The sequence below is a fragment of the Staurois parvus genome, unplaced genomic scaffold, assembly GCF_062004578.1.
Source record: "Staurois parvus isolate SC_StPar_1 unplaced genomic scaffold, SC_StPar_1.0 ptg000056l, whole genome shotgun sequence".
NCBI lineage: Eukaryota > Metazoa > Chordata > Amphibia > Anura > Ranidae > Staurois > Staurois parvus.
The window spans coordinates 9921021-10065199 of NW_028317852.1; the positions used below are offsets into that span (position 1 = coordinate 9921021).

The window sequence follows — 144179 nt, forward strand, 5'->3', positions numbered from 1 at the left end:
GTGAATGTACACTATATATGTAAAGCGCTGTGTAAATTGACAGCGCTATATGAGTACCTATAATAAATAATTCCTAAACCCTTCCTCCAATTTGGATGTACATACCCTCCAATTAAACCTGAGTGTGTGCACTTTCAGCCCATATCCATTATATAACTATAGCTTGAGTATGTTTTGGTCAATATGTGAAAAAAACTAAAATTGCACCTGTGCTCAAATATATATGGACCTAATGGTATGTGTGTATGTATGTGTATATATATATATATATATGTATATAATTTATTTGCAACAGCTAGTCTTAGCCTGCAAAGGCCGAGCCGCCCGCATTCCTCTAGTTCTCTCCTCGCAGGTTTGCACAATGTTACCAAGGAAATGTGAATCATACACGGAAGTCTCTCCACCCAGCCAGCCAACCAGGAGGAGGAGACAGAGAGCCCAGCTAAAGGGAGACCGGAGCTGCTTTCTTATAGCCAAGGAAAGGAACGGACCAATCAGCTACTAGTGACAGCAGGAAGGAGGGCCGTACATGCATGTGCACTGTATTTCCTGGAAGTATCACGGTGGAAGTGTACAGCAAACGGGACGGAGTTGTCTGTAGCTGACTGACAAGCACCTACTAAAAGGTAAGTTAGCAGGTGTGAGTTGAGGAGCTGTGTGTGTCTGGTGATTCAGTACAGCCGTACCAGGCACTGCCTCTTCCTAGGAACAGCCGCACCTTCAAGGCACACCCATTGTCTTAGTACAGCCACAGGCCCATGCAGCCATTGTCACCTATACACATTAAAGGAGACTTTCACCTAAAGGGCATGTTATGCTGCCCCTCCTCCCTCTCACATTTCAGCAGTTCTCTCCCTGGCTGAACTTTCTCCCTGCTCCCTATATGTGTGTGACACAGGGTTTGGGTCCCAAGAGAGCCTTGTGGCACATCTGTCCTTGTTTTGGCTTTCTTAGTCATCTGGGTACGCATAAAGTTTCCTGAAACCTTCCCTATCTTTACATGTGTTTGGAAAATCACTTGTGAGTGTGCACATATGCTGTGCTGTTCCAGGGCTGTGCCAGGAGTCGATGGGCACATCTGAGCATGTGCCATAATGCATCACATCCTAGCACATTATGGCGTACTTACCTTAAAACAAAGCCCTCCAGCGGCACGCTGTCACCACTGACCACTTTCATCTTCATCCAGTCTTCTGAATTCATGGGCTGTGGCCAATTGAATGGTCAAGCCACGATGATGTCACTCCAGCACATACACACGGGAATCACAGCCATTGCACAAGAGCTATGAAGGGACAGCTTGAGTATGCTGTCTCTTCTAAGTGCATGGTTCAGTGACAAGAAGTGCGTATGACAGCAGCTAATGTGTGCAAGAGAGGAGCGCAGAGTGTATGACAGCAACTGTATGTTCAGGAGAGGAATGTAGAGTGTATGATGGCAGGTGGTATATAGAGGAGATGAGTGCTGAATGCGTGATGGCAGCTGTATGTTCAGGAAAGGAATGTGAAGTGTTTGATGGCAGGTAGTATGTAGTGGAGAGGAGTGGGGGGTGTATGGCAACAACTGCATTTTTAGGAGAGGAGTGCGAAGTGTATGGTGGTAGCTGTAGGTTCAGGAGAGCAGTGTGGAATATTTGTTAGCAGCTGTTATGTACAGGTTAGGAATTTGGAATGTATGACGGCAGGCACAGGAGTAGAATGTATGATGGCAGGTGGTATGTACAGGAGAGGAGTGCAAAGTATATGACTACAGTTGTATGTTTAGGAGCGGAGTGTGGAATGTATGAGGCAGCTAGTATGTACAGGAGAGGAGTGTGGAGTGTATGACAACAATTGTATGTGCAAGAAAGGACTGTGGAGTGTATGATGGCAGTTTCATGTACAGGCAGGGAATGTGGAGTGCATGATGGCAGTTGTATGTACAGGAGAGGAGTGTGGAGTGTATGATGCCAGCTAGTATGTACAGGAGAGGAGTGTATGATGGTAGGTAGTATGTAGTGGAGAGGAGTGCAGGGTGTATTATGGCTTCTGTTTGTTTAGAAGAGGAGTGTAGGACGACAACTGTATGTTCAGGAGAGGAGTGCAAAGTTTATGACATCAGGTGTATGTACAGGAGAGAAGTGTATGACAGCAGCTGTATGTTCAGAAGATGAGTGCAGAGTGTACGCTAATTGGCCGCAGCCCGTGAACTCTGAAGTCCGTGTGAAGATGAAAGCCCCATCAGTGGTGACAGCACACCGCTTTGTGTTAAGGTAAGTACGCCATAATGTGCTAGGATGCGATGCAGGTGGTATGTACAGGAGAGTAGTGTATGATGGCAGGTATCATGTTCACGAGAGGAGTGTGGAGTTCAGAGGGTGTGAAGGTACATGGTGTAAGGGCAGGTTCACACTACCTGCGAAGAAAAATTTTCTGTTTCTCTGTGGATAGCGATCGCAGTTGGGGAGTGGTGTCTTGTGTTTTTACAGTGCAAGGCACCATTTCTCTTTTCTTTCCCTAAACTTTAATGTAATGTCGCAAGATGACATTCCATTCATTTCTATGCACAGTAGCTCAGCTGCCTTGCACAGAAATGCAGGGACAACTGCAGAGTGGTGTGGAAAACTCCCAACATGTCTGAATTTTTTTGTGCCACTGTGCCCCTCAGTGTGGAACTGTCAATGGGATACAAAGAAAATATGATTATCTGTGTACCGTTGTGGGGAGCTGGGTTTTCTTCTACAGGTTGTAAACATACTCTAAAGGAGCCTTAATTCAATGCTCCAGCACTGCAGTGGCCACTGGGCAGTGGCATGCTTAGAGGCAGCAATGATGCTGGTTGCAGGTCCACTGCACAAGAGCCTGGTGACTACTACCCTCTCGCATACAACTGACTCTCCTGCATGCTCACCCCTCCTCCCTGCCACTTATCACCCTGCCATACTTAACACTCTGCCCTAAAGTCCCTCCTGCCATCCCATAATATACTGCCAGTTCACCTTCACCCACAAATCCATCAGAAGGAACTGCTGGATCTTTTTGGCTGGGCGATTAATTCCCATCCCACACATGTAAGCAGCAGCAGCAGCTGGCAGTAGAGACGCTCCACCTCTGCTAGAGCATCCAGAGTGAAATAGAGTGGGGGGGGGGAGGCGGAGAGGGAAGATTCTGTTCCTTCTGAGTATTTATTTGCAAAGACAACCACACTGTAGATGTTGGGACACAGCCCAGGACAAAGTCGTGGGGGACAACCTACTGAATAATGGGAGTGTCCCGGCAAATCCATGACTGTTGGCAAATATGCACATTTCTTGCATTTGTAATGCTTCTATAGTGCATTTTTTTTTTTTTTGGAGATGTTTTTATTACATTTTCATATACATACAACAGAACAAAAAATGCGACTGCGAGAACCCGCAGTCTGCAGTTGTGTAAGGAAATAACATAACAAGGAAACCCTAGCCTATGGTTAGTACAGTAGGTGTTGCACAAAACATCATCAAAGGAAACCTCTCTACAATATCTTATAAAATGAAACCAGCATCACCCTCCACACTTGTCCTTCAATGTACAGGTAAAGGTAGATTGAAATACTCATGGTAAACACAATGTCTTCCTTGATTACAATAACATGTCTTTAACCACCTTCCGCCTGCCCTATAGTACAGTAACGGGCGCAAGGTGGTTCTCTCGTTCTGATAGGACGTCATATGACGTCCTACCATTCTCGCTGCGCATGCGCGGCTCAGGGAGCGCGCAGCACATCGATCGCCGGTCCGCTGTGTCCAATCACAGCTGATCACATTTAAACACGGAAATGCCGGTTATCGGCATTTCTCTCCCCTCGAGCTGTCACGCGGACAGCTCGAGAGGAGAGCCGGTAATCTGCTTTCTGCAAAGGGGACATGTACACTGATCATCAGGGCACTGATGATCAGTGTGGCCCCAGAAGTGCCACGTGTCAGTGGTCATCAGTGCCACGTGCCAGTGCCCATCAGTGCCACATATCAGTGCATACCAGTGCACATCAATGCCACATATCAGTGCCCATCTGAGCTGCCTTTCAATGTCACCCATCAGTGCCGCCTAACAGTGCCAGTCAATGCCGCCTATCAGTGCCATGTATCAGTGCTGCCTTTCAGTGCCCATCAGTGCAGCCTATCAGTGCCCATCACTGCAGCCTCATTAGCGCACAGCAGTGAAGGAGAAAAGGTGCGACAGTACTGAAAGCTGGAAATTGGCCTGGGCAGGAAGGGGGTATAAGTGCCCTGTAGGCTAGTGGTTAAACTATAAGAATACACCAAACGAATGTTAATGCAATCTGACATAGTTTGGGATTATGCCACCATTCCTCCCCAGACCTTTTGAAATTTGTGAGGGGCTCCCCCGTTAGCATATGTGGCCTTTATATAATGGAAGCGTCTTGTTAATCAAAGTCTTCCAAGCGAAGACCGATGGAACTACCGTCTTTTTTTTCAAGTCAATATTATAAGTTTCCTGGCATAATAAAAATAAAAGGATAAGGAGAGTACATGGCTTTAGTAGGGGCAAGATCTACCAAACTCAAAAGACAATGCCTCACCAACAGCTAGTGTGGTATGGTGGTAACTTCCTGAACACACTGAAGTACCCCAGTTCAATACTTCTGAATAGCTGAACAATCACAGAAACTATACATAAATCTGCCCCCGATGCTGTGCAAAACATTTTCTCCAGCCGAGCAGGAGTCAGAGATGATGGACACATTTACAATGGATAAGTTAATCTCTAGCAGATATAAGCGTAATAAATGGTGCTTCCCAAACATCCCAATCTTTAGTATCAAGGTCAGGAACAGCCGTTTCCCAGCAGTTTCTACATGGAGTAAGTAACCTATGTGTTTTGGGGAAAAGGGATTTATATATAGTAGACAGTGGTTTGGTTTAGACCTCATCCCGCAGCATAAGCTTTAGATTAGAAGAGGCAAGGGAAACACTAGTGCTCTCAAACTGTGATTGGTATGCATGTTGCAGCTGTAGCTATGTAATGAACCGAGAGTTGAGTAGCTGATAGAGAAACTTCAACTCATCGAAGAGCCTCAAAACCCCATTATGCACTATGTCACCTAATTTCTTGACCCCATATCTTGTCCACACATTAAGATCCTTTATAAGTGAGACAATGAGGAAGGTTAGGATTTTTCCTAGCATTTTCGGAGCATGGGGGAAGACAGGGAAGGGTCCCCCAAATTCACTCCCATGCACCACTGACCAAGCTTGTAAAACAGCTCTCATTGATGTGGTTTTTACATGAGGGGGACTTGAGTCTTCTATGAACCAAATGAGTCAAAGCCTCATAAGATCCCACCACTGCTACCCCCTGAGCAACTGCAGCATCGTCCAAAGACCCAGTCAACAATCTATGTTCAAACATTAGTTACCCAGCTAGGAAGTGCTTGTAGAAATTGGGCACTGTCATACCTCCCTCCTTCCAAGGTTGTTGTAAAACCACCAGTTTGAGCCTAGGGTACCTCCCTGCCAAAGAAACTTAGGAATCAAACTGAAGGGAATGAAAACTAGAATTAGGGATCCAAACCGGGGCGTTACGAATGGCATATAGCAAAACAGGAAGGATCTTCATTTTAATTAATTCACAAACTTCCCCACCCAAGGAAAGTACTTGGGACTTATGCCAAGTCACACGTAACTCAGAAAAAGAAGCTGTGTAATCTACAATATCCAACGCGGTAGGTAGAGATACCACCGGGTCATCCAGGAATATTACTACATAATCTGCATACAGGGGTGTCTTTTCCACTAAGCTACCCACCTCGATGCCACATACTAACAGAGTGGTTTGGAAAGCTAGGGCAGTGGGTTCCATCATCAAGGCAAAGAGCCCAGGGGACAGTGGATAATCCCTGCCTAGTTCTACGGTGCATTTTAAGGAGTTATGCATGTGTTGTTTTTTTTTCTGACTTGCATTTACATGTGTTTAGGGTGTTGCACAGTTGGGGTTAGGTTGAATAAAGACACCAGTCCAGTTCAACATAAGTGCACATATCCAAAATTCATATTAATGCAAAAACCAATAAAAAGCAGCTAGCACAAAAAAAGAACCCCCTTATCCACAGAAATGATAAAATATATAAAAGTGCGGTGGAAAAATCAAATATCATATACAGTCAATAGACTGAAACATAAATCGTGGTCATATATGTGCTCATAAGATAAGCTAGTAATGAACAAAAAATATTTATATTTTATATATATATATATATATATATATATATATATATATATATATACATACATACTGTGTATATATATATATGTATATGTGTATATATATATTATGTCCCAAGTGAAGTGTCCTTGGGTTCAAGTAGAGTTCCTCAGTGATACGGCTGTGATAACCAGCAATCATGAAAGAAGTGACATCTGTCTGAGAAACATCAGCCTGCTGTTACTTCTGTCATTCAGCTAGAGAATTGCATGGCAGTGACCGGAACAGCTACTGGTGGTGCGGATTCTGCTCTCTCCTCTGCCTACCCACTGGTGAAGGTAGGCGGGACACACTGGAGCTGGGCGGGACCCACTAGTGGAGATAGGTGGGACACATTGGTGGGGGTGGGTGGGGCACACTGTTAGAGGTCCTTGGAACCTGCTGGTGAAGGTGGGCAGGACCCACTTGTTCCAAGTCACCTGTGATGTCACTTCTAGGAGGACAGAGGGAACTGAAGGTTCTCTCAACAGATGGAGACACGCATGGCACAGACAGCAGTAAGTCAGTAAGGAGCATGCTTGAGATTTGTTTTTTTTTTGTTTTGTTTTTTTGTTTTAGTGCTCTTCCAGACCTGTTGTACTGCATAGTCCCTCTGAAAAGTCAATCCTGGTGGATCACATTTCAGAGGGTTGTATAACGGTGGTTGACAGATGTTCAAGAGGTGATACTGCTACCTCCTGAATACCTGTGTTTTTTTGTTTTTTTGGGGGTTTTTTTTTTTTTTTCTAATGCCAAATGGCAATTTTACTGTCAAACTCTGCACCTTGAGTTAAAAAAGCTGCTAAGTGAAGTGTCCAAGCTGCAGCATGTGCACAGCTCTGTCCAGCTATTACATTATAGTTCAGGTTGGCAGCCATAGGGGGTGGTAAAACCACAGCTCTGCTGCCTGTTTTTAACGTCCCCCAGCTGCCTGTGCAAAAGAACCCTTGCTTATAGTGGAGCTAAAGGGTGAATACTCCTTCTTCAGAGTATCGGTCTTTGGGCCTTTTCTTTGGCCGACATTCCTGTGTATGCACAGGAGCTAGTCATCCCAGACCTGGAGAAAAGCGTGAGCAGGCAGGTATGGGCATATTTTTGCAGAAGAGACATGCAGGGGCGTATCTATATTTTACATACCAGCTCCCCATTCACACCTGAGACCTTGTAACAATAACGTGTCACCTGACACCGGGGAGGGAAAATGGCTAATTGGGCCCAATTTGGACATTTTCACTTAGGGGTGTACTCACTTTTGTTGCCAGCGGTTTAGACATTAATGGCTGTGTGTTGAGTTATTTTGAGGGAACAGCAAATTTACACTGTTATACAAGCTGTACACTCACTACTTTACATTGTAGAAAAGTGTCATTTCTTTAGTGTTGTCACATGAAAAGATAGAATAAATTATTTACACAAATGTGAGGGGTGTACTTACTTCTGTGAGATTGTATATATCTCAACCTTAAAAAAATAAATAAATAAATAATTGTCCAAGGTATCAAATTGGGGTTTCATTCTACTTGTCCCTAATGACAATCGACTATGTCCTGGGGGGAAGAAAAAAAAAAAATTCTTGCGGGTGGAGGTGAGGTCATGTTATTAAGTGTGTCTGGCAGATGGCGCAGTCTCTCCCCTCCTCATTCCTGTTCTCTTCCTCTGTAGTTCAGTAGGCAGGCTTGGCCCCGGAGCCAGCCTCCCATGTCTTTAATCTACTCCATCCAGCTTGCACTATGGAACTCTCCCTGGGCTGGCGCAGCGTAGACATCATACAAGGACCTGCAACAGGACTTTGGGGGGAGGGGCTTTCCACCGCTTTCTGAAGTGACTTGATCACTTCTGCTTAAAATGGGAATCTCCTGGGCAAAAAAAAAAGTAAACCCTGCTGCTTGCCCGCAGCAGGGCTAACAGTAAAAGAAAACCACCTGCCCACCGCCTGAAACATGTCCTGGGCATCAGGTGATATAATTTGCACCTCCGAGTGAGTGTGTGTGTGTATGTATGTGTGTATATAATATATATATATAAATATGTATATGTACACGTGCCCCCCTATATTGGCAAAAATATTGGAACGACTGCCTTTACACGCACATGAACTTTAATGACATCCCAGTAATCCGTAGGGTTGAGTTGGCCCACCCTTTGGAGCTATAACAGCTTCAGCTGTTCTGGGAAGGCTGTCCACAAGGTTTAGGAGTGTGTCTATGTGAATGTTTGACCATTCTTCCAGAAGCACATTTGTGAGGTCAGGCACTGATGTTGGACGAGAAGGCCTGGTTTGCAGTCCCCCATTGGGTTGAGATCAGGGCTTTGTGCACTGGTGCGCAGTCATGTTGGGAAAAGGAAGGGGCCATACATAGTGTATATGTACACAGGGGTTGGACAAAAAAAAATGGAAACCCTATATGATTTGCAGGTGTGTAAGTGAGAATATGTTTCACGTTGAAAGCATAAGTGATGTAACATTATTTTGCTTCCACTGTTCGAGCTAACAGTTGTGAAGCCTCACTTTTATCATTCACTTTGTGTGCTACTAGTAATACAGAGTCATGTCAGAGCTTAGTGAGCTTCAAAGAGGATACATTCTTGGTGTCTGCTTAGCTGGTTTTTCTGACTGAATTTATTTGCTGTGTCACGAGACATAGTTTCAAAAGTTATGACGGCATATACATTTTCTGGGAAAACATCATCTGACAAGCATAAGCGCATTCCACATTGTCAACTGACCGAAAGAGACAAAAGGACAATGCATAGGATTGTGACCCGAAACAAGAAAACAACTGCTGCAAAAGTCCTATGAAGACTGAGATTGAGCTCTGCAGTCACTTTTGCAGCAGTTGTTCAGGTAGCAGCTCAGAATTTTGACTTCACCCTCACTTTCATTACCTGTGAAATTATTGAGCAGAACAATGAGAACAAATCTACCCAACAGGAACCCAGCAATAAAAACCTGACAGAGGTTCTGTACTCTCGCTATTCTCCTATATGTTCTATTGGATCTCATACAGAGAGCCAAGTACAGTGCAGGGCGCATACAGAGTGGAGCAATATGAAATATAGAATGTATGCCTTGGTATGCAGAGATGTGAAGTATAGGTTGTGAACCAGAGTAGTAGAAGTGTGAACCGCAGAATGTACAGTTACGTCATATATAGCCTAGTGAAAGAACTTGAAATCTATATTATACTTGTTTTAAAATGATCACTGTTAGGACTGGGGAAAAGGGCATTTCCCCAAATAATCTTCCAGGACAGCACATGAGAGTGAGGCTCTATCTAAGTAAAACAGAAAACGCATCATCCACAAACAATAAAAAGAGCACAGTCACCTGATGTGCTCAGAGCAGAGGCATCCAGCATTCCTGATTACCTTCAGATAGGTGACACACAAGCCAGGGAACACCCTTCCAGTGCGTGGACCAGGATGGAATGTGGCCCTCTACTCAGTGGGTCTCCCTTAATGGATGCAAATACGGGCAGTATGTGCGTATACTCTGGTGCCGGCATCCACAGACACTAGGGAGGGAGTGCAAGTGGGTAGGGGATGGAGCAGTAGGTGGATCTAGATCTTCCCAGGAGTATTACAAGATCTACACCATGCAGTCCATCCTGACAGCTGCTATGAAGCTGGCGGACGATTCCACGCTAGTTTGGTTGGAGTTTTTCCTATAGCTTTCTGTTCTACTTTACCCATACTGTGGGGAGGCACTGTGTGGACTACGCTTGGGAGCTTGTCCTCTCTTTTGGCATTGGTTGATTATATATATTGTCCGTCTTACAAGCGCAGGGTGGAATGTGCTGTGTGTTCAAGTCAACCATTGGTGTGGCAATCTGGAGGCAGAGGCTGTAGCTCAAGCTGCAGAGCAGAGTGCCAGCAGTTCAGATCTAAGCAGAAGCTCCAATCTATTAACTCCTTCCTACTCTTATGGGTGTGCAGGGTTACTGAGGTCTGCTTACACCATTTTACCTTTTGATTACCCTTTCCTTTTCACCTTTATACAGCAAGGAGAGGTCATATGAATTTGCATGCCATGTGGGTGTGTATGCGGGCATGCACAGGCGTTCCATGTGGGAGTGTGTGTGCTTGGGGTGCTTTCGGGGTCATGCTCCCACATGGATGTCACTTTGGCAACTATGGCTGTGTCCGTGCAGCCCCCGTGTTCCAATTGAGATCAGTGGGACTGACTGCCTGCATGAAACACCTGAGCATTCCTATGTTGGTAAACATGGCTGTCACATGGAACACAAATTCATACATCCCATCCTATGTGAATAAGGTCTTAATTGTCAGGCTCCTGGTATAAACCCCATGCAAGGGCTGCACAGAAAACCTGTTTTTATTGATTACTCGCTAACGCATGCAGGTGTTGGACTTACCCTAGGTTCACACCTAAGTGTTTTCCGCAGAGTCTTGCAGAAACGCACTACAGTCCATTTAACATGATTTCCTATGGGACAGCTTCACATCTCTGCATTTTCACCTGGTGTTTTTTTTTTTTTTTTTTAAAGGGTCAGGGACTTTTTTAAATGCAAAAAGTTGAATTTTTTTGTTCTATGGACTTCAATGGAAACGCTGCAGAAAAGCATGTAGTGTGTGGTGGTTTTTGTTTTTTTGGTTTCTTTTTATGCATTTTTGCCACTTTTTTATGCGTTTTGCGTTTTCAATCTGGCTAGCAACAAGAAAAAAAAACACATTGCAGAAACGGATCATACGCAAACTGCATAGGTGTGAACTTAGCTTTGCTGATTACTGTTTTTAGGGCTGGTTCACACCACATGCAGTCCAGTGTGTTGTATTTTTTTTTTTTCTTCCTGCATCAAAAACGCATGGGTAGTGAGGTATATGGTTTCCAATGGCATAGTTCACACCAGTGTGTGCCAATTCCTGGGGAAAAAAAAAAAAGATCATGCTGCATTTTTTTTTTTTTTCTGAACTGTACTGGAACGCGGTAAAATGCATCAGAAACACACGTCCTTATTTAAGGTTAAGAATAAAAGAGGGGAAAAATGCACTGAACACATCAAAAAACGTTTAACCACTTCCTGTCCTCCCATGTATACAAACGGCTGGACGGGAGCAGTGCAGGGGCAGTTGGTCGTTTATAAAGTCCTCCCCGCTTCCCTGCTTGTGTGCGCTCCTTGGGAACACCAATCGTTGTACGGGACCTCTGTGTGAGGTCCCGATCATATGATCACTGATTGGCCAATCAGTGATCACATGAATAGTAGTAAGCAAGATGTCACTTCTGACATTGCCTACTATGTGTGAAATCTGTGAATGCTCACAGAGATCACATGGTACAAGGCTATTCACAACAACCTTGTACCATGTGACAAGCTGTGACCAATCGCAGCTCACACAGTATTTCTCAATGACTGCAAGAATGCTGCCAGAGAGAAGGCGAAATGATTGCTTTTGCAGCCTTAATCAGTGTACAAAAAAATCTTCATCACCCCCCACAAGTAGTACAGTGTCACTATGGTGACACTGTACTGCTGGGGTGACAGTATGTTAAAAAAAACCCAATAATATAAAAATTTAAAAAAATTTGAGAAATGTATAATTTTTAGTTATAAACTAGTTTTGGAGGTTTTTTTTTTTTTTTCATTTTTTTTTTTTTTTTTTACTAAAAAGATAATTGAATACATTTTTGGTCAAGTTTTATGCTGAAAGATTATTTATTTGCAAAATTTTATAAGAAAAACACTTTTTTTCAAAATGTTTGACCTTTTATTTATATAGCAAAAAAAATTAAAATCCCAGTGGTGAATAAATACCACCAAAATAAAGTTTTATCGGTCTCAAAAAAATGCTAAAAAATTCATATGGGCAGTGTTGCATGACTGCAGGGCTCACCTGTCAGGTGGAAGAATTCAGGCGGCAGCGCTGCCACCCGATTTCCTTCCATACAGTGCCAGCCTCTCCCACCTCCCCTCCCCTTCGTGTCCTGACCTGGGTCCCCGTTTAACAGATTCCCGTCCATGGAGGCCGAGATAATGTAATGCACTGCAATGTGCACTGTATTACATTCAGTGTCGCAGAGGAGAGATATGCAGACATGCATTGATGTCTCAATAAAGAGAACCTGTCAGCAAAAATAATCACGCATGTACAAATGTAAAATCACATGCTGGGACGCCTACGCATGAAAACATCATATGTATGTTGCATATCACCACACACGCCAGAATGAGAGCAATAATTCTAGCACAAAACCTCCTCCATAGCACTATACTGATGACCTATAAGGGGCTTTAAAAGTGTTGGCTATGACAATTTATAGGGTACTGATGTACATCACCATTTCACGAGCGCACGCAAATTTAAGGTTTGATATGTTGGATATCTATTTACTCAGGGCAACCTCAACATTTATATTTTACAAAAAAATTTTTAATTTATTTGCTTTTTTTGGTGCCCTAAAATTAGTTTACTTGTATTTTTTACTGAAATTTTGCAACATAAAAAATTGGAACTACCACTATTTTATTTTCTTGGGCAATGGTGTCCAAACTGCAGCCGGGGGGCCAAATGTAGCCCTTTGCTAGCCCTTATGTGGCCCTTGGGACACTATTCCACAAACTGACACCAATGATGGGGCACCATTCACCCTACTGACGCTATCAATGGGGCAGCATTTATCTCACTGATATCAACAATGGTGCACTATTCCTCCCTTTAAAACGAATGATGGAGCACTGATACCAGGAATTTTCCACTCACCACATGACTGGTCACGGTCTGGCCCCCATAAAGCCTGAAGGACTGTAAACTGGCCCTTTACCTGGGAAGTTTGGAGACCCCTGCTCTAGGGTGTCTGCTTTCAAAAAATATATAATGTTTGGGGGTTTTATGTAATCTTAAGGCCTAAAATGATTTTTTTAAACGTGCAAAAAATGCAAAAACGGCTCTGGCAGCGAAAAGGATAAAGGATAAGCCCGACACTCCCCTTTCCTGAGGAGCAGCCAATCGGTGCTCATTACACTGCAAGGTCTCTCCCCTCCCTGCTAGTTCCCTGGGTGCTGTGATGGAGACAGGCAGGGAGGGGAGGAGGAAATGAACAGCGCAATGTTAAAAATAATACATGTTTATGTCCCCATAAAGCCCCTTTTTGTTTTTAAAAGCCCCAAACATCCATAAAATAACCTTGGATTTAAATATGGTTTTGGTTAAAATGTATTTATTTTTTATCTGGACAAGTAGATTGTCATGAGGGACAAGTAGACTGGGACACCGATTTTAGTCCCTGGACAAGTTAGTTTTTTCAAAAATGTTCACACCCCTGGCTAACCTGTACCATCTGTTGTAGGAGTGTCTGCAGCATTAATTTATCACTAGATCTGGACTTGTTAAAACTTGTCTCCCACTGTGTGGGCTCAATAAAACTACAACATCTACTGTATAATTACTGCAGTGTATCAGAGGAATCACTGTGTATATGCATTTGAATAAGTATGTAGAAGTAAGGGTAGTCATATTTTGCTTCTATTCTAACTAAAATCTTTAACTATTCCTAGGGGCTGAAGCTGTACCTATTTTGGGTTACCAGTATCTACACCATTTGATGTGCTCAGCCTAAGGCTGGGTACACACACAGTTTGTTTTTTTTTCATTCAACCCAGTGGACTGAATGGAAAAAAAAAAAGAGAGGTCGCCATGCTAAGTGATGATAGTGTGGTGATCTCCCCTGCTGAGCTATTGTGCTCTGACAGGGAAACTGCTCCCTCCACCAGAACACACTGATCAGCACTCGGAGCCATTGGCTGTGAGCGCTGATCGGATGCTAGTTTTCTAGCATGACTGACAGAAGCCGATTGTGAGCCTTATGCAGGCCATAGATGGGTCAAAAGTCGGCCGATTTTTCTTTTAAAAAACGAAAAATCGGTCGTTCAAGCGGCCGACGTTACCAGCAATGGTAAAAAAAATCGGCCGATTTTCATCCCGTCTAAAGCCGGCAAAAAGTGTCCCTGCAGAGAGCTCCGCTATTTCTTTGACAGTTCCTTGACATTTATAGCAGTTGCAACAATGTATCTATTTGTATCCATTTAGGATACAGATGTTTTTATTCGGAAATAGATACATTGTTGCAACCGCTATAAATGTCAAGGAACTGTCAAAGAAATAGTGGAGCTCTCTGCAGGGACACTTTTTGCCGGACTGGAATTCCTCTTCTTCTTCATCCTCTTCTTCTTCATCCTCTTCTTCTTCATCCTCTTCTTCTTCATCCTCTTCTTCTTCATCCTCTTCTTCTTCATCCTCTTCTTCTTCATCCTCTTCTTCTTCATCCTCTTCTTCTTCATCCTCTTCTTCTTCATCCTCTTCTTCTTCATCCTCTTCTTCTTCCTCCTCCTCCTCCTCTTCTTCCTCCTCCTCCTCCTCTTCTTCCTCCTCCTCCTCCTCCTCCTCTTCTTCCTCCTCCTCCTCCTCCTCCTCTTCTTCCTCCTCCTCCTCCTCCTCTTCTTCCTCCTCCTCCTCCTCCTCCTCTTCTTCCTCCTCCTCTTCTTCCTCCTCCTCTTCTTCCTCCTCCTCCTCCCTCTTCCTCCTCCCTCTCCTGTAAAAAAATCGGCTGATTTGGCCATCATTGCCGCGAAAATCGGCCGTTTTTTTGCCCAACTTTACCGATAAAAAAAATCTGCCAAAATACCGAAAAACGTCCGAACAAATAGCCCACTAACGATCCAAAAATCGGCCGATTTTCGACCCATCTATGGCCTGCATTACACATGGGCCAACCAAACGTTGGACGGTTCCTGCCGAACTCACTGTTTTCGAATTATTTTTGGCCCGTGTGTACCCAGCTTTAGACTTAAGTCACACCAAGCTCTCTGGTATTGGTAAGCAGAGATGTGAAGTATAGGTTGTATAGCAGAGTAGTAATCGAGTGTAAAGAAGAATAGTGTGGACTACAGAATGCATAATTGTATCATATCTAGCTCAGTGAAAGAACTTGATATCTATAGAACACTTAGTTTAAAATGATCACTGTTTGGATTGGGGGAAAAGGGCATCTTTTTCTAGCTGAAATGTGATAATGACTCTGGAAATGAACTGGCTGAGTTAATGGCCTGGAACAAGTATACAATACAGACACTTCATATTTTCCCTGCTAGAAGCTTGTTCCAGATCCGTGTATTACAAGGTAGACAATCCAAGACTTGCAGGACATTCCTGGGAAACCGCACTTTTTAAAATGCAAGACACTATTGGCAGTTCCTATATTACTGTTCCGTTTTATATCCTAACCTTTGGACCTGTATGTTTGTTTCTTTACAGGTAAATGTATTTGGAATACTTTTAACAATTTCTTACTAAACATTTTATGATGTATAGGTCAACTAAATCATGTTTTGTTTTTCTTTTGTGCAGATTTGTCAAAATGACCTTGGGGTCACACACCCTTGGATGGGCCTTTTCATATTTACTGTGCTTTAAATTATTTATTGGTGCTTGGGGTAAGTGGTTTTTTTTTTTTTTGTTGTTTTGTTTTTGTGTTTGTTTTTCTATTGTTCCTAATCTATGTTTTTGCACAAAATATATTTCTGCATCTGTCACTCGATAATAGGGATGCACCGAATTTCGGTGGCCGAAACGTTTCGGCTGAAAACACCTCTTTTGGCCGTCTGCCAAAATGAAAAAAAAAAGCGCTGATGCAGGTGCCGAAAAAAACCCCGCCCTTTGCTGCCGCCCGCTGCTGTGTCCATGCAAAAAAAAAAAAAAACATTACATTTTTTTTAAAAAGTTTAAAGTGCCCCCGTCCCCCCCATGCTTGCACATAGTGGTAAACACATACGTAGGCCATGCCCACATATGTAAATGGTGTTCAAACCACACATCTGAGGTATCGCCAGAACATCGGAGCAAGAGCAATAATTCTCGCACTAGGCCTCCTCTGTAACTCTACACTGCTAACTTGTAGACATTTTTAAAGCATCACCCATGGAGAATTTTAAGTACACACATTAGTGGGTCAGATGTGCAGGGGGATACCGCAGTGGGACAGCTGAGCGGGGGCTACGGTGGTGGAATAGATGTGCAGGGGGTTACAGTGGTGGTACGGATAAGCAGGGGGTACCATGGTAAATGTGTAGGTGGGACGGATGTGTAAGAGATTACAGTGGTGGGACTGATGTACAGAGGATTACAGTGGTTGGGCAACCATTCAGAATTCTACTGAAGTCTGACCTATACTGCTCTATTTTAGTTGGCTTTAGAGCGGAGCAGTTCTTTGCTAGTTTCAAAAAGGCCAAATCTAAGGGGTCCCACATTTTAGCTGGAATTTCTCCTGTTTCAAAGACCACTCCTGGTGCTTAAAAGTGGTATTAAACCCAAACCCAAAAATTTTATATATTCCAGCCTACCAATCAGATGTGGTGGCTGCATTAGTTTTTCTTTCTGTAGGCTTTTCCCTCTGTTTTCACCTAGTAATCTGGCCAGTAACCTAGTGATCTACTCTGGATGAAGGACAGGGACACCTTTGGGCAGCAGCATTGTTAATCTTGGGGGAGGGGATTGTTAGACTAGCAAATTTAGATGCACTAACAAATTGAAGCCAAACTCCAGCTTACAGTTTATAAGCAATTACAGCAAACTTATTTATTTATATAAAACCTTTATCCGAAAAAAAAAAAAAACTTGACCATTGTAAGCACTCTGTCAGTGGTAAACTGTTTCATCCCTCTATCCCTGTTACATTTTGCAGAAGAGCTTGTTCTTTTGAAAAAGAACAGACTTGCTGGCTGGATCACCAGGTAAAAATAAAAGGGGGAAAAAGCCAAAAAAAAGCAAAATGCAGCCACCACATCTAAGAATTGGTACGCTGCAATATAAAAATGTTTGCTTTTGGGTTTAATACTGATTGAATTCCTGGTTACATTGGTCTGCAGCTGTTATTATTGAAGCTTTCAAGGGTACAGCTGAAGATATCTTGTACCAGTAACATACCTGCAGGGAAAGAGACATTAATGGAAGATTGTGTGTTTCCCCTGCTTGCTGATATGTGTTACTGTCGCTGTAGTGTCAGAGTATACAACTCATATGTCTTCCTCCTGCATCAGATCTTGGACTTCCAAATCATTGGCAATTTTCTGTGCTTGGAGAAGGATTGCTTTTTAAAGGATAAGTTCACCTTTTAACAACAAATAATAAATGCACATTTTTTGCAGGTAAAAGGATTGCACCAGAGATCAGCAGATCACTGGTGCCATGCATTTCTCCCGCAGACCTGTCCTTGTATCTGTGTGCCCCTACATGCCATACGGGCAATCAGATACTTACTGACTGGAAAACTCGATGAACTACCACTGCCCTGGTAGTTCATTGAGAACTACAAGCCGACAATCGCAAAGACAAATGTAGTGTTCTCATTTACAGAATACTGTGCATGAGTGATGGTGGCAGGCCTGCCACGGTTTTTTTTTTTTTTTTTTTTTTTAAATTGTGAGATCAAGCAGGGAGGGAGAAAATCCCCTGGTAGCTGTCACAACGAAGATCGGGGGAAGGAGGAGGGGGCAGCCCATTTGTAACATGTTACATGTTACACCCTTATTATGGGTGTAACATGTAACCTGTTGCGAAAGGTGAACTTCTCCTTTATTGAAGGCCATTGTCATCATGATAGACTGGCTTCTGTGACTATTTTTTGAAGGGGGATCTGTGAACCAAGGGAACTTCTTGAGACACTTATAGATGTCCACCATTCCAGAAATGCTAGCTGAGAGGGCAGAAATCGCTTGTCCTAGGAACTTGTAGAACCATCCTATTCCAGTAGCATGGACCATTATAGAATCGTGGACTCTGCACATTATACTGCTGAAATTTAGAATAATATGTAGTGAAGGAAATGTAGCAAATCCTGACCGTTTTCCACACCACATTGAAATCACACGGAGTTCATGTGAACCTCAGTGGGTGTTGATGTTGCGTTAAAGACACCCCCAAACAGTTTGCAAAACACAGTGCAGTTGACAGATGGCATAGGTATAAGGGAAAAAAAATAGTCCTGCACCTTTTCTTGTGCGGATGCAGTACGTTTGGGGCCATACATCTCAAATCACACCACACAGACATTGCATATGATTTGAATAGGAATGCGGTGCGATTCCTATTAGAATCATATGCGGTGTCCCATACCACATATATGTGAACTTCGCCTAAAAGAAATACTGCCTACAGTCTATAATGGTGTAATCGGAAATAGGTCTCCTTTTTTACTCTATGTATGCCAAGGGCCGTTTCACACTATAAACGCATTCCGGATGCGTTTCTGCATGTGCGTTTTTGACGCGTGCTGGTGCGTTTTTTATGCATTTCAGTTAAGTTTTTCCCCTCTTTTTCTTCAATTTAAATAGGGACATGCTGTTTTTGTTGTAAGTTCTTTGCGACAATGTACTGTTGTTTTACAGTCTATTCTTATACAATAAAATCGTTTGTAAACAAAAAAAAAATAGGGACGTGCACGTTCCAGTGTCTTTTTGATGAGTTTTAGAGTACAGTTCTGTGCTGCATGTTCTTCTTTTTTTTTTTTTTTTTTTTTTTTTTTTTTTTTTTTTTTTTGTCTGCAACCAGAATGCACTAATGTGAACTATGACATTGACAACCATATAACCTACTTTCTGTGTGTTTTTGGATGCAGAAAAAAAGCTACTGATACGCATAGTGTGAACTGACCCTGAATCTTTTGATGGGACAAAAAAAAAGGGTTTGTGGCAGTGAATCTTTGAACTGCCTACACCCCTTAAATTACTGTTTAAGGTTTCTGAAGCTTTGTCTAGAGTTTCTTCTAATTCTTGTCCAAATGAGTATTACTCTTATAAAGGGTTACCCATAGAAATGGGACCGCAGTATCCTGTCTATTTGCTTAAAGCTTATTGAAGCACAGAGTTTATATATTGCAATTGATTAGTTCTTAGATCAGGTACCTTTTTTGTTTTTGTTTTCTTTCTTTTTGCAGGCTTTTTTTTTTTCCAATATTTTCACTCGAAAATCTTCTGAATTACACACTTCCCCTATCTTGGTGACTACACTCACTCCTCCATTGTTGCTTTTATAGGAAGCCATGGTTGCATTTCACCCTGGACTCCAAACATGTCTGGATTTGTTCATCTCCATTACATGGGAATTGATGGGATTAGTAGTTTACACAGACAAGATAAGATTGTTTTATGCTTCCAGGTCAGTTCGCTGATGAGGACACTATTTTTTGCGAGAACAGTTATTTTCTGTACTTCTGAAAATGTTCTTAGCCTAAACTGCTAAACAGTTAAATATGCAGCGTGGTCTGTAAAGAAACAACCAAGACTGTAGTCCATAATGGAATAGAATCCCTAAATGGCATTGTGCATTCCTAAAAGCCTTAAATGTTTTTGTTTCCAGCTGGAAGTTTGTAACCATAATAATACTAAAGATTGACTATAGGGAAGCAGTACATTCACAAATGCCTGTTTATACTTATAAAAATGCTTCACAAGGTGTGATAATTTAATTTTTGGAATGGGTGCAGCATATCACTATGGTGGTGAGTCACACATTAATTCACACTCGAGCATGTTCTAACTTGCACATGCCTGGGACAGGGTCACTGTTTGTGCTGTTGGCTGAAAATAAGTGACCAGAATCTGGAGCAGTGGATTAACATAAAATTTTGGCAAAAGTGCAAGTGAAACTTTAGTTCTGTTACAACAGGTTTATGGTGAATATTCCATGAAGAAATCAAGTGTTTGAATGGCATAGGTTGTTTGAGGAGTGGGAACATGTCCACAATAAAGTTTATTGGCTCCTGTCTAAATTGTATATGTTGTGACATTATGAAAGGCAAGGTGATCGATGGACGCTATGTCTCACCTCGCATGCGGTCATATCTAGGACATTAAGGTGGAGTCCAGTCCGGGTTTTCCAGGCCACTATGACAGAGGTGGTTCCGGATCGGTTTTTGTGGTCCACTGATGACCACCAGCAGGTGGTATAAATAAGGCAGGACTGGAGCAAGAAGTTGCTCTTGGCCTGGGACTCAGAGAGCCATATCTGTATGAGCTGTGGCATTGTACAAGAAAGGAAAAGGTTTGCATACTGTTTTGATTTGATTTACAGGGTGAAGCTCCTGTGTTTAGTTAGTGCCTGGATGGCGAGGGTTTATTTTCTGTTTTGTTTGTTTATGATACTTGCAACCTTTTAAATCTGACAACAAGTCAGATTTTACGAAAGGCCTGCTGTCTTGACTACCTTTTTCCCCAGGGAAGGTGATACCCACCTGAGCTACCCCCACAGTGTATATATGAATGTTAGGGACCTTAGATTGTACGCTCCTTAAGGGTTAGGGACTGATGTGAATGTACAATATATATGTAAAGCGCTGAGGAAATTGATGGAGCTATATATAGGTACCTGTAATAGTAGTAATAATAATTAGTAGGCAGCCAAAAATGCAAAGGACGAGTGTAAACGTGGGTAAAGTGTGAACCATCATACTCTCAGATCAAAGATTGAGTGATGATAGCAGAAGAACTGAACATGAGTAGGGAAACAGTGAAGCAAACGGATGATTTGGGAATGAGATTTTAGCCTCAAATGTTGACTGAAGGTCAGAAAGAATGTAGTCGTCAACATCTCCAAGATACGTACATTCCTCACCCCGGACACTACCAAACAACTCGTACACTCCCTCATCATCTCACGCCTGGACTACTGCAACTCTCTGGCCTACCCAAACGAACGCTATCCCCACTCCAGTCGATCCTGAACTCAGCGGCTAGACTCATCCACCTCACCAACCGCTCCACATCTGCCACCCCCCCCCCCCCCCTGCCAATCCCTTCACTGGCTCCCGATTGCCCAACGCATCAAATTCAAACTGCTAACCCTGACCTACAAAGCCATTCACAACACCGCCCCGAACTACCTAACCGACCTGATACCTAAATACCCCCCTACCCGTGCCCTTCGCTCCTCACAGGACCTCCTACTCTCTAGCTCCCTGGTCTCCTCCTCCCACGCCCGATTGCAAGATTTCTCCAGGACCTCCCCCATCCTCTGGAATTCCCTACCCCAGTCCATTAGACTGTCACCTACCCTCATCACCTTCAGGCGCACCCTGAAGACCCACCTCTTCAGGGAGGCCTACCCCACCTTCACCTAACTGACCTCCTCCACTCCTACCACTCCATCCCCCACAGCCATTTCCTCTTGTTCCACTTCCCCTCCCTCCTAGATTGTAAGCTCGAAAGAGCAGGGCCCTCAAACCCCTCGTGTATTGTATTGTTTCTGTCCTGTCTCATGTTCTGTCCCCCTGCTATTGTACAGCGCTGAGCAAACCCTTTGGCGCTATATAAATACTATATAATAATAATAATAGTCATCAGAGGTGTTAAGGGTTATTACTAGTGATGAAACATGGTGTTTCCAGTATCCGGAAACAAAACGCCTGAGTATGCAGTGGACAACAAAGAAGTCGCCTCACCCGAAGAAAGCACGCCTGTCTCATCCTCAGTTCAAAACCATGCTGGTGTATTTTCACAGGGGGTTCATAGTATAGTCAACCAGCATTGAAATTCTGAAATGGTTACCAAACCTGTTTGGAGGAAAAGACTGGAACTCTGGCCTGACAAGTGGATTCTCCACCACAACAATGCTGCACATGATGCGTTGTGTTCCTAGCCCAGAAATCCATTCCAAAACTTGGCCAGCCAACCTATGCCCTTGACTTGGCACCCTGCAACTTTTGGCTGTTTCCAGAATTTAAAAAATGCCTTAAAAGGACACAGATTTGATGGCATTCTGGACTTCCAGGCAAAGATACTGCACAGCTTTTTGGAAAACGAAATCCAGGAATGTTTCCAGCAGTGGCACAGTTGTCTAGAAAAGTGCGTTGCTTCACAAGGAACTACTTTGAGGGGACAACTGCCGCTATTGTATAAGTAAGCAAACATTTCTTTTTACAGTCCATTCCAGTAATTCAATTTTCACACCTTGTATTATAGAACAAAAAGCCAAAGTTTTGGGTACCCCCATATTCAAAAGTATAAATTCCACCCTGACTTTGGGGAGGAACCTGGTCTATAAATATGAATGAAGAAGCAGGTTTATACGTTGATAGCTAGTACCAAATTTATAGACCAGCTGGTTACACTTTGAAAGGTAGGTTTAACTTCATGGAACTGCCATAACTGAGTATTTACCACCAGCAAACCACTGTAGCCTGAGGGTAAATACTAAAAGTGCTGCAGTTTTATAAAAACACTTGAAGTATAATTATCAACTGATCCTTTTAAAACAATGACAAGGTTATCTGCTAGCTATACAGTTCATTGTTCTTCTCTTGTTCAAATATTGAAAGGCAACATGCCAAAGTTACAGTGCAATAACATAGAGAAAATGCAACACGGGTAACATAATAGTGTAACAGGGTATGAGATCAACAGGCAGAGACCGTATAAGGATGTTCGTATCACATACAAGTACAGTTACAATCAATAAGGATGTAGGAATTCCTGCATCTGGCAAAAAACAGTACATGGTTATAGGCATAGTGCTCAACTAGTAAATGAGAGAAGTGAGAAACAAGTACTGAGAAATATGTAGGGGATAAGGAAATATTCGTGTCAGGAGATAAAAACAATAGCGTGCAAAGAGCTGCAAGTCAATCTAGATTAGTGTGGGGGGGTCATAGTATGGGCTTGACACTTCTAAATTATCGTTGAGGATTAGGCGGCTATCGCCTTAGGCAGTGTGTAGGAATGTAGAAATTCGTGCTAAGTATGACCGGGTTATCCATAGGCTAGCTTCCTGGGGGAGTTGTGGGGGGTAGTAGAAAATTGGGTAATTAGGGAGGAGAGTTTGGGGCAAGGGAAAAACAAAGGGGGACAGGGAAGAAGGTGGAAAAAAAACCCAGGGGGTTAAAAAGACTGGGGGGTGGGGAGGGCATGAATCAGTGTCAAGGGGGACCGGCATATAGGGGGAGAAAACATAGAGTAGTAGCACAGGGAAATATGAATGAATATGGGTGGTAGGGGAAAGGAAAGTAGTCAAGTAAAGGGAGAGTCTTATGAGATGAGGGGGTATCCCCGAGGGAAAGCAGGATCCCATGGTAGAGGAGGGACTTAAGGTCTTAGCAGATCTCAACATGGGTATAATAGGGAATCATCAAAATCGGGTGGCAAACAATGTTCCACCTAGGTTTGCAAAGCCATTCGAAAGTACTCGCTGTATCTTGAATAACCACTTCAAGTTTAGCGTGAACCATGGCTCTCGTGACCCTATGCTTGACTTCCAGAATGTGGAGGTGGGGGTTTTCCATGCTTTAGCAATGGTTTGCTTCGCCGCAGTAGTAACTTGCAGGAATAATTTAAAATGCAAACGAGACATACCTTGAGGCTTCCTATTTAGGAGGGCCATGGTTGGATCTGTGGGCAGGGTATAGGGGAGTATTGAAGAAAGGATACCAAAAACCTCTGCCCAGAAAGTAGAAGCCAGGGGACAGTGCCACCAAATATGACAGTAAGTGCCGGGATCCGGGCAGCCTCGAAAGCAAGAGGAGGCATAGGAAGGGAGGAATTTAGCTATCCGAGTGGGAACCATGTACCAGCGCATGAATACTTTTATCATTTGTTTCCAAGGCCACTATATTTTGCAATGCTGATTTAGTATACAACCAGATATCCTCCCATTCTGGATGGTCTAAAACCAGACCGAGGTCTCTCTCCCATTTATTGACATAGGGTATGGGCAGGGGTGGGGATAGAATGTGGGAATATAGTGTGGAGATCATGCCTCGTGCATAAGAATCACTTTTACATAGCCGTTCGAACTTGGTCATGGGTGAGTTACTCCGTAAATTGGAAGCAAAAAAATTTTAAGCTGTAAGTAACTAAAGATCTCAGATCTCGGAAGGCCATATGATTCGCATAAAAGGGGAAATGCCTTGAAGGTACCCAGAGTTTTCAGTCTGTAGGACCTAATGAGGCCTCTGCATGTCCAGTTGTGGAACAAGGAGGGGGAGGTCCAGACTGGAGGGAATGCAGGGTTGTGGAGAAAAGACAGCATGGGGTTATGGGGGGAGCGTAAGGCGAACCTCGTCTTGAGGGTATCCCATAGGGATAGACTATGTTTAGTGACTGGGTTTCGGATTGTGTGGCATTCACTTGGGCGAAGACATAATAGATTCGTTAGAGACAGCGGATCACAGTCTACTGCTTCTATAGCGACCCAGAGGGGGGTTTCATGTGTCGCGTGGTATTTTAGGTAGTTGAGCCAGGTGTGCTGCATAATAGTACTTCGTGAAATTGGGGAGGCCTAGCCCTCAGGCCAGCTTGGAGGAGAAGAGAATGGCCCTAGCAATTCGTGGTCTAACTTTGCCCCAGATATAGGATTGGGTTCGGTGTTGAAGAATTCTAAGGAAGTAAGAAGGGACAGGTATGAGAAGGACTCTAAAAAGATAGTGTCTTGGGTAGGATTGACATTTTAACAACGGTAATACGCCCCATCCATGCCAGGGGTACGGAAGACCAGGAGGACATGAGGTTGGCTAAGTGCGTAAACATGGGCGGGTAATTAGATAACAAAGATGCTGGGTCAGCGGGGAGTTTAATACTCAAAAAGATAAGATGGTGCGGGGCCCAAGAGAATGGGAGAGCGTCACGAAGTTGCGCAAGGGTTAAGGAAGGGACTGAGATATTCAGTGCCTTTGTTTTCTCCTGATGATGCGCGTTTGAGCAAAACAGCTGTAGAGAGAGATTGCTTTTTGATATGCCAGAGGTCCCGACACCACTCTCCTGTGAGTGTGGTGGCTAAGCATGTAAGTGAATTCCTTTAGGTTGGTTCTTTTAACACATATCCATTATGTTTATGGCTGTGAATTTTTAATAAAACTACTACACTATAAGACATTTTTCTTTTGTTGATGGTCTTCTGTGGTTTCGACGCGCTAAGGGAGTGGTGAAGAAATATTGGTTCGCCTGGAGCATCTTTTCTTGGAGAAGAGCTTCATTGTCTAATGCAGGCCATAGACGGTTTGTTTATTGGCCGATTTTTCATCCGAAAAACAAAACATCGGTCATTCTGTTGTCGCCAATGATTGCAAAAATCAGCCATTTTTCACAAATTTTCCAGCATGACCGATAAAAGAAATGAGGAGGAACCACGAAAACGGCCAATGCCATTGCCCCACTAACAGTGCGAAAATAGGACGATTATTCTTTCAGACGAACAAATCAGCCGATAAACAAACAGTCTATGGCCTGCATAACAGAGCGTTATTTGCTATTCTATTAGACAGCATTTGGATCTGGTGAGTGTGCATTTAACTCAAGGTAGAGGTCAAACACTATTTAAGTTATTTGAACAGAGGAGAAGACTGTCCTTTGAATATTTTGATATTTGGACTGTTCATTCCTTTTTGTGTTTATACACTTGTCATGGGTGTTATTGTTTTTATTTTATTTTCATTCATATTTTATAAGCGCTGCAAACCTTTGTATTTTGCATTTTTTTGGTGTTTCTGTGTATGAACATATTTTGCAAGCAACTAATCACTATCACTGAGCGTTGACCTTTTTTCTTACTCTATATTCTGTAGTGTATAGCATCAACTCAATCCAGACTATGTGGTAAACATGTGTAAGCGTGGTGGGTGGCGCAAAACATGTCATAGGCTATGGATTGTGGAATAGTGCGAGGCTGAAGCACACCTGTTAAAACACCTGAAAAAACTTCAAAATAATCAGGAATTTACTCTGCTCAGGTGTGAATACAGGCTAAGCGCCAATTCACACTATGGCCACATCTGACTCGCACAGGAAGGCGCTGTATGTTTCTATGTGATTCAAGATTCAAACCGCAATGCACTACATTTGCAATCTGCATTGGGTGTCAATAAAAAGTAGCAAATGCAGTGTTTGCTCACACTGGAAAAGTACAAAGGTATCATGCAATCTGGTTGCAGTACATTTTAAAAAAGTAGTGCATGCAATACTTTTGGTGCAGTGCAATTTCAGCCCATTCATTTTGAATAGGCTGAAATCACACCGCACAAAACTGCATGTGAATCATACAGGAATGCACAGCCTGTGCCTGTGTGATTCAGATGCGGGCATGGTCTGAATCGGCCCTAGAAGTTGAACAAGTGGTGAGGGTCTCCTATTTCATCTGTCTGTTTTATCTTTTGTTTAGGAGATTGTGGTTTACCGGATCGACTTGATTATGCAGAGCCTAAACCAGGGACTGTTGATCAGAATACCTTTCTTCATAATGCAACAGTATCCTATGATTGTAGGCCAGGTTATGCACGGATTCCTGGCAGTAAGAATTCAAGAACATGCTTAGAGGATGATACATGGTCTACTCCTGAAGTATTCTGCCAGCGTAAGTATACCATTTTTAGTTTTTTTCTTTTGTTTTTTTTGTCTGCTTTATAAAAATAATGGTATGGAAATCTTACAGTGTACTCTTGTAATTTGCAGTATTCTGATTGAACAGCTTGGCAATAATAATTGATTTTTTTTACACAGTAGAGTTTGAATTGATATATTTTATTGGCAGGCAGATCATGTGGAAATCCAGGAGAAGTAGAAAATGGAAACATGGAGGCTACAGACTTTTTATTTGGATCTAAAGTGACCTATACATGTAAAGAAGGGTAAGTCTTAAAATTGTCTTGGTAATAATAACACTTTAAAGATGCTCTAAGGAATTTTTTTTTTTTTTTTGTAAGACTTGATTCATGCAGTAACTGCTTTACATGTTTTTGTGACATGTTTCAAAGGTACACAGAGGGGCCTTTCACAGGTGAGATCTGTCTGCTATATAAAAAGTGTATATATATATATATATATATATATATATATATATATATATATATCTCCAAGTCCATCAGGCCATGTAGAAATTTTACATTTGTGTCTGGTGACCGGACTCGAGGAGGGAAGATATAGGCATATTCAAGTCTGCATACATCTGCCCATCCATAGGAATTACTTGGGTACATTTCTCCATGGATGAAAAATCTGAATGGACACACATATCACAATTCCAATAGGCACATAGGTACTAAATAGTAACATCCATTAATAAAGTAATGTTATATTTTAAGGATGGTGTTTTTGGTGCCTTAATAGTCAGCCAGGTTTCTAATATTTAGTTTGTCGTTATTATCCCTGTAAATGTGTAATTAGATGAGTATGGTAGGTCCCAGAAGACTACAGGACCATTCATAAGGTGCAGCGCTACTCGTGCAGGCGCAGTGGGCATCCGGCTGTAAATCTGCAAGCTGTCACAGCTGGTTGCCTATATAAAAAATGTCAGCACTCGGGAGAAAAGACGGCCAGTGAAGCTGGCTGTGGTGAGGACACCACTGGATAGAGGGACAGGTGAGTGTCTGTTTTTTTTAAAAGTCAGCAGCTACAGTTTTTGTAGCTGCTGACTTATTTTTTCACATTTTGACTGGACAACTGCTTTAAGTGCCTTTTTATTCCCCCTTTTCAAAAAGAGGAGAGACAGTTCCTTCTGGCTGTTATTGGGAAGATAAGAAAGGAGCCAGCTGTTTATGTTGAATCAGGCTGGTTTTACAGCTCACCTGGCAGCCTGCATTTCTGGTGAGTGTGCAGTTCACTAGACCAGGTGTCTTCAAACTTTCCAAACAAAGCGCCAGTTTACTGTTCTTCAGGCTTAGGAGGGCCAGGCTGTGGCTGGTGGGAGTACAAAATGCCTAATGTCAGTAAACAATACCTCATTGGTTTCAATGGAAGGAATAATTTCCCATTAATGGTGTCAGTGGGAGGTATGGTGCCCCATCATTGTTAGTGGGTGAATTTTGCCTCATCATTGGTGTCAGTGGGAAGAATGGCGCCCCCTCATTGGTGTTAGTTGGAGGAATAGTGCCCCAAGGGCCAAATTAAAGGTAAGCAAAGGGCCGCATCCAGTCCCCGGGCCGCAGGTGGGAGACGACTAAACTAGAGGATGGTGTGTCACTACACATTGGAAGATATACTCATGATTGGAGGCGGTGGTGGACACACAATATTGTTGTACTTTGAACTTTTTGCACAGAGACATGTTACATGTTGGATATTTATCATTTATCACTAACTGAATTTTTTATATGCATTGAAAAATGGGAGGACTTAGTTGCATGTTCATACAGTATTTTAAACTTAGACTTGGTTGATCATATGTTCAATAAAATGTTTATCTTTGGCACTGCAAAACAGAATATCCATTATTAATGGAAAATTTTTGCAGCCTTTTCTATATCTAATAAATATTTATATTGCCATAATGCATAAATGCTACTGCAAGCCACTGTGTATAATTTGCTGTAAACATACAAAGCCAGAATGATGGGTAATAGTGCACTTTTTTGCTTTCTGTAAACAGGCAGGAGAAACGGCCCATTTGTTAAGCAGCTGACTGTGTGATTTGAAGATGTGACTTATAAGAAATAATGCATATATGTCGTTTTTCAATAGCTCTTGGGGAACAGTGCATTGCATGTACAGGAAGTTGCTGTTTCTTAGAAGAAACCTTTTATGACAGAAATAGGAAGGATATCCGTTTTCTACCTCATGAAAATGCTGGTTGCGTGGCTGTTAAGACTTTTGTCATAAGTTGAATAGGCAGATAAGGAGTTTTAAGTCTGATTTAGGATAACATTGATCACATAGGCAGCTGCCGGCTTCCAAAACCCAGTCCTTTTTTATTATTCAGGTCAAACAACAAACCATTGATTTGGTAAATAATTTAGTATTTTGAAATGGAAGAGCTAATAATGACCAAATAAAATGTGGCATTTTGTTTTAATGCTAAGATTCCATGTGACTCCTGTAACCCCCACCTTTTAATTTTTTTATTTGTCTTCTTTTCCCTTATGTTTACCCTCCCCCTTCCCAATCCCAACATATTGCCTTTTCTTTTCTCAACTTTTTTTTTTCGTCTGGCAACCTTTTCTCGCTCTGAATTAAATGTACCAAATCACTCCCTCTTCTCATCCTAAGCACAATTATGAGCTGACCCAAATACCCTAGCTACCCACATGCCTCTAACAGAGAGCTCCAACCTACCCACAGCTTCCTGTTATGACCTGCATTACAGAAACACACCCCAATGTTGGGTGTGTGTGCTTTGAGATTTATTCTGGTTGTCCCCAGAAGAAGAAAGTGGAAATCTTCAATTGGGAGGCACCTGTTCCAGGGATAGCTCTCTGAAATGAGCAGTCTCTTCATTTTGGGAGATTTTATCTAACTGCCTGTTGCATCTCTAAGATGGGAAGCAAAGGCAATTTTCCCCAGTATTACTAATAGTTTAATAACTTTTCTATCTGTTAAATTCTATTCAAATCTACAAAAACATTTTGTCGATTAGATAATTTTAAATCACATTTTTCTATTTATCTAAAGTATAAATATAAAATACAGAAAAAAATATATAGGCACAATATTAGCATACTATTAAAAATGTGCTCAAGTCAATGAGTGGCAAATGGGCACTAGGAGCAGTTGCAAGCACTGGCTTTCATATATCCTACGTCTGTGTACATAAGTGATGCCAGGAGCCTGAAATCTCCGCTTTCGCTTCTGCTTCCTAAGGAACAGACTCGGATCAGAGGAAACTTCGTGTCAAGTACATGTTTTATTTACCCTCCACAAACCACATATATGTGCTTATATTCACAGAGTAAGACCATATATTAACAATAATACACATCCTCACTGCTCCCGAGTATGGGGAAACCACATGTGTAAGACTTTTTCACAGGGTAGCTACACAGAGGAGCCCAAAATCCAAGGAAGCACCTTCAGGCTTTCAAGGTGCATAAATTATGCATCTAATTTCCATACTACCTATCACATTTTTGGAGGCCCTGGCCACCTCTGTACAAGTGGTCAGGGAGTCCATATAGTGTAGTGCAGTTTCACCTATGGCAGCCCCACTTCCTATAAGCCAAGCAAGCCTAAGTTACTGGTATTGTGGATGCCCCCAGGAATGCCATGTTCACTGGCCTGGTGTCTTGCAGGAATGTAGCCAGCACGATGTGCTGATAGTTTAGGCTGCTGGCAGAGACGTGGTCATCAAACAGGCAAAGGATCAGTCCAGGCAGCAGGCAGAAATGTGGTCAATACACAGGCCAGGGTTAGTGCAGGCAAAGGCAATGCTGCAATGTTGCGGCAGTGATCAGGAACAATATGACTGGTGCAATGGTAATTGAGGACACTCAGTGAGTGGCAGTCATTAGGAGATACTGGTGCAACGGTGATTAGGGACACTGTGAGTGGGTGGCAGTGGTGAGGGACACTGACTGGTTGTGGCGGTAGATTGTCACTATTGTGACACTGCACTTGCTGAGGCAACTGTATGTTTCAAAAAAAATTTTTTCTCATTTTACAATATGTATTAAAAAAATGTTTACATACTCTCTCCAGTGCAGTACAGTGTCACCACTGTGTGGGGATGGTCCAGGTTTATTTTTTTTACACTCTGATTGCTTATTACAGTGATGGCCACTGTAATAAGCAATCAGTAAGACTGTCCAAAGGTTTCATTCATTTATTCATTACAACTATAATGTTGTGATTGGTCACAGCTATCACACAGTGTGGTTGGCCCTGGTACTATGTGATCGCTGTGACCATTCACAGAGATCACACAGTAGTAAGCAAGACATCATGAATGACAGCTTTGTTTACTACTGTAACTGTGATCGCTGTGATTTGGTCAAAGTACCAGGGTCATTCATAGCAGTCTGGTACCGTGATCGGTAATCGGCTGTGTCCAATGAACATAACAGATCTCCCCACTGCACTAAGTGTGCAATAGGGTTAATATCCATGGAAATGCTGGAAGATTGGTCAAAGTAGTGGAAACTGCAGTTCAGTGATTCTAAATGTAAAATAATACCTAGGGCCTAAAAATCACTTGTTGGGTATAGTATTGGGGGTACAGTGCTGGCCAGCACTACAGAGAAAAAAAGATTTAGGAGTACTTTTTTTTTTTAGATTGCAAAATTAGAAAACCGTATGGCCATGCAGTGGGAAAAGTGATTAGAGTTCTAGCATGTATGGCTAGAGCGGTCACCAGCAGGAGGAAGAAGGTCCTGATTCCTCTCTATACATCATTAGACCTCATTTAGAATACTGTATCCAGTTCTTGGGACCTCACTTACAAAAAGATACCTGTATATGTATAGATGGGCAACAAAAATGGTGAAAGGTTTGAGGGATAAAACTCCCATCAGGAGAGACTTCAGCCTAGAGGAAAGAAGGGAAAGGGGAGACCTGATTGAAACCGTTTGATCACATCAAGGGGGTGAATGAGTTTTGGGAGAACAGTATTTTCAATTTGAAGCCAAGATCAAGAACATGGGTCCTATGAAGATTGGGATTGAGCTGTTTTTCATTGTTTTCTTATTCTGAATCACAATCCTGCGCAATGTGGTTTGTCTCTTTCGGTCAGCTTTAGGTTCTGCTTATCAGACGACAGTTTACCAGAAAAAAATGTCATCATAACTTTTGAAACTGTACCTTGCGACACGGCAAATAAATTCGCAACTTCAGTCACAGAGGCACCATCTAAGCAGGCACCAACAGTTTGTCCTCTTTGAAGCTCAGTTAGCTCTGACATGAATCTGTATTACTAGTAGTGCACGCAGTGAATGACAAAGTGAGGGTGAGTTAGCTAGTTGTATCATCAGACAGTAGAAGCAAAAGAGTGTTAGAGAATGCAAACAATGTCATCACTTTCACACCTGCAAATAATGTAGTGTTTCCCTTTTTTGTGTGTGTATGTAATAGGTTTACACACCCTTGTTAAAATGTCAGGTTTCTGTGATGTAAAAAAATGAAACAAAGATAAATCATTTCAGACCTTTTTCCACCTTTTAATGTGACCTATAAACTGTACAACTCAATAGAAAAACAAACCAAAATCTTTTTGGGGGGGGGAAGTAAACCTAAAATAATATGGTTTCATAAGTGTGCACACCCTCCTATAACTGGGGAAGTAGCTGTGTTCAGAATTAAGCAATCACATTCAAAATCATGTTAAATAGGAGTCAGTACACACCAGCCATCATTTAAAGTGCCTCTGATTAACCCCAAATAAAGTTCAGATGTTCTAGCAGGTCTGTCCTGACATTTTCCTAGTCACATCCTACAGCAAAAGCCATGGTCTGCAGAGAGCCAAAGCATCAGAGGGATGTCATTGTTAAAAGGTATCAGTCAGGAAAAGAGTACAAAAGAATTTCCAAGACATTAGATATACAGTGAAGACAGTCATCATCAAGTGGAGAAAATATGGCGCAACAGTGACTTTACCAAGAACTGGACATCCCTCCAAAATTGATGAAAAGACTAGAAGAGAACTGGTCTGGGAAGCTGCTAAGGGGCCACCAGCAACATTAAAGGAGCTGCAGGAATATCTGGCATGTACTGGCTGTGTGGTACATGTAACAACAATCTCCTGTATTCTTCATATGTCTGGGCTGTGGGGTAGAGTGGCAAGACGGAAGCCTTTTGTTACAAAGGAAAACACCAAAGCTCTGGCTAAATTTTTCAAACACACATCTGAAGTATCCCAAAAGCATATGGGAAAATGCGTTCTGGTCTGATAAAACCAAGTTTGAACTTTTTGGCCATAATTCCAAAAGATATGTTTTGGTGCAAAAACAACACTGCACATCACCAAAAGAACACCATACCCACAGTGAAGCATGGTGGTGGCAGCATCATGCTTTTGGGTTGATATTCTTTAGCTGGAACTGGGGCCTTAGTCAAGGTAGAGAGATTATTTAATTTCAATAATTTTTATTGAATTTTTCAAGGATAAACATGGGTAAACAAGGCAAAAACAGGGAAAGGGTAAATGGTTCAGTCATACAATATTACAATAGACAAAATAAGATTGATCTCTTTGTTGTAATTCTGTTCTTGGATGGATGAGGTGTTGGTCTTGTTTTAGCAATATCATCAGAGGTATTCGCATATATTTGATGAACTTTTTTTCTGGTGAGATTTTGGAAGTTATTGGGGGGGGGGGTATTGTGGGGGAGGATAGGAAGGAGGGGGGAAGGATCTTAACTGGGAGATTGAGGAGGTGCCAGTCTTGGTATGGGATATGATTTCGTCTCTTAAAATGTCATCAGTGTTGTATAGAACATTTTGGGTGTTTTTAACCATTGGGTCCACTGGGTGTTGAATTTGTGGTAGGAGGAAGAGTTAATTGCGGATAGTTTTTCAATTTGACATTGGGTGTTTAAGGTCTATAATTAATGCAGTGATTGAGGGGATATTATTCGTATTCCATAATCTAGTAATATTCATTTTTGCTGCAAAGAGAATGTGAGTAGTAATTGTTCGGGAACATGTGGGGAGTTTCTCTATTCCAATGTGAAGTAATGCCAATAAGGGGTTCGGGACTATCGGAGATTTGTTTATTTCGGATATTAATTGGAATGTAGTATTCCCAAATGATCGAAGTGACTTGCATGACCATAAAATATGGATTGTTGAGCCTAGTTCGCCACAATGTCTCCAGCATGTAGGAGCATGTTTCTGATAGTAAATCGAGTGTTTGTTTAATCGGGGTCAGGTACCATTGATGGAGTATTTTTAGATATGACTGCCAGTGGGAGCTACATCGGGTAGCTTTATAAGTGATGTTGAAGGTATTTTCCCAGCATTTTAAGGTGATTTGGGTTGAAAGGATTTTTTCCCAATTTGGTTAGGGAGGTTGTTTGTATAGTGAACTGTGAGTTGATGAGGTGTGCATAGAAAGTGGAAATACCTTTTACTCGGGTATTGGAGTCTGGTGAAAAAGGTGTAGGCTGTAATTGGTAGGATGGTGTTGTGGGATAATTTATTTGTATGTAAAAAATGAGCGATTCTTAAATATGTAAAATTTTCAGTAGTAGGAATATTATATTTGGTTTGGAGAGATTGGAAGGAGTGTAAAGATTGGTTGAAATTGAGATCTGCTAATTTAGTTATTCTTTGTTTTGTCCATTGAGATAGGTCCAAAGAAGGGATGTAGAGGTGTAGTATATTGGTTGGAGTAGGTACATGTTTAATATCTTTAAATTTAGTGGATAGAAGGTCTCGCCAAGCTTGCAGGGATGCTATAATGCAGGGATGTTTTAGGTGGGGTTCTATGATTTTGGATGGTGGAGACAAGAGTATAGTTTGGGGTTTAAGTGGTTGGAAGGGAAGGGTTTCCATTATGGACCAGATTTTTTCCTTCGAAGGATTCCACCAAAAGTATACTTGGTCTAAGAGGGCAGCCGTGTAGTAAGATTTGAGGTGCGGGAGTCCTGCTCCTCCTTTAGTTGTAGGTCTTATTAACAGATTGGTGGTACATCTTGGTTTTTTCGAGTTCCATAGGAACTTCGTTAGGATTGATTGTAGTTTAGAGAAGAATGAATTAGGGATTGGTAAGGGGAGTGTACGGAATATGTATAAGATTTTGGGTAAAATATACATCTTTAGTGTTGCTACTCGGCCTAATTTGGAGAGTTCTGAGGTGCGTAGAGAGCTTAGTTCTTGGGGTAAGTTTTCAAGCAGTATTTTGTGGTTTGCTGTGTAAAGGTGGTCCATTGTTGGTGTAAAAGGTAGTCCATTGTTGGTGTAAAAGGTAGAGAGATTATGAGCAGATCCAAATACCAGTCAATATTGGCACAAAACCTTCAAGCTTCTGCTAGAAAGCTGAACATAAAGAGAAACTTCATCTTTCATCATGCCAATGACCCAAAGCATACATCCAAATCAACAAAGGAATGGCTTCACCAGAAGATTAAAGTTTTGGAATGGCCCAGCCAGAGCCCAGACCTGAATCAGATTGAAAATCTGTGGGGTGATCTGAAGAGGGCTGTGTACAGGAGATGCCCTCGCAATCTGACAAATTTGGAGTGTTTTTGCAAGGAAGAGTAGGCAAAATAGTCAAGATATGCCATGCTGATAGACTCATACCCAAAAAGACTGAGTGCTGTAATAAAATCAAAAGGTGCTTCAACAACAAAGTATTAGTTTTTAAGGGTGCCCAAACTTATGCAACCATAGTATTTTACTTTATTTTTACTTCCCTCCACCTAAAAGATTTCAGTTTGTTGTTCAACTGAGTTGTACAGTTTATAGGTTACATTAAAGGTGGAAAAAGTTCTGAAATTATTTATCTTTGTCTCATTTTTATACATCAGAAAAACCTGACATTTTAACAGGAATGTGTAGACTTTTTCTATCCACTGTATATAATATTATTATGGCAGACTTGATGGACCACTTGCTGTTTTTTGTATGTTTCTAGAACATAGAAACAGGACAGCTCTGAATATCAGATCAACTTTTTTTTTTTTGTCACAAATAACAAAAACACTCAACAGAATATTTCCCAGACCAACTGGGAGCAAAAAAGGAAGCGCATTTTTAGGATTCACATATACATTAAGGTTTCTGAAGGGCCCTGACAAATTGAATGGTGTGCCGTAACATAATGGGCATCAGTGGACCTAAAAATATGCATTACTGAACAAATAGGTGTAAATAGGGCCTTAAAGTAGAACTGAAATAAGATATCCAGAATTTTTAATTTTAAAGCATAACTGAAGGCAAAATGTTGTACCTTTTTTTTTAACCAGTTCAAGTCCGGACGCTTTCACCCCCTTCCTGTCCATGCTAATTTTCAGTTTTCGGTGCTATCACACTTTGAATGACAATTGCGCAGGCATGCAACACTGTACCCATATGAATTCTTTAGCATTTTTTTGAGACAGATAAAACTTTTATTTTGGTGGTATTCACCACTGTGATTTTTATTTTTTTTGCTATATAAATGAAAAAAAAGTCCAAACATTTTGAAAAAAGTGTTTTTCTTCTAAAATTTTGCAAATAATCTTTCTTCATAAATCTTGGCCAAAATGTGTTCAGCTATCTTTTTAGTAAAAAAAAACATATAACCCAAATTAGTTTATAACCAAAAATGATAATTTTTCAAAAAATGTTGACTTTTTTTTAATATTATTTGTTTTTTTTTTAATCATATCACCCTAGCAGTACAGTGTCACCATAGTGACACTGTACTACTTGTGGGGGGGTGAAGATTTTTTTTTTATTACACCCTGATTGCTTTTACACCCATAAAGGTTGTAACAGCAATCATTTCTATTCCTCTCTGGCTGCATTCTTGCAGACGTTGAGAAATACTGTGTGAGCTGTGATTGATCACAGCTTGTCACATGGTACAAGGCTGCTGTGAATAGCCTTGTACCATGTGACCTCTGTGATCATTCACAGATTTCACTAGCAGTAAGGAATGATGTCAGAAGTGAGCGGGCACCGGATCGCGGTGCTGCGCACTCCTAGGGAGCATGCACAGGCAGGAAAGCCGGTGGACGTTTATAAATGGCCACCCGCTCCTGCACTGCTCCAGTCCGTTTTATATACATATATAAGTGGTTAATCAAACAGTACAAAGCTCTCTTCCTAATGAAGGGGCATCCTCACTCCTAAGAGTGGAGTGACATCTGTTACTGTTTGCCCTTTGCTGGGTCACAAATATCCAAGACCTGTAGGTTTTATTGATGGATTCAAAGTGGTACAAAACAGAATAAAAAGAGGTACCCTCTCACTGCATTCATCTCCCAAATTAACCAAAGACTGTTCATCTTTTGTTATTGGAAATAGTTGTATCAGTACCCCCATAAGATAGGCCTAACCCGCTTACCTCTAGGTCCATACATTGTATGGACCTGCCAGCGGAGCAGAGGACGTTTTACACTGTGTGTGTGTGTGTGTGTGTGTGTGTGTGTGTGTTTGTATATCTGACAAGCCAACTGCTGGCTGTCAGATGGAATCGATCTGACAGCTGGGCAGCCGACTGATCGCTTCCAAACCCCATGATAATGGAGGCCCCTCCCCCGTTGCCCATATGTAGACCTGGGACCAGCATAACAGGTGCCACTGGGTAGAGGAGAGGGAGCCGAGTAGACATGCGCCCACTCTCCTCCCCTTCTTGCTGACCCGAAAGTGACATGTTTGACGTCACTTCCAGGTCCTCCTTTCACTTTCCGATCAGCACTGTATTCGATTTATTGGAGGGCTATGGAAACATCCGGGGTCTTTTAGAACCCGGATGTCTCATTAAAGAGAACCTGTCACCAAAAAATCATTACATATGGGACTTGTTCGTTATGTGAGGGGAAAAAAGTTTAAGTAAAAAAAAGAACGAATGAATGAACATAAATGCAAACGGAGCCTACAAATGAAAACATAATTTATTGCATTTGTGTGCCCTAAAATTAACTTTAATGTGTTTTTTTTTACTGAAATTTTGCATTTCCTAGACCTTCGCACTAATATTGTGTTAGAGAAAAAAATGGTGGTAGTTCCAATTTTTTTTATGTAAGGTGTCTGCTTTCAGAAAATATGCAAGTTTTTGGGGGTTTTATGCAATCTTCAGGGCTAAAATAATTTTTTAAACGTGTGCAGTATATGCACAAATGGCTCTGGCAGCAAAAGGGTTAAAGGATTTTATTTAAAACTGTTCATTGTACCAAAGCACCAACAGGAGTATTTGTCCTATTCTGGACTTAAAATATCTGAACAAATACCTTCAAATTCCCAAATTTTTCATGGATTTCGCAAAGTCGGCAATTGACTCTCTGAGAGAGGGAGAATGCATAGTATCCATAGATATACAAGATGCCTATCTTAATATTCCCCATTTATCCACCTACATAGTTACATAGTCTGGCTGAAAAAGATAAAAGTCCATCTAGTTCAACCATAAAAAAAAAAGTTATAATCCTATACCCACAGTTGATCCAAAGGAAGGCAAAACTAACCAGTAAAGCATGATCCAATTTGCTTCTGCAGGGGAAAACATTCCTTCGTGATCCCCCGAGAGGCAATTGGATATTCCCTGGATCAACTTTACCTATAAATGTTAGTATCCAGTTATATTCTGTGTATCTAAGAAAGAATCCAGGCCTTTTTTAAAGCAATCCACTGAGTTGGCCAGAACCAACTCTTGAGGGAGTCTATTCCACATTTTCACAGATCTTACTATGAAGAAAACTTTCCGCATTTGGAGATTAAATCTTTTTCTCCAGACATAAAGGTGCCCCCTTGTCCTCTGTGACCTCAGCGTGAATAACTCTAACCCGTGTTCACTATATGAATCACTAATGTATTTATACATGTTGATCATATCCCCCTTAATCTCATCTTCTCAAGAGAATAAATTAATTTCCTCTAATCTTTCCTCATAGCTGAGCTCCTCCATGCCTCTTATCAGTTTGGTTACCCTTCTCTGCACTTTCTCCAGTTCCCCAATGTTCTTTTTGCTAATTGGTGCCCAAAACTGAACTGCATAACCTTGCATTTTCATGTTCACTTTTTTGTGTCATACCAATACAAACAAAAGAAATAGAGAGAAAGCCAAGCTGACACATTTCATGCAAAACTCCGAAAATGGACTGGATAAAATTTATTGGTACCCTCAATTTAATATTTGGTAGCATATTCCTTGGAAAAATAACAAATCAATCGCTTCCTGTAACCATCAATGAGTTTTTTACACCAGTTTTTTACACCTGCAATTTTGAACTACTTTTCTTTTGCCAACTTCTCCAGGTTTCTCAGACTGGAAGGGTTCCTTTTCCCAACTGCTGTTTTGAGATCTCTCCACAGATTCTCTTGGCTTTTTTATATTACTGTGTCAGCAGTGGGGTTCTCTTGGGTCTCCTACGATAGCGTCCCTTTTCATTCAGATTGTGACATATAGTGTGAGCTGACACAGTTGTACCTTGTGCCTGAAGTCAGCTTGAGTTTGTCTGGAAGTTGATCGAGGTTCTTTATCCACCATTCAAACAATCCTTTGTTGCAATCTTTTATCAAGTTTTTCTCTTTCTTCCATGTCCAGGAAGATTAGCTACAGTGCCATGTGCTGTAAACGTCTTGACAACGTTGTGCACAGTGGACACAAGAACATTAAGATCTGTTAATTGATACTTGTGAGTTTAATTACAAATTACAGGAGCATCACAAATTGGGAATGCAATTATTTCTTACAATTTTGAGAAGGTGCCAATAATTTGGTCCAGTTCACTTTCAAGGTTTTGCATTGACTATCAGATTTGGCTTTGTTTCTCCACTTTTTTGTGTCGTGCCAATACAAACAAACGAAATAAACAGAGTGTTGAAACATGACTGTATATGTGTTATCATTTTTTTTTTTTTTTTTTTTTACGGAACTTTTTTTTTCTTCCCATCACATAGGGATTAAAAAGTCCCCTATGTGATGATTTTTTGGTGACAGGTTCTCTTTATTAGACATCCAGGGTCTCCCTTGCATGCCACTGAAAGTAATGCAGTGCAGATCGCACTGCATTACATTTATTCCCAGCCTCGATGGCCTGGGACACTATCAGGGACCCGGAAGTGACATCATACACATCACTTTTAGGTCAGGAACACAATAGAGAGGAAAGCAGACGAGTGTCCTTCCTCTACCAGACTGTGCATACTATGCTGGTCCCAGGCCTGCAGATGGGCATGCGAAGCCCGGGATGCATAGTGAGTGGGTGGGGGGGGGGCACTTTACTTGCGTGTTTGGAGGCATCCAGGCAGCAGCAATCAGCCACTTACAGGAAGCTTTATTTTCGTAGTACTATCCTTCTTTGCCTGGTGTGAACACAGGCTCTACAGTCCAGAGATTACTCTGTGCCCCGTATTGTGGCCTTACTACAATCATGTCTTAACTAGAACTATAGTGTGCATTAAGCATACTAAAATGACTGGATTTGGTCTTGTCTGTTCTTTTTTCAAAGACCTCTAACTTCCCTTTCACTTGTAAAAACCTTTCTTCAAGACGTATCTCACATTGAGTCCCCATTGCAGCACCCTTTGCATCCTTGAGATCCCAACTTGGTTCTCTCTGCCCTGCAGAAACCACCCTTTAAGCCCATCTGGAATGATTCCTTAATGAGCTCTTCTGGAAAAATACCCTTTTTGGTTGCCATCACGTCTGTCTGGTGTGTTTTGACATGGCTGCTCTCTCTTGTAAGGAGCCGTTCCTCATACTTCACAAAGACAAAGGTGTATAATGCCCAAGACCATCCTTTTGTTCTCAAGATGGTATCCGTTTTTCACCTCAATGAGGACGTAGTCCTGCCATCCTCATGCCCTGCCCCAAACCATCCATAGGAAATATCTTCCTGAATGTATTCAGAGCCATTAGAGTCTACTTTTAAAGCTACAGCTTTGATCAGACAGAAACCATATTTGTCCTGTCCTCAGGATCTCATAAGGGACACCCTGCTATCAAATCCACCATTGTAAAATGTATAAGAAATCTGATCACTAGAGGACAAAAATCTATGCTTTTACTCGCCTATTCCACCAGATTGGTGGGCATTTCCTGGCCATTTCTTCACCAAGCCTCTGTATCCCAGTTGTGTAGGCCTCTGTTCATACATTTTCAAAGTTCTGCCAGGTGTATGACCAGTCTTCTGCGGATGCAGCTTTCAGCTGCAAGGTTCTTACAGCAGCATTAAGTTGAGTCTTTTTCACCATTGTTATCGGGCTTCTTGGCACAGTTCTGTTTGTTGTTGCTTGTTCTTCTCATTCATTGTTTGGTGACATTCCAGGTTCTAGTAATACCTTGCCTGTGTACACTACTATACAGTTAAGATAAGAGGAATTTTGACTTTTACATGTAAATTCATATCATGGAGTACAGCACACAGGCCATCCTCCCCTCCATTCCTAGATTACTTTGTGTTGCTTGCTGAAACAAAAAACAGGACTCGCATAGTGGGGTAGGTCAATAGGGAAGGTGCCCAGTGGGCATGTCTTCAAAAGCATGCCAGTGTCCAATTGCCTGAAGGTACAAGCCTTTAACCACTTTCCTACCGGGCACGTATACCCCCTTCTTTAACAGGCCAATTTTCAGCTTTCAGCGATGTTGCATTTTGACAATTGCGCAGTCATGCAAGATTGTACCCATATGAAATTTTTATCATTTTTTTCTCACAAATAGAGCTTTCTTTTGGTGGTATTTAATCGCCGCTGGGCACTTCACTTTTTGCGCTATAAACACAAAAAGTGCAAAATATTTGAAAAAAAAAAAGTTTTTGTTTTTATTATAAAATTTTTCAAACAGGTAATTTTTTCTCCTTCGCTGATGTGCGTTGATGAGGCAGCACCGATGGGCACTAATAGGCGGCACTTATAGGCAGCACGGATATGCGGCACTGATAGGCAGCACTAATGAGGTGTCACGGATAGGCGGCACTGACTGGCATCACTGCTGGGCACTGACTGGCACAACCACTGGGCACTGACTGGCAGCACTGGTGGTCACAGGTGGGTGGCACTGGTGGGCACATGTGGATGGCAGTGCTGGGCACAGGTAGGTGGCACTTCTGAGCACAGGTGTGTGGTACTGCTGGGTGGCACAGGTGGGCGCACTGCTGGGCACAGGTGGGTGGAATTGGTGGGTGGCACTGCTGGGCACCGATCATCAGGGCACTGATCATCAGTGCCCTGATGATCGTACCGATCCCTGCTCTGACAACTGCCGATTCTCGGCAGTACTTTCCTCACGCTCTGACAGTGTGAGGAAAGTGCAGCCTGGAACCGGCAATTGCATTTCCCGGTGATCAGCATGTCATTGGACACGTGGTAAAAGGCTGCTGTGATTGGCCTTTTACCACATCACGTGATCAACTGTGTCCGTAGGACACAGCGATCACGGAGATCGCCGGGTGCGCGCACCCGGGGGCGCGCAGGAGAGCGCGTTCTGGGAGGACGTCATATGACGCCCCCCCCAGAACTGGCCAGACGCAGTGTAGCCGTCATTCGGCTATCTGCGGTCGGCAAGTGGTTAACCTAGCGTCTATAATTACTTTTTCTTTACTGTACTCCAAGATTTGGGATCTACAGAAGTCAAAATTCCTCTTTTTTGTTTATTTTAGATATAGTGGAGACTGATTAGAACACTTGCCATGTTTTTATTACTTTCTGTGTCCTTGTTAGGGGAGTTAACTTTCTCTATTTGTTCTGGTGACCCTTATCATTGAAAGTGAATGAAAATCCAAAATTTTGAGTGTCCACAGAACAGGAATAGAGGGGAGTCACACATGTCTTTCAGTTGTGAACAGAATAAAATCCTGACTTGATCCTGATCTAAACCTGACCTGAAACGCTAAGCAATTACTTTGTGAGTTACCTGTGAAAACGGAGCTTCAATTCACAGCGCACATGTGTGAATCCACACTGAAATGTATTGATATAGAATGATATTCAAAATGATAAGCTAAATTTGTCTTCATCTCTGCTTTAAAGGCGAATTCCAGGTATGTATGTAGCATACCTGCCCTTTGCCCCTGAAAAATGTAAATATCCCTGGAGTGGATAACACTAATCTAGTGATCTCCACTTTCTTCCGGGTCCTTTGCAGAGTGGCTACCCTGCTGCATTTTAAACATAGGAGGTTACCTGCTCGGCATGAACTCCGTTCCAAGAATATTTTTTGGATGAATGTAAAGTCTGATTGGCACCCATGCTGAGCAGCCGACCTCCTATGTTCACAATGCAGTGGGCTAGCTGCTCAGCACAGGACCTGGAAGCAAGAGACGATCAATGGAGTAGCAGTGTCTACTTCATTAATTCTTGGATTCCAGGGCACTGGCTTTGCATGGTATATGCATTATTACATTGTTCCAAGCTGGAATATATATATATATCTCTATATCATGGTATATGCACTATTACATTGTTCCAAGCCGGAATATATATATATATATATATATATATATATATATATATATATATATATATATATATATATATATATATATATATATATATATATATATATATATATATATATCTGTACATGTATCTATAAAATATGCATACCTAGCATTCCTCTTTAAAACTGTTTCTGAAATGAAAAATGACATGGTGACTTTATATATCTTTGCAATGTTTTACTACTTACGTTGTTTATTCTGTTACTGATTTTTTTGAGGTGGAAAATAGAACAGAAATACTGATAGCTGCTTTTACCGATGTTATAAAAGTGAAGATCATTACCTTAATATAAAGTGATTCTCTCCTTTCTGTATGAAAGAACAAGCTATGACATCAGTTCTCATCTGCTGCATAAATCGGCTAAAGTTGAATGTCTGGGCTCCTGACCTGACCTTTAAGTAATCCAGTAATGCTTTTATGTGACAGCCCTACAAAATGGTACCTTTTGTGACATATTACTGAACAATATGCAGTATATTTTTTATCTGATACTATATATACACAATTTTTTTATCCTTCTGATTTATACCTCAAGGTTTCGTTTATCGAGTAGACGAAATTACAGAGAATGCCAGGCAGATGGAATGTGGAGCAATGCTCTTCCTCAATGTGATGGTAACTATATAATCTGCATTTTCCACTGTTATCCTAAGTATGCACACTTCTGTGTAGTATACAGTATACTGTACATTTCTATGAAATTTAATTTTCTTGTGACTGAACTACTTGTTGGTAGTCACCTCCATGGGTTTAAAAGCTTTAAGGCATTTATGTTTCCTACAAACCATATGGTCAAATCTACGAACACCTTGCACATAAAAGCATGAAGTTAAAGTTCACCTTTACATAAATAATAAACGCACATCTTTTTGCAAGTAAAAAGATGCGCTCCCGCGGTTTATTCAAACTACTTTTTAAAATGTGACAGTGGGTGCGGGGAGAGGAACCACTGTCCACTGCCAGGAGGGGTGATAACCATGCCTGCTGTTCTAAAATGGTGGCGGAGACTGAGGGAATATCGGGCCGGCCACTCCATATTCACTCCATAAAATGCACAGACATTTCCCCCATTTTTTGGGGGGTAAAAAAGAGTGTCTTATGGAGCGAAAAATACGGTAGTCCAAAATGTCATACCACTTTTATTCAGTGGAGCAAGCTCTATTGTGCTTTGAAAGAGCTATGCGGCCTCTTTTGTGTAGAAAAACTGTTCTAAAGCTAAACCACAGTCTCTAATTCTTGGCCTATCAGCTTTAGAGAGGGTTTCACATGATGGGTTTTTTTTTTTGGTTTTTTTTTTAATTCTGTATGTACAAGCATGGCATCCAGCCTGACACTTTCAGATTGGTAGATCTGAAAAGAATAAGGATTGTATAGAGCAGCCTTTTTCAACCAGGGTGCCCAGATATCCTGCCATGCTTTCACGTTTCTTCAGGGGTGCCTTGGCAAAATGTCTAACAATTGCCCAAAAATTGTATACAAGCTAGCTGTGGATCGAGCCTGCATTACAACTTTCTACCTGCTGGCATCCTAACAACCAATGACATTATCGGTTGATAAGGAGAATGTTGGGCAACTACACAGTATGCTTGTTTGCCCCTCCCCTGCCCTTCTCTGTTAGCACTTGGGCCACAGTAACTGAGGGAGAGCACCAGTGTGCAAAGGTGTGTTTGGAAGAATAAATCATCTCTAAGGTTTGGTGTCCAACGTATGTGGCTGTTGCTGCGATATCTGAAACTGTTACAATAGTTTTTTACATGTTAGAATGGGGTGCCTTAAGATTGTCCATAATTTTAAAGGGTGCCACGACTGCAAAAACCTTTTAGAAACACTGGTATAGTGTAAAGATCACCTGTTGTGAAATATCATTCTGTACAAAATTATAAAGTAAATATATGGTAATGATGCTCCTATTTAATCGCTTCCTGCCCAGCCACTGTACATATACAGCCACAGCAGCATGTTTCCCTAGTAAAACACACACTGCACATTATGTTAAACTGCACACACTTAACTCTTTGAGTGCCCCGGTTGTTAACCCCTTCCTGCCCAGTGTATTAGTGAAGTGTCAGTGATTTTTATGAGCACTGATCACTGTATCAGTGTCATTGGAATGTCAGTGGCAGTTCCCACCCAGTGTCAGAATGCCCGCCACAGTCCCGCTATAAGTTGTTGATCGCCGCCATTACTAGTATAAAAAGAATAAAAATTCCAGTGTGTGTATATGTATGTATATATTTGTATGTATGTTTTTATATATATATATATATATATATATATATATATATATATATATATATATATATAATATTTATTACATACACACAGTATATATACAGCCTATTGTAGATGCTATAATTTTTGGGGGGATTTTTTTTTTAGCAAAGACATGTAGCAGAATACATTTTGGCTTAAATTTATGGCAAAAATATATATATATATTTTTAAATTGTTGATCTTTTTTTGTTTATAGCGTGAAAAATAAAAACTGCACAGGTGATCAAATGCTATTGAAAGAAAGTTCTATTTGTTGCGAAAAAAAGGACATAAATTTAATATATGTACAGTATTGCATGACCGAGCAATTGTTAAAGTAATATAGTGCCGTACCCCAAAAAATGGCCTGGTCAGGAAGGGGGGTAAATCCTCTGTAGGTCAAGTGGTTAAGGGGGAATATTATCAACATTTATAAATGCATAAGTGGTCCATATATAGTGAACCACTTATATTCACCTTAATGTTATCAGGACCAGGGGACACTCTTTACGTCTGGAGGAAAAGCTATTTAACCTCCAAATACAGAAAGGCTTCTTCACCGCAAGAGCTGTGAAAACGTGGAATAGGACTCCCTCAAGAGATGATTTTGGCCAGCTCATTAGATTATTTTAAAAAAGGCCTGGATTCTTTCCTAAATTCACATAATTTAACAGGATACTAATAATTATAGGTAAAGTTGATTCAGGGAATATTAATTGCCGATCGGGGGATCAGGAAGGAATTGTATTTCCCCTGCTGTAGAAAATTGGCTCATGCTTTGTTTTTTTTTTGTTTGTTTTTTTTGCCTTCCTCTGGATCAGCTATGGGTATAGGATAATGTATATGATGGAGGCTTTCGATTTGTATGTTTTTTTTTTTTTGTTTTTTTTTTTTCTGTTTGTTTTTCTTCTCTGTGGGATGAACTGGATGTCAGTTTTCAACCAGATTAACTAATACTTACATTTGCACTGTGCATAACTTCAAAAGCAGAATAGATATTGGTACAAATAATGAACACAGCCTTTTAAAGCCATCTTGATGTGCACTGGGCATCTGGATGTTCTCCTATACATATTGCAAATCCCTAATATGCCCAGACATGTGTAATGGTAATGCGTAATGTGTAATGCTCTATGTGTAATGGTAGGCCATAAGGTTTGATTTTTTTTTTTTGTTTTAATAAAATCAATTTTTGCCAAAATACCCTGGATATGAAATATTATTGTGAAACAGCTGTGTGGGCGTTTTTTTGTTTTTGTTTTTTATTTTTTTCATCTGTTGTGTGTTAAGCTGGCCATACGTTGATCGAAATTGAGCTGGTTCAGCAGGGACAGTGCCGAATTTTGAACCATGTATGAGTAATCTGGTTGTACAGGCTTTACTGAGTCTTGCTCTGTGCATCAGTGGGCAGGCAGCAGTGAGGAGGGGCCAGAAGAGGCGGATCGAGGCTACTCTGCAAAACCCTTGCATTGACAAGGTAAGTATGTTTGTTATTTAAAAAAAAAAAATAGCTTTACAATTGTTTTAACCCAAGCACAGGTTTTGGTACAGCTGCACATCTTGAAGCTATTCTATGGGCCACAAGGTTGAATAAAAATGCATTCGTGCTCAGTGATTTTATAGACATAATCTCTGAAGTTTTGATAGGCCATGCTTACATAAGTCTGTTGTGACTTTCATGTTAAAATTACGAGAGAACTTTTTTTTTTTTTTTTTTCTAAATATGCATTTTCTGTTATAGCTATACTATGTGCTGCACCAGAATCACCAGAAAATGGACAATATGAACCACTGAGGGATGAATACAATTATTTGGATTCTGTAACATTCTCATGCACAAAGCCTTTTGAAGTTGCGGGTCCTCATTCTATAGCCTGTACTGCAACAGGGGAGTGGAGTTCTAATTCTCCCACATGCAAAGGTTAGAAAAATGGCATTTTTGAGCTTGTGTCACTGTATTTTTGCCTGGGATCTAGATTTTTAGAGGTTTGTTAGCTTCAGAAAGAAAAAGGTTAAGGTGATTGTGACCATATTAGTTCACTTGTAACTATACAGTTGCATACTGTCTGTGATACTTTTTTATTATATTATTTTTTGCACAAACAACCAGGAAATCTGAACGAGTTCTGTCTGTATTCAATTTGGTTGGGTGAGTAGGGGCCCAAGTGACCTTTGATGTCTCTTTAAGAGGGCCTACCACCTATATTCTTGGCATTCTCCTTTGTGATATTGATAAAGTTTAAAAAAAAAAATTAAAGACCCCCTCTCCCATGTGCACGCACAAAGAAATACAAATGCAGGCATATGGCAAACAGGATTATGTAAACAGTAATTGCGCAACACACATTACATATTGCTAAACACACTGTAGTGAGAGGAATCATTATTTATTTTTAATTCCAAATTGATGAACTGTATAGGTTTTTAAAGCCACACGCAGTTTGAAGTCTTCACATATTTTGGTATCTTATTACTTTATCTTTTTTTTTTTTTTTGCAGAAAAATTTATTTTATATATAACATGCAGTGCTGAAATGGACAATATTCATTGAATATTGTCCATTTCAGCACTGCATGTTATATATATTGTATTTAGAAGGTTCTGAGGTTAATACCTTTCATGCTAGCTGCTCCATCCACATAGATCTAGCGCTCGTTTTTCATATATATTTTATCTGTACGGAGAATTTATTTTGTTTGTGTGCCATAACTTGAGTGTATTTTTCTTTTCTTTTTTTTTTTTTACTGAAAATATGGGTTTGAAAAACTGTTGTACCAACATTATGCTACATCAATAATTGTAAATTATATTTATTACTGAGTCCTCTGCTTTCAGTAAATGTGTAATGTTTTGGGGGTTTTAAGCATGTTTTTATGTTCAAAATGCAAATGGCATTCAGTATGTGTGCAAATAAAAAAGGACATGGAAACCTTAAGGGCCCATAAAACCCACAAGAAAATAAAGAGGTATTGTAAGCGTGGCTGTGCATATTCTCTCTGTCACGGTGGCAGATGTGATATGTAAGTTGCAGACTGCAAATGAATATTCATCCAGTGACCGGGCAGAGCTGCACACAGCAAATAAATCAAAAGCATACAAGTTGTATCCAGAAGAAGCATCGCAACTCAGGTAGAGAAGGGAGGTGGCAGGCGGTTTGAGGGATTATGTATGTGTCTGTGCTTCACGTACACTCTAAATAGGGGTACAGCATGAAACATCATTAAAAAACTGGACTTGGCCTTTACCATTTTGCATACATAATGATTAGTGATCCTTATAGTTTTGTTTTTTGTTTTTTTTTATTTTGATAATAGGAAAATATGATGTAGTGCGGCACAATGCCGCCATTAATATGCTACCTACACTGACTTATCATTTTTTATTTTTTCTCAATCTTTTTCTCCTAATTCTTAGTTGTAAAATGCTCTGATCCAGATGTGAAAAATTCAAGAAGACTGTCAGGGTTCATTGGCCCATATACACTGAATTCTGGTATATCTTTTGAATGTAATAAAGACTTCGTTCTGAGGGGATCCAGATCAATCTCATGCAACATTGATAGTCAGTGGGTACCTGCAATTCCACAGTGTGAAAGTAAGTATACAGCACTGAAAAAAACGGTATGCTTCATTACCCTCTTTTAGGGTCAATTTACAGTTAGACCATACAATCTTTGTACAATCAGCTTTAGATTTACAAAGACTATGCAAAATAGGGGGGCCTAGCTAATCTATCCAATCAATTTGTATCCAGTCAGGCCCTTGCAATACATAGTTGTTGGTAGATCAGAAGGCGAAAGTACACAAGGGTTGTAATGTATACTAAAGCTGCTTTCACACTGATGTTTCTTTTGCGTGTTTAAACAAAAAAAAAAAAAAAAAAAAGGCAGAAGAAATTTGTGGGACCATGTATCCCTATGGAACTCTTCACATGGGTCTGTTGTGAGTCTGGTACATTTTTTAAAATCCTGCTTGCTGTGTTTTTGGTGCAGTAAAAAGCACCTTTCCATTGAAATCAATTGAAAATGCTGCAAAAATAAACCCGCGTTGCATTTTTGGGTGTGGGTTTTTTTTTTTTTTTTTAGCTGCATGTCCTGTAAAAAAAATGCACTGCAGGCGCAGTAAAAATGCATGTGCGTTTTTACCGCATCAGTGTGAAAGTAGCCTAAAACTCCAGCCTAGTAGCCTAGAACTCCAGTTTTAGTAAATCCGTTGTTGTATTACACCAATTAATTAATTTATTAAAAAAATTAATAAATAGATCGAAAACCTGTATATACAGAACCCAAAACCACCAACTGATCCCAAGGATGGCAAAAAGCCTTTATAAAGCGTGGTCTAATTTGTCTGGACAGAGATAAAAAAAAAAAAAAATGATCCCTTCCCCCAGATTATTGGATTCAGGTTCAATCACTTCCATTGTCACAGGTGTATAAATTCAAGTACCCAGGCATGCGGACAATTTCTTCAAATATTTGTGAAAGAATGGTTTGCTCTCAGGAATTTCCTTGCTACTAAATATTCCACAATCAACTGTTAGTGGTATTATAATAAAGTGGAAGCAACTCATCCATGAAGTGGTAGGCCACGTAAAATGACAGAGGAGGGTCCGCGCATGCTGAAGCGCACAGTGCACAGAAGTTGCCAGCTGTTTGCAGAGTCAATATCTAAACACCTCCAAACTTCGTGTGGCCTTCAGCGTAGCAAAACAGTGCGTAGAGAGCTTCTAGGAATGGGTTTCCATGGCCGAGCAGCTGCATTCAAGCCTTACATCAACAAGTGCAATGCAAATTGGTGTAATGCACACTGCCACTGGACTGTAGAGCAGTGGAGACCTGTTCTCTGGAGTGACGAATCACGCTTCTCTGTCTGGCAATCTGATGGACGTGCCTGTATTTGGCAGGTGCCAGGAGAATGGTACTTGCCTGCCTGCATTGTGCCAACTGTTAAGTTTGGTGGGGGGGTTATGGTGTGGGGTTGTTTTTCAGGAGTTGGACTTGGGGTGGAGGAACTTGATTGTGTGGAGGAACTTGTATTGTGATGGTGTATTTGGATGTTGAGCTGTTCCACCAGACATATATTGTTGAAGCCAAATAATTTAATTTAGTCTCATTGACCAAACAACCTTTTTCCATGTGGCCTCAGAAAATAGAGTTGGAGTCTTCCCAGCTGTAGTCAATTGGGTGTGTGTGTGTGTATATATATATATATATATATATATATATATATATATATATATATACATACACACACACACACACACCCAATTGACTACAGCTGGGAAGACTCCAACTCTATTTTCTCCACAACTTTTGCCTGCCATTTTACCTGGAAACACCTGAGAGCTGTTTTAGATGTGGCATGGATGCTGGTACCTATTTTCATGTCTTTTGATTGTGCCCCAGATTACAATGCTACTGGAGGGAAGTAGTAGTCACCATCAACACAGTGGGTAATTTCTCTCTTTCATTTGTTCCTGCCCTCTGTTTTCTTTGGTCTTGTGTAGGGTGTGGTGGCCACTATACATGCTATACTTTGTCTTCTACTCTGTCTATTATGCCAGGAGAGAGATTCTTCCAGGAGAGAGGTGGAAATCTCCTTTCCCTCCTACAATGAGTAGCTGGAAAGCACCAATTAACGTACCTATGCTAGCAGGAACTATCCTAATAAATTTGACAAAATCTGATGTTGATAATGCACACTTGCGAGATATGTCACACCATCGGGAGACCTGGCGGTGCATACAGTGTTATGCTGCTGTATCTACGTTCATTGTAAGCGCAATTCATTAAAGAATTAAAGCGGTTTTGATATTACTAAACTATGGCATCCCATTCTCTTCTTTAACTCCTCTTTGTTGAGCGCATTCATTCTGAAGCTAGATGTCCATGGCCAGAGTATGTGATGCTTCTGGGCAGCAAGGTATTATATGGTCTCTTTGTAGGATCTAATCCTGTGGTAAGGAGCCTACCTAACTCTTTAGTGAAGTGGTCTGGTGGCACTTTCCTTTCTCTTGGCTCTACGTTTGTGTTTACTTCCCTCAGAAGCCTATTACCTTTGGGGACTTTTTTTATGAATTCGGACTATTTATAATTTGATTTCTTTGGATTTGCTTCACTTCATTATTGTCTTTTTTGCATGAATTGTTGATTAACTGGAGAATTGTGGATTTTTATTTGTTTGTGATGAATTGGAATTTTTCACTTATTTGTTTTTCAATATTTGCTTAGAGAATTGAGAACTGTTTTTTTTTTTTTTTTTTTTTTTTCTTTTTGTGAATTTTGGATGAATTGGAGTTTTTATAGAATTTACATATTTATTCATGCGCATGTAATTATGATGGACTTTTAAAGGGTTTGCGCACTTATTTATTGATTTAATTTGTGTATGGCACATCATGTATCTGGATTGATTTATAGAAGGGCAGCACACCTATATAGTGATTTAAATTTTGTGTAGTACATCCTGTATCTGGATTGTAATTTTAGGTGCAGCAGTTCTAAATGTTTTTGCACTTTTTTCTCATAGCGCAGGATTATTTTTTTAGTTTATTAAGATTATATCTAATGTCTGGCAGCCAGTGGTTACTGGGCCATTGCCTTACAGCAACTCTTTCCTGCACACCTGATCTTTTTTTATTTGGTTTACTAGATAAAGACTATTGGCCACATTATACTAGCATATTCTTGCGAGAAACGTTGATGACTTGCAAAGCCATAGCTTTTAAATGGGTGAGTCCATTCTCTCCTATTTAGCCCAGTAGAAATCATTGGTCAGTGAAAAAATGGGAATAGGAGTTTTCTGCTAAAACTCCATAATATTTGGGGGATGTGGGGGGAGGGGCCTGAACATGGCATCGGCAAGGTGCATGTTCTAGGAGCTCCCAAGGACCGCCTGGAGTAATGAGGAGGAAAACTTAAGATCGGTGAGGAATAATTACCCTATCTTCCCTGAGTGAGCCCCCTACCCTGTGGTGTTGTGAGTGGCGTCGGTGAGGAGAGTGTGCCAGGAGAGAGCTGCGGAGAGGTAGATCCCTTACGGGAGCAGAGCGGTGGATGTTGGGAGAGATCACTTGACCACCGCGGAAGAGCACTGGGAGACGCCGGCTGCATAGGAGAGGAAGCGAACGCGAAAGGGACTTACAGACCCATTTGATTTCCCCTCCCCCAAGTTGGATCATCTTTGACTACTCTGTAAAGGAAGACCGTAGAATACAGCCTGTGCAGAACTGGACACCCCGGATAATCGCAGTTGGTGAAGCAGCAGAGCAGAGGAAGACTGAGAGGAGATGGTGTAAGGCCCTGTGGGAAGTGGTGAGTCCAACATAATTGTTACCAGTATTGTTACACGTTAGAGGTGGTTGGGGACAATTATTAAAAGGAAAAGAAAGCCATAAAAGGGGTCACCAGGGGGTCTGTAGGAGTTAAAAAGAGGAAAAGAAGATCGTTTGAAGGAGTCCTGACTGAGGAATCCAGAGTGTCATTAGTAGTGTCCAACCTGAGCCAAGTGGAAAAAGTTTATATATGGATACTAAAAATACTGATGAACAGGAAAAAAGCCTACAAATGCCTACAAAAACTGAAATAGCGGAAATGTTTACGAAATTAGAATACTGAATAAAGAGCAGTAATACACAAAGATCAGGGGCAGGTTTTATCAGGAGTGGAAGCAACTGAGGAGAAACCAGATAAACACGCCCAAGTAATAACTAATCTGGAAAAGCAATTGGAAGAGACTGTTGTATAAGGTGGAAGATCAAGAGAATAGAGATAGGAGGAACAAGTTGAGGATCCGGGGTCTACCAGAGGCACCCCAAGGAGAAGATCTGATGGAGATAATGAGGAAAGTGTTAAATCCATTGCTGGACAAATTAGAAACAAAGCAATTGATAATTGATAGAATAAACAGAGTGGGGCAATCCCATAAAGAGATGTGATTCCATTACTATGAAGATAAGGCAAACATTTGGAAGTAGATCAGAGGGATACCAGCAATAAAAAATATGAAAAATAAATCTGCGGATATAGCATCGGAAACAATGGCCAGAAGAAGATCTTTGAAACCACTACTGGAACAGATGAAAAAACAAAATTAACAATATAGCTGGGGGGTTTCCAGCTTTTTTAATCGGATGGAAGTATGGACGCTCCGCTAGACTGAGGTTCCCAGATAAGCTACAGGACTTTTGGAAAGACTGGAATTACAGATCGTGGGCATTCCAGGATGGACAAAAGGGGCAAAAGAAAAGGTTGCGATAGAGGGAGATGGCAACCAATTCCTAAAAAGGGGATGCAATAGAGATAAGAGGGGAGAAGTAGGGGAAGAGTAGCGGGAAAAACTATGATTCTAAAAGAAGTGTAACCTGTCTTGAGGGGAGGGGAGGGGTGGAGAGAGGAGGAATAATTATTTTTTCTTTTTTTTTTTTTCTTTTCTTCTCCTTCCTTCCTTTTTCCACCTTTCCTATCTTTTCTCTTCTCTTAAATAGGTTCAGATTTATAGAATCTAGGCGGTGGATGGCAGGCCAACGTGCACTGGATCTGTGATTCAGGAGTAAGGTCATGGGTTCGGTCAGGCATATGTGGTCAGTCTCACCCTAAAAATGGAAATGAAAGTGGGATTAGGACCACAAATGATTCCTAAGGCAAGAATAGGGCCAAGGGGCTTTAGGAGAGGGGGGAGGGAGAAGAAGTAGAAATTATAGGGGAGATGTCTTTCTGTTCCTGGTTATAGATACCTGTACTTCTTTCGAGGCAAATGTAGAAGAGAGGGAGAGGAAATGAAGAAAAGGGAAAGCGTGATGGGAGAAGAGGGAAAGAAGGGGACATTTAAAGAGAATAGGATAATGGAAGCTGTTAATTTTAGGACCTATAATGTAAAAGGATTGAATGCTCCAGTTAAAAGATTCTCAGAGAATTACAACAACGTTCTATTGAAGTAGCATTCCTACAGGAGACACATACAGTGGGGCAAAAAAGTATTTAGTCAGCCACCAATTGTGCAAGTTCTCCCACTTAAAAAGATGAGAGAGGCCTGTAATTGGCATCATAGGTAAACCTCAACTATGAGTGACAAAATGAGAAAAAAAAATCCAGATAATCACATTGGCTGATTTGGAAAGAATTTATTTGCAAATTATGGTGGAAAATAAGTATTTGGTCACCTACAAACAAGCACAATTTCTGGCTCTCACAGACTTGTACCTTCTTCTTTAAGAGGCTCCTCTGTCCTGCACTCATTACCTGTATTAATGGCACCTGTTTGAACTTGTTATCAGTATAAAAGACACCTGTCCACAACCTCAAACAGTCACACTCCAAACTCCACTATGGGGAAGACCAAAGAGCTGTCGAAGGACACCAGAAACAAAATTGTAGACCTGCACCAGGCTGGAAAGACTGAATCTGCAATAGGCAAGCAGCTTGGTGTGAACAAATCAACTGTGGGAGCAATAATTAGAAAATGGAAGACATACAAGACCACTGATAATCTCCCTCGATCTGGGGCTCCACGCAAGATCTCACCCCGTGGGGTCAAAATGATCACAAGAACAGTGAGCAAAAATCCCAGGACCACACGGGGGGACCTAATGAATGACCTGCAGAGAGCTGGGACCAACGTAACAAAGGCTACCATCAGTAATACACTACGCCGCCAGGGACTCAGATCCTGCAGTGCCAGACGTATCCCCCTGCTTAAGACAGTACATGTCCGGGCCCGTCTGAAGTTTGCTAGAGAGCATTTGGATGATCCAGAAGAGGATTGGGAGAATGTCATATGGTCAGATGAAACCAAAATAGAACTGTTTGGTAGAAACACAACTTGTCATGTTTGGAGGAAAGAGAATGTTGAGTTGCATCCAAAGAACACCATACCTACTGTGAAGCATGGGGGTGGCAACATCATGCTTTGGGGCTGTTTCTCCGCAAAGGGACCAGGACGACTGATCCATGTACAGGACAGCATGCATGGGGCAATGTATCGTGAGATTTTGAGTGCAAACCTCCTTCCATCAGCAAGGGCATTGAAGATGAAACGTGGCTGGGTCTTCCAACATGGCAATGATCCCAAACATACCGCCCGGGCAACGAAGAAGTGGCTTCGTAAGAAGCATTTCAAGGTCCTGGAGTGGCCTAGCCAGTCTCTAGATCTCAACCCCATAGAAAACCTTTGGAGGGAGTTGAAAGTCCGTGTTGCCCAGCGACAGCCCAAAACTTCACTGCTCTAGAGGAGATCTGCATGGAGGAATGGGCCAACATACCAGCAACAGTGTGTGCCAACCTTGTGAAGACTTGCAGGAAACGTTTGACCTCTGTCATTGCCAACAAAGGATATATAACAAAGTATTGAGATGAAATATTGATATTGACCAAATACTTATTTTCCACCATAATTTGCAAATAAATTCTTTCCAAATCAGCCAATGTGATTGTCTGGATTTTTTTTCTCATTTTGTCTCTCATAGTTGAGGTCTACCTATGATGCCAATTACATGCCTTTCTCTTCTTTTTAAGTGGGAGAACTTGCACAATTGGTGGCTGACTAAATACTTTTTTGCCCCACTGTATATCTCAAGATACAAATGTGCTTGAGGTCATTGTAGCTGTATTAGTGCATTTGCAACAGAAACAATTGAGTACTGTCCGTGATACTTTTTTTATTTGCACTAACATACAATTCTGAGGACAAGCTTTCGGGAATGTCCCCTTCTTCAAGGTCCAAGCAGTACTGATCACACAGTTTTAGCAGAATGTTGGAAGAGATGTGGGGGATGAAAAAAAAAAAAGAGAGAGAACAGAGATAAGACACAGCAAAGTCAGGGGGGGGGGGGGACCACACTCGCAGGGGCAGTCATGCTTGAGGTGATAGTCATAAAACTGTTGGATAATGATTGAGGAATCCCATGTCCAAATTAAGGCCCTTATCTCTTGTGTCAAATAGAATTATCATTCTTAGTTCAAAAGTTTTTCTTTCCTGAATAGATTTGAAATTTCCTTTAAGAACTTCCATTTTGCTTGAGGTGATTGTAGCCGTATTAGTGCATTTGCAACAGAAACAATTGAGTACTGTCCGTGATACTTTTTTTATTTGCACTAACAAACAATTTTGAGGACAAGCTTTCGGGGAGTGTCCCCTTCTTCAGGTTATAGCAGTACCATTTAAGAACTAAAATATTGAGGTCTCCCAAAGTATGGTCTGGTTGTGCGAAATGGTGTCCCACAGGTGTGCAAAAGTCATCTTCTTTATGTTCCTTGATGGTATGTCTGTGCAAATTCATCCTTGTTTGCAACTTCTGTCCTATTTCGCCAACATAAGATCCTTTGCTACATTTTCTGAACTGGATAAGGTACACAACATTACTGGAGGTGCAGCTGTATGATCCGGAGATATTGAAGATCCCTTTGAGTGTCTGACACTTTTTGATGGATTGATTTGGTTGCACAGTTTGCAGCGTTTTGTATTGCAGGGTTTGCTTCCATTATTTGTGACATCATAATCGGAAGGAAGTTTCCAAGTTTATTTCTGAGGTTGGGGGTTGTCTGAAGGCCAGTTATGGTGGTTTCTGGAATATTGCTTTCAGAGTTCCATCCTCTGTTATGATGGGTTGTAAATCTTTGATTATTTTTCTTATTCCTTCTAGTGCTGGTTTGTATGTGGTTACTAGAGGTACCTTTTCCAGTGCAGAAAATGTAGCAAAGGATCTCATGTTGGCGAAACAGGACAGAAGTTGCAAACAAGGATGAATGTGCACAGACATACCATCAAGGAACATAAAGAAGATAACTTTTGCACACCTGTGGGACACCATTTCGCACAACCAGACCACACTTTGGGAGACCTCAATATTTTAGTTCTTAAAGGAAATTTCAAATCCAGGAAAGAAAAACTTTTGAACTAAGAATGATAATTTTATTTGACACAAGAGATAAAGGCCTTAATTTGGACATGGAATTCCTCAATCATTATCCAACAGTTTTATGACTATCATCTCAAGCTTGACTGCCTCTGAGTGTTGTCCCCCCCCCTCCATCTCTTCTAACATTCTGCTAAAACTTTGTGATCCGTACTGCTTGGACCTTGAAGAAGGGGACATTCCCCGAAAGCTTGTCCTCAAAATTGTATGTTAGTGCAAATAAAAAAAGTATCACGGACAGTACTTCATTGTTTCAAGATACAAATTATAAAATTGTAAAATTATAATCTAAAAATTACCTATCTTGGTGTTATGCGGATTTGCCAACAAAACGTGCTAAAAGGGTAGCAATTGGTATAGCAAAAAATTATAGATTTAATATTGAGGATAGGTGGGTGGACCCTGAAGGACGATGTCTGTTTATAAGAGGAGAGTTACAGGGAATGGAATGTACATTGGCAAAAATCCAATGCCTTATCTGGAAAGCATGTTAAGAAAACTTCTGGACTTTAAGAAGGGCAAATGAATTGTGGCAGGGGATTTTAATTTTGACATGGATCCCGGGATGGGTATATCTTAACTTGTGCAGAGGGAAGGAGGTAAATATCTAAAATCTATTCAAAAATTGTTATATCAGTGTCAGCTTATGGATGTTTGGAGAATCAAGCATCCAAGAGAAAGAGACTATAAGTTGTATTCCCCTTCACATAGTATATATTCCAGACTAAATTATTTAATAGTTGAACATTGACTCTTGGAGTCTTTGGTGAAGGTGGATATAGAAGTTAAATCATTATCAGACCATGCACCTGTTACCATGAAGTTGCAGGTGGGAAGAGATCAAAATAAGACAAATATATGGAAATTTAATGAGACGCTCCTACAGGATCAAGAGATTGAAAGTAGAATAAAAATGGAAACAAAACAATATTTCAGGTTAAATGAGATTGAAGGAACATCTGTCACTATGATATGGGAAGCGCAAAGGTAAATATAAGAGGAATATTGATTGCTATAGGAGTGTGAAAAAAAGAAAGAACAGCAGAAGAAAATAAGGGAGGTAATAGAGGAATTATATAGGTTGGAACAATTGCATAAAAAGATAGCAGAAGATATACAACAAAAAATAATCCAAAAAAGAGATGAGCTAAATGAATTAATGGAACAAGAAATGAGGAGGATGTTTAATAGGATGACAAAGAAAGATATCAGTGGGGGAATAGACCAGGAAAATATTTAATGAGAACGCTAAGAAATAAGAAATCAAGGAATTTTATAGAGAAAATCAAAGCTGATCCTGGAGAAATGGCATATTCAACCACTGATATTGCAAATCCATTCTATAAATTTCACAGTAGGTTATATGACGTAAAACCGAAGAATGTAAAAGAGGAGGAGGTGGAAAACTAAACTAAAGAAAGGCAAATATATTTAAAAGAAGTAAGATTACCAAGATTGGGAGAAGAAAGTTTAGTAACACTGGAGAGGCCAATAACACGGGAAGAAATTCAAGCGGCATTGAAGAGCACAGTGGAAGGAGCCCTGAACCAGATGGTTTTACAGTGAGATATTATAAGAAATTTAGTGAGCAGCAATTAGTACCTAAAATGTGTGTATATATGAATGCATTAGGAGAAGGGATGGAAATGAGGGAGGAGTCATTGCAGGCATATATTACAATTATACCCTCCTGCTCAAAAAACTGCACTCTCTTGGCCTCAGACTCTGCTCTCTCCTGGTTCTCCTCCTATCTATCGCAGCGCTCCTTCAGTGTTACCTATAACGCTGCCACCTCCCCTTCACTCCCTCTCTCTGTTGGGGTCCCTCGAGGTTCTGTCCTCGGGCCCCCCCTCTTCTCCATCTACCCCTCCTCCCTTGGCCAATTGATAAACTCCCACGGTTTCAACTACCATCTCTTTGCCAACAACACACAAATCTATCTCTCTACCCCTCGCCTCACCCCCTCAGTCTCCAATCGCATCACCAGCCTACTAAGTGACATATCGGACTGGATGTCACTCCACTTCCTCAAACTCAACCTTTCCAAAACTGAGCTCCTAGTATTCCCCCCAGCCCGTGCCCCCCCCCCCCCCCCCGACTTCTCTTTCAAGATCAACAACACTATCATCAGTCCCACCCCTCACGCCAGGGTACTAGGTGTAATCCTAGACTCCAATCTGTCCTTTCAGCCCCAGGTCTAATCGCAGTCTAACTCATGTAGACTTCACCTCCGCAACATCTCCAAGATACGACCGTTCCTAACCTCGGAAACCACTAAGCAACTCATTCACTCCCTTATATCACACCTTGACTACTGTAACTCCCTCCTCACTGGCCTACCTCATCGCAGGCTATCCCCACTCCAGCCCATCATGAATGCTGCTGCCAGACTCATTCACCTTACTAACTGCTCTGTATCTGCCAACCCTCTCTGCCAATCCCTCCACTGGCTCCCAATTGCCCAATGGATAAAATTAAAAACACTAACACTGACGTACAAAGCCGTTCATAACACTGCCCCCAATTACATCACCGACCTTGTCCCTAAATACCACCCAAACTGTACTCTCCGCTCTTTGCAAGACCTCTTACTCTCTAGCTCCCTTGTCTCCTCTTCCCATGCCCATCTCCAGGTTTTCTCAAGGGCTTCACCCATCCTCTGGAACTCCCTACCCCAATCTATCAGGCTATTGCCTACTCTGCTCACTTTTAGGCACACTCTGAAAACCCATCTCTTCAGGAAGCCTACCCCGACCCTAGCTAATACTGGAATCCTCTACTCTTCCTACCACTCCATCCCCCACAGCTAATTACCTCTTGTACCACTATCCCCTCCCTCCTAGATTGTAAGCTCCAAGGAGCAGGGCCCTCTAATCCCTCTTGTATTGAACTGTATTGTTACTGTACTGTCTCCCTCCATAATGTAAAGCACTGAGCAAACTGTCGGCGCTATATAAGTCCTGTATAATAATACCCAAAGAGGGAAAAGATAGAGCCCAATCTAGTGCCAGTTATACACCCATGTCACTATTGAATATTGACATGAAACTATATGCAAAAGTTTTAGCAACCAGGTTGAAAGACCTAATGCCAGACTGGATACAGTTAGACCAGGTAGGATTTATTCCAGAGAGAGGAGGACAAGATAATGGGTTGAAATTATTACTCCTCCTCCAAAAAAGTAAGACGGAGAAGTCCCCTGTGCTAGTTCTGTCTATGGATGCGGATAAAGCCTTCGACTGGGTAGATTGGGAATTTTATGATGGATACATTGGAGGTACTGGGAATACTGTAGGACTTAGAATGAGAACATAGATAGGAAAACTGTATATTCAACCTTCAGCATCTGTGAAGGTTAATGGTTCACTATCACAGTTTTTTTAAAATGTATAATGGAAGAAGGCAAAGTTGTCCTCTTTCTCCCCTTCTATTTGTATTGTCCTTAGATCTGCTTCTGGCGACAGTACCAAATAGCGTTTGACATAAAAGGGATACAGATTGGAGATATAGAAAATAAGGTGGCAGCTTATGCAGATGATAAGCTATTTTATGTTGCAAATCCTAGATTGACATTACCCAACCTAATGACATTAAAACATTACGGATATTTATCAAATTTAATAATTAACCCCTCAAAATCAGAGATTTTAAATATTAATGTTCCGATAAAAGAAAAAAAGGTTTTATAGAAAATTGCCCTTTAAATGGAGGGAAAAGGAATTAGGAGATCTAGAAATAACCTCATCTATGAAGAATTCATATCAGGCAAACTACATCCCATTAATAAACGAGATAAAAGATGAACTGAGGAGAATATCTATAGGAACACATTCCTGGATAGGACGAATAAATATAAAGATGTTGATGGTTTTAAAAATCCTATAAAAATGTCATATGCTACCAATCTGCCTGCCGGAAATATATTTTAAAATGATAAAAAAAGACTGATACGTGGGTATATATCGGTAAACAAAAAACCAAGAATGAAATATGAAGTCTTGTGTAAAGATAAAGAAAAAGGGGGCTTACAATGCCGGATTTTAAGAGATATTACTGCTCTGTATTAGCACGAATATTTGGATTTATAATGCATGGGGGAAAAGTTGGGTTAAAATAGAAAATACACTAGGTGCAACACAGTTATAAAAGATTATTTGGCTTCCACAACAGTATTGTAGGTTTGCGGAAAACATAAGCACTTTTACATGGAATGTAATTGGAGTTTGGTATGCAATTTATAATCAAATGGGATAGGATTATAATTCACCGCTAATTCCATTGGCGGGAACTAATTACTTTCCACCAGGAAAAGTGTTTTTGGTAAATGGATAAAATATGGAAATGCTCAGTTAAAAGATATGAGAGAAGGGCAAATATGCTCCTTATAGGAATTGAAAGATAAAAAGGATTTATTTTTTATGATTGATGAATGGCAATATTTTCAATTGAGACCTTTTGCTGCTATGCTCCCACAGCCACTAAGAACGGTGGAGGACTTGAATCTATTTGATCAAATGTTCAGTATAGGCACAATACGAAAATATGTCACTTCTCGTGTCTATAAGATTTTCACTACATTATTGGGATTTACTCCTCTACTGTTGTTGAAGTGAGAAATAGAGCTTGGAACATTTATTAAATGAACAGCAAAAAAAGAAAATATTTAGATTAATACACGGTGTGACGGAGGGTAGGCAGGACAGAACACACAGAGTAGATGGCAAACGCAAAAAGCTTTAATGAGACAAACAGATGACAGTCACGCAATAGAAGGACTTGCGGGGAGGGTAATTCGCCAGTACAGGGTAGCAAGGAGGTGCTAAAACACTTATAGTCCAACCCCAATAGCCAAGGAAGAGTCTCTGTAGCAATTGTAATCCAACACGGGGTGTGGGGGGTCAGTACAGGAACAGTTCAGGTAAAACAGGGAGATGCATATACTCACGGATCCGATAGGGTGCCTGGTCTCCCAGGGATAGAAAGTGGAACACAGGTACCTGTTGGAGTCCAGATCATGCCTGTGGTCTCCCCTTCTGGGCTGAGTCCCCTGTGCTGGGGGTCTCGGGCAGCTAGCAGGTAATCTCTCCCCTGGACTGGGGGTCTCTGGCAGCTGACAGGCAATCCCTCCCCTGGACTGGGGGTCTTGGGCAGCTAGCAGGCAATCTCCCCTGCTGGGGGTCTCTGGCAGCTGGCAGGCAATCTCTCCCCTGTGCTGGGGGTCTCGGGCAGCTGACAGGCAATCCCTGCCCTGGACTGGGGGTCTTGGGCAGCTAGCAGGCGATCTCCCCTGCTGGGGTCTCTGGCAGCTTGCAGGCAATCCCTCCCCTAGGCTGGGGGTCTTGGGCAGCTGTGGGTGCAGTTCCCCGTTTGGCTAGGGGGGTCTGCAGAGTCTGGCCCCCAAAGGTCTCGCTGCAGCTATGCTCCTTCGGTGGCTGGCGCAGTGGTGAACAATGACCCGGAGCACCCGGCATCAGCTTCTTAAGCTGATGCGGGACGCTCCCTGGTCGTCTCGTGAACGCGGCCTTTGTCCAGGGACTTTCGCAAGCGCGGGAACTTCCCGTGCCCGCGCTGCGGGTGAAACGACTGAGGTGGCATCAGCGAGACTCCGTAGCCCAGAATATCCCTGCGGGAGGCTCGCGCCTCTCCGTGGAGAGGTGAGAGTCTTGCCACCTTCTCCTCTCCGCTGCAGCCGGGGAGGGAGAAGATAGTAGCAGGGGTGATGAAAGCCGCACCTCTCATCCCACGGCGGCAGGATGAGAGGTGGAGGGGAGGTCACTGGACCACAGGGAGGAATCGGGCTGGTGACAGAGGACACAGCGAGGGGCCAGGATGACACTGGACCCCTGGGGACATCAAAGGGGCTGGTGCAGGAAATGACCCAGGGCCGTGGAGGACATGCAGCCAGCTGGCCGGGAGGGGGGGAAGCCACCGGAATGGAACTTGGCAGAGGTCCCTATACCGTGACACACGGGGTTGTTGATATGAAGGCGGTAGAAATGAATTATAAATGTATGGCAAGGTAGTATATTACACCTAAAGTGGCACATAAGCAACAAGCGGGGAAATCGCTTTTATGTTGGAGAGGGTGTGGGATAAAGAACAATGGCACAGATATGGTAGGACTTTCCCAAGATATGGGAGTATTGGGAGGAAATAATACACCAAATACAGGAGATTACAGGGATGAGTATTTAGAACGACCCATGGGTTTGTTTATTCTATCATATCAACCTCTAGGTGAAACAAAATAAGAACATGATGATATACCATCTAATAAAAGCAGCAAAAGGATTAATTCTGAACTTCTGGCAGGTTTAGGAGATACCAAGAATAAAGGACTGGATACACAGGGTGGAATATAAAAATATATATATAATGGAGGCACTATATCATATCGCAGAGGATAAAATTGAGAAATTCAGAAGAACATGGGAAATTTGGAAGGAGTTTAAAATCTCAAAGAGATATTTGGAGTTGGTGGAGCCTTGAATGAAGAGAGAAAAAATTTTGTTAAATGTAAGGAAAGATGGCAGGTGAAAGAAAGATCTGGAGAAGGAAGCCGGAGGGAGTAATGGAGGAACAGGAGGATTAGGAAGAAACAGGGAAAAGAGAATTGGGAATATAAAAAGTGTGTGTGTGGGGGGGGGGGGGGGTAATGGTGAAAGGTTTTTGGGGAAATTATAAGTTAGAACATGTATTTTGAAATGATGTATATTTTGTTGGTTTTTGTATGATGATATTTATCAATAAAAATATTATGGAGTTTTTTTCTTTTTTTTATATATATATATATATATTTGAGATCTGTAGTATAGTTCTGCTCTCACATTAAAGCGGAACTAAAACAATCAATTTAATGGTTTCCCAAAGCAGTTACATTCCTGGCATGTCTGCAATGCTAACTGTCACATTTTCTTGCGCTCTCAACTAAACTGTCAAATCGTCAAATGGCTGGTGTTATAACTGATCACATGTGCAACACCATGGCAGTTGCAGGTCAAACAGAGGCTAAAATGGCAACTTTCTTAGCTGAAAAGGGTAGGAGGGTTTAATTCCGCTTTGAGTTCATGTTGACCTCCCCTGCCTTAAATTTCTAACTAGACCACTCACTATATGCAGGGGTGTATTTACCACAAGGCAATTGCCTAGGGCAGCATTTTTCAGGGGGGCAGCACCTCCCCCCGGAAGAAGGGATATGTGCACCATGGGAATCAGGTGGCATCCAAGAGAGGCTGCAGGCTGCTTGACGGTGTATGCAGAGTCTGACTCTCGTTCCTGGGGATGTCTGGAGCTATGAAGATGAGTTTCCTTCTCTCTATCGCCGGGGGGAAGGGGGTAGTGGAAGGCTCTCCTGGGCAGGGGTGTTGTTGGTCAATTTCAGGCTCTGTCAGCGGGAGGGCGAAGAAGGGGGGTTGGTGGTGTTGGCCGTTCCTGTGGGGGGCAGACAATTTGCCTAGGGCAAAACCTAAATACACCACTGACTATATGTGAACTTCTTGGTATGGTGTCCTAGAATGTACAGTATATATGTAACAAAAGTTTTTATATGTATTACTGTAATTGTGAACATATATACAAGTTTACTTGCATACAATGGCTTGAGTTCAATAAACAGATTAAAACCAGTTCAATTAAAAGCGTTAAAAAAAGAAAAACAAAACAATGGCCTCTAAGAATCTGTTGTAAGGCATTCAATTTTTTCTTACATGGTTTTAGATACCTTTTAATTTCACCTTCCTAATTGACTCCAATGCATTTTAATGGAAATTACTGTATTTTTCGCTCCATAAGACGCACTTTTTTCCCCCCAAAAAGGGGGGGAAAATGTCAGTGCGTCTTATGGAGCGAATATAGAGCGGCCGGTCCGGTATTTCCACCGCCGCCGTGTCAGAATACCGGGCCGGCCGCTCAGCTCTGCAGCGGGACCTTACCTGTTCCTCTATCCAGAGGCGCGCTGTCTTCCTGGCTTCTGTAGTGTGGGCGGCTCGGTTTGACAGCCGAGTGCCCAGTGCGCATGCGCGAGAAGCGGTGCTCTTTATGAATGGTAAGGCGGCACCTGGGACACATGACAGGTCCCAGAAGCCGCCGGGCCAATCACAAAGCGCAGCGCTTCTCGCTCCTGCGCACTGGGCACCCGGCTGTCAAGCCGAGCCGACCACACTACAGAAGCCGGGAAGACAGCACGCGGCTAGATAGAGGAACAGGTAAGGTCAAACAACTCCGCGGAAGTAAGAGCGGTACCTGTCAAATTCAGGTACCCGCTCCCCCCCCCCCCCCCAAAGGTCAGCAGTCATCTCCTGTACTGTCCACAGTCTCTGGTCATCTCCTGTAGTATGTCCGCAGTCTCTGGTCATCTCCTGTACTGTGTCCGCAGTCTGTGGTCATCTCCTGTACTGTGTCCGCAGTCTGTGGTCATCTCCTGTACTGTGTCCGCAGTCCCTGGTCATCTCCTGTACTGTGTCCGCAGTCCCTGGTCATCTCCTGTACTGTGTCCGCAGTCCCTGGTCATCTCCTGTACTGTGTCCGCAGTCCCTGGTCATCTCCTGTACTGTGTCCGCAGTCCCTGGTCATCTCCTGTACTGTGTCCGCAGTCCCTGGTCATCTCCTGTACTGTGTCCGCAGTCCCTGGTCATCTCCTGTACTGTGTCCGCAGTCTCTGGTCATCTCCTGTACTGTGTCCGCAGTCTCTGGTCATCTCCTGTACTATGTCTGCAGTCCATTAGTTCAGAATATTTTTTTTTCCTGTTTTCAGCCTCTAAAACCTAGGTGTGTCTTATGGTCAGGTGCGTCTTATGGAGCGACAAATACGGTACATTTCTCAATTTCATTTAAGCAGCAGTAGATTATATACTAAACTATTCCAGAAAAAATGTACTTACTACAGCACTAAAGACTCATGAAACATTGGTCAATACAGACTGAATTAAATTAGGTGCGGAGATTGCTTGTACATTGGTTATCACAGAATTGCTGTTATCTTGTAAATTTAAGAAAGTGTTATGTTATATTGGGGTAGTCTATTCAGAATGAGCTTGACCTGTTGACCATTTATATAAGAAGATAATCTTGCCTTCTGTTAACTAATTAGCCTTGGTACCTTTCTGTCATTTCTGCATAATTGATTTATGCATGCTTCAGCATTAATAAAATTGTAAAAATAAAAAAATTAATCAGGCATGTATACCATGTCAGACTTTGAAGTCCAAGGTAAATGTCATCCGCCAATAGTTGTAGTCATCATCCAACTATTTCTGAACTTTTCCCTAAAGTTTATTTGGCTTTCTTTAGTATGTTGTTACCCAACCTAACTGGGGTCTGTGTAAATTACTGCAGCTACATATTTAGCACAGTGTACAAGGATGATGCACATTTTAAATAGTATTCTGTATAAATATTAATTGTATAATCGTCTTTTTACCTACAGGGCTATCATGTGGAGATCCTGGCACTATACCAAATGGTCGGGTAACTGCTCCAAGTTTCAATGTTGGCTCAAAAGCCACTTATACCTGCAATGAAGGGTAGGTTTATATGATAAAGTAAATCTCTTGTTTTTTATGTACACATTTATAATCACCATCTTTCTATTTAACCTCCCTGGCGGTATGATTATGTCAGGAATTTTGTACCAAAAGCTGTACCATTTTTTTGCATGGAAATATGTATTTTTTTTATTGTAGGCCTGTAATTTAGGAATAACTCCCCGAAATCTGTCCGAACAAGAGTCTAGTAAACATTCCGGATATGATAAAACTTGAAACACGAAATCATAAATTATAATTTAATAAATACTCATAAAAAATAATATAATAAATTTAATTCAATAATATAATCAAACCAAAAACACTGACATTTGAAATATAGCGCCACGTTCGCACATCACTGAGCAAAGTCGCAAAATCGTTTTCAGTGTCTGATGATGAATTTCCCCACGAATCATTATCACTCAATTCTGCAAGTAGTTCTGATTTACTATCGCTGTTCTCTAGCTGGTCTAAAACCGATTTTGACCTAAAGGGACGCTTTTTGGACGCCGTGGACTTTTCTAAGTTTCCAGGCAGAAAGAACAGTCAAAATGCAGGCAGGGCACAGGACAAAGCAGTAGGGACAAAATGTATGCGAAATGCTTTGATACAGGAATGTTTTGCTATGAAATAATCGTTTTAAAAAAATACGTTTTTTTTAACCACTTGCCGCCCAGCCATTGTAGATATACGGCGGCAGGGCGGCACTCGCAGGCAAAACCACGTTTTACAACCAAATAGAGGGCGCGCCGCCACCCTATGTGTCCCGCCGATCACCGCCGCAGATGTGAGTCGCCGGGACACAGCCGTTCCGGCGATCAGCGGCAAACAGTGACAGACTGCACAGCTGCAGTAGCTGTGCTGTCTGTCACTTCCCTGTCAGCTCGAGGATGAGCTGATCGAGAAAGAACAGTTTCTCTTTCTCGATCAGCCTTGTCCTGTCCAGTACACACCCCCGCCCCCTAGTAAAACACTCCCCTCACTCCTATAACCCTTCCCTGCAAAATAAAGTTAACCCCTTCCTCCCCATTGCCATTAGTACAGTGTCAGTGTTTTTTTTTTTTTTTTTGCACTGATCACTGTATTAGTGTTTTTGGGGATGTCAGTGACCCCAAGTCAGTACCCCCCAATGTCAGAATGTCCGTCGCAGTCCCGCCAGAAGTCGCTGGTCGCTGCCATAAGTCCCTGATCGCCACCATAATTCACTGATTGCCGCCGTTATTAGTATAAAAAAAACCCCTAAAAATCCCAGTATCTTTCCCGCCATTTGTAAACGCTATAACTTTCACGTAAACCAATTCATTTGCACATATTGGGTTTTTTTTTTTTAGCAAAGACATGTCGCAGAATGCATTTTGGCAGAAATTTATGACTAAATTTGATTTTTGCATTTTTTTTTTTTACTGGACATGTTTTATAGCAAAAAGTCCAAAAGATTGTTTTTTTTTTTCCTCAAAATTGTCAGCCTTTTTTTTTTATAGCGCAAAAAAAAAAAAAACGCACAGGCAATCAAATACCACCGAAAGAAATCTCAATTTGTGGGGAAAAAAAGGATGTAAATTTCATTTATGTACCGTATTGCATGACCGCGCAATTGTCCATTAAACTAGCGCAGTGCTGTATAGCAGAAAAATGGCGTAAATTGCAGTATTTATACCATAGTTTGTAGATGCTATAACTTCCACACAAAGCAATCAATATACACTTATTGGGATTTTTTTTACCAAAAACTATATTTTTTATAGCTGAAAGTAAAAAATATTGTTTTTCTTCCAAATTTTTGGCCTTTTTTTGTTTATAGCGTGAAAAATAAAAAGCGCACAGGTGATCAAATTACACCGAAAGAAAGCTCTATTTGTGTGAAAAAAGGACGTAAATTTCGTTTGGGTGCAGCATTGCATGACCGCGCAATTATCAGTTGAATTAGTGCAACGCCGAGTAGCAAAAAGAGGCCTGGTCATTAAGGGGGGTAAATCCTCTGGAGCTCAAATGGTTAAATTTTCAAATTTGCCACCGGTTCCGGCGCCCGTACGTCCCGACGTCACAGGGACCGGAACACAGAAACCAGATGCCGGCATCGGCCGGAGGAGATGGCCGGGGACGCATCGCGGGAGCGAAGGACAAGGTAAGCGCTGTAGGGAATCCCTGTGCAACGCCGCATGGTAAGCCTGAGTGTAGCTCAGGGTTACCGCTTTTGGTACTGAAACTTTACCCCGAGCTACACTCGGGAATACCGCCAGGGAGGTTAAAGTAATTAGTAGTAACCAGCTATAAATAACCTCATAAAAATGGCTAAGAGAAACCGTTTTTGTGATGGTTCACGTAAATAGCTCATTCTCTACATACATTGTATAATTATCATAAGGTTTATATATATATATATATATATATGTGATTTTGCGTACCCATGCCGCCCTGTAGCAGTATTTCTGCTGTAGGGTGGTCAGGAAGCTGTTACAGAAGAGGTTTGTGTTACGGCGCTGCGTTACTTTAACTGACAATTGCGCGGTCATGCAACACTGCACCCAAATTAAATTTACATCCTTTTTTTCCCCACAAATTGAGCTTTGGTATTTGATTGCCTGTGCGTTTTTAATTTTTTGCGCTATAAAAGAAAAGGCTGACAATTTTGAGAAAAAAAACAATATTTTGGACTTTTTGCTATAAAACATGTCCAGTAAAAAAAATAAAAAAATTTTTTAATTTTGTCACAAATTTCATCCAAAATGTATTCTGCTACATGTCTTTGCTAAAAAAAAATCCCAATACGTGTAAATTAATTGGTTTATATGAAAGTTATAGTGTTTACAAATGGCGGGAAAGATACTGGGATTTTTAATTTTTATTTATACGAATAATGGCGGCGATCAGCGACATATGGCGGCGATCGGCGACTTATGGCAGGACTTCGGGACTGCGGCGGACATTTTGACACTGGGGGGGAACTGACCTGGGGTCACTGACATCCCCAGTGACACCAATACAGTGATCAGTGAAAAAAAAACCCACTGACACTGTACTAATGGCACTGGGGAGGAAGGGGTTAACATTTTTTTCACTGAAAGGGTTAGGGGAGTGTTTTACTAGCGGGTGGGGGTGTGTGCTGGACGGGGGCAGACTGATCGAGAGAGAGAGAAGCTCTTCTCTCCCTCTTCAGCTTGTCACGAGCTGTCAGGGAACTGACACAGAGCAGGGCTGTGTGTAAACAATGCAGCCCTGCTCTCTGTCAGCGATCACCGCTAATCCCGGGGAAACGGCCGGTAATCACCGGCCGTGACCCGGCGGCTGACACCCGCTGCTGACACCTGCGGGACAGGTGGGGCGCGCGCGCATTTTAAAATGTGGTTTTGCCCAGCCGTGCCGCCCTGCCACCGTTTTAATGCGGTGGCTGGGCGGCAAGTGGTTAAATGTTCATTCAAGGGTGCCAGTGTGTATTTTTTCCTTTTGGGGGAATCTACTACGGTTGTTCCTCCAGGAGGCATTATTAAATTGGCAACCTTGGCCCACCTGGGAACTTGTATTACTGGAGGATGACTGCTGTGGCACTGTGGTGCCTGTATCATTTTGATGTGAAGCACTCTATTGTGCCTATATCACCAAGCACTGTTGCACCCCCTGGACTTTGGATGCTGATCAGTGCACATCTTCTGGTTGCACTGGGCATAGTAAGTGTTGATGTTCCTTGGTCCTGGAGCTCCAGCTGCTTGTTGCACCTAGGCACCCAACTGCTGTACTTGATCATGGCTACTATATGAATACCTTGGCTAATACTCTTCACCAAATATGCCCAATGAGTCTCTTGTTTATCCACATACACAGGATCCTCTGGCTAAAATGCTGGTTTACTGAATTCCTATGCAAGAAACACCTTGAAAGGCTTATCTTTGAGGGTGAATGCTTGCTTGGTACCTCGTTGAACAAGTACATCAAGGAGATCACAGGAAGTAAGCGTATATTCCTTACATAAAAGTACAATTAGGTTCATATATATTTGGACACAAGCACAATTTTAGATTTTTTTCAAGTATTTACCAAAACATATTCAAACTATAGTTTTATATAATGGATATGGGATATGGATATGAAACTCTCCAAATTGGAGGAAGGGTTTAGGATTTCCAGCTCTTAAGAGTAGCCCCCCCCCCCCCTTTTTCAAGGGACCAAAAGTTATTGAACCAAAAGCTGTTTCATGGTCAGGTGTTGGCTACCCCTTCGTTATTTCTTCAACAATTAAGCAGGTAAAAAGGTCTGGAGTTGTTTCTAAGTGTGGTATTTGCATTTGGAATCTATTGCTGTGAACCTATATCATGCGTTCAAAGAAGCTGTCCATGCAAGTGAAACAGGCCATTGCAAGGCTTCAAAAATGAAACAAATCCATCAGAGAGATAGCAGCAACATTAGGAGTAGCCAAATCAACAGTTTGGTAAATTCTTAGGAAAGAAGAACGCACTGGTGAGCTCAGCACTAGAAAAAGACATGCACGTCCATGGAAGACAACAGTGGTAGATGATTGCAAAATCCTCTCTATGGTAAAGAAAACCCCATTCACAACAACCAGACAAGTAAAGGACACTCTTCATTATAAAAGTCAACAATCGAGAAGACTTTATGAGAGCAAATACAGAGGGTTCAACACAAGGTGCAAACCATTCATAAGCCTGAAGAATAGAAACGCCAGATTAGACTTTGCCAAAAAACATCTAATAAATCCAGACCAGTTTTGGAAAATCATTTTTTGGATGGATGAAACCAAGATTAATCTTTACCAGAATGACGGGAAGAAAGTGTGGAGAAGGCTTGGAACAGCTCATGATCCAAAGCACACAACGTCATCTGTAAAACATGGTGGAGGCAGTGTGATGGCATGGGCATGCCTGGCTTCCAGTGGCACCGGGTCATTGGTGTTTATTGATGATGTGACAGAAGACAGAAGCAGCCGGATGAATTCTGCAGTGTTTAGAGATATACTGTCAGTCCAGATTCAGCCAAATGCAGCAAAGTTGATTGGATGGCGCTTCACAGCAAGAGCAACCCAGGAGCTTTTGAAGGAAAAGAAGTGGAATATTCTGCAATGGCCGAGTCAATCACCTGATATCAACCCAATTGAGCATGCATTTCACTTGCTGAAGGCAAAACTAAAGGCAGAAAGACCCACAAACAAAGAACAACTGAAGAGAGCTGCAGTTAGAGCCCTTAACAAGTGGGAGGCACATATGCAAACTGTTGTAATTCCTACACCGTTCACCTGATTTGGATGTAAATACCCTCAAATTAAAGCTGACAGTCTGCAGTTAAAGCACACCTTGTTCGTTTCATTTCAAATCCGTTGTGGTGGTGTATAGAGCCAAAAATGTTAGAATTGTGTCGATGTCCCAATATTTAGGGACCTGACTGCAGATGTGGGCAAAATTAAGAGAAGGCTGGTGAGAAGTAGCTCTCAAACCAGAAGATAAACGAAAGTATTCAAGACCAATGCTAATAGGCTTGATGAAACCAAACTGCAAGCAAGGATATAAAAAATATAACCTATTCCTAATGATTAAAAAGCCAGTGTCCTGTATTGTATTCCAGGAAAAAAATCTTACTGGTAAGTAAAAAAATCTTATTTTACTATGAGCAGTAGAAACACAGCCTTTAATCACAAAGTTGTGGGAGATCCTGTTATGAAAATTGTTTTCTAGATGGAAAAAACACCTCATATTGGAGGTCTATAAAATAGAAGATACCAAGTGCATGCGTTACATTTTTATGTACAAAGAGCTTTATATATATATATACAGAATGTTTACTGTTGCTCTTTAGATATATGATGAACACAACGCAGACTTTTAGAACATGTCAAGAAGATGGAACATGGAGCACAGCAATTGCCTGCAAAGGTACAGCCATAACTTTGAAAACTGTTATTGTGTATACTAGCAAAGTAATATACTATCTTTAGAATCTGATTTTTACTAGTTAATATGACTTTAGCAGTCACGAGAAAATACAGATTGGTAATATGTTCCCTGTCTCTATGAAATTTCCTTCTAAATGAAGGGTAATTGTTTGGGGAATAAAACAACAACCTTACATAAGACACGTCCTATAAAGTTGCATAAATGTTTTTGTAACTGCTGTTCCTGTATCGTATTTTTATATAGTTTCAAAACTACAACCACAATGCTATGCACAGTAATAGTACATATACACAGCCCTCCAAAAACCAAAGATACAAGTCTATAGAGTTCATAAGATAAATAGATGGGTGTATGATCAGTGAAAGAGTATCCTGCAGCTCCTTATGTGAAGATCTAGAAAGGATCCCATCAGAAGCACATGTAATTAAAAAAAAAAAAAAAAAAAAAAAAAAAAGCAGGTCGTAGGAATTGGTAAAATCGATAGAGCATCACTTTATTGCAATGAGCACACTTGCATAAAAAAAAGCTCTGATACAGCTCCAGAGGCAAGTGATGGAAAGGCAATGCCAGAGCAGCAGTCCTGTTTCCCTAATCAGGCAGCTTCTGTGCATGCATGTAGGACCTGCCTCCTTTCAGACAATAACACATATCTGAAACATGCTACGGATCCATTGGAAACCCACAAGCCAGAATTAAAATGCTTGCTAGATTGCAAATTGCTGAAGAAAGGCATTGACAAAAGTAAATTTCAGTTTCTGTATAGGAATCTATTCAAACACCCATGTTTTTTTACCATCCTTCAAAAGTGCATAAAAATCTCACTAACCCTCCTGGTAGGTTCATCATAGCATCCATGGAGAATATAACTAGTGGGCTTTCACAGTACATAGAATTTTTTTCTTGCAATCCCTGGTACAGTCCCTCCCTTCTTATATCAGATATTATTATTATATAGTATTTATATAGCACCAACGGTTTGCTCAGCGCTGTACATTATAATTGGAGACAGTACACGAGACAGTGCAGTAACAATACAATACACGAGGGGTTCGAGGGCCCTGCTCCTTGGAGCTTACAAGCTCTAGGAGGGAGGGGAGAGTGGTACAGGAGGAAATAGCTGTGGGGGATGGAGTGGTGGGAAGAGCGGAGGAGATCAGCGGTTAGGTGAGATGGGTTCTCAGGGTGTGCCTAAAGGTGAGGAGGGAAGGTGACAGTCTGATGGATTGGGGTAGTGAGTTCCAGAGGATGGGGGAAGCCCTGGAGAAGTCCTGGAGATGGGCATGGGAGGAGGAGACCAGGGAACTGGAGAGTAGGAGGTTTTGGGTGGTAGATGGATATCAGGTCGGTGATATAGTTTGGAGCAGTGTTATGAACAGCTTTGTACGTCAATGTTAATATTTTGAATTTTATGCGGGCAATCGGAAGCCAGTGGAGGGATTGGCAGAGGGGGTGGCGGATATGGAGCAGTTGGTACGGTGGATGAGTCTGGCCGCAGAATTCAGGATAGACTGAAGCGGGGATAGCCTGTGTTGGGGTAGGCCCGCGAGGAGGGAGTTACAGTAGTCAAGTCGGGAGATAAGGGAGTGAATGAGTTGCTTTGTAGTTTCAGGAGTTAGGAACGTGCGTATTTTGGAGATGTTGCAGAGGTGGTGTCAGGGCTCCGGGTATGACCAGAGGTGTGTGGACTGACACAGGGAAACGCAGGCTTCAGATATAGTATAAACAATATAATTTATTTAAGACTAAACAATACATAAACGCATTGCAAGACTAAACATAAACACCGTGCAAACAAACCAAACCAAAACCACCAACAGATAACAAAAGAACAATACTAAGCGTAGTCGGGCAGGCCGGGTCGGTAGCAAACGGGCAGGCAAGGTACAAAGGAGCAGGCAGAGCGTAGTCAGACGGGCCGGGTCAGGAACAATCAGGCAGACAAGGTACAAAGGAGCAGACTGGAGAGTGGTCAGGAATAGCAGAGGTCAGGACAGGCGGAGTTCAATCAGAGTCGGGGATCAAGCAGGATCAGACGGGAAGCAGACAGGATGCAGGTACAGGGGCTCTTGGGAAACATACACCAAGGCCCTGATTGCAAGTCTGGCCATTCCTTATATGCACCTTCTGCAATCAGCCTCAGGTGTTTTGGCTGACTGCAGGAGTGAGCCTCTGGTTGCTGAGAGCACCCGCTGGCCAGTCCTGGTACTGCAACCCACAAGGCAGGTGAGTCCCACCACTATTGGCGAGTCCATTCCTGACAGGTGGAGTCTGCATGAATATGTCAGCGATTGGGGCTGGAAAGACAGAGTGGAGTCTAGAATGACACCTAGTACTCTGGCTTGCGGGGTGGGGCTGATGGTGGCGTTGTTGGTCGTGATGGAGAGGTCGGGGGGGGGGGGGGGGGCTGCGGGGAAAATATAGGAGCTCGGTTTTGGCAAGGTTTAATTTGAGGAAGTGGAGTGACAATCAGTCTGATATGTCGTTCAGAAAGCTAGTGATTCGGGCAGAGACTGAAGGAGTGAGGCGAGGGGTAGAGAAATAAATTTGAGTGTCATCAGCATAGAGATGGTAGTTGAAGCCATGGGAGTGTATCAGTTGACCAAGGGAGGAGTTGTAGATTGAGAAGAGAAGGAACCCGAGGACAGAACCTTGGGAGACCCCAACAGAGAGGGGGAGTGAGGGGGAGGTGGCAGCGTTATAGGTAAGACTGAAGAAGCGTTGAGATAGATAGGAAGAGAGCCAAGAGAGAGCGGAGTCTCTGAGGCCAAAAGAGTACAGTTTTTTGAGGAGGAGGGGGTGGTCGACCGTGTCGAAAGCCGCGGAGAGGTCGAGGAGTAGTAGCACTGAGTAGTGGCCATTGGCTTTGGTGGTTAGCAGGTCGCTGGTGAGTTTGAGCAGGGCGGTTTTGGTGGAGTGTAGGGGACGGAAGCCAGATTGTAGGGGATCAAGGAGGTTGTTGTCAGTGAGGTGGGAGCTTAGGCGATTATAGGCTAAGCGCTCAAGGAGTTTGGATGAGAATGGCAGCAGGGAGATGGGTCTAAGGTTGTTTAGGTCAGTGGGATCCAGGGAGGGTTTTTTAAGTATGGGAGTGATGTGCGCGTGCTTCAGGAGGGAGGGGAATGTGCCAGTAGAGAGGGAGAGATTAAAGATGTGAGTGAGGGAGCGTAGGATGGAGGAGGATGGAGATCGTAGGAGTTGTGTGGGGACAGGGTCAAGGGGGCAGGTGGTAAGGCGAGCTTCAGAGAAGATCTTAGTGACCTCTTCAGTGGTAGCAGGGTCGAAGGAGTAGAGTGTTGAGGGGGTTTTCGTGTGAGGGATGCTAGGTGGGGCGTAAGTCTGAGCAGCGGTGATGTCCCTGCGAATTGCGTCGATCTTGCTTTGGAAGTGGTTAGCAATCTCATGGGCGGTGAGTGAGGTACCGGGTGGAGGTGGGGGCAGAGAGAGCAGAGAGTTGAAGGTGGAGAAGAGCCGGCGAGGACTGGAGGAGAGGGTATTGATGAGGGTTACAAAGTAGGCTTGCTTGGCAGCGTGGAGGGAGGAAGTGTAGGTGAGGAAGGCGGATTTGTATCAGGTGAACGCTTGTTGGGATCAAGCGTCGCTTGAGGTTTTTGGTATGGACATTCTGCCAGGGTTGAAGCGGTCGGGGTCCAATGTTTCATGTGGTTAGGGGTGCTAAGGAGTCAAGAGCGGCTGACAGCGAGTTGTTATAGACAGTAGTGGCCAGGTCAGGGCAGGACAGGGGAAGGATACTGTTGTAAAGTTGGTCGGCTGCAGAGTGGAAGGGGGCAGAGTTCAGGTTGTGGAGGTTTCGGCTGGTGATGGTTTGACGTTTTGGAGGGGTAGGTGTAAGAGGACGAGGAGACGGAGAAGGTGATGAGGTTGTGGTCAGAGAGGGGAAAACGGGTGTTTGTGGGGGGTTCAAAAATGAGGGAAAACAAGGTCCAGGGTGTTCCCGTCGGAGTGGGTGGAGGACTGTATGCACTGTATGAGTGCAAAAGAAGAGGTTAGGTGGAGGAGTTGGGATGTGCCCGGGCTATTAATGTTGGTAGGGATGTTGAAGCCTCCAAGGATGATGGTGGGCAGCTCGGAGGAGAGAAAGAAGGGTAACCAGGCGGAGAAGTCGTCGAGGAAGCAGGATACGGGTCCAGGGGGCCGATAGAGTACTGCGAACCTCAGGGGGATTGGAGAGAATAGTCGGATGCAGTGGGCCTCAAAGGAGGAGAAGGATAGAGAGGGAGGGTTAGGGAGGACTTGGAAGGTGCTCTGCGGTGACAGGAGCATACCAACCCCACCACCTTTTTGACCGCTGGGTCTAGGTGAGTGGGTCCAGGTAAGACCTCCATAGGAGAGTGCTGCAGGGAAGGTAGAGTCGGTGGTTTGGATCCAGGTTTCAGTGATTGCCAGGAGGTTGAAGGAGCGGGAGACAAAGAGGTCATGGATGGCGGTAAGTTTGTTGCAAACCGAACGGGCGTTCAGGAGTGCACACGAAAACGGAGGGGTGGTTTTGGGGAGCAGGGGGACCGGTATTAGGTTGAGGGAGTTGCGGCAGTTCATGGAAGTAGGTAGGTGGCTTGTGGGTGAGTGAGGTGGAGGAGGACCAGGGTTTGGGGAGATGTCCCCCACGGTTAGGAGGAGAAGGGTACGAAAAGTGGCATGGGAGTGGGATGTACAAGAGCGTGTGATTCTACCATTGGTGGCGTTCGGGTCAGTGGGAGAGTGGAGTAACAGGAGGAGGTGGTGAGAGCCGTAGAGTGCAGATGGAAGCAGTGAGGGCGCGATGTATAGTTGTTTGGGAGGAGCGGGGGGATAGAGAGAAGAGATTTTGGGGACCGAGGAGAAGAGTACGAGGAGCAGGAGTACAGGTGGCATTTTAGGGAGGAAAACGAAGCGGTGGACAAATGAGGTGGAAAATGTCTCAGGGCGCATGGTTTTAGACAGTCGGCGTGTAGTGGCGTATCTCGTAGCTGTACCTTTCCGTGACAAGAGTTCTCATGCTTAGGATCAGGGTTGGTAGAGTTCCATTCGGCCAGTTGTGGTCAAGGGTAGTCAAGTTGCAAGTTCCAGTTTGTGTCAGGCCCAGTGGAGGGGTGAGGTTTGGCTTGAGAAGATGCGGGGTGGGAGTCAGCAGTGGAAGTATTTCCGGGGGTCGTCAGATGGGCTTCGGGTCAGGGCAGGGTTGCGCCGGGGTAGGCCTCACCAGGTCGAGATCATCCGTTGGGCTTGAGGAGATGCGGGGTGGACGTCGGATGGGCCGCGGGTCAGGGCAGGGTTGTGCCGGGGTAGGCGATGGTAGGTCTCACCAGGTCAAGATCGTCCGTTGGGCTCGGCAGGTCCGGGCAGGGTTGCGACGTGGGGGGCGATGGTAGGCCTCACCAGGCTGGGTTCGGCGGCGTGGGAGTAGGGTTGCGACGTGGAGGGCGATGGTAGGCCCCACCAGGTCGAGATATTCCCTACAACCCCTTGGAACTTTGGTTAATTATTCCTGGGAACAGTCTTACCGCTGGCTATCCCTGGCTGTTATTTCGCTGTTCACAGTGACATCTCATGATGTGGGCCTTATTGCTTTGGGCCTTTTTCTAGCCAAGGAACCAGACCTGTATCATACTTCGGTTCATTTCATTCTGAATAGTACATGTTTTTGTTGTGAGCACAACTACCTCAGATTTCATGGGGACTATTCTGTCCAGATACAGGGCACCATCATGGGCACGTCCCTGAACTTTCCACTTCTTAATAAGCGATTGAACAGTACTGACTGACATATTCAAGGCTTTGAATATCTTTTTATATCCATTTCCATCTTTATAAAGTTCCATTACAGGTATTTTGACAGTGTGAGAGCTAACAAACTCCCTGGCTATTTATACACAGAGACCATTTGCAATTTAAAAATCATAGATGTGTAAAATAAACCTTTAACCACTTGCCCTCTTGAGGATTTACCCCCCTTCCTGACCAGGCCATTTTTTGCTGTTCGGCACTGTGCTATTTCAACTGGCAGTTGCGCGGCCATGCAATGCTGTTCTTTTGGTGGTATTTGATCACCTCCTGCGGTTTTTATTTAAAAAAAACAATTTTTCACTTTTGGTTATAAAATATATCTGATAATCTCAAAGTTCATCATAAATTTAGGCCAAAATGTATTCTGCTACATGGCTTTGGTAAAAAAAAATCTCAATACGTGTATATTATTTGGTTTCTGTGAAAGTTATAGCGTCTTTTACATAGCTTTTACTTTCTGATTGCCTATCACATTTCTTGAGGCCTAAATACCTGGCCAGTACAACCTCCGCACCCCCCAAATGACCCCTTTTTGGTAGACACTGTAACGGTCGCGGCGTCAGACCCCAGCCCTTGTCACCAAACACGTGACTGAAGGACTAGCCAATCTAAAACCACGATGTCACGTGCGTAACAATGCCCCGCCCAGCTGCACCCTGCACACCGATTTTCCAGCTAATGGACTACAATCTGTGTACCTGAAGCCTGGACGCAATTGTTACTGGGTCAGGTTAATTACGCAATTAACCCTTCACACTGCCACCACCTCCTTTTTATACAGAGAAAGAGGAAACTCAGCAATACATTAGGATGATTGGTTAACCGTCAGTATCCCGCTATCTCTACAGACCGCTTATACAGAGGGTTAAATACTCATAGTAGCGCTCTTCAGCGGCAGGGATTTGTAAGTTACATTCAGGAGCTATAGAAACAGTTCAACACTTTTAGAAAGTAAGATTTATTACCAAAAGGTCAAAAGGGTGCAGTAAAAAATATTTACAAAAAGAAGATGTAACCAATATATATATAAATATACAGAGCACAGATAACAGAAAGAAGTTTAGGTAAATAAGTACTTGCCAAATAAATGCCTGGGGTTAAGCAGTTTCAAGCCTGATGAGCTAAAAAGGGATTTCTGGTCTTGCACTCAGTTTCGTTGGTACAGCGCAATTCTCCTTTGCACTCGGTTTGCTAGATGGTAAAGCGCCGAATGTCTTCACTTCTCTGACTACACACAAAACATAACAGCTTCTTTTCTCTACTCCAAAATCAACTGGTATCTTCCTACAACGGACAAGCCAATACCTTATTTGGCAAGAGGATTGTATAGACAGCCCCTTAGCAAGGTACGCTGAACGCATTCCTGAGGGAGGGGGGAAATCGGAGGAGAGAGACTGATTTGTTTTTGGATAGATACCAAAATGTAGATGCTTGGAGCAGAATGGATGACCGTGCCCATCTCTGTGTTCTTTGTGTTCATGATTGTTACAGACACCCCAAGGATTTTGCAGAGAGGCATGTTCAGTCCATGGAACATTTTATTATTTGCCACAAATATTTTGAATATGACTTTTTTTTTTTCTTGCACAAAGTTGTCACTTTAATGATATATTGCTCATGCATGCCATGGGTATATGTGGAATAACACCCCAAAATAAATTCTTCTACTTCTCCCGAGTATGGGGATACCACATATGAGACTTTTTGGCAGCCTAGCTACATACAAGCCCCCAAAATCCAATGACTACCTCCCGGCCTGCAAAGGACATATTTCCTCATATCACTTCCCCACATATCACAGTTTCAGAGGCTCTAAAATTCCAGGATAGTACAAACACCTCCACTACTGACCCCTTTTTGGAAAGTAGACAACCCAAGGAATTTGATAGGAGGCATGGTGAGTATTTTACAGATATAATTTTTGTCACAAGGTTTTGAAAATGAAAAGAAAAAATACATTTTTGGTTTCTTTCTTCATTTTCTAAAAACATGTGGGAACAAATTAGATCTGCAAAACACTCACCATGCCTCTTAGCAAATACCTTGGAGTGTCTACTTTCCATAAAGGGGTCATTTGGAGGGGTTGCTTCTACTATTCTGGCATTTCAGGGCACACATTAGAAGCTTATGCCACACATCACCCACTCTTGGAGACCAAGCCTTTTCTGACACTTTTTGTTCACATGAAAAAAGTTTTTTTGCTAGAAAATTACTTTGAACCCCCAAACATATATTTTTTTTAAAGCACAGGCCCTAGAGAATAAAACGGTGGGTGTTGAATTTTTTTACGCCACACAGTATTTGCGCAGCGATTTTTCAAACGCAAATCTTTAGGGAAAAATATACCTTTTAGAATTTGAATGCACAAAAACACAATATATTGCCCAATTGTTTGATAAAATATGATGTTATGCTGAGTAAATAGATACCAAACATTACATGCTTTAAAATTGAGCTTGCCCGTGCAATGGCAACAAAGTACATACATTTTTATTATCAATAGGCGACTCTTTTAAAAGCCTTTACAGGTCACCAATTTATATTTACACAGCAGTTCTAGTGCTAGAATTACTGCCCTCGATCGGATTTTTGCGGTGATACCTCACATGCATGGTGCAACCACTGTTTTGCAGGGGTGCAATTTTATTTTTATATTTTTTTATTATTTTTACACTGTCCCTTTTCATTTTTTTTTTTTTTATCACTTTTAATGCCATCACAGGGAATGCAAATATCCCTTATAACTTCAATGGGCATTGTCAAATATTCTTTTTTGAGAAATCTGGGGTTCTATCAGACTTTAGATATTTCCTCTGCCCTTACATTATCTAATTTCACCAAGATTAGTGTGATCAGATGCTTTCCCAATTTACAGATGGCGCTTTTTATATCCTTCGAAACTGAAGTGATGAAATGCTCGTAGCTTCTGATTTCTTAGACTATAGAGGTGATTGGAGCCATTCTGGTTTCTGACCAGCTCTATGGTCAGCCAGCGGAACTGCCGGCTGCATTCTCAGATTCCCTTGTGGGACAGGAGAGTTCAAGAAATCTGTGAAAGGAGGCAGCAGGAGGGGGATGTCCGTTTCCACTGCTCGTAAAAACAATTTAGCAGTTAATTGGCCACTAGGATTGTTTTTACATGGCAGCCCGACTACCAGCTGAAAAAACAATACCAGGATGATGCTTGTAGCTGCAGGCATCATCCCGGTATAACCACTCAAAGTCCAGTGACGTACCAGTACATTTCTGGTCCATGTTGGGCATATACAGTTGTGTTCAAAATAATAGCAGTGTGTTGAAAAAAGTGAATAAAGGTCAAAATCCTTCTAATAGCTTTTATTTCCATACACACAAATGCATTGGGAACACTACACATTCTATTCCAAATCAAAACCTGAAGAAAAATATATCAAATTTGTGTTGTTCATCTAAAATAATTGAAGAAAAGTGAATATTAGTTCAAAAAAATTGCAGTGTTTGTATTCTTCTTTACAAACTCAAACATTCACTATATAAACTGAAAAATGTTTGAAGATTTTGCTTTCCTTTGAATCACTTAATTAACCACTAGCCTACAGGACACTTATACCCCCTTCCTGCCCAGGCCAATTTTCAGCTTTCAGCGCTGTCACACTTTGAATGACAATTGCGCGGTCATGCAACACTGTACCCATATGAAATTTTTATCATTTTTGAGACAGCTTTTTTTTGGTCACCTCTGGGATTTTTATTTTTTCTTAAACAAACCAAAAACCACTGAAAATTAAAAAGAAAAAAGTTTTTTCTTAGTTTTTGTTGTACAATTTTGTAAATAAGTGATTTTTCTCCTTCACTGATGTGCGCTAATGAGGCTGCAATGATGGGCACTGATAGGCTGCACTGATGGACACTGATGAGGAGGCACTGGTAGGTTGCACTAATGAGCATTGACATGCATCACTGATGGGCACTGAAAGGCAGCACTGTTAGGCGGCACTGACTGGCACTGTTAGGCGGCACTGACTGGCACTGTTAGGCGGCACTGACTGGCACTGTTAGGCGGCACTGACTGGCCCTGATAGGCGGCACTGATTGGCAGCACTGATAGGTGGCACTGATTAGCATTGATAGGTGGCACTGATGGGTGACATTGAAAGGCAGCTCAGATGGGCACTGATATGTGGCATTGATGTGCACTGGTATGCACTGATATGTGGCACTGATGGGCACTGGCACGTGGCACTGATGATCACTGACAGGTGGCACTTCTGGGGCCACACTGATCATCAGGGCACACTGATCATCAGTGCCCTGATGATCAGCGTACATGTCCCCTCCGCGGAAAGCCGATTACCGGCTCTCCTCTCCTCTCGAGCTGTCAGCGTGACTGCTCGAGAGGAGAGAAATGCCGATAACTGGCATTTCCGTGTTTACATGTGATCAGCTGTGATTGGACAAAGCTGATCACATGACCGAGCCGACATCTTCGGATCTTTCCGTGATCCGCTGTGTCCAAGGGACACAGCGCACCGGCGATCTCCGCGCTGCGCATTCCCTGAGCCACGCATGCGCAGTGAGAATGGTAGGACATCATATGACGTCCTATCAGAACGAGAGAACCATCTTGCACCCGTCATTGTACTATAGGGCGGGCGGAAGGTGGTTAATATTTAGTTGTATAAGCACTGTTTTTGAGAACTGCTGTACATCTGTGTTGCATGGAGTCAACAAACTTCTGGCACCTGTGAACAGGTATTCCAGCCCAGGATGATTGGACTACATTCCACAGTTCTTCTCTATTTCTTGGTTTTGCCTCAGAAACTGCATTTGTGATGTCACCCCACAAGTTTTCTATTGGATTAAGATCCGGGGATTGGGCTGGCCACTCCATAACGTCAATCTTGTTGGTCTGGAACCAAGATGTTGCATGTTTACTGGTGTGTTTGGGGTTGTTGTCTTGTTGGACCACCCATTTCAAGGGCATTTCCTCTTCAGCATAAGGCGGCATGACCTCTTCAAGTATTCTGATGTATTCAAACTGATCCATGATCCCTGGTATGCGATAAATAGGCCCAACACCGTAGTATGAGAAACATCCCCATATCATGATGCTTGCGCAACCATGCTTCACTGTCTTCACAGTGTACTGTGGCTTGAATTCAGTGTTTGGGGGTCGTCTGACAAACTGTCTCCGGCCACTGGACCCAAAAAGAACAATCTTACTTTCATCAGTCCACAAAATGTTGCGCCATTTCTCTTTTGGACAGTCAGTGTGCTCTTTGGCAAATTGTAACCTCTTCAGCACGTCTTTTTTTCAACAGTGGGACTTTGCGGGGGCTTCTTGCAGATAGCTTGGCTTCACATAGGCGTCTTCTAATTGTAACAGTACTCACAGGTAACTTTAGACCTTCTTTGATCTTCCTGGAGCTGATTGTTGGCTGAGTCCTTGCCATTTTGGCTATTCTTCTATCCATTCGAATGGTAGTTTTTCGCTTTCTTCCACGTCTTTCAGGTTTTGGTTGCCATTTTTAAAGCATTTGTGATCATTTTAGCTGAGCAACCTATCATTTTCTGCACTTCTTTAAAAAGTTGATTGGAGAGGGAAAAACATATAATCAAGGTATGCTGTTCTTCTTAACAATGTCTGGAGCGACCCATTTTCCTCAGAATTTCAGAGAGAAATGCACTGTAACCAGAGTGTACAACATTTGCTGCCTTCCTTCCTTAAATAAGGGCAATAATTGCCACCTGTTTTTCAAAGAATGAATGACCTCACTAATAGAACTCCACACTGCTATTATTTTGAACGTGCCCCTTTCAATTAGTGATTCAATTACACAGAATCGGCAGCATGCATGTCATGACTGTTGGATTTCTATTACTCTACTACACCTGCTAGTAAATTATTTGCCATGTAGAAATATCATTTCTACCAAAAACTGTGATTGATCAGGTTAGTGATGTCTGAATGCTATTATTTTGAACACAACTGTATGTCTTCTCCAACCGCTGCGCTCCCCACAACCTCACTAACACCCCCTTCCCTCTCTCTGACCACAACCTGATCACCTTCTCTATCTTCTCGTCCTCCAACGCTTACCCCTCCAAATGTCACACTACTACCAGCTATAACCTCCGCAACCTTAACCCTGCCCCCCTCCACTCTGCAGCTGATCAACTCCATGACAGCATCCTCCCCCTGTCCTGCCCCGACTTGGCTATGACTGCCTACAACAACGCGCTGTCAACAGCCCTTGACTCACTAGCGCCTTTAACCACACGCAACATCAGACCCCGACCGCTCCAGCCCTGGCAGACTGATCACCCCAAAACCCTCAAACGACACAGTCGTGCCCTGGAGCGACTATGGCGCAAAACCAAATCCCAACAAGCCTTCACCCGCTACAAATCTGCCTTCCACACCTATACCTCCTCCCTCCACGCAGCCAAACAAGCCTACTTCCTGACCCTCATCAAGACCCTCTCCTCCAATCCTCGCCGACTCTTCACCACCTTCAACTCTCTACTCTCTCCACCCCCACCTCCACCCAGCACCTCACTCACCACCCTTGAGATTGCCAATCACTTCAAAAACAAGATTGACACAATTTCAAGGACATCGCCGCATCTCACACGCCCTCTCAACCCGTCCCCTCACACACAGCTACCCCCTCATCCCCCCTCCCCATCGATATAACCCGCAGGGACTTCATCGCTGCTCAAACTCCCTCCAACCTCGTTCCCCCTCACTCAGCTACCCCCTCATCACCCCTCTCCCACGGCCCCACCACTGCTCTGACCTCCACTTCCACCCTACCCTACATTCCTCATACTGAAGCTCCCCCAACACTCCGCACCTTTGACCTTACTACCATCGAGGAAGTCTCCAAGATCCTCTCTGATGCCCACCTCACTACCTGCCCCCTCGACCCTATCCCCTCACAACTCCTACGTCCTCCCTCCCCCTCCATCCTACGCTCCCTCACCCACATCTTCAATCTCTCTCTCTCCTCAGGCATTTTCCCCTCCCCTCTGAAACATGCACACATCACCCCCATAATTAAAAAGCCCTCCCTGGACCCCAATGACCCAAACAACCTCAGACCCTTCTCCCTGCTCCCATTTACATCTAAACTCCTCGAGCGCCTCGTCTACACCCGCCTATGCTCTCACCTCAATGACAACCACCTCCTCGATCCCCTACAGTCCGGCTTCCGTCCCCTACACTCCACCGAAACCGCCTTACTCAAACTCTCCAACGACCTGCTAACCGCCAAAGCTGATGGCCACTATTCAGTGCTCCTACTCCTTGACCTCTCTGCGGCCTTCGACACAGTCGACCACCCCCTCCTACTCAACAAATTACACTCCCTCGGCCTCAGAGATTCTGCTCTCTCCTGGCTCTCATCCTACCTGTCACATTGCTCCTTCAACGTTACCTATAATGCTACCACCTCCCCCTCACTCCCCCTCTCTGGTGGGGTCCCTCAAGGCTCTGTCCTTGGGCCCCTTCTCTTCTCCATCTACACCTCCTCCCTTGGCCAACTCATACACTGTCACGGCTTCAACTACCATCTCTATGCCGACGACACACAAATCTATCTCTCAACCCACCCCCTCGGTCCCTGCCCGAATCACACACCTACTGAGCGACATATCAGCCTGGATGTCGCTCCACTTCCTTAAACTGAACCTCTCCAAAACTGAGTTTCTTGTCTTCCCCCCAGCCTGGACACCACCCCCCATTGACTTCTCCATCACATCCAACAACGCCACCATCAAACCCGCCCCGCAGGCCAGAGTACTTGGTGTCATTCTGGACTCCAACCTATCCTTCCAGCCCCAAGTCCAATCTTTAACAAACTCATGCAGACTCCACCTCCGCAACATCACCAAAATACGCACGTTCCTAACCCCAGAAACCACTAAACAGCTCATCCACTCCCTCATCATATCACGACTCGACTACTGCAACTCCCTCCTCACTGGCCTGCCTCGCCGTTGGCTATCCCCGCTTCAGTCGATCCTGAATACGGCTGCCAGACTTATTTACCTTTCCAACCACTCCGTTTCCGCCACCCCCCTCTGCCAATCCCTCCACTGGCTTCCGATTGCGCAACGGATCAAATTCAAAATCCTAACACTGACGTACAAAGCTGTCCACCATACTGCCCCGAACTACATCACTGATCTAATATCCAAGTACCGCCCAGCACGCACACTCCGCTCCTCACAAGACCTCCTTCTCTCTAGTTCCCTGGTCTCCTCCTCCCATGCCCGCCTCCAGGACTTCTCCAGGGTGTCACCCATCCTCTGGAACTCCCTGCCCCAACCCATCAGATTATCACCTACTCTCCTCTCCTTTAGGCGCACCCTGAAAACCCATCTCTTCAGGGAAGCCTACCCCACCCCCTGCTAACTTGCCGACCTCCTCCACTCTTCCTACCACTCCATCCCCCACAGCTATCTCCTCCTGTACCACTATCCCCTCCCTCCTAGATTGTAAGCTCGAAAGAGCAGGGCCCTCGATCCCCTCATGTTTTGCATTGTATTGGTATGGTTCTGTCACATGTTCTGTGCTCCTTTGTAATGTACAGCGCTGAGCGAACTATTGGGGTAAACGCTAGTGCTGACAGCGAACTGGGCCGATCCTGCTAACTCTGCATTTTTGTGGACACTATACAAAGGAGGCACTAGTATAGTTCTGTTCATGATCATTATATTGATCTGTACAAACACTAAATTAGTAATGGTGGTGATCAGCGACCTATAGTGTGCGGGCAATCTAACGCTAGATGACCCTGACGCTATCTGATGTCGCTAGTGGCAGAAATACAGTGCTCAATGAAAAATTCTATATACTGACACTGTACTAATGGCATTGGTTGGGTGACGGGATGATCAAAGGGTTAAATGTGCTACTCTAACGCATGCATGTAAAATGTAGCTGTGCTTTTCTCTCTTCTTTCCCTGAACCTGGGGGGGGGCGCAGGTGCGTTCACACCTCAAAATAGGAAGCGATGCATGATTACGTCACTTTGGCAAGAGCTGCAGTTGGCAAGTAGTTTAAAAAAAAAAAAACTCAAAAAAAATTTTTTTTTTTAATTCTTAATATGGTATTTTTTTCTTTATTACATTTTTATTTTTTTAACCAGTTCAAGTCTGGACACTTTCACCCCCTTCCTGTCCAGGCCAATTTTCAGCTTTCAGCGCTATCACTCTTTGGCAATTGCGCGGTCATGCACCACTGTACCCATATGAATTTTTTAGCATTTTTTTGGGACAGATAAAGCTTTATTTTGGAGGTATTTATTCACCACCGGGATTTTATTTTTTTGCTATATAAATGAAAAAGTCCAAAAATTTAGAAAAAAAGTGTTTTTCTTACAACATTTTGCAAATAAGTAATATTTCATCATAAATCTTGGCCAAAATGTTTTCATTTATATTTTTAGTAAAAACAACTCAAATTATTTATAACAAACCATTTTATAATTTCAATTTTTTTTTTTACATTTTTATTTTACATTTACATTTTTATATTATTTGGTGGTGTTTTTTTTTTTTTTTTTTTTTACATACTGTCACCCTAGCAGAACAGTGTCACCATGGTGACACTGTATTACTTGTGGGGGGTGATGAAGATTTTTTTTTTACACTGATTGCTTTTATACCCATAAAGGCTGTAAAAGCAATCATTTCTTCTCTCTGGCTGCATTCTTGCAGCCATTGAGAAATACTGTGTGAGCTGTGGTTGGTCACAGCTTGTCACATGGTACAAGGCTGTTGTGCATAGCCTTGTACCATGTGACCTCTGTGATTATTCACAGATTTGACACATAGTAAACAATGATGTCAAAAGTGACATCTTCATTACTACTCTGCATGTGATCACTGATTGGCCAATCAGTGATCACATGATCGGGACCTCGCACAGAGGTCCCGTACGACGATCAGTGTTCCACTGTGTCCCGAGGACACAGCGGGCACCGGATCGCGGTGCTGCGCGCTCCCAGGGAGCGCGCACAAGCAGGGGGCGGGGAGGCCGTTTACAAATGGCCACTCACCCCTGAAATGCCACCAGCCGGATGGAAAGTGGTTTATACTTTTATGAGAATAGTACAATGCTACCATAGTAGTATTGTACTACTGTGTGTGGGGGGGAATGAAGGGATTTTTTTTTTTTTTACACCTTGCTTTGCAGGAGAAATAAAGATAGGTTCTGACAGCAAGCTTTGCATTGCAGGAGAAATTAACTCCTTCATGAACTGTCATGAATGAGTTACGTTTTGACAGCTCGACTGATTGGCTAGAGCTGGTCATATGGTACAGGATGCTGTGATTGGCTCCATGAATCGTGACAGCTGTGGACCAATCACAGCTCACTAGGAAGAGAAGCAGAGCTGTTATGAGCTGTTAACATTGATTCATAACAGCTTTGCTTACATAGTGATCACGTGATCGCATAGTGATCACGTGATCGCCAGGTCCCATTCACCAGGATCTTCATTCCACTGTGTCCACAGCAGCCGTGGGGGGGCGCAGTGCACCCTTGTGTTAGTACAGCCAGAGCGATGTATGGGTACGTCGCTTTGCCTGCAGCTGCTGCCCAGCCGCAGTACATTGCGGGCGGGAAGTAGTTAATTGCCATTTTAAGCGGTGTGTTGCCTTGTGCACTTGTACCAAGGCCAAACATTTCAGGGTATGTAAATCTTTGATCAGGACTATTTGGGTGATTTCTGTTATTAGGATTCAAAAAGGCACCAAACAACTATATGATAATAAATGGCTTCATATGAGCACTATCCTTAAATAAATGTTTTTTTGGCATGATCAGTCATATTTTCAATATAAATGCCATGATTTCTGCCAGGGTATGCAAATTTATGAGCGCAACTGTATATCGACAATATTGAATCACTGTCATATGAGATGGTCCCCCCTCCACTAATGAACCCTTTGTAAAATACTATAACAGCCTGGTACTTTAATTTAAAGATGTGTAGAACCCCATCTCATTGTTTTTTCTTGATTTGGAATTGTTCCACACTAATAGTTGGATGACATCTAGATCCCATTTTGGATCGTCATCTGGGAACTCCTACTTGCATCACCAAAGTTGGCACCATCCCAAATGGATTAAAATTATCCCCAATGTGCAGGAAGAACTGTACCATTGATGTGGATCTTTCCCTACAGGAGCAAGTGCTGATAAGCAGGTTTCTTGATGAGGGATATAATCCTGACCTTATCAATAATGTGTACAAGAGGGCACCCAACTTTAAAAACAGAATTTCCCCTAGCAAATTGCAATCCCCAACTACAACTTTTTCCCATCCCCTAGCTAATTTTTGCAATTTCACTGGGATGTTCCACTGCAGAAGAAAAAGGTGTAAGATGTGCAAATTCTTTCAACAGTGACAAAAGATGTTTAAGGACTAAGTGGGTAAAATTTCTAACAGAGCTGTATTCACCTGTGTTATTGACTGTGCTCTACTGCCTTCCCCAGCCCCTGTGGCCTCTTATATGTGTGTGGCATGGTTTGAACTATGAGGGCCTCATTGAGAAGGGCATTGTAGACCACAGCACAGACACTTTGGGGGAGATTTGCTAAAACATGTGTACACAGAATCTGGTGTACCTGTGCATAATAACCAGTCAGCTTTTAACTTCAACTTGTTCATACATTTCCCCTCTTTCCTCTTTGTTCCTGTCCAGTGTAAAAAAAAACCAAAAAAAAAAACCCTCTCTTCCCTCAGGGAAACAAAGGGGAAGGAGCCCCTGAAATGTTGCAGCCTTCCCACTAACCTGATGCCGCTCAGTCTCCTGTCAGTGCACAAGATACAGACATAGAAGCCTAAAGCCATGCATCTTCCTGGCAGGTCCTACTTACATTAACAGATGCTGCCTGATTAGGCAAACAGAACTGCTTCTCTGTCTATGCCTTTCTATCACTCATTGCCTCTAGAGCTGTATCAGAGCTTTTTATATGTAAAATGCCTGTGCCTTGCTACTCTTTCTGTTGCATAGATTTAAAACTAGATATTTTCACTAGCTGATGGCCAAATGGTACAAACAAACTTTTTAGTATGTTCTGCAATAGGAAGGTAAAACATGTAAATCCGTTTTGTATCCGTTTCAAAATATATTTTTTGGTCTGTTTACTTCAATCAAAATAAGCTGTGGCTATTGCTTCACGCAGTCACTAGAATCCGTTTCTGCCTGCCTGATCTTCATTGTCTGCTGCCTGTCCTGACCAGCCACCTATTTTGAATATTTTACATTATGTTTGTATACTATGTTTGTTCTGCCTGAAATTGTCTGTAACCCCTCAAGGATACAGTGAGTTCACAGCACACCATGACAGTATATTCATCTCTATGGGTTGATTTGGTTTCTGATTTAATAAGTGATTATTTATACACTTATTAGTGCATATTTCTCTTCATTAAAACCTATTTATTCCAATACCCATGCTACATCAACAATGCTCACTATGTGCAGCAGTGCATTGCACAACAGCTTTTCACTTGAATGGCACCTAGTTGTGACTTTTGCCAAATATTCATTGGTGTTTAATCATTTACTGTATATTAAAGCCTTAAGGATTTTTACCTTAATGCATTTTTTCCAATAAGGTAAAAACCCTTCTGTGCTGCAGTATTTCACCCAGCAATTCTATCGCACAGAGCAAATAAGTATAACATGTTTGTTTTAAAAAGAAAAGTTTACAATTACTTTAAAATGCATTAAACAAAAAGATTTATCTGCAGAGAATGTTTAGTAAATGTTACATTCACTGCGTTTATTAATATGACCCTGGTCTTCTGAAATCCAAGCAATATGGCAGTCTGTCAGGCTACTTAGTAAAGACAAATCAGGTGTTCTCCACTATGGTCACTACACAAACCTCAGCACTGCAGTAAGTAAATGGATGTGACTTCTAATACAATCAGTTTAAAGGACTGAAACAATGAGTGGTTGACCATCAGCATATTGCACCACATTCCTAACAAAATGTTACAAAGGAGTGTGAATTAAGAGATTTTGAAGGTGCATAACAATAATCCAACTAATTTTTAAAAAATAATTTTTACCAATTTATAACAATAAAATTACATTTGGTACAAGTAGTTACAACGAACTTGACAATCACACCAAGCTTGACTGTTTCCTGCGGTGCACAGATGATGCTTTCCTACATGATTCGCCCATCCTGGGCTTCCTCAGGGGAAGAAAAAGGCAATCTGCAATACAGTCTACAATTGTATCAAAAGCAATCAGAAATATTTCTATATCATATACATCAAACTACAATATTTGAATTTATATTTCCAAGAATTTAATTGTCTAGAAAATTAGGAGCTCCCCGCTTACCCTTGGGATTATGTTGCCAAAATCATTCATTAAAACAGACAAACAAGTGCTGAATCAAAGGCCCAGGCATCCATGTGATTGCAGAAGGCACATAAAGGACCGAGTTCTACCAAAACAAGATGTACGTATATGACCATCAAAAAAATTTTTACAGAAAAGAAAAAATCACTTACAAGAGAGGGGAAGGGGAGATTATTAACAGCAGAGAATCATTAATGGATGTCATAAGCCTCCCTCATTCACCAAGACTCCATACTATGGAAGAAAAATCCCCAAAAAATTGCTCACAAGGAGAATAAGGAAATATTAAAGGTCATATCAGTGGCTACTGATTCAGTAGAAAGTAGAAATATCAGCCTTACCAAACATTGAATCCATAGAGATGTGAGGGTCAAACACAGAGTCAGTATTTAGGGATCACCCATGTGGCCAAAAGACCATTTCCAATCTAATCAGCCCTTATATACCTTCCACCTGGCCGACATATGACGTCATTGGTCGGGTGTGGAGGTCCGGTGTGTCACTGTGCATGCGTGGATAAAGGCGGCCCAGGATTCCCACACAGCCAAATAGGCTGTGGAATTGCAGAGGTTTGGATGGAAACAATGCCACCAATGGTCGGAAGACCAGCACACCACATAAAAAGAAATCAAGCAGAAGAACAGAATGCCATCTAGTGGCAAAATAAGAGACTAAAGTCACAACAAATTCTGCTATCAATAACCTATAGGTGGTAAAATTCCCACATGATGGTAAAAAACGGGGAATCAATAGGCTCAGATCCACTGGCAGTGCGCATACTGGCGCGGTCTTCAGACTAATCCAAAAAGCTGCGCCCTGGGCGTCCGTACAATCACACCTAAGGATGCCTGTCCAGAACCTGAAAAAAAAAAAAAAAAATATATATATATATATATATATATATATATATATATATATATATATATATTAGCATAGAATTACTTGTCAATCACCAGCTATAGTCTCTACTTTAATAAAATGCTTTTGCAGTTACATATCACCTTCTTTGCCCTGGTCACATCAAGCCCGACTTTGAAATCGTGCAACTTGAAGTCGCACGATTTCAAAGCTGGGTAAGATGCTGATTTCAGGTGTAATTTGCAAGACAACCTGACACAGATGTTTGTGCAAATCGCACCAAAAGTAGTACATGTACTACTTTTACATATCGGTGTGGCTCCGGCCAAGTTGGAACTGCACCGATTTGACTTCTATAATTGCGGACAATAGGGTGCGACTTGGCATATGATTTTCAAGTCGCATGGCATGCAAATCGCATGCCAAGTCGCACCCAATGTGACACGGGTGTTATAGTATGTCCATATTTCCCGGATGCTGTAGGTCGATTTTGCCAGCAGTAGATATGACTAACAACTGTGAGAGTAGAAAGAGGGGGCAATTTAGGTAAGGCTAAAGATTAAATATACAGTGGGGAAAATAATTATTTAATCCCCTGCAGAATTTTAGTGACAAGTATTATTTTCTCTCCAATTTGTTGATTTTCCTCATTGCTAAAACAATTACATTTTGGCTAGACTAGAGAATTTGTGTACCACTGTTTGTTTTATTTTGTTTGTGCAGTCAGCTTTCTCATTGTTTATGCACTAAGAGGTGTCCTTCCTTTCAGTTTGTTCTGTATACACTTTGCTGAATAAACTGTTGGGGAAAAATATTGTCTCTCCTGGGCACTGAGACCTGAAGATGACCCTGTCATCTTGTCTTGGGGCCTGTTTGGTTTAAAACAAACTTCCATGGTTCAAACCAGGGAAATGATGAATATATATATTTTTTTTCCATAGAAATTCCAACTGATGGACCACAGGGCCTCAGTGTTGGGGCAATTGTAGGTAAGTGCTGTATTTACATTTACATATATTTTTACATCATAATGCACATTAGGGAAAAATTAATCTGAGATTATTGTTCTGATGATGTGATGTATAACGTATTCAGGGTTTAAGTTTGCTAAAGTTTTTCCCATGTTAAAGGAAGGTCTCCTTGACTAGCACAAATTGAGAAAAAACAGCCATAGGAGGGGTGTAGACACTGTTCAGATTTTTTTGTTTTTTGGGGGTTTTTTTTCACCAGTTCTGCTTGTTCTAAAAACCTGAGTATGTGTGCTGTTTATTTTTATGGGGAAGAAAAGGGAATATGCCTAGACTGTGCCAGCTCATTGTCCTGGGCAAAGTAATAGAGATTAGTCAATATTTCCCAAAACAGCGTATGCCTTTTTCCTCAAAGATTTGTTAGCTAAGAATGACTGGCCATAGACATGAGGATCTATAACCTGATCTGTCCCATAGATATGGCCAAATAGATATCTTGGTAATTAGTTTGCAAGCCAAAGCTGGCTAATCATTATTGTATATACAGTATATCATTTCCTCGAGTACAATAAATTACTCTTTCCTCCAGCACCAACATCTAGCTCTGTAACTAGACCACTTTCTCCTCAATAAGAGATATGACATTGAGGCTTTGTGTATTACTTATAGTGACAGCAAACATTATATCATTTATCATCAGTGTTTTTCGTGTCCTTTCCTATATAGTGGATTGGAATTCAGAAAGGAAATGTTTTTTTCTTATATTTTATTACAATTTTCTTTACTTAGAGCAGAGTTCCACCCAAAAGGGGAAGTTCCGCTTTAAAGACTGGTCCCCTGCTCCCTATTAAGGATTGGCACCATTGGGGAGCAGGTAACTGAATTTTACAGGTACCCTCTCCCACTTTTGCTGCGATCGCCAATTCGATCCGAAGTGGTAGTTGTCCTCCTACCCTCCCCATAGTCTTCTGGGACGTGTGACAGGTCCCAGAAGACTAGCGGGCCATTGAAGGGCAGTGCTACTCTTGCGCATGTGCAGTGGGCACCCAGCTGTGAGGCCGCAAGCTGTCACAGCCAGGTGCCCACATTGAAGATGCCAGCGCCTGGAACACAGGACAGCCGGTGAAATGAGCTGCGGGGAGGACACCGCAGGATTGTGGGACAGGTGAGTGGCTGTTTTTTAAGTCAGTAGCTTACAGTGTGAGTGGAACTCCGCTTTAAAGTGATTCTAAAGACAAAGTTTTAGTAAGTTAATGCATTATCTTGGCTTCAATTGTGCTTATTATGGAGAAGGGAGTAGAATTAGTAGTAATGTATCATTACTCACTGGTTATGAGATTTTCAGATGAGCTCCATGACAGAGTAAAATTTTATGCTCAATAGTATGTGACATAACTAGGGTTATCAGTAAAAGATACTGAGGTTAATAGGAAAGAAGAGAGATTTTATTCTATTTGTACATTTTGCTCCTAGTTAGGAGGGGGTACTATAGTTTCTTTGTCACATCTGTAGCTTAAATCTGGAAATTAAAAAAAAAAAAAAAAGCATTCGCAGACATCACCTTTCCATGTTGTTTTCACAGCACTTGAGCTGGCCATACACTGTTGGTGGTTTTTTTCTGTATATTGACAGTGGCACTCAATTGGTTGCAGCAGCTAATCAACAGAAAAGTTCACAACATGTCCCTTCGACAAAAGTTAATAAAACATTTTGCTACTGTGGTCGGGGGGAGCCCACACACAGATCAACATTTGGCAGGCCCCTGCTGGACCTAACTTCTTATACTTTAAGAACTACATATGCTATCTTTTTAGTTTGCATTGTTATACTTCTGAACTGTACATACACTATATTTTTTATGCAAAACTGGAATATTGTAGAGACATACTGTTAAATAGATATCAAACCTGTAACCATAAAACATATTTTTCTTCTATTTGATATTATTTACATGTCACTGTTAACATTTAACTTTTCATTTTCAATTCTCTTAAGGCATAATTGTTGGAGCAGTTGCAGTTGTTATAGTTGTCTTCTTGCTATACAAATATTGCAGCAAAAAGCAAAAAAGAGGGTGAGGCCATTTTTTATGTTCCTTTACCTGTACCTATGTTGTCTGTGGAGGAGATCCTTGTCTACATTTCTTGTCATGTTGATGTCATTTAATGCACAGTGTGTACACATCCTAAATGAATTTTGTTAATCAATTCACATATAGTGGACTGCAGTTATGTTTGCAGTACTGCATGGTTTATGCAGCACACTACAATGTTCTGTGTATGTGTTGTCATTCAATTTAAATGGCATCCCAACACATACACAGACATGCACTATTGTGCTATAAAGCAACCCAAAATGCACAATGCATGTTACGGCAAAAAAAGTAAAATAAAGCAAACGTTTATTCAAAATGAAGCATGTTAAAACACATGATAACATGTTTATTTTTTTCTGCGCATGTGTTACAGCAGTGAAGTATAGTGTGAATGGACTCTTAAAGTGAACCCCTTGCTTTGCACTTGCAAGGCAAAGAAACCAGATCACTTAAAGGATAAGTTCACCTTTCTAAACATGTTATATGTTACACCCGTATTTAGGGTGTAACATGTTCAGCATCTACCACCTCACCCCACGATCCCCCCCCCCTTCCCTGTGACAGTGGGTGAGTGACCTTCTCCCCGTACCCGCTGTCACAATTTGAGAACCGTGCTGCTGTGCAGTGCTCCACCCACACAGCCGCATGCTTCATTCACAGAGTTCTGTGAATGAATGAGCTACAGCTACTGTCGGCCATTGCGGCTGACGACTTGTAGTTCTCAGTGAACTATGGGGGCATTGGTGAGTGATTTTAAAGACAAAAATAATAAATGCACATTTTGTTTGCAGATTAAAAAAATGTGCATTTTATTATTATTTGTTGCAGGAGCCTGGAAAGAATTACACCAGCGATCAGCAGATTGCTGGTGCCATGCTGGTCTCCTGCAGACCTGTCAGTATATCTGCTTGCCCATACGGAATTTACGGGCAAGCAGATAAACTGACAGGAAGAATCTATGAACTACCACAGTGCTCACAGCCCCATGGTAGTTCATTGAGAACTACAAGTCGACAGCAGGGTCTCCCTGTCCCTTTTGTATCTTGTCACAATCTCCCCGTCCATTTGTGTCCCCAGCAGATTGTCCTTGTCCATTTGTGTCCCCAGCAGATTATCCCTGTCCATTTGTGTCCCCAGCAGATTATCCCTGTCCATTTGTGTCCCCAGCAGATTATCCCTGTCCATTTGTGTCCCCAGCAGATTATCCCTGTCCATTTGTGTCCCCAGCAGATTATCCCTGTCCATTTGTGTCCCCAGTAGATTATCCCTGTCCATTTGTGTCCCCAGCAGAGTTGTCCTGTCCACTTGTGTTTTCAGCACTGTCACCCTTCTACACTTGTGTCCCCATGAGATCTTTCCTGTCCATCTGTGTCCCCATGAGATCCTTCCTGTCCATCTCTGTGCCCATCAGATTTTTTCCTGTCCACTTGGGTCCCCAGCAGAATCTTCCATTCCACTTGGGTCCCCAGCAGAATCTTCCAGTCCACTTGGGTCCCCAGCAGATTATCCCTGTCCATTTGTGTCCCCAGGAGAGTATCCTTGTACACTTGTGTCCCCAGGAAAGTCACCTTGTCCACTTGTGTCCCCATCAGAGTCTTCCTGTCAATATCAGATTATTCCTGTTAATCTGGGTCCCCAGCAGAATCTTCTAGTCCACTTGTGTCCCCAGCAGATTATCCCTGTCCATTTGTGTCACCAGGAGAGTTGTCCTGTCTACTTGTGTCCCCAGCAGAGTCTCCTTGTACATTTGTGTCCCATGAGATCCTTCCTGTCATCTGTGTCCCCATCAGATTCTTCCTATCCACTTGTGTCACCAGCAGAATCTTTCAGTCCATGTGTGTCCTCTGCAGAGTCTCCCTGTGCACTTGGGTCCCCGGCAGAGTCTCCCTGTGCACTTGGGTCCCCGGCAGAGTCTCCCTGTGCACTTGGGTCCCCGGCAGAGTCACCCTGTCCACGTGGGCCCCCGGCAGAGTCACCCTGTCCACGTGGGCCCCCGGCAGTCACCCTGTCCACGTGGGCCCCCCGGCAGAGTCTCCCTGTCCACGTGGGCCCCCCGGCAGAGTCTCCCTGTCCACGTGGGCCCCCCGGCAGAGTCTCCCTGTCCACGTGGGCCCCCCGGCAGAGTCTCCCTGTCCACGTGGGCCCCCCGGCAGAGTCTCCCTGTCCACGTGGGCCCCCCGGCAGAGTCTCCCTGTCCACGGGGGCCCCCCGGCAGAGTCTCCCTGTCCACGGGGGCCCCCCGGCAGAGTCTCCCTGTCCACGGGGGCCCCCCGGCAGAGTCTCCCTGTCCACGGGGGCCCCCCGGCAGAGTCTCCCTGTCCACGGGGGCCCCCCGGCAGAGTCTCCCTGTCCACGGGGGCCCCCCGGCAGAGTCTCCCTGTCCACGGGGGCCCCCCGGCAGAGTCTCCCTGTCCACGGGGGCCCCCCGGCAGAGTCTCCCTGTCCACGGGGGCCCCCCGGCAGAGTCTCCCTGTCCACGGGGGCCCCCCGGCAGAGTCTCCCTGTCCACGGGGGCCCCCCGGCAGAGTCTCCCTGTCCACGGGGGCCCCCCGGCAGAGTCTCCCTGTCCACGGGGGCCCCCCGGCAGAGTCTCCCTGTCCACGGGGGCCCCCCGGCAGAGTCTCCCTGTCCACGGGGGCCCCCCGGCAGAGTCTCCCTGTCCACGGGGGCCCCCCGGCAGAGTCTCCCTGTCCACGGGGGCCCCCCGGCAGAGTCACCCTGTCCACGTGGGCCCCCGGCAGAGTCACCCTGTCCACGTGGGCCCCCATTCTTTTCACCCTGTCCACGTGGGCCCCCATTCGTTTCACCCTGTCCACTTGTGTTCCCAGCAGAGTCTCCATGTACATTTATGCCTACTTCACATTTTCCCCTTACTTCAATATGCCTTTCCGCTAATTCTGCATACAGTGTTCAGCTGAAGACTTGCTATACCTCTCGGCTCCTTTCCCTCTTTTGCACAGGCACGCTGTATGTGGAATTACAGCGGTAAAAGACACTGACAATAACAGCAGGCCAGGAGCTGGGAGGTCGTGTAAACTCTCCAGCGCCTCAAGGGAGCCAATGTCAGGGGAAGGCTAGGGGATCAGATGCATAAATAGCTTATGGATAACGTTCTGGAGATGCAGCCCTCCTCAGATGGGGAGATCAACAAACTGGAAGAAAGCATACAGGTGACGCAAACACCTAGTGCATTATCCAAGGTTTATTGGATAAAGTATAAAAGGACAAAAAATATACTCACAAACATAGCATGTATGTAAAGCCTATAAGGCCATAGAAATAGCCACAAGGATGGCAGAGTGTCCGACTGATGGTGCAGTCAGCCTCTGACGCATTTCAGGGACAAATCCCTTTCCTCAGAGCTATGGCCAGCCTGAATTCAGGCCTAGCTTTATATTTCTGCGGCCAATGCTGCCTATAGCGAAGCCCCTCCCCTCAAGCCCAAAAGAGGAGGTGATCATGGGAGTTAATACAACCGTATATGTGGAAAATAACTAAATGGTACAGATATATGTTAAAAAATCCAAAATTCAATATTATAAACATAATATAATGGTAAAGTAATGAACACCTGTATACCTCGCAAGAAGATAAAAACAATTTAGGTGTAAAATGGAGAGCTGTAGGTAGTGTAAGAAACAACAGCATACTGTCACAGTACCTCAAAACGAGACCCACATCTTTGTTTTTAAAAAGTCATGGAAAGCGGAGTTGGTTTGTACACATCAAGACTGGAGGAATGACAAAAAAATTGAACTAAGATGGCCGCTGGAACGCACGCCAGCGTGGTTGTGCGTTCCAAAGCCGACAAAATTGCATTATCATCTCTAAGACTCATTTTAAAGCCTTGGCAGGCAACTCTTATTTGTACGCCAACAGCCACCACCATCCAAGATGGATCCAAAATGTACCTTTTTGGGGCAATTTTGTCGGCTCAAGAGAACCTGCATGTGTCTTGAGGACTATGATGCACAGAGCACCAGCCTCAGGAAGAAGTTCTTAGAGAAAGGGTATGCTGTAGCAACCATTGAACAAGTATATGTAAAGTATAGGGCTAAGTATTCGACTGGCACTCTTTTGGTAGCCACCTGTGAAGTAAAGAGAGAACAGCAGGCAAAATGCATTGCTTTTTGTGCTCGATACAACCCTAAAGCTTTCCATATTAAAAGGGTCCTTAAAAAGTATTGGAGTATTTTACACCAGGACCCCTTTCTTACCAATGTCATCTTGGAAAATCTGGAGGTAATCTTTAGGAAACCCAAAGATTACAGGAGCTTCATAGCAACTAATTGGGTCAAATGTGTCCAGACACCTTTGGAGCACCCTATTCGATCAAAAAGACAGCTACAGATGTGGAATAAGTAACTGTGGATGTTGCCAATTTATGTGGCATAGGAATAAAAGTAATGGGTAATGATGGTATTTCCTATAGGTCAAACAATTTATTGATTGTAGCTCACAATACCTTGTATATTGTGTCCTTTGCCCTTGCTGCCTCTTGTATGTGGGCCGTATTGCGTATCAGATTTGAAGAGCATTAGAGAAACATTAAACATGGTCGTGGGGGGCATTCTATTCCCAACAATTTTAAAGAAAAACATGATAATCCAGTGGGTCTCAGGGTTTTTGGCCTAGAAAGCATTCCCAGAGACATTGATATTGGTAGAAGATTTCACAGATTATGTCCGAGACACCTTTTGGATTCACCGTCTGGGGACTCTGTCACCTAGAGGGCTTAATGGATGGTTAGATGTAAATGCTCTGATCTATTGATAATACACTGGTTCCTCCACAAATTGGTGGTCTCCATTCAATATCTGTCACTTGTTCATCTCCATCTTGATATGCATTTATCAGTATTATGTTATTAATTTTATGAATTATATATACATCTATTTTCATATATAATTTTTGTTTTCAACATTACTGTGTATATTTATTATCACATCCCCCCCCTCCTCCTTCCTCTTTTCTTTTCTCTTTTTTGGGGTAGCCCATTACAATACAATTCCACACCCTTATTTAGGAGTGTCAACAGATTGTACCATCAGCAAAAGCTTATACCATGGTATCATGATACCTCATTATTGATACATTCTTGTCTGTCTTGTGGCTGCAGCACATCTCTGGTCTCTTCTGAGAGGCGTGCAGTGCCCCTGGTGATCTCCAGCAGCTGTTTTTCGGCGAGTATCAGATATGGCGTCATTATGATGCAATTCCGGTCAGTCACTTCCAGCCTTTGGGATGCACAACCACTCTGGTGTGTGTTCTGGCGGCCATCTTAGTACCATTTTTTTTATCATTCCTCCAGTCTTTTGTATAAATGTGCACAAACCAACTCTGCTTTCCATGGCTTTTTAAAAACAAAGATGTGGGTCTCGTTTTGAGGTACTGTGACAGTATGCTGTAGTTTCTTACACTACCTACAGCTCTCCATTTTACACCTAAATTGTTTTTATATTGCCAGGTATACAGATTTCCATCACTTCACCATTATATTATAATGTTTTTAATATTGAATTTTGGATTTTTTGGATGTGAACCTGTCCCATAGGAAATCATGTTAAATGGACTGTAGTGTGTTTCTGTACAACGCTACGGAAAACTCTTAGGTGTGAGCCTAGAGTAAAGGAATATCTGCAATATAATGGAAGAACACAAGGAGGAGCTTCTAGGTGAAGAAATGTGAGTTTATTAATAAAAAAAAAAAAAATTATCCACTTATATTTGGTAGAATTATATGCACCTTATCGTTCTACCAAATGTGAGTGGATATTATTATTTTTTGTTAACCACTTCCTGTCCAGACACTTTTACCCCCTTCCTGTCCAGGGCAATTTTCAGCTTTCAGCGCTATCACACTTTGAATGACAAGTGCGCGGTCATGCAACACTGTACCCATATGAATTTTTTACCATTTTTTTGAGAAAGATAAAGCTTTATTTTGGTAGTATTTATTCACTGCTGGGATTTTTTTATTTTTTTTTTGCTATGTAAATGAAAAAGTCAAAAAATTTTGAAAAAAAAAGTGTTTTTCCTATAAAATTTTGCAAATAAATAATATTTCATCATAAATCTTGGCCAAAATTTATTCCATTTATCTTTTTACTAAAAAAAAAAAAAGCGCCAAATTAGTTTATAACCAAAAATTATAATTTTTAAACATTTTTGTTTACATTTTTATTTTATTTTTTTATAGTATTTGTTTGTTTTTTACATACTGTCACCCTAGCAGTACAGTGTCACCATGGCCATGGTGACACTGTACTACTTGTGGGGGGTGATGAAGATTTTTTTTTTTTTATTACACTGATTGCTTTTACACCTATATAGAATGTAAAAGCAATAATTTCTCTTTCTCTCTGTCTGCATTCTTGCAGCCATTGAGAACTACTGAGTGAGCTGTGATTGGTCACACCTTGTCACATGGTACAAGGCTGTTGTGAATAGCCTTGTACCATGTGACCTCTGTGATCATTCACAGATTTCACACGTTGTAAGCAATGATATCACAAGTGACATCTTGCTTACTACTTTGCATGTAATCACTGATTGGCCAATCAGTGATCACATGATCGGGACCTCGTACAGAGGTCCCGTCCGACGATTGGTGTTTCACTGTGTCCGGAGGTCACAGCGGGCACCGGATCGCGGTGCTGCGCGCTCCCAGGGAGCGCGCACAAGCAGGGTGCGGGGAAGCTGTTTACAAACGGCCACCCGACCCTGCAGTGCCACCGTCCGGCCGTTTATATACAATGGCTGGACAGGAGGTGGTTAATAAACTCATTACACTTCTGTACTTCGAAGCGCCATATTGTGTTCTTCCATTATAGGCAAGCAGATCTATCCATGCCTGTAGTTATCTTCAAATCTTCACATCTGTGGCCATTCTAATGGTGACTGACAATTTTCATTTATTGTTCACTGTTAGACTAATCACTTTCATCTGATTTTGCTGGACTGATTTAAAGATGAATGCAACATGATGGGTTGGTTAATTCTGATTCTATTCAGATGATTTTGTGGAATATGGTGCTGTCTATAAATTATGAAGTTATCATTTTTAATTTTGTTTACTTTTCCAGTGAATTTCTAACATTAAATGTGTTCAGATTTGTACAGGCAGAATTATTGTATGTTCACATCAGACAATCTTTTCATTGAATAATGCAAAATTAATCCTGAGTGAAAATCACCACTACCTACAGCGTTGTAGTATAAAAAAAAATCTACAATGTCACAATATTTTCTTGTGCCAAATCAAAACACAAATAACTGTCAAAACAATATAAGCTTTCCCTCCATGATGCAGTCCATCAGTAACAATTTAATCAATTAATTTAAAAACCAGTTTGTGACCATCACCCATGTTAGAGTCCCAAAAAAATATTAAAAACAAAGTCCACTGTGTCTCTCTATGTGAGACAAAAATCAATGTGCAGATCAGACATGCATGTGTACCCCACCGCTCAAATGGACAGCCACTCACCAGCATGTAATGCCATTCATGTTTCAAAGATTGTCATAGCTTGCTAAAAGATACATTAATCAGGTGCAGATGATCTCCAGTGAAAGCTTATTTCCTCCTTCTCTCTTTCCACATAGGTATAACCATGAGACCATCGGGAATTAAACACACTACATAGCGTGATACTGCTAAAACCAGGTGTCTTATTAGAAGTAAATTACTCACAAAATTATCTCTTGGCATATAACATAACTGAATGAGGGATGCAAATAGCTTGCTTTATTTTTTAAGACACCTGTTTTATATGCCTCATCAACCAACATCTTACAGTATGTTCCTGTTTAAAGGCATGAGTTATGATCTGATAGCAATGGAATAATCTCTTCCTGATGAGCATTTTGTCTAATACCACAGTTCCCCCTCCCTTATCAGGCAAACATATAACAGTATTTTTCTTTTTTTCCAAATCCTCAATCTCTTTTTGCATATAGCCAGGGTTAGCATAAATACAGTTGTGACCAAAATTATTCAACCCCCACTGAAATTGAGTGTTTTGGCCAGTTTGACATTGCTTTTGATCATTCAGTCATCTTGCTTACATTTACATTAAAGAGGCACTTGTAGGTCAGACAAATATAACATAACAGTTATAATGAAATAACCACAAATGTCTTTTCTGTGCTCACAGCATTATCAGTTTTATTCAACCCCCAAGTGACATTCAATCTTAGTACTTAGTACAGCATCCTTTTACAGTTATAACAGCTTTTAAACGTGAAGCATAGCTTGACACAAGTGTCTTGCAGCGATCTACGGGTATCTTCGCCCATTCTTCATGGGCAAAGGCCTCCAGTTCAGTCACATTCTTAGGCTTGCGCACTGCAACTGCTTTCTTTAAGTCCCACCAGAGGTTCTCAATCGGATTTAAGTCTGGTGACTGCGATGGCCACTCCAAAATGTTCCAGCCTTTCCTCTGCAACCATGCTCTAGTGGACTTGGAGGTATGCTTGGGATCATTGTCCTGTTGAAAGGTCCAACGTCTCCCAAGCCTCAGGTGTGTGACGGACTGCATCACGTTTCCATCCAATATCTCCTGGTACTGAAGAGAATTCATGGTACCTTGCACACGCTGAAGCTTCCCTGTACCTGCAGAAGCAAAACAGCCCCAAAGCATGATTGACCCTCCACCATGCTTCACAGTAGGCAAGGTGTTCTTTTCATCATAGGCCTTGTTCTTCCTCCTCCAAACATAGCGTTGATCCATGGGCCCAAACAGTTCTAATTTTGTTTCATCAGTCCACAGAACACTATCCCACAACTTTTGTGGTTTGTCCACATGGCTTTTGGCATACTGCAGTCGACTCTTCTTATTCTTTGGAGACAGCAAGGGGGTACGCCTGGGAGTTCTGGCACGGAGGCCTTCATTACGCAGTGTGCGTCTTATTGTCTGGGCTGAAACTTCTGTACCCACATCTGACAAATCTTTTCTCAGTTCCTCAGCAGTCACACGGGGACTTCTCTCCACTCTACGCTTCAGGTAGCGCACAGCAGTCGAAGTCAGCATCTTCTTTCTGCCACGACCAGGTAGCGTTTCAACAGTGCCCTTTGCCTTGAATTTGCGAATGATGCTTCCTAAGGTGTCTCTTGGTATGTTTAACATCTTTGCAATCTTCTTATAGCCATTGCCCTTCCTGTGAAGAGAAATCACCTCTTCTCTTGTCTTCCTGGACCATTCTCTTGCCTTCACCATGTTTGTAACCACACCAGTAAATGTCTAGAAGGAGCTGAGTATCACAGTCATTTTAAAGCTGCCTAATTGGTGCTTATTATGCTTGATTGCTGCTCGGTGACATCCACAGGTGTTTTCAATACCTGATGGAAAGCACCTGTATGAACCTCTGTTCTTCAGAGTGGTAGTCTTTAAGGGGTTGAATAATTGTGGCAATGAAGAAACCACATAAGAACCATTTACTACTGTATTACATAAACAATTGATGTCATTTTAGTTGCATTTGGGTAGTTACAACGTCCTTGTAGGATTTGATTCTGAATACAATTCCAAATGTACACTATAGTCCCTAAACCCCTTTACAGCATTGGGGGTTGAATAATTTTGGTCACAACTGTATTTGTTACCATTTTCTCTGAATTGTTAACCATATTTTTAAAACCTCAGCGTAATGTTAAATACTATTTGTTGGGTAAATATAGACTCGTTCTTTTAACCCACTTTTTACTCCTTCCTTTGCAACCACCACCTTGACTCTAGAATTCAAAGGGTTTCCCAGAAAAGTTTTCTATATGGTTACCCAGAAAATATTTCTTTAGATTCAACTTACGAGTATTCATAAACACTTCATACATATTCATTGGCTTTTTTGTAGCACAATTAAAACATGAATTCAAATGGTTATAAAGCCTAACCATTTTATAACCTCCCCCTCCCCCCCTCCCTTTTCCTTACCTGAGCCCTAATTTGATCCAGCACTGTGCACGTCTGCAGTTCTTTTCTCCCCTCAGTTTTGAGTCTCACAGGCTATGTTGGGGCATCGGGAGTCCATTGGCTTCCGCTGCTGTCAATCAAAACCAGTGAAAAGGGTGAGGGGCAGAGTCCCGCTGTTTGTGTCAGTATTCATCTACCTTTTAATCAAAGTAGCTTGACTTGGGTTATATAAATCCCATCATTTACCATTCACTTTTTATGGAGTTGTGCAGAGTCTGTGAGGAAGCACTGACTATAGAGCAGCAATTGCTTTCCTTTCAGTGACAGGAGTTAATCCTGTCAGGATCTGCAGAGTGACTTTTATGTGGTTATGTTATATGCCAAGAGTTCATTTTGTGAATATTTTTACTAAAAACACCTGCTTTTAGCAGTATCATGCTGTGTAGTGTTTCCTTCTCTATGGTCTCATGATTATACCTTTGTGGGTGAAGGGAGGAGGAGGAAATGAGCTTTATTGGAGAAGCACCTGCCCCTGATTGTTGAAGCTTTGAGTGAGCGATTCTGATCTTTGAAAAAAGAAAGTGGATTTTTGTCTTGCATAAAGAACTACGGTAAACTTTGCGGGTAATAGTTTTTCTTGGATTTTACCATAGTTGATGATCATATATGTGTTTATAAAGGAAAAATTGTATTGTTTTATAATATTTTTGTTTTGATTTTGCATTATTGTGTTGGATGAATAATACAGCTGCAGTGGAACACTAGTAAAGTCTTTTTCACATATAAAAGATTGGGTTTCATTGTACTGAAGCACAGAGTTGGGTTTGTATAATTGTTTCATATATCTCTTCAAGCCAAATTGTTTACCAGTCATTTACTGAGACTGTAGCTTTTTCTCTCTCCCTTTCCCTTCCTCTCCCTCCCTCTCCCTCCCTCTCCCTTTCCCTTCCTCTCCCTCCCTCTCCCTTTCTCTCCCTCCCTCTCCCTCCCTCTCCCTTTCTCTCCCTCCCTCTCCCTTTCCCTCCCTCCCTCTCCCTCCCTCTCCCTCCCTCTTCCTCTCCCTCCCTCTCCCTTCCTCTCCCTCCCCCTTCCTCTCCCTCCCTCTCCCTTTCCCTTCCTCTCTCTCCCTTTTCCCCCTCTCCCTCCTCCCCCTCTCCCTCCTCCCCCTCTTCCCCCTCTCCCTTTTCCCCCCCCTCCCTCCCCTTCCCCCCCCCCTTTTTCCTCTCCCCCCCCCTTTTTCCCCTCTCCCCCCCCCTTTTCCCCTCTCCCCCCCCTCTCTTCCCTTCCCCCCCCTCTCTTCCCCCCCTCCCCCTCTCCCCCCATCTCCCTCCCTTTCCCCCTCTCCCTCCCTTTTCCCCCTCTCCCCCCCCCCCCCTTTTCCCCCTCTCCCCCCCCCCCTTTTCCCCCTCTCCCCCCCTCTCTTCCCTTCCCCCCCCCTCTCTTCCCTTTCCCCCCCTCCCCCTCTCTTCCCTTTCCCCCCCTCCCCCTCTCTTCCCTTTCCCCCCCCCTCCCCCTCTCTTCCCTTTCCCCCCCCCCCCCTCCCCCTCTCTTCCCTTTCCCCCCCCCTCCCCCTCTCTTCCCTTTCCCCCCCCCTCCCCCTCTCCCCCCATCTCCCTCCCTTTTCCCCCTCTCCCTCCCTTCACACGGGCATTCCGTATGTCCGGTTTTCATCTGTCCGTTTACGGATGAAAAACGCACACCCATGTATTTCTTTGGACTTGCGGGTGTACACGGATGAACATCTTTTTACATCCGTTAATGTCCGCATCCGTTTTTATGAACGGAGAAACACCTATTTTTCTTCCGCAAAAAAACCCAGAACAGACGAAAAACGTATGTCAACGGATTGTATGCAGCCTAGCAGGTCAGGAAAGGAAGGGGGGGAGCGAGTGCCCCCTCTAGAACCATACCAGGACAAATGTGCCCCCCAAAGCACCTTGTTCCCATGTTGATGGGGACAAGGGCCTCTTCCCCACAACCCTGGGCTGTGGTTTTGGGGGTCTGCGGGCAGGGGGCTTATCGGAATTTGGAAGCCCAATTTAGCAAGGGGGCCCCCAGATACCGCCCCCCCCCCCCCCCATGTGAATGAGTATGGGATGCATGGTCCCGCTACTCATTCACAAAAAAAGTGTAGTGTGAAAAAAGACAGGAGGCAGTCTTTGACAAGTCCTTTATTAAAAGAAGGAAAATAAAAGAATGTCCAGCGAAGTAGATCCAACGTCAATCACGCTGCCGCGGCTTGAAGAAAACAAGCAGACAAAAAAACAAAGGCTCCACTCCCAACGCTGGCTCGTGGCCATCTGTCCCCATCAACATGTCAACAAAGCACCCCCCCATGTTTGAGGGCATGTGGCCTGGTATGGTTCAGGGGGGCACTCGCTCGTTTCCCCCCCCCACCTTCTTTTCCTGACCTGCCAGACTACATGCTTGGATAAGGGTCTGGTAGGGATTTGGGGGGGGGGGGGGGCCCACACCACCAGCTGTTAGTGGGGAATCCTGCTGACAGCTGATGACTAAAAACGGATGGGAAAAAAAAGATGTGAACGTATGAAAAAAACGGAGCGCCTGTTTGAAAGGACCCTTACTGAATTCTCATGAGTGGTATAAAGATTAGCCTTGGGTTTTTACCACCTGCTGGTCATTATTCAGCATTACACCCCAGGTAATTCTGGTTTGCACACCTCAATTAGGATTGTTTAAATAGACTGTGGTGCATTCAGCCTTTGTCTTTTCACCAGGTCTGGCTTACTGCTCATTCTGTGGATTTACTTTATACTGTATACTGCAGCTGCACTCAGCTTGTTTATACCTGTCCTGATAATCAACTTGGTATCTATTTTATTGCTCTGATCATGTGGCTGAAGACATCATGCCACTTTTCTTCAGGGTTGCACCTCAGAGTCTATATCCTGTATGGATAATACAGAGGGTCCATGTAACCTTTGGTTATTCATGCTTTTTTGTATGGATATAGCAAACTGGATTATTGCTTTTAGCAGGTAGTTATTGTTGCTCATGCTGTTTGCCTCCAATGATGTCACTGAGGAAGAAAGTAATAAGATGTGCCCACAACTGATTATTGGGCATGTGCATCCTTTACATTCGGTTGTTGCTTACATTAGACTGTTCACATAAATGGATAATGCAGACCATATTGGCATCACTAGGATGAGAGCCACAGACACTGCCTAAGATAAAATTAGTTACATGCCTGCTGAGAATGTACCCCTAAAATCTGTTTTTAAACTGTAATTATAACAGCCTGTATATCATATTGCTAACATTATCATTACATTTTGAATACTTGGTTGCAACACATTCCTGCTTTTGTAGGTAAATATTCTGTCATTCATTACAATTTCAAATACATAACTCCTTAAAAAGAAATGTCAGTCATTATATTTGTTGGTGTGGATTTTTTATCCAACAGTAGATTTTTTTCTTCTTTATCCAGTGAATATTATTGTGACGTAAAGACAGACAAGTTTGCAGCATCTGTAGAGCCTGAGCTGTGAATCAGATATATAATTTAAAAAAAACCACACTTACAAGGTACTTCCATTCTTATAACTACATAAAAGGTTTAACATTGGTGTGCAGTCTATTCCACCTTTGTAAGAATGTCGCTATGTTGTACTGTGCAGTTTTCTGTTTTGCATACTAACATAATTTAGCAATTTTGAATAGAAGTACCAGAAACAAACCCCATCTGCTAGAAATCCTCCCAATGGTCACCAACATATTGCAATTGAAACTGTTTTTTAAATTAAGTCAATATGTCATCCCATCTTTATCTGAAATAGCAAGCTTCTATAATCCAGTTTTATAAAAGAAATAAAAAAAATAAACACTTGTCCTTGCATGGCACATTGAAATTCCAATATCTAAAAAAAATACTTCCTAGTTACAAAATAAAGTTTAGCAATGCATACATCCGAAATTCAGCAATAAAGTGTTATGCTGGCCATACATGGATCGAAATTCATCCAGTTCAGCAGGGACCGTGCAAGTTTCAATCCAAGTACGGGCAGGCTGGTTATGCAATCAATCAACTTGTATACAAACAGCCTGTCGGGTTTTTTCCCAAACAATCCATTTTGTTGGCTACACTGATCGTTGTAATCTGACAGTGTGGAACGCTCCCTGCTTTCAGAATACAATACCACAGTGGGAAGGATTCCCCCATCCACCTCGAATGTGAATTGGGGAATCAGATCATTTATTTGTTTATTTATTTTATACTTATGTTTTTTGCACAGCTCTTCTTTTACTGAAATCGCTAACTGAAAGGTTGCTCCTGTCAAGCCTTAGTTAGTTTTAAAGAAGATGGGGATTCTTTGTTTTCTGAAATTTTTATGCAATAACTATTGTTTTTAACCATCTCTGTGCTTCTGTACACTAACAGTAATGCAGGGTTTTGCTGTCACAGTAAGCCACTTATCTGGGAACTCTTGCTTATAGCATGTGTAGATGTTGATCTTTTTCACGTGGTGTAGAAAAAGGTCTAACGTTTGTGTTTTTTTCCTAATTAAAAAGGGATCATAGTTATCTGCTCTGTGCAACAATATTTGCACAGAAAGCACCATCTTCTGACCATCCTCCGCTGGCTCTGCCACCTTCTCCCTGCTCTGGATGCCTCCTTAGCAAGCTGAGTGCTCTTCACAGGAATTTGACTGACAGCCCTCCAATTCCCATTTACTCCAGTTTCTCCTGTGAAAATAAGAAGTGAGGGGAGTAGTGCTGGAGCCAAAGACAGTGATGGAGCGCTGACAGGAGCAGATAAGTGTTTAAAGATAGTGAGGGCTAGTAAATACAGCATTAAAGTAGGACTATAGGCAAAACTTTTTTTCTTTTTTTTTTGTATATAGCAAGGAAGGGTTATAACCCCTGTTAGATTTTTTTTTTGCCATCTGTGTCCCATTGCTGAGATTTTCCTTCACTTCCTGTCCCATAGCCTAGTAGGAAGTGAGAGCGAATCCCTGAAAATTAATGGAATTCCTTGGGGAACCCAAGGCCAGCAGAACTAGTATCCCCATTGGAAGATTTCCCCTCTATTATCTTTCTGGGGACAACCCAAAATTTAGGATTTTCTTTTACTTTCACTTTCAATCATAACAGGACAAATAGAGATGGTGAATCTCCTTAATGCGGGCACAGACAGCAGTCAAAACTGACAGGTTTTTTAATCCCTCTCCGCTCTATCCAGAACTAAGAAAAAAAAAAAAAAGTTTTGCCTTTAGTTAAACTTTGAAAATTTTGTTTACCTTAGACTTTAGAACCACTTTAATTGATGTGCACTGATACACTTAAATTTTACAGATACACTGGCTCAGACTTGGAATTGATAAATTCCACAGTACAGCACTGTGTTTTTGTAGGCTTGATTGAATTATCTGCAAAACCACAAAAATTTTCTGTTCACTTGTGTTTTCTTTGTTCTTTTCTTGACTCCTATTTGACTTTTAGGCTACGTTCACACTAACTTTGTCAGTAGGCGTTCGGGAAGTGTTTTTAACACTTCTCAAAAGCCTATGAAAATTCTACACATGACAGCACACAGTGCTGTTCACACTGAAGCGTTAGCGTCGCGGCAAAACTGACGTCTCCTGTCAAGTCAGGAGGAGTTGAAGCCTCCCATTCAAATCTATGGTGCCGCTCCTCAAACGCCTGGCAGGCGTTTGCAGGGCGTTTGCGGAGCGTAATACCAATTAACTTCATTATAGGCGTATGTAGTGCCAAACGCCTCAAAAACGCGCATAGGGCATTTGGGGAGCGTTAAAAACGCTTCCCAAATGCCTAACTCCTGTCAAACGCTATAGGGGCCTTTGGCAAGAGTTAGAAATAAGTCAAGTGTGAACGAGCCCTTAGGCTTCATGCACACTGGATTATTAACTCCAAGTCTCCTGACAAGAGAAAATCAGAGTTAAACTGGTTTGAAAAATGCAGCTTAGGTGAGTTTTTAAGTGCGTTTAGCAGTGTTTAGCAGCATTTGGTGTTTGGGAGTTTATTTCATTGGCCAGAATTTTAATTTATTCTGGGCATTGAAATGAAATAATTCTGAAGTGCTAGACGCAGCTAGAATTCAGTGCATTTAGGCACACTTGGCATTTTAAATACCAATAAACTCTGAACGTGGTTTTTGTGCTTTCACAAGTGCCAGTAAACTCGGCTGCCTGTACACTCCTCTAAACAACTATGTGTACATGGACACATAGGATAACATAGAGGAGAGTTCACGGGCTTCAGAAAAAACTCCCTACTGCTCCTAAATATCAGGTTAGCAGCTTCAGGTACAGGAGGCCTTAGGCAGGACATAAATTATTCTTTTTTTTTTTTTTTTCATTCAAACAGTGGGTTGAATTAAAGAAAATGAATTCCCCCATTCATACATTTGTAGTGGATGAGGGATCCCTTCTGCGGAGCTATAGTCGGTGGCACTGATCAAGCAAAAACTTTCTAACAGGCTGGTCCCTGCTGAACAAGCCGAATTTTGATCCAGTTTTACTCCTTTTTTTCTTTGTGGAACTTAGGCCTCAATATATTACTTTTCCAAAAGCTGTGTATTTTGTTACTAAAAATTTGTTACTTTGTTTTAGGAAGTCGCAGCCTGATACCCTTGTGCAGTATAGCAACTGCAACGCATAAATACATGAAGAGCTGAAGAAAATACCTGATGTGTCTGAATGTAAACCAAAAATATCTTCTATGCACTGAGCGCAATCATTTCTATGTGCTTAATTATGCTTATTTATAATGTGAAGATGAAATCCATTTTGAAGGACCCTACTGTTTGAACTGTCTTTGCTCGCATACAGCTGGCTATGTGTCAAATTTTATTTCTGTTAGATCGGAACCTTTTAAGTGTGTATAATTCAATCACTTTTTTGTTAAAACATTTTCTCTTTTTATGTAGATAGTGCCCCTCTGCATATCACAGCTGTGAAATGTCATGTTTTACCTTTTTTAATTTATTTTACTTATTTCTTGATTAGTTGTGTCATAGATTTGTTTCATACATTGCAGCCTCATAGTGCCTAAGATATCATGACAGAAGACCTTTCATGACTGTCAAAGCAGTGCTAGGTCTGGGGTAAAACATACCTATGTAGCATCAAACTTGGTGACATGCCTTACCTAGAAATATCAGGTAACAGACGGTGTCCTTAAGGCTTTAGGTTGCACTTACACTAGCCCTTCTAACCAGGCACAGTTCAGTTCTACATAGTGTGAGTGCTCTGAACCACACTCGAGATTGCTTGAAACAGGTGGGCCTGGGTATGGGTAACTTGTGTTCTGGTACGGTTTACTGCAATGTAAGTGCAAACCGTGCTTGAGCACAGTTCTCTTCATAGAGAACTGTGTAGTGAAACAAGGATCATTGGCCTTGTTTGTCAGGGGAGTGTGCCCAGGGAACACTTGTAAATGACACTTTTTAAATCCAGTGTAAGTTCAAACCATTGGAGGAGGGGGGGAGAATCAAACTCAAGCATAATTTGGTTAAAGGATAAGTTCACGTTTTTAAAATAATAAATGCACATCTTTTTTGCAGGTTAAAAATTTGTGCATTTATCAGCAGATCACTGGTGCCGTGCAGGACTCCTGCAGACTTGTCATTGTATCTGTCTACTCGTACCTCGTATGGGCAGGCTGTTGCACACTGACAGGAAGAGATGATGAAATACCACACAGCTCAACAGCATCATGGCAGTTCTTTTGAGAACTTAAGTCGAAAGCTGCAATGGCTGTTGGTGCTTCTAGTTTCACATTCACAAACCTCTGAATAAATGACGCGGCAGAGCGTGAGGATCCCCATGCAGCTACTTTATTTTTTTCTTTTTGATTTGTTTTTTAATTTAAATAGTGACAGCTAGTGGGAGAAGAAGATCCCCGCTAGCTGTCACTAGATGCTGCAGAGTGTCAGCAGCTACAGGGGTGGGTACATGTTACTTGGTCCACCCTAAAACAGGTGGAAAGTGTACCATGTTCCCAAAAGTGAACTTATCCATTAATAGTGGCCCAAAAGTGAGTACACCCTTATTACATGGCTGTCAAAATTGGGTATTCCAAGAGGTTTCTCATACCCGATACACCGTTGCGACATAGAAAATGTGATATTGAAACAAATGGTAAATGGTCCTCACTGCACTACATTAGATACAATGGTCTTGCAGGCTTTCTTTGACATTGTGGTGCTGCTTGTAAAGTGGTTCCCACGAGTGCAGTGCCAGAAGGTATGGGGATTTTGAAGTGCTAAGGTTGAGTACTGCTTGGCATTCTCCTATACAAGTAAAAAAGGCTTATCCCACTGGACATTGTTTGATGTATTATATTTTATGGGTCCTGATTGCTGTTGCAGTTAAGGATAATCCTTAGTTGTCAGAATTAAAATTTACTCAAACTGCTTATGCAGTTAATGATTATTTACCATTGTTGTTTGATTGTCCTTGCACAAATAAGACATTTTGGGGGAATTCATCAAAACCGGAGCTGATAGAATCTGGAGTAACTGCTCACAGCAACTAACCAGCTTCTATATGCAGCTAGTTCAGTTAACGGCTAAGTTCGCCTTTCTGAACATGTCACATCCGTATTTAGGGTGTAACATGTAACTAGTTCAGTATGCTCCCCACCTACCAATGACAGCAGGTAGGTGATCCTCTCCCTGCATCAGCTGCCACAGCTTGAAAACAGCACAGCTGTGCGGGGCTCTGCCAATATGGCTGCATCATTTAATCCGTTTCCTGTGAATTAATAGACTACAAGTACCGCCAGCCATTGTGGCTGACAACTTGTAGTTCTCAATGAATTATGAGGGTGCTGGCGAGTGCTCTCATAGTTCTCTGATCTACCTGCTCTAAAGTAACTGCCTGCTGGTATTGGAGGTACGAGCCAACAGCAATTTTGAGAATCTGCAAGTGCCGGACATTGCACCCATGATCTGCTGATCTTGGGGGCATTGCTCTGCAGGCTTCTTAACAAAAAAAAGTTTACCTGCACAAAAAATGTTTTGATAAATTCCCCACTGTGCACACTAAAAGGAATATGTTTTTGTACCTGAAAGAGAAAGCTCTGCTGCTTGCTCTATATTAAGGAAATAATTTAGAGAGCCGTTTCTTGAGTTATACTTTGGTTGATTGCTTTTTTTTTTTTTTTTTTTTTTAGGTACAATAATGTAATATTTCTCGGAATGCCACAGATTTCTGTGTCCTTCTGTTTTATAAGGGGTAATAAATGTGTATAAAGCAGTTAAAAAACACAATGTAAAAGGAAGCTTTTGGAGACTGTCAGCAGTACATTTCCTAGCTCCAGTTTGGATTAGTAAATCAACTCCTATGTCTCAGTGCCAAAGGTAAATAGGGTGTTCATTTTGCAAGAAAATTTTCATCAGAGCTTGAATTTGGTTAAATTTCAATTTGCAAAGTATACCCAATCACGTGCAAGGAAATAAAAAACGCATTTTTTTTCTTGCACATGATTGGATAAAGGTCAGCACAGTGTTACCTGCTTTACTAAACTTTGGAGAAAATTCCCTTACAAAGTGCAACTTCCCTTGCAAAGTAAACAAACCTATTTGCCTTCAGTAAATAATCAGCATAAAGTCAGTCTATATTACAGTAATGTTAACGGAATAGTAGATCATGTGCCATATTAAACGAGTAGTAAATAGAAGAGGACAATAAAAAGGTGTTTCTGGTTTTTTTCTGTTTAGTGTTGGTTTTTCTGATTCATATACTTTTACATATAAAGTATGTAATAAAATATTGTCTGATTATTGTGGGAAACTTTAGTAAACGTGACTTTTACCTGGATGCCTGTTCCGAATACACAGCTATACCCTAAATATTGGTATTAAATCCCTCAGCTACCGCCTTTGTGGTTTTTTTAAAAAAAAAAAAAAAAAAATCTGCCCAGATGAATTGAAGCTCGGCTGGTTCAGCAGGGACTGGGCAAATTTTGATCAGTCAATGGCTGTTCCCATTTGAAAGCCATAAGTCTAATAATTAACATTTTATAGTCACCCCTCCTAACGTGCAAATGCTACAACTACCTGAATTCACAGGAAAACTAGGAATAAATGTCCTCACGGAAAACTTGACTCCAGTGGATTTTTTTTTTTTGCATTTATTTGTAACTGATACACTGTTAAATGGGATTGTTTACCAGACAAATCTTTATGCTCAGCAGTTTCTGAGACAGGATCCAAACTACTATGGGTGATCTTAGGAACCTATATGCCAGAGTTTATTTTTGGGCCTTACATTAAAATGGACCTCACTAAAAAGCTTAACATTACATCATACTGGTCTACAAATCCCATTATAAAATGCCACTCTAGTCTGAAAGTATGAAGAGGACACATTTTGCTAAACTTTTTGCACTTTATTAAGGAACTTTGTCTAAGCAGCGATGAGTCCTCGTACAATAGCTTGTTTAAACTACAACTTCTAGAATATTTAATCCCTAAATTTTAAGAAATTTACATACCCAGCCAGGGCATACCTATTGACAAATCACTGATTAATTTTACTGGCAAACAAGGACTAAAAGAATACAAAGCTAGCAAATGTGCCAGTATACCATAAAACAAGTTAACCGCTTGCCGCCCTGCCACTGTGTATATACGTGTGCAGGGCGGCAGTGGAGCGCAAAACCACGTTTAAAAACGGGTTCCGCGCTCCCGACACTTTCGCCGGCAGGGGGCGCGCGCTCCCGCCGACCCGCTGGTGACACTATTTGATCCAGGAGGGATCAATCATTAGATTTGAGCCAGTGATTTCTGGCTGAAATCACATGATCGGTACCTGTCCTATCCTGTCCTGTGTTGACATACACACAGGGCAGGATATGATGTCATTCTTCTCTGCCTGGACACATTCCGTTCCAGACAGAGAAGAAGACATCCAAAAAGTGAGTACACAAGCACTACACTACAGTTAGAACACTCTAGGACACATTTAACCCCCTGATCGCCCCCCCTCCAGTTAACCCTTCACTGCCCTGTCACCAGTGTTACTGATCAGTGAAGCGATTTTTACTGATCAGTGTCGCTGGCGACTTCCGATAGAGTTAGCGCCCCTCCCAGATAGCGCCAGATTGCCCGCCAGTACACCAGTAATCCCGTTTAACCCCTTGATCGCCCCCCCCTCCAGTTAACCCCTTCACTGCCCTGTCACCCAGTGTCACTGATCAGTGAACCAATTTTTACTGATCACTGTTTCAGTGTCGCTGGCGACTTCCGATAGAGTTAGCGCCCCTCCCAGATAGCGCCAGTTTGCCCGCCAGTACACCAGTAATCCCGTTTAATCCCTTGATCGCCCCCCCCCAGTTAACCCCTTCACTGCCCTGTCACCAGTGTTACTGATCAGTGAAGCGATTTTTACTGATCAGTGTCGCTGGCGACTTCCGATAAGGTTAGCGCCCCTCCCAGATAGCGCCAGCTTGCCCGCCAGTACACCAGTAATCCCGTTTAACCCCTTGATCGCCCCCCCCAGTTAACCCCTTCACTGCCCTGTCACCAGTGTCACTGATCAGTGAACCAATTTTTACTGATCACTGTATCAGTGTCGCTGGCGACTTCCGATAGTGTTAGCGCCCCTCCCAGATAGGGCCAGTTTGCCCGCCAGTACACCAGTAATCCCGTTTAACCCCTTGATCACCCCCCCCCCAGTTAACCCCTTCACTGCCCTGTCACCAGTGTCACTGATCAGTGAACCAATTTTTACTGATCACTGTATCAGTGTCGCTGGCGACTTCCGATAGTGTTAGCGCCCCTCCCAGATAGGGCCAGTTTGCCCGCCAGTACACCAGTAATCCCGTTTAACCCCTTGATCACCCCCCCCCAGTTAACCCCTTCACTGCCCTGTCACCAGTGTCACTGATCAGTGAACCAATTTTTACTGATCACTGTATCAGTGTCGCTGGCGACTTCCGATAGTGTTAGCGCCCCTCCCAGATAGCGCCAGATTGCCCGCTAGTACACCAGTAATCCCATTTAACCCCTTAATCTCCCCCCCCCGTTAACCCATTCACTGCCCTGTCACCAGTGTCACTGATCAGTGAACCGATTTTTACTGATCACTGTATCAGTGTCGCTGGCGACTTCCGATAGTGTTAGCGCCCCTCCTAGACAGCGCCAGTTTGCCCGCCAGTACACCAGTAATCCCGTTTAACCCCTTGATCACCCCCCCCCTCCAGTTAACCCCTTCACTGCCCTGTCACCAGTGTCACTGATCAGTGAACCAATTTTTACTGATCACTGTATCAGTGTCGCTGGCGACTTCCGATAGTGTTAGCGCCCCTCCCAGATAGCGCCAGTTTGCCCGCTAGTGCACCAGAAATCCCATTTAACCCCTTGATCGCCCCCCCCCCCCCCAGTTAACCCCTTCACTGCCCTGTCACCAGTGTCATTGATTACAGTGAACAGATTTTTACTGATCACTGTATTAGTGTCACTGGTGACTTCCGATAGTGTTAGCGCCCCTCCTAGATAGCGCCAGTTTGCCCGCTAATGCACGGGATTTTTTTTACCAAAAACATGTAGCAGAATACATTTTGGCTTAAATTTATGACTAACTTTGAGTTTACGATTTTTTATAGCTGAAAGTAGAAAATATTGTTTTTTTTCAAAATTTTTATGGTTTTTTTGTTTATAGCGCAAAAAATAAAAAGCGCACAGGTGATCAAATACCACCAAAAGAAAGCTCTATTTGTGTGAAAAAAAGGACGTAATTTTCGTTTGGGTGCAGCATTGCATGACCGCGCAATTATCATTTGAGTTAGTGCAGCGCTGTATAGCAAAAAAAGGCATAAATTACAGTATCTATACCATAGTTTGTAGACGCTATAACTTTCACACAAAGCAATCAATATACACTTATTGGGATTTTTTTTACCAAAAACATGTAGCAGAATACATTTTGGCTTAAATTTATGACTTTGAGTTTATGATATATTTTTTATAGCTAAAAGTAGAAAATATTGTTTTTTTTCAAAATTTTCGTGGTTTTTTTGTTTATAGCGCAAAAAATAAAAAGCGCACAGGTGATCAAATACCACCAAAAGAAAGCTCTATTTGTGTGAAAAAAAAGGACGTAAATTTTGTTTGGGTATAGCATTGCATGACCGCGCAATTATCATTTGAATTAGTGCAGCGCCAAACAGCAAAAAAAGGCCTGGTCATTAAGGGGGGTAAATCCTCTGGGGCTCAAGTGGTTAAGCAAAAGTGGCACTGACTACACACAGTTTTCATGTGTTTGAAAACAAAGATAGAAAACTGAATCCTCCAGGGCGTCCAGCGTACAAGGGCATCAATGCAAACATTGTATGGGATTTGATGACCCCACTTTTAAATCGGGGATAACACATTTTTTCAAGAGTCTTTATGAAAAGCATGGAATAGAAAGGAATTCCCAAAGCAACTTGTACGTCAGAGCATTAAAGCTGAACTCCACGCAAAAACTTTTTAACATGGCCTTGTTGGTGACTTCCTATCTTAACTGAATATGTCCTCCATCTTCTGGTTCACTCAGTAGTTGCTCTGAAATAACCTGATGATTTTCAAATAAAACTGTTAATCTCCTGTCGATTCCTGCCTTCTATTCCCCAGCCACCGGTCTTGGCACTTCCCATTTGTAGTTCTATACAGCAAGTATGGATGTACCTCTATCCCTGCTTGCTGTAGTGCAGTGGTCTCCAAACTGTGGCCATGGGCTGAATGCGGCCCTTTGCTTGGGGCAATTTTCCTTCCACTGTCACCAATGATATAAACAATTACAGGTAGGTACTATTCCTCCAACTAATACCAAGGACTGGGCACTATTCCTCCCACTGACACCAATGATGGGGCACTATTCTTTCCACTAACACCAATGATGGGGCACTATTCCTCCCACTGACATCAATGATGGGGAACTATCCCTTACACTGACACCAATGATGGGGCACTATCCCTTACACTGACACCAGTGATGGGGCACTATTCATTCCACTGACACCAATGATGGGGCACTATTCATTCCACTGACACCAATGATGGGGCGCTATTCCTTACACTGACACCAATGATGGGGCACTATTCATTCCACTGACACCAATGATGGGGCACTATTCCTTACACTGACACCAATGATGGGGCACTATTCATCCCACTGTCACCAATGAAGGGGCACTATTCCACTGATACCAATGATGGGGCACTATTCATCCGTCACCAATGAAGGGGAACTATTCATCCCACTGTCACCAATGATGGGGCACTATTCCTCCCACTAATACAAATGATGGGGCACTATTCCTCCCACTAATACCAATGAAGGCGGCACTATTCCTCCCACTGATACCAATGATGGGGCGCTATTCCTCCCACTGATACCAATGATGGGGCGCTATTCCTCCCACTGATACCAATGAGGGGGCGCTATTCCTGCCACTGATACCAATGATGGGGCGCTATTCCTCCCACTGATACCAATGATGGGGCGCTATTCCTCCCAGTAATACCAATGATGGGGCGCTATTCCTCCCACTAATACGAATGATGGGACGCTATTCCTCCCAGTAATACCAATGATGGGGCGCTATTCCTCCCAGTAATACCAATGATGGGGCGCTATTCCTCCCAGTAATACCAATGATGGGGCGCTATTCCTCCCACTAATACCAATGATGGGACGCTATTCCTCCCACTAATACCAATGATGGGTCGCTATTCATCCCAGTAATACCAATGATGGGGCGCTATTCCTCCCACTAATACCAATGATGGGACGCTATTCCTCCCAGTAATACCAATGATGGGGCACTATTCCTCCCAGTAATACCAATGATGGGTCGCTATTCCTCCCAGTAATACCAATGATGGGACGCTATTCCTCCCAGTAATACCAATGATGGGGCGCTATTCCTCCCACTAATACCAATGATGGGACGCTATTCCTCCCAGTAATACCAATGATGGGACGCTATTCCTCCCAGTAATACCAATGATGGGTCGCTATTCCTCCCAGTAATACCAATGATGGGACGCTATTCCTCCCAGTAATACCAATGATGGGTCGCTATTCATCCCAGTAATACCAATGATGGGGCGCTATTCCTCCCACTAATACCAATGATGGGTCGCTATTCCTCCCAGTAATACCAATGATGGGACGCTATTCCTCCCAGTAATACCAATGATGGGTCGCTATTCATCCCAGTAATACCAATGATGGGGCGCTATTCCTCCCACTAATACCAATGATGGGTCGCTATTCATCCCAGTAATACCAATGATGGGTCACTATTCCTCTTCTTACCACTGATTGCCACATTTATGTTCACAACCCCAGCCAGCAGCTAGAGAGAGCAGAGGAGTTCCCTGAAAACATTTAACTCCATACATGCTGGGCAGCAACACAGCATGGCATAGGATTTCATGGGGGGGCGGGGGGGAATTGAGAAGCAGGGCATTTTGACAGCTGAGCATTCACACAGACATCTTTATCACTATTAGCAGTGACCATCCCCAGAGACACACAGACTTAACCCTACAGGTGCTGGATGAGGGATCCTTAACTGTCAGATACCTCTACAATGTACAACATAAAGCACCCATTGATAACTAATGAGGTACAAGAAAGAGGCTAGGGGTGTCACTGGGGGGAGGGGCAGTAGTTGGGGTTGTGGGGTCTGCCAGATAGTAATGCAGGCTGTGATTTTCCAAATCCCCTCTATAGCTGCTCTGATTATAATGCAGCCCAAAGTATTCTGTCCACTCCCTGCAGACTGACCCCCCTCATCCTCAACTACTCACCCCCACCTGCCATGAACAGAACCTCGCCTAAACTGACCTTCCCACTCCCCACACTGACTGTGAGAAATTATGTAAAATAACCAGCGAGCTTCAAGCAGTGGCTGCTGGTTACATAGTAAAGGTGCCTGGACATTGAGAGGTTAATTGTGATCCTCCTACTCAACTCCCTCCCTTGCAGCTGTGGCATTATTTCTACGTCCGCTTGGGACACATCCACTGCTCTACTGACACCATCCACTGCCCTACTGAACCATCCACTGCTACTATTTAAAATAAGACATAAAAAAATAAAACTAAGCAGGAATGGTGGAAACCCCTCTACAAATATTTGCACTACAAATTACCTTCAACTGCAACAACTTTTTAGTTGCTTTTGGGTTTTTTTTTATGTTTGTTTAGATTGTCACACTAAATTTGATATGTTTTAGTTACTATCACAATGTGAATTATTACACTTGAAGTTAATCCATTTTGTAAAGCGCTGTGTAAACTGTTGGTGCTATATAAATCCTGTATGATAGTAAAAATCCGTTTTGCAAATATCTATAGGATGGGTTTCTACCATACCTGCTAAGTTTTATTTTTTGTCTTATTTTAAGTTTTATGTGTATTCTGTGAAGTTACATATGACAGAGATCGGTATTGTGGTAATACTGAAGTTCATTGAGATTACCGTACATTAGAGGGTTCCACCATGAAGTTATTGATTAGTAAGGTAGCGCTGCACGTTTCTGTTTTGTTTTTCTTTCCTCATGCTGATCTTTACTTTTGCCACATGCCAATATTTAGTTATGCCACATGCCGATCTTTAGTATAATAGGTCAAATAAAAAAATGTGAGTAAAAGGTTTGCTGCTAAGCTCTTTTCTTTCCACAAAAAAAAGGCAAAAAAAAACAATTTGCAGCTCTACCTTACTAATCAATAACTTAACAATAATGGTGGAGACCTCTAATGTAATGGTATCTTAATAAACTTCAATATTACCACAATACTGGTCATCTTAAAATAGGACATAAAAAATAAAATTTAGCCGGGATTGTGGAAACCCCTCCTATAGATATTTGCAATACAGATTAACATCAAGTGCTATAATTCAAGTGATGTGTAATACACATCAAAATTAAAATAAGACATGCATTTATTCTAAACTTAGCAAGGATGGTGGAAACCCCTACAGATATTTGAAATACAGATTCACTCCAAGTGCAATAATTCACATTATAATAGTAACTAAATCATAGCATTCAGTGTATCAATCTAAACCAAAAAGAAATCACAAATTTGCATTGCCAGTATCTATAGGAGGGGTTTCCACCATTCCTGCTAAGTTTCTTTTATGTCTTATTTTTTCCTGAATGATTTTTATTAAAGGTAGTACATAAAGCTGTACATAAATCATGACCAACGTTGAAGTAGCAACATCATACAAGAAAAACGACATAATACAGGAACACAAGTATCATACTAAAACAAAGTAGATAGTGTCATTCCCTCATAAGGCACCCTAACACCACATAACTAAGAATATGCAGGTGGAAGGCCGTAGGTTCCCAGAGAATAGGCCCATTCACCTTCTTTGTAGAAGTTTAGCCTGGGCTGCGTAGTCTCCAAATGTCCAGAGCCTCCCTCCAACAAAAGCTCCTCCACAGCATCGGTATCATAAGTACGAGGTATTTGAATAAAGAATGTTCAGTGAGTTTTGTGGTATGGATTAGACTACGCCTACAGTTTCATTCTATAGGATTTGTATATAAAGAATTCCTTGTGAGCATTCGTCTATCCACAAAGCATGCCTAAGGGGGCATTCCGTCTGTGACGGTATAATGCTTATGCAAACCCAGCTGCCAATGTGGACATATAGCCACCCTACGACTGCTAGAGAAACTCCCTCGTCCACCCACACGTGCTGAGGTGATTGGTTCACAAGAAACAGTACCATGATAACTCAACCACACAAAAATAAACAACTGGTGTAGCGGGTGTGAAGGGAAGACCGCTCCATCCATTATGCTACCTGTAGGCAGCAAGCTTACCAATCAGAACCAGAAGAAAATGGAAAGAAAAAGGTCAGAGTGCCAGAGAAAAGATAAAAAGGGTAAAGAAGGTGGGAGAGACGGGAAACAAAAAAAAAGGGGGGGGGGTAGACCTCCACATCAACTTCAGTTGAAGTAAAGCAAACACAGCCCTGGGGTATCTATCAGCTGCAACAAACAAATGTAGTGTAGCTGGGGTTTGCCTCGTTTCAGCCAGAGAGCATGATGTATGCTATCATAAAAAGCAATATCGATAATCATCTGAGTGTTTATAATGTATCCAGCAGGCCCACATCTTGTAATAAGGTGACTATCTATCATGAGCCATGGCGATCAACACCTCCATCTCCACCATCCCGTCAATTCTCAAAAACCATTGTTTCAGAGACGGGACTGTGTTTTGTTTCCAGTAGCGAGGTGTGCACATCCTGGCTGCCGATACCATGTGCATAGCAAGTGACTTGTGGTAATGTTGACCCGAGGCAAGTCAGTAGTGAAGTAGGTAATGAAGGGGGGTAAAATCCAACTAGTAGGAGTGACCTGTACAATGATAGCATGTACCCTCTGCTAGGACAATTGCAACTCATTCCCACCAAATATGCAGCATCGAACCCCATGCTTGATTGCATCTCCAGCAGCGATCTGGGATTTCGGGATATATCTTATACAGAAGGTGAGGGGTTCAGTACCAACATGCCAAGATTTTGAAATTATGCTCCTGATCCGACACATTGACTATGCCTTTGTGTATTGTATTGAGGGCTTGTTCCCTATTCGCTGCAGACAGGGAGATGTTCAAATCCTCTTCCCATTTGTGTATTTGCCTAATATTAGTGTCAGGTGAGTCCTGTGTCAGTTGAATATACAGTTGCAAGAAAAAGTATGTGAACCCCTTGGGATTACGTGGAGTTTTGCATGAATTGGGCATAAAATGTGCTCTGAACGTCATCTAAGTCACAACAATAGAAGAACACAGATGTTGCCATGGTTTGATTGCACATAACATGTAAACATTCACAGTGCAGGGAGGAAAAAGTATGTGAGGCCCTAGCTTAATGACTTCTCCCAGAGCTAATTGGAGCCAGGAGTGAGCCAACCTTGACTCCAATCAGTGTGATGATATTGGATGTGTTGCTGACAGCTGTCCTGCCCTTAAAAAACACACACCTGTTTTGGGTTTACTGGTTTCAAGAAGCACTGTCTGATGTGAACCATGCCTCGCAGAAAAGAGCTCTCAGAAGACCTACGATCAAGAACTGTTGACTGGCATGAAGCTGGAAAGGGTTACAAAAGTATCTCCAAAAGCCTTGATGTTCATGTGTCCACGGTAAGACAGACTGTCTACAAATGGAGAAAGTTTAGCACTGTTGCTACTCTCCCTAGGTGTTGTCGTCCTGTAAAAATGACTGCAAGAGCACAGCGCAGAATGCTGCATGAGGTAAAGAAGAATCCCAGAGTGTCAGCTAAAGACCTACAGAAATCTCTGGCACATGATAACATTTTTGTTGACACATCTACAATAAGGAAAACATTAAACAAGAATGGAGTACATGGGAGGACACCACAGAGGAAGCCATTGCTGTCCAAAAAGAATATTGCAGCACGTTTGAAGTTTGCAAAAGAGCACCTGGATGTTCCACAGCACTACTGGCAAAATATACTGTGGACAGATGAAACCAAGATTGAGTTGTTTGGGAAGAACACACAACACTATGTGTGGAGAAAAAAAGGCACAGCACACCAACATCAAAACCTCATCCCCACTGTAAAACATGGCGGAGGGAGCATCATGGTTTGGGGCTGCTTTGCTGCCTCAGGGCCTGGACAGATTGTTGTCATTGATGGGAAAATGAATTCCAGAGTTTATCAAGACATTTTGCAGGAAAACGTACGACCATCTGTCCGCCAACTGAAGCTCCGCAGAGGATGGGTGATGCAACAGGACAATGACCCAAAGCATACAAGTAATTCAACAAAACAATGGCTGCAACAGCACAGAATACTCCTTCTGGAGTGGCCCAGTCAGAGTCCTGACCTCAACCCGATTGAAATGCTGTGGCATGACCTTAAGAGAACGATTCACACCAGACATCCCAAGAATATTGGTACACTGAAACAGTTTTGTGAAGGGGAGTGGTCCAAAATTACTCCAGATCGTTGTGCAGGTCTGATCTGCAACTACAGGAAACGTTTGGTTGAGGTTATTGCTGCCAAAGGAGGGTCAACCAGTTATTAAGTCCAAAGGTTCACATACTTTTTCCTCCCTGCACTGTGAATGTTTACATGTTATGTGCAATTAAACCATGGCAACGTCTAATGTTTGTGTAGTATTATGTTCAGCAGACTGTGTTCTTCTATTGTTGTGACTTAGATGACGTTCAGAGCACATTTTATGCCCAATTCATGCAAAACTCCACGTAATCCCAAGGGGTTCACATACTTTTTCTTGCTACTGTAAATCAATGAGATCAAATATCATCGGGAGCCTTTGGAAAGACAAAGTATCTCAAAAAAGGTGAGCTGGCTACCGCACATCGAGCAGTATGGTGATCCAAACAAAAAAAGTCTGATCTGTAAATAGGACCACCACTGAAAGGGTGGCAGAGAGTCTTTGTTAGCTAGGTCCACTCGTGATTGTAATTTGCCACTCTGAAAAAAATCTCCAGCCCTGATATAGGAAGTGGCGAGACATGTCCTATGAAAGGAGGTCTGAAGGCCCGGGGGAATGCTGGATTGTCTGTCTTCCATACCGAGTCCAACAACTCCTCTGATACTCTAGGGTCCCTACATACCCAACAAAAACACGAGAGCTTTGCTCCTATGAGTGGGTGAGCCGACAGGTGTTTTGTAGTGACTGATGTGGGTAGCCAAGATAAGGATAATAGCAATCCAGCTGCTACCTCCTGCTCTAGGCCAACTCAATCTTTCATCTGTGCATGTATGTGCCAGTCCACGAGCCTGGTGAGCAGGCAGGCCCTATGATATGACCAATGGTCTGGGACTCCCAAACCTCCACAGCCCTTTGGTTTACACAGCTGGGTCATGCTAAGCCTGGGGGTGCTGTTCTTCCAAATAAAAATCAGAACAATCATCATATGGTCTAGAAAAAAGTTTGAGGGAGAGAGATGGGAATGGCATAAGATGCATAAGATATAGACATCGTAGTAGTATGGTCATTTTTATCGCTGACGATCTGCCAAACCAGGACAGATGGAGGCTATTCCAATTAATCAAGTTAGCCTCGATTTTGCAAAGCAGAGACTGTAAATGAAAAGAGAATAAGTGCGAGAGATATGTGGGCAAAAAAATCCCTAGATAGGTGATTGGGCTGCCAAACAAATGGGAAATCATGTTGACAATGTGCATCTGTCTCTTTTGGGAGCATGATATTTAGAGCATTGGATTTTGTGAGGTTTAATTTAAAATTGGATAAGAATTGGTATTCTCATACAGCCTTTAATAAAGCAGGAAAAGTTGTTAATGGGTGTAAAAGAAATAGGAGAATATCATCCATAAAAGCTGCTATTTTGTAGACATGTGGACCAATTGCTATAACAGCTATATCTGGGTCGGCCCTAAGCTGCCTCAGAAAAGGTTCTAATGTCATGACAAAGATAATGGGCGACAAGGGGCTACCCTGCCTTGTTCCATTCACAATCGAGAAGGCATTGGACAACAACCCAATGACTTTCACTGAGGCAGATGAATTGGAATATAAGGAGCCAATGAGCCAATCCTGCATTTGATAACACTGCCACCATATACATATGCCAAATTAATGGAGGAATGTCTGTGTTTCCCTTGAGCGTTCAAAAGGAAGAGCTCCAGTTCTTCAGGCGACGATAAATTTTACAATTTTTCATAGTATTGAACAAACTGAGATGCAATAGCCTCTGTAGAAGGGTGAGACTTGCCTGATCCCTAATTGAGTGAACGGTAATGTCAGTTTTGGTTTTCTGAAGCGCCCTGGCCAGAAAATGACCATTCTTATTGGCATGATCATAAAATAGTTTAGAGTTAAGAGTAAATTTCCTGCTTACAGTATGTGACTACTCAATTTCTCCAATAGAAACTGTCTGGCTTGGGACAGGGCTTCCAGGGTGTTCACGGCCTGTTTTCGTTTATGATTGATTTCCAGAGTGCGAATTTGAGCTATGAGCCTATCTACTGAGGCCTGTCTCGCTTTTTTCATTTTAGTGGAAAGGGCAATAAAATGTCCCTGCATGACGCATTTATGTGCTAGCCACTGAGTCATTGGGGAGGTTTAAGGGGTATCATTTAGAGTGCAAAATTCTTGTAGGCTATCCTGAAGTTGGGCCAAGAGAGATGGGTCGCCCAGTAATAGAGGTTTCAAACGCCAAAGTTTAGATCTCTTCACAAGCTCAGGAAATTGTGGGATGGGATGATGATCAGAGGCATAAAGCGGTTCGATAGTGACATTAGTCAAGTAGAATAGGTCTGTTTGAAATAAAGGAAATTGATACGTGAATATTTCACATGTATATGAGAATAGTACATATAATCCCTACAAGAGGGATTATGTGCCCCCACGTGTAGTGTAGATACAAAGAGGTCAATTGAAGTTTAATTTGTTTAATAGCTCTATATGGAACTGTAGAGGTACCAGTAGACAGTAGTCTAACAGAGAGTACAGAGGCACATTTAGGTCACCTCCCAAAATCAAGATTCCCAAAACGAATGAGATCAATGTATCTACGACCATATGAATAAACGGAACTTGTTTTGAATTTAGGCTGTAAATGTTCACCAATGTAATTGGTCAGTTGTACATGGAGCCTTTGACAAAAATATAACGGCCCTCAGTATCCGCCAGTTGTTCTGAAAAGACAAAGGGCAAAGATTTGGCAAGAAGGATCGCCACTCCTCTCGATTTCGACTCCGTGGCCAAAGCGTGGTACATATAAGGATACTTGTAATTTGCAAGTCTAGGCATCGCAGAACTTTTGAAATGTGTCTCCTGGAGAAAAGCTATATGGGCTTTGTGTTTGGAAACTTCAGACAAAATCATAGATCTTTTCTCAGGAACATTCAGGCCCCTTACATTGAGAGAAAAGATTTTTAAATGTCGTGCAGTAGGCACTTTCCCCAATGGAATGTGGACATTGTGTCCACAAACAACCTACCCAAAGGAGGACCAAATTCGTGAAACCTGGTTTTACAAAAATATTGGAGCATGAGACAAGACTAACCCCGTCCGCCGGAGAGCATCAGGATAATGGAAATCAAATTGTAACTGGGCAGAACGATCAAGTTAAATAAACACTATCTGAGAGCCAGGCCAAGGTATTTCCCCGCTAGACAATTAGATGCTTGAGAACACAATGGAAACTTTCTGGTGGGCTCTGTCTTCCCCTCTCACCCAGACCTTTCATCCAGCAGCTATTATGTGAATTCAAACAGAGACGATAACAGAGAGTATAAAAATTAGCAAGGTATAATATCCACCCAAAGAGCCTGCTTTTCTAATCTTAACCGAACACACAAGAATAACACGCATAGATTAATTATGGCCAGTAACCGTTAACCTTCTACTAGATACTACTAGATAAACAGGGCCCCCAAAGAGGTCCACAGGGATCATTCCGGCCAGCTATTGGCACCTACAGGGTAAAACAAGGAGTGTCACAGCATCCCATAACGGGGTCTTCACCCATACCCATGAATGGTACCTGAGAACCCCAAAGTTATAGTGCTCAACTCGTCAGCTGACCAGCACTAGTTGGCAAGGAAAAACGCCCGGTCGTACAAAGGCCATAATTACCCTGCACAGGATTAGAGTAAGTAAGGGGACAGTTCTCAACCACACAGCAGTTCGGGAAATGATCCAATTGGCTGCAGTCCCTGGTAAGGACCCCAAACCCAGTGGGGGGTCACCTACGTTCCGCCCCAGACAGGAGCCCATGCCATGCTTTTGAGAAGGAAGGGAAAGGGAAAAAAAGGGGGGGGGGAGGATGGAGGGGGAGCCCTCATGTCAAGGACCCCAGATCTGGGTTTGCGCATGCACGGTGTGCCCGGCCGCACTAGCGTGCGAGCATTGGGACCTGGGCACCCGTGACGGCAGCGCCGTTCGCGCATGCGCACTCACGATCGCGGATGCGCGCCTGGCACCAATCAAGGCGCACTATTTAAAACAGGTCAGGTCTGGCTCTAATTGCCATATGGTCTTACCTGTGTCCTGTGTTCCTGTATTTGAGATTGCCTTGTTGTCGACCCTGCCTGACCCTGATTTGCTGTCTGTCTCCTGTTCTGATCCTTGGCTTGTCTGACCATTCTCCTGTTTAATCCTGCACCTCTGATCTCCTGTTACCGAACCCGGCTTGTGACCTGTTTATTCTTCTGTCTGCTGTTTTGGTACCGTTCTGCCTCCATCGTTACTGACCCGTCCTGCCCAACTCTGCTCTTGCTACCTCCTCACATCAGGCTCTCACCTGCCATACACCTCCGGTGGTGCTTCTACCACAGCTGGGCGAACCCAGGGGTCACGACCTGGTCTCGGCCTGCTCCAAGTCCATCCCCACCATCAGGGACCCTGGTGAACAAGCAGGTTGGGACTTACATTCCGTGCCTTGGGGGAGTCCGGTCTGTGGAACGCTAGAGGCTACCGCCGGCAGGGACATAACACCTCCTCTCTCCTCCTCACAAGATTGCAGATCTAGGGAAAATAAAACAACCAAGGAAGCACATAAACTAAATAGAATCAACATAAACAAGGAGACGAGGTAGAAGTACTGCTTTCCATAGCTTCCAAAGGATGACATCCCCCCCCCCAAATCATAGATACAAGACTGTCATGCGATAGGCCTTGGAAGTCCTCCATATATCAAATGTACTAAGGAAATGTAAAGCTTTGTACAAAAAGGTCGAGATTTACTTACTTCAGCTGGGAACATACTAAACTGCATATTGGGATGATTGGATTATTGGCTGCAATGCTCAACACTCTCATTAGGTGTCACTATATTTTTACACACATACAGTTGCAAGAAAAAGTATGTGAACCTCTTGGGATTACGTGGAGTTTTGCATTAATTGGGCATAAAATGTGCTCTGAACGTCATCTAAGTCACAACAATAGAAGAACACAGTCTGCTGAACATAATACTACACAAACATCAGATGTTGCCATGGTTTAATTGCACATAACATGTAAACATTCACAGTGCAGGGAGGAAAAGGTATGTGAGGCCCTAGCTTAATGACTTCTCCCAGAGCTAATTGGAGCCAGGAGTGAGCCAACCTTGACTCCAATCAGTGTGATGATATTGGATGTGTTGCTGACAGCTGTCCTGCCCTTAAAAAACACACACCTGTTTTGGGTTTACTGGTTTCAAGAAGCACTGTCTGATGTGAACCATGCCTCACAGAAAAGAGCTCTCAGAAGACCTACGATCAAGAATTGTTGACTTGCATGAAGCTGGAAAGGGTTACAAAAGTATCTCCAAAAGCCTTGATGTTCATGTGTCCACGGTAAGACAGACTGTCTACAAATGGAGAAAGTTTAGCACTGTTGCTACTCTCCCTAGGCGTGGTCGTCCTGTAAAAATGACTGCAAGAGCACAGCGCAGAATGCTGCATGAGGTAAAGAAGAATCCCAGAGTGTCAGCTAAAGACCTACAGAAATCTCTGGCACATGCTAACATTTTTGTTGACACATCTACAATAAGGAAAACATTAAACAAGAATGGAGTACATGGAAGGACACCACAGAGGAAGCCATTGCTGTCCAAAAAGAAGATTGCAGCACGTTTGAAGTTTGCAAAAGAGCACCTGGATGTTCCACAGCACTACTGGCAAAATATACTGTGGACAGATGAAACCAAGATTGAGTTGTTTGGGAAGAACACACAACACTATGTGTGGAGAAAAAAAGGCACAGCACACCAACATCAAAACCTCATCCACACTGTGAAACATGGCGGAGGGAGCATCATGGTTTGGGGCTGCTTTGCTGCCTCAGGGCCTGGACGGATTGTTGTCATTGATGGGAAAATGAATTCCAGAGTTTATCAAGACATTTTGCAGGAAAACGTACGACCATCTGTCCGCCAACTGAAGCTCCGCAGAGGATGGGTGATGCAACAGGACAATGACCCAAAGCATACAAGTCATTCAACAAAACAATGGCTGCAACAGCACAGAATACGCCTTCTGGAGTGGCCCAGTCAGAGTCCTGACCTCAACCCCATTGAAATGCTGTGGCATGACCTTAAGAGAGCGATTCACACCAGACATCCCAAGAATATTGCTACACTGAAACAGTTTTGTGAAGAGGAGTGGTCCAAAATGACTCCAGATCGTTGTGCAGGTCTGATCTGCAACTACAGGAAACGTTTGGTTGAGGTTATTGCTGCCAAAGGAGGGTCAACCAGTTATTAAGTCCAAAGGTTCACATACTTTTTCCTCCCTGCACTGTGAATGTTTACATGTTATGTGCAATTAAACCATGGCAACATCTAATGTTTGTGTAGTATTATGTTCAGCAGACTGTGTTCTTCTATTGTTGTGACTTAGATGACGTTCAGAGCACATTTAATGCCCAATTCATGCAAAACTCCACGTAATCCCAAGGGGTTCACATACTTTTTCTTGCAACTGTATATGGTAATGATTTTGTTGTTACACAAAATGTTTTTCTTTTCTGCAGTGTTTGATACTATGTTGCGAGTAGTAGTGGCTAATGTTTAACTCTTCACTTACAGATATACAGTATGTGCAGCTGTAAAATGGCATCATAGTAAATTATACAGAAATAATGGAAACATTATTCAATATATTAATAGGAATAGATTTACTGATTTCATACAGTACATGTATATGTAAAGCACTACATTTTGAACTGTTTTATTAGGAACCTGGAAAATGATGTTTGAAAAATGAAGATTAAAAGTAACAAAACGCCAAAGAAAAAAAGTAATGCATTTCTGATAACATTGTGGTTAATATTGATCTGCATGGGGTTATGGCTGGAATATAATGGTTATACATCCCATACAAATTAAATTTCATGTTTTTAGATAAAAATATGGGTAAAATTACTTTTATATATGGGGATTATGGGGAAAATATCATGGTAACCCTAAACCTATTTCAGATAAGCAAATGCATATAATTATTTTTCTACATGGAGATTATGGGCACATTTATGTGGATACGCATGCCAAGGATTATATTTGACCTGTTTCTCCAAAGGATATGGGTATAGTTATTTTTCTGTATGGGGATTATGGGTGAAATATCATGGTTAAACATGCCTAGGAACACATTTAACTCCTTTCTGATAAAAATATGAGAATAGCTATTTTTCTACAAGAGGATTATGGGTGTAATATTGTGGATACACATGGCAAGAACTGTATTGAAGCTATTCTAAAAAGATTATTGGCATAATTATTTTTCTCCATGGGGATCATGGGAGAAATATCAAGGTTAAACATGCCTAGGAACACATTTCTGCTAAGAATATGACAATAGCTATTTTTCTAGATTGGGATTATGGGTAGGATATTGTTTTTAAACATGCCTAGCAACACATATGACCCCTTTCAGATAAAAATGTGAGAACAGTTATTTTTCTACATGGGAAATATGGGTGTATTATTGTGGATACACATGGAAAGAACTGTATTGAACCTATTTCTAAAAAGATTATGGGCATACATTTTTTTCTACATGGGGATTATGGGTGGAATATCATGGTCAAAAATGCCCAGGACTATATTTGATCTATTTCTGAAATAGTTATGTATAGTTATTTTTTTTACATGGGTAATATGGGTGGAATATCATGGTTAAACATGTCTAGGAACATTTGACTTTTTTCTAATAAGAATAGCTATTTTTCTACATGGGGATTATGGGCATGGGCGTATTCGCAGCGAGGCAAACTAAGGGAACTTGCCTAGGGTGGCACTTTTCAGGGGGGCGGCGCCGCACCTCGGCAAGTGATGTCACTACAGCAGAGGAATCCAGTGAGGAGTGGGAGTATCAGGCCTCCCCTGGACACTGCCATCCTCCGGGATCATCTCTCAGTCCTGGCTTCTCACCACCATCCACTGTGGAGAGCTCTGGGAGCTCCAACCCTCAGAGCAGCCTACAGCCTGGCCGGGTGCACTGCCTACTGGGAGTTGTAGTCTTTCCCCCTGCCTCCGACCTGCCACCTCCACAGGAGCGAACTACAATCCCAGCAGGGTGTGCGGGGGAAGGACTACAACTCCCAGCATCCAGTGTGCCCGGCCAGGCTATAGGCTGCTCTGAGGGTCGGAGCTCTCCACAGTGGATGGCGGTGAGGAGCCAGGGCTGAGTGATGATCCCGGAGGATGGCAGTGTCCAGCGGAGGCAGGGATCTCTGTCACAGAGAGGGAAGGGAAATGAGACTGTGAAGAGGATACATAACAGCAGTACATGGCTCCCCCCCTAGGTCTCCACCCCTCCAACAGGCCTGGTGAGTGATCTCCATCCTGCTTCTCTGTATACCATGTATACTATTGTCGGGGGGGGGGTGGCGGAGAGCTGACAGAGACAGACCAGAGAGAGACTGCCAGGTGACTGACTCATACCACTAACTGACACCTTCATGCCACTCATACCACTAACTGACACCTTCATGCTGCTCATACCACTAACTGACACCTTCTCGCCGCTCATACCACTAACTGACACGGTCTCGGCACTCATACCACTAACTACACCTTCTCGCCGCTCATACCACTAACGACACCTTCTAGCCGCTCATACCACTAACGACACTTTCTAGCTGCTCATACCACTAACTGACACCTTCTCATCGCTCATACCACTAACGACACTTTCTAGCTGCTCATACCACTAACTGACACCTTCTCATCTCTCATACCACTAACGACACCTACTAGCCGCTCAAACCACTAACGACACCTTCTAGCTGCTCATACCACTAACTGACACCTTCTCGCCACTCATACCACTAAATGACACCTTTTAGCTGATCATACCACTAATGACACCTCACCGCTCATACCACTAATGACACCTTCTCGCTGCTCATACCACTAACTGACACCTTCACACCGTTCATACCACTAACTGACACCTTCTCGCCACTTATACCACTAATGACACCTTCTCGCCGCTCATACCACTATTGACACTTTCTCGCCACTTATACCACTAAGGACACCTTCTCGCCGCTCATACCACTAACTGACACCGCCTCACCATTTATAGTGGTGTGACCCTCCTGCGCTCCAAATGTGTATTAAAATAATAAACCAAATAAATAAATAAATGTATAAATCCCAAAAGGAGCTGCTAGCATTAAATCATATACCAGTGATCAAGTGAATGTAAAACATAAGGAATGCTGCGCTACATTCAAATCAAATGTGAATGTGGGATCCCAAAATATCAAATCAAAGAGTGTGACAATATTAACAATATGAATCTATAAGTGCTTACTGATAATACCAAAAATCAAATAAATCACTCAAAAGATATAGAAACACAAAAAACTATATCTATAAGTTTGTGCATGAATATACATATAATTAAATCACACGTGCTGTGAAGTGAAAAAATAACCATAATAATTGGTACACGCAAACTTATATCTCAAAGTCCAAAAAATAAATAAATATTGTAGGTGAACAAAACAGTAAACGGTGCTTCCAAATTATACTGTTAGTGACCACAAGTGAAAAAAACCGGTGCAGGTTTCTGGGTGTATATAGATCTACGAATCCAACCACCTTCTGGATTAGCCTCTCACCTCATCCCTTCGACCCTTGCGGGTCAAAGAGCAGTAGTGGATCCCTCTCACAGATCCTCCAGGCACCAAAGCACTCCAAGATCGCTCTCAGGGTATAATATTCCCACTCAGGCTCTTCTCCAGGAAAAGTTGAAATATCAATCTCTCAGAATGAGACAAAGGAATCCTCCCATAGTGTAGTATATTTATTATACCATAGGAACATGTAACAAATATTGAATAGGAACTCACGTAGCAGCCAGTCCACACTAAAGCCTCATGCTTTCAGATGAGGATATGTCTGTTGGGTGTACAGCTGAATGCACAGGTGTACCAAGATGGCCGCCACGCCGGAAATACGTCACCGCGCTACGCCGACGCGTTACGTCACAATGTCATGTGACTTCATCAGGGCTGTCAATCACAGTGACGGTCACTCTTTTATACCCAGCTAAATAGAGGGAGCCACCCACATAGGAGGTGTTTTCTTCAGCCTAATCTCATCAATACTTCCTGCGGCCATTACACTGAAGACCACTGGGGACTACTAAGCTAAAAATACATAAACTAATAGCTGCAGTAGGCGCATCTACACAGAAAACGTCCGAGGACTGTATAATGATGCACCACCTGCAATTAGTATACCTATTAATCAAAAAGCGGCAAAATAACTTTATACACATTCCCATTTTAATTAAATGTTAAAAAAGAAAAATATATTATTTATTAAAATAGATAAAATAGACCATCTCTCACCTAATTACACGCTAGTAACGCATGTAATCTCTAATTATATATACCAAAAATACAGCCAATTAATTTTATGCAATTACACGGAAATATATATATATACCCCTGCACATAAGGACGCATACGTATATATACAATTCAAACCTCAATCTAATCACAAATAATTATATATAAATTTTAAAATCAATAAATAATTTAAAAAATATAATTTAAAATTAGTATTAATTAATGAGAATTAATATTTTTAATTTTTATAAGAAAAATCTTTTATTTAAAATATTAATAATATCCCCACCCTTCACCAGCGCATAAAAGACCTACTCCGAAAAAAACTCACACACATATAATCTATCCGAAAGCATGAGTTTACATAATCAATGTATAAAATATATATATCTATAGCACCATTTTAAACAACCTCAAAAATCAGAAATAAAGCAATTTAAATCAAACTCAATGTTCAAACCATTAGGGAAATAAGTGTGCATACTATAAATCCACTTTGACTCTAATTGGCTCAAAGTGCGCACCTTATGGCTGCCTCGCCAATGTCTCTTATATTTCGTGATACCCCAAAATTTTAATTCACTAGGGTCTTTATTATGAAATTTGGCGAAATGCTTAGAGACGCTATGCTTCGGGAACCCCTTCTTTATATTTTGCACATGTTCCCGGAGCCTGACCCAAAGAGGTCGTTTGGTTCTCCCTATATATTGCATTCCGCAACTGCATTGCAGCGCGTACACAACTCCCTCTGTTCTACAAGTGATAAATTCTTCAATCTTAAATTCTTTCTTACTCACAGATGAAGAAAAATTCATCAATTTCTTATTCCTTCCTTTTGTGGATTTACACGCATAACATGTCCTGCATGGAAAGAACCAATTTATATCCAAAAAAGTGACATTCTTTTTAGTAGGTGGATCAAGAACATTTTTAACAATTTTATCTCTTAGTGTTGGGGCTTTTCTATATCTAAACTTGGGGAATTCTGATATTATCTCTTTCAGTGCCGGATCAGCTTTCAATAGTGGCCAATATCTTCTAAAGATAGTTTCCACTTTTTTATAATGGACATTGAAATCTAGGCACATCACAAGTTGGTCTTTCTGTTCCTCATTTTTCTCTCGATCTACCAACAGTAAATCTCTTTTTGTATTCCCAACTTCCTGGATCGTTTTGCTAATTAAGTTTTGCTGATAACCTTTGGCTTCAAACCTCTGGCCTAAGTTTTTTGCTTGACTTAAAAAATCCTCCTGCATCGTGCAATTCCTTCTGAGTCTGATCATTTGACCTTTTGGTATATTTAATAACCACGGCGGGAAGTGGCAACTGTCTTGAGGAATATAACCATTCCTGTCGACACTCTTAAAGAATGTCTTTGTGATAATTTTAATGTGTGTAATTAGGTGAGAGATGGTCTATTTTATCTATTTTAATAAATAATATATTTTTCTTTTTTAACATTTAATTAAAATGGGAATGTGTATAAAGTTATTTTGCCGCTTTTTGATTAATAGGTATACTAATTGCAGGTGGTGCATCATTATACAGTCCTCGGACGTTTTCTGTGTAGATGCGCCTACTGCAGCTATTAGTTTATGTATTTTTAGCTTAGTAGTCCCCAGTGGTCTTCAGTGTAATGGCCGCAGGAAGTATTGATGAGATTAGGCTGAAGAAAACACCTCCTATGTGGGTGGCTCCCTCTATTTAGCTGGGTATAAAAGAGTGACCGTCACTGTGATTGACAGCCCTGATGAAGTCACATGACATTGTGACGTAACGCGTCGGCGTAGCGCGGTGACGTATTTCCGGCGTGGCGGCCATCTTGGTACACCTGTGCATTCAGCTGTACACCCAACAGACATATCCTCATCTGAAAGCATGAGGCTTTAGTGTGGACTGGCTGCTACGTGAGTTCCTATTCAATATTTGTTACATGTTCCTATGGTATAATAAATATACTACACTATGGGAGGATTCCTTTGTCTCATTCTGAGAGATTGATATTTCAACTTTTCCTGGAGAAGAGCCTGAGTGGGAATATTATACCCTGAGAGCGATCTTGGAGTGCTTTGGTGCCTGGAGGATCTGTGAGAGGGATCCACTACTGCTCTTTGACCCGCAAGGGTCGAAGGGATGAGGTGAGAGGCTAATCCAGAAGGTGGTTGGATTCGTAGATCTATATACACCCAGAAACCTGCACCGGTTTTTTTCACTTGTGGTCACTAACAGTATAATTTGGAAGCACCGTTTACTGTTTTGTTCACCTACAATATTTATTTATTTTTTGGACTTTGAGATATAAGTTTGCGTGTACCAATTATTATGGTTATTTTTTCACTTCACAGCACGTGTGATTTAATTATATGTATGTATATTCATGCACAAACTTATAGATATAGTTTTTTGTGTTTCTATATCTTTTGAGTGATTTATTTGATTTTTGGTATTATCAGTAAGCACTTATAGATTCATATTGTTAATATTGTCACACTCTTTGATTTGATATTTTGGGATCCCACATTCACATTTGATTTGAATGTAGCCTCACCACTTATGCCACTAAGGACACCTTCTCGCCGCTCATACCACCAATGACACCTTCACAGAAAGATGTGCCCGACCACTAAGTTCCACCCAGCAAACGTTGGTGCACTAGAGACAGTGGGGGTGCACTGTGCTCTGTTAACAAGTTTTCTAGAGGGTCAGTCTTGATGGTGGGGGGGGAGGAAATTGAACAACAACTGCATGTCGAAATTGTAAAAACCGAAAGAACATCCGGTTAGGTAGGCCATGATTGCGTTTGAGTTCATCAAGCAGGGTGCCATCAGGCATAATATGATGCAGCGTTTTAATGCCATACCAAGCCAACACTACAGGATCCGCTATCATGCGCAGATGGGGAAGGGTTGGATTGTCAAATCGGCGTATGAGGGGAGCAGGAGTTTTTTTACACAAAATTGAACTCTAGCCTGTCTCCACAACCTCAGTCGTCAGCATGGGCAGAGTAATGGCCGAGTTGGATTTCGGACCTCTATGAACTAAGTTACGGAGTTCTGTATACGAGCCCAATATTGCTGTTTCCAGGATCACAGCAGCATTATCCTTAGGCTGGGAGAGCCACCAGTGCACCGTGACTAAAACAGCAACCCAATAATAAAGAAGCAGTTTAGGAAGTGCCAGGCTGCCACGATTAATGGGTAAGTGCAGATTAGGGCGGGAAAGTCTAGGGGTCTTTCCAGCCCAAATAAACACAGAGACAACACCATCCACTCGACGGGATTTGTACTGGCGTATGTCGAAAAAAATACATGAACTTGGGTAGAAATATCATTTTAAAAAGATTAAGCCAGGAGGGCGCATGAGTGGCTGGTTCTTGCATGGACGTGCAGTGAATACCGCTCCGTCCATCCGCCAGACCCGACACGGCACACACCGGCCCAAAGGGAGCTAAACACAAGGAAGAGCAAGGGGAGAGGTGCACAACCCTCCCCAGTTATGCCCCGCCGCCGAAAAACCCCGGGACAGCCAGGGAAACGGACACATTTCTTCCCTGCTATTCAAGCTGGGAACCAAGATGGCGCTGGCTCTGTTACTGGAGGAAGCAGGTCTGAGGAGAATGACAGGTGCCAGTAGACGGATCCCAGGCTGCAGTACCTGCTCTACCCAGGGGACCCGGGTGAGTCATCTCCTCCCCTGTCCCCCACGACAAGTAGCCCAGCTAAATCACGTCCACGTCTGGACACAGACACTACACCTGCCTACCAGACCCTCATCCATCCCCTCGGCATGCAAATGATTTTCCAACGATAGAGACGCTCCCTGTGTCTGACCAACCTATCTCTGAAATTTTCATGAAAAACATGCTTCTCTCACTTAGGCAGACGCTGCACAGCGATCTAACTTCTTCACTTGCCCAAATTACTACCGTGATTTAAACACAGGACCACAGACTATGCCATATTGAGACAAAGATGGAGGAAATAGTTATAGCCCACAACGACTTGATTGACGCACATGCTGACCACACTTCTGACATCGAACAGATCAATTTGAAACTAGCGGATCTGGAGGATCGGTCCAGACGCAACAACATTAAATTTAGGGGAAACTATCACCAACGAAGCACTACTACCCCACATCCAACAATATATGAAACACCTTATCCCGTCTCTCTCAGATGTTGAGCTCGCCATTGACCGCGCTCACAGAATCCCAAAACCGTCTTTCCTGTCAGCATCAATCCCTAGAGATGTTTTGGCGTGTATTCATTTCTATCACATAAAAGAGAAGATAATGGCAGCAGCTAGAAACCCCCCTCCATTACCATCGTCACATGCTAACATCAAACTATACGCAGATCTATCTAAAGCTACGCTTCTTAACCGAAAAAATTGGTTACCATCACCAAAGCCTTATGGAACCATGGCATTTCTTACCAATATGGCTTCCCCACAAAAATTACAGTCAGACACCAGGGAAGAATCTACACAATTAGAAACCTAGAAGCGGGCATAGATTTACTGAAGACTTGGCACATATTACCTGCAGATACCGAACAATCCACCTCTTCTACTACACAACAGATGGAAGCAGAATAATCTTGGCATTATACCTCTTATCCGCTCCAAATTCTGCACTTCTGACGCTCTACCCCACTATATCCCTTCTATCCAATTAAGATCTGGCGATTTTGTTACGAAACACTGTTTGGCATGACCTTGTCTATGGTCAATGCTTGTTCACACCCCCCAGTTTTGAAGTAGTGTACCATTCATGTTTCTTGCGTTTTACGCAAGCCTTGTTTACCCCTGTTCGCATCCCTCCTTTCCCGCACCACCAGTAAACCAAACGCTTCAACACTTCAATTAAGTCTTCCGAATGAACTTGGAACACGACTTCTGACTCTCCGATCGAGCCATTTCCGCACTGCCTAGACTAAAAAATTCTCCTCCTCGCACCCGTATCCGTCCAGCCTTGATCAACACCTCAAACACCAACTCTACTACTTCTCAAACCGTACCACGGATCCACATTATGATTAACATAACATCTTTAAATGTTCGTGGCTTAAACTCCCCTTTCAAAAGATCGATGCTCCAAAAGGAAACTCGGACATCTCATGCGGACATTCTTTTTATACAGGAAACACATTTCGCAACATCCAAGATCCCCAAACTACAACTACATCGATTCTCCCACATCTACATGGCCACCAACCCTAAGAAACGTAATAGCGTTCTTACAGCCATAAAAGACACTATACAGTTCCGTTATATATCAGAAACAGCTGACCCTCAAGGTCGCTATCACATCTTGATTTGCGAACTTAACGACACCCTCTACCTCTACACTCTAGTGAATGTTTATGGTCCAAACAACAATCAAAACCAATTTCATCGTAAACTCCACACCATTATCTCTTCCCAAAAACAAGGCAGACTTATCATCGGCGGAGACTTCAACGTCATCGGCAACCCACTCCTGGGCTCGTCCTCCAACAGAAGATCCCTCAAACAGAACTTCAATCGTTTCCTACATGATCACGACCTCTACGACATCTGGAGATGCCAGCACAGTACCAAAAAAGACTACACATACCAGTCCCCTTCTCATCCAGAATTGATTTCTTTATTACAGATAAATGGACTCTGCAACATATAACGTCATCTAACATCGGCACCATCACATGGTCAGACCACGCTCCAATCAACATAATCCTGGATGACTCTCAACGCTCAGCACTCCCCCCCATCTGGAGACTGAATTCTACTATATTGAAGAACCCAGAGAATCAAAAACATTTATTAGAAGCTCATAACTTATTTTTTGACCTGAATACTACACCTGATATTCTATAACCACACTTTGGCCTGCTTACAAAGCCTACATGCGGGGTATTCTCATACAACTCAAAACCCAAATCAATAAACAGAGATCACAACAAATTAACCAACTTTTAGCTTCCATAAAACGAAATGAGGAAATTAACAAACAAACCCCCAATACCTCCACATCTGCATCCCTCACCTCAGATAGAACCCTTTTACTATACAAATATGACCTCAACCTCCAAAAAACTAAATCACAATTTTACTCTCTAGGTAATAAAGCAAACTCACTTCTAACAAAAATAATCAAACAAAGACGCCTCAAATCTAAAATCTCCTTAATTTTACACCCAACTACCCACACTTCGCTTACAAATCCAAAGGACATTGCTGACGCTTTTGCAACTTACTACGAAACCTTTTACAATATCAAAGATGACCCAGATACACCCCAACCAATGACATCGTCCATACAAAACTACTTAACTACCACTAATTTACCCCATCTTACTCCTTCACAACTCACCTCTATATCTATCCCATTCTCTCCCATAGAGATAGAGAAAACTATAAAAACCTTACCCCTTAATAAATCTCCAGGGAATGATGGCTTCACAAACAAATTTTATAAAATATTTGCCCCTAACCTTACACCATACCTAACCGCTTTTTTTAACCATGTCGCATTTTACACCTGTCAAACTCTCTTTATATTATCCCCACCACTCATCCGCTTGCTGGAGACAATGCGGAGAAATAGGATCAACTCTACATATACTTTGGACCTGCAAATCTCTAAGGTCGTACTGGAACAGTATCTTCCACTTGCTCTCCTCAGTTGATGGAGCCCAAGTGGCTCCTAATCCTGCTCTCACACTTCTCCATATGGGAATCGACAAATTCAGTTCCAAATCCCGTACCGTCATTATCCACATATTTGCAGCCGCAAAACTTAACATCACTAAGTTATAGAAATCTTCCACAACTCCTCTCTCTGCCCTTATAGCGGACCTGAATTTCCAATGCGATATAGAAAGAAGATCGGCCCTCAATAATTCATCCCATCACAAATTCAATACCCAATGGTCTCGATAGCTACAAAACCCCAACTGCTCTATAAGATGATAATATACACATAAATTTGAAAAATTGCGACCCCTTTGTCCTAGACTGGTGTCCCCCCCTTCCTCTCCCTCCCCTTCCCCCCCCACCCTCCTTACCCTGTCCCGCTCCACCTTTTATAATGTTTCACATCTAATGGGTTTACACTAAACAAACATCTTCTGAGACACTCGATATTTGCCCATATATCCCCAGCCAATTGGTGGGGATTTTTTTTTCTCCATTTGAAGTATGTATGTACCCAGTTGTGAACCGCACTGATATATACCGTTTTGTATTGTATTAAAATATTTCAATAAAAATACTTGAAATAAAGAGATTAACCCAGCCTATGGTGCTTATAGGAAGGGAAGACCAAGCCATACATCTAGTCTGCAACTGATGTAGGAGGGGATGAAGGTTGTCCGCTAGGTATTTTGACAAGTCACGCTGCACCGTCACACCCAAGTATTTAAATTGAGAGACCGATCTAATAGGGAAATGTTAGACAAGGGTCCCTGCGCAAGAGAAAACAAGATTGACTTCCCCAAATTTTTGCATATCCTGGAGTATCTACCAAAGCGATCAATAAGGCTCAGCACCGCTCTAAGACGAATTACAGTCTTTCAAATATAAGAGAGTGTCGTTCGCATACAGGGAAACTCTATCCTCCCAGTTGCCCACTGGTAGCCCATGCAAGGACTTGGAAGAACGGATCAGGCAGGTCAAAGGGTCGATCGCCAGGGCAAACAGGCCCAGCAAAAGCGGACAACCCTGCCGAGTGCCCCTATGGAGAGCAAAAGGGGGGGAAAGAATATTATTAGTAGGTACTCTCGCAAGTGGCACACTGTACAGGCATCTGATCCAAGAGATGAAGTTGGGGCCAAATCCAAAACGTCGCAAAGTATCCTATAGATATTCGCACTCCACCGAATTGAAGGCTTTTTCGGCGTCCAGGGATAGCACCACTCCAGGGTCATCACCATCACGGGCCGCAGAAATGTGAGTGAACAGTCTCCGTATGTTAATGTCAGTGCCTCTACCCGGCATGAAACCCGTCTGGTCATGGTGTACCACCGTAGAGATAACCTAGCACAGTCTCCTAGAAAGCACCTTAGTGAGTATTTTCGCATCAGTGTTCAACAGGGAGATCGGCCAATAGGAGGGGCTTCAAAATCACCACTATCACTGCTTGGAGAATATCAGAGGGCATATCAGAGGGCAAGGTTCCTGTCTCAAGTAGTGCATTAAAGAGTGTTTGAAAGAGGGTAGCCAATTGCTCAATGTATATTTTATAGAATGGAATTGAAAAGCTATCTGGACCTGCCGTTTTGCCAGATTGGA

At 42.5% G+C, this 144179-nt stretch overlaps 1 protein-coding gene across 2 annotated transcripts; it reads left to right on the forward strand.

Moving 5' to 3' along the window:
- Window positions 1-470: 470 nt before the first annotated feature.
- On the forward strand, window positions 471-115277 carry LOC149469993 (C4b-binding protein alpha chain-like). 2 transcript variants are annotated; one of them, XM_089668331.1, is made up of 13 exons: window positions 471-626; window positions 15588-15673; window positions 26379-26570; window positions 26748-26844; window positions 43539-43618; window positions 46998-47177; window positions 48672-48851; window positions 66592-66688; window positions 72494-72570; window positions 93549-93596; window positions 95571-95649; window positions 109036-109133; window positions 112178-115277. In XM_089668331.1, exons 2-12 carry the CDS (start codon window positions 15598-15600, stop codon window positions 109094-109096), a joined length of 1167 nt encoding a protein of 388 aa, XP_089524457.1. In that variant the 5' UTR covers window positions 471-626; window positions 15588-15597; the 3' UTR covers window positions 109097-109133; window positions 112178-115277. The 2 variants fall into 2 exon arrangements, with proteins under 2 accessions (XP_089524457.1, XP_089524458.1); XM_089668332.1 differs by lacking the exon at window positions 109036-109133.
- Window positions 115278-144179: the final 28902 nt, after the last annotated feature.

Coding starts and splice junctions, on each gene's coding strand:
- LOC149469993 (XM_089668331.1), top strand. CDS start 15,598: ATGACCTTGGGGTCACACACCCTTGGATGGGCCTTTTCATATTTACTG. Junction 26,571..26,747: donor TCCTGAAGTATTCTGCCAGC/GTAAGTATACCA, acceptor TTTTATTGGCAG/GCAGATCATGTGGAAATCCA. Junction 95,650..109,035: donor AGCAAAAAGCAAAAAAGAGG/GTGAGGCCATTT, acceptor TTCTTTATCCAG/TGAATATTATTGTGACGTAA.